This window comes from Eumetopias jubatus, unplaced genomic scaffold (genome assembly GCF_037043125.1).
Source record: "Eumetopias jubatus isolate StellerSeaLion01/CBP00866 unplaced genomic scaffold, mEumJub1_p1.0 scaffold_14, whole genome shotgun sequence".
In the NCBI taxonomy this organism is placed as follows: Eukaryota; Metazoa; Chordata; class Mammalia; order Carnivora; family Otariidae; genus Eumetopias; species Eumetopias jubatus.
The window spans coordinates 93,837,296-93,970,400 of NW_028274820.1; the positions used below are offsets into that span (position 1 = coordinate 93,837,296).

At 42.6% G+C, this 133,105-nt stretch overlaps 2 protein-coding genes, 2 long non-coding RNA genes and 1 other non-coding gene across 12 annotated transcripts; 2 read left to right on the top strand and 3 right to left on the bottom strand.

Annotated features, from left to right (window-relative positions):
- Positions 1 to 11,543: 11,543 nt before the first annotated feature.
- Positions 11,544 to 11,616, top strand: TRNAR-CCU (transfer RNA arginine (anticodon CCU)). Its single transcript has one exon. It is a non-coding gene; the product is annotated as a tRNA-Arg (tRNA).
- A 560-nt stretch (positions 11,617 to 12,176) lies between these two features.
- On the top strand, positions 12,177 to 83,627 carry LUC7L2 (LUC7 like 2, pre-mRNA splicing factor). 7 transcript variants are annotated; one of them, XM_088018346.1, is made up of 12 exons: positions 25,180 to 25,513; positions 28,452 to 28,535; positions 38,490 to 38,560; positions 40,163 to 40,257; positions 59,029 to 59,127; positions 62,179 to 62,289; positions 66,489 to 66,632; positions 70,915 to 71,091; positions 72,637 to 72,728; positions 75,030 to 75,074; positions 78,868 to 79,059; positions 82,510 to 83,627. In XM_088018346.1, the coding sequence occupies exons 2-12, from the start codon at positions 28,498 to 28,500 to the stop codon at positions 82,685 to 82,687; spliced, it is 1,242 nt and encodes a 413-aa protein (XP_087874472.1). In that variant the 5' UTR covers positions 25,180 to 25,513; positions 28,452 to 28,497; the 3' UTR covers positions 82,688 to 83,627. The 7 variants fall into 7 exon arrangements, with proteins under 7 accessions (XP_087874473.1, XP_087874472.1, XP_027961995.1 ...); XM_028106194.2 differs by having other exon boundaries at positions 75,045 to 75,074; XM_088018347.1 differs by lacking the exons at positions 25,180 to 25,513; positions 28,452 to 28,535; positions 38,490 to 38,560 and adding exons at positions 12,177 to 12,359; positions 16,319 to 16,439 and having other exon boundaries at positions 75,045 to 75,074.
- LOC114211600 (uncharacterized) lies at positions 16,933 to 25,357 on the bottom strand. Of its 2 annotated transcripts, XR_015766723.1 has the most exons (3): positions 24,763 to 25,357; positions 20,021 to 22,683; positions 16,933 to 17,791 (listed from the first exon to the last, which is right to left on the bottom strand). It is a non-coding gene; the product is annotated as an uncharacterized LOC114211600 (long non-coding RNA). The 2 variants fall into 2 exon arrangements; XR_003609799.2 differs by lacking the exon at positions 24,763 to 25,357 and having other exon boundaries at positions 20,021 to 23,326.
- Positions 83,628 to 103,015: 19,388 nt separating the features above from the next.
- KLRG2 (killer cell lectin like receptor G2) lies at positions 103,016 to 117,704 on the bottom strand. Its single transcript, XM_028106453.1, has 5 exons — positions 116,859 to 117,704; positions 111,448 to 111,549; positions 110,665 to 110,810; positions 103,937 to 104,040; positions 103,016 to 103,428 (listed from the first exon to the last, which is right to left on the bottom strand). The coding sequence occupies exons 1-5, from the start codon at positions 117,613 to 117,615 to the stop codon at positions 103,308 to 103,310; spliced, it is 1,230 nt and encodes a 409-aa protein (XP_027962254.1). The 5' UTR covers positions 117,616 to 117,704; the 3' UTR covers positions 103,016 to 103,307.
- An 11,411-nt stretch (positions 117,705 to 129,115) lies between these two features.
- On the bottom strand, positions 129,116 to 131,332 carry LOC114211784 (uncharacterized). Its single transcript, XR_003609829.1, has 3 exons — positions 130,979 to 131,332; positions 129,758 to 129,838; positions 129,116 to 129,630 (listed from the first exon to the last, which is right to left on the bottom strand). It is a non-coding gene; the product is annotated as an uncharacterized LOC114211784 (long non-coding RNA).
- Positions 131,333 to 133,105: the final 1,773 nt, after the last annotated feature.

The following is a 133,105-nucleotide window of genomic DNA, read 5'->3' on the forward strand; positions in this document are numbered from 1 at the left end:
TCTAAAATAGTGTTATTTCGTGTGTGTGTTCATACAAATGGTCTGGGGCTATAAATCGTGCTGTTTCCTACTTTTCTAACTTTTCTTAGATTCGTCTGTGTTGCTATGTGGACATCCTGTGTGTTGCTTATTGCTGCATAGTATTCCACACTATATATCGACCACAGTTTACATATCTCTTTCTCTGGAGGTAGATACCTGGATTGCCTCCAATTTCTTATTATTGCAACAAAGGCTATGGGTAGTCTTCTGTGAGTTGCCTATTCATTTCTGCTCATTATTCAATTGCATTTTGATTTTTTGTTGTAGATAATAATCTCTTACCAGTTTTGGATGTTTTTGATATTTTCATCTGTAACCTCTTTTAACTTTGTCAATGACATCCTATATTGAACAGAAAGTCTTAATTTTTAATAGTCAATTTGATCCATTTGTCTACATGTATGTGTTGAGGGGTTTGTTAGGAGATATTTTCCTCCCCCTAGTTCACAAAGATATCCTCCTACACTTTCTTCTGTTAACTATAGTTTTAAATTTTATCTATAAAGGATTTCTGGGTACTTTACAATTGTTGCTTTTATGAATGGAATGCTATTATCCATTATATACTCTCATGGTATTTACTGGTATCAAGGAATGCTACTGATTTCTGAAAGTTGAGTTTGTGTTCAACAACTTTGCTAAACTGCCTTATTCAAATAACTCATTTGATTATTTTATTAGCTTTTCAATGGAGATGATCATATAATCTACAAAAAAAGACAGGGGTGCCTGGCTGGCTCAGTCAGAAGAGTGTATGACTCTTGATCTCGGGGTTGTGAGTTCGAGCCCCATATTGGGTGTAGAGATTGCTCAAATAAGTAAATAAATAAACTCAAAAAAATGACAGTATAATCTCCCATCCCAATTCTTTCACTTTTGTCTTACCTTAGAGCATTAAAATGGTCCTTTAATACAGTGTTAAGCAGTAGTGGTGAAAGCGACATCTTTGTTCCTTTGTTCCTTATCTCAATTTTCTCCATTAAGTGTGGTGTTTATTCTAGATTTTTGGTATACAGTTTTTATGAAGCTAAAAAAGTTCTATTCCTGATTTTCTGGGACTGTTGATCATAAGTATGAGTTGGATTATATCAGGTGCTTTCCCTATAACACCAACAACATGATTAACACCTCCAGAAAATTTCTTAGAAATGTATTCATAATTCTTATAATCTTTGATGTATCTTTGTTTTCCTCTTTCATTCTTGGTTTTGTTTATATGCATCACTCCCTTTTTCTTCTTCAGTCTTGCCAGTCTTATTCAATCTTCAGTCTTACTAATTTTTCAAGGAGCCATGAATTTTATTGGGTACATACATGTTCATTATGGATATCTTTTTGATCTAGTTTTTTCCACCAATATATAATAGCCCTCATTTTTCTTTATGATGTGTTTTGCCCTAATGTTGTTTGATATCCCAGGTATCTATATTCTGAATAATATTCCACTGTATGAATATATCATTTTTTATTTATCCATTTATCAGTTGATAGACACCTAGGCCGTTTGCACATTTTGGATAATACGAATAATGCTGCTATGAACTATGAAATGTTCATAGTTCCCCCTTATCCAAGTGGTATATGTTCCAAGACCCCCAAGGGATGCCTGAAACCATGGAGAGTACTGAACCCTATATATGTTTTTTCCTATCCATACATACCGATGATAAAGGTTAATTTATAAATTAGGCACAATAAGAGATTATCAATAATAACTAATAATAAAATAGAACAATTATGACAATATACTGTAATAGAAGTTATGTGAATGTGGTCTCTTTCTCTCAAAAATACTATATTGTACTCACCCTTCTTGTGATGATATGAAACAATAAAATGCCTACATGATGAGATGAAGTGAGGTGAATGACACAGGCGTTATAATGTAGCGTTAGGCTACTACCCACTTTCTGACCATGCCAAAAGGGAGATCATCTGCTTCCAGACCATGGCTGACCATGGGTAACTGAAATTGCAGATCAGGGGGACCACTGTACAAGTTTTTGTGTGGATGTATGTTTTCACTTCTCTTAGGTATGTACCTAGGTGTGGAACTGCTGGGTCATATGGAAACTCTCTGTTCAACTTTTTGAGGAACCACAAAACTGTTTCCCACAGTAGCTGAAACATTTTGCCTTTCTACTAGCAATATAGAAGAGCTTAAATTTCTCTGCGTCCTTGCGAACACTTGTTATTTTCCATTTTTTGATGAGAGCTATTGCAGTAGGTATAAAGTGATACTCATCCTTTTAATTTGCATTTGCCTAATGACTCATGGTATTGAGTATCTTTTCATGTGCTTACTAAGTACTTAGTATATTAGTATAATTATAGTAGATACTAAGTATACTAAGTATAAAAGTACTTCTTCAAGGAGAGTTTCCAAAGAGACTTTGTGCTGTAAACTTTCTAAGGCCTTGTAAGTCTGAACTTACCATTTTTACATCCTCACATTTATAGAATAGTTTAGCTGGATATAATATTCTAAGTTATTTTCCTTCATCACTTAGAAAATATGGCTTGATTGCTTTTTTGTCTCCAGTGTTTGTTAGAAAAACTAATGTCAATCTCATTCTTACTCTTTTGTGGACTAACTGCTCCTTCTCTCTAGCTTTGAGAATTTTGTTTTTGTCTTTGATGTTCTTAAATTTCACTATAATGTGTCAAAGTTTTGTTTTGCCATATTTATTCTGTTTGGTGCTCCATGAGACCTATGTATTGGAATCCTTTTTATCTTTAATTTTTGAAAGTTCTTATGATTTCTGTAAATATTCTCTTTCCTAAATCCATTTTCTCTCTTTCTGGGACACATACAGATATTTACATTATCATCATCATCATCGTCATCTCTTAAATGTTCTTTCGTATTCTCCATCTCTTTCCAGTACCTTCTGGGAAAATTCCATGAGCTGATCTGGATCGTTATTCATTTTTCAGCTATGTAGCCATTCTTGTTTTTATCTAATCTATTGGGTTTATTCACTGTTACATATATTGTACCCAGTATTTCCATTGCGTTCTTTATAGCTGCTTATTTGTTAAAATTGTCCTCCTATCTTGGGAAAGATCACTATTATGCTTATTTTAAGTTCTTGATTTGCCTTGTTCCATTCTGGTTTGTCTAGTACAGTCTGTTCCAGTTATTGTCTCCTTTGGTGTGACTCCACTTCTCAAATATCTGATTATTTTCACTTGTGAGCTTGTTTTTTCCAGGGTTTATAAGTAGCTTTCTTTGCTGGGGATGTATACTAAGGGGAGAGGCCAAGGTGGGGCCCTAGAATGTGCTTTTAAGAACCAGGCTGGGAGCCTCAAGAGGGCATTTCCCAGAGCCAAGTCCCAGGCACCAGAGTCAGATCTTGACCCAAACTGCGGGTCCAGTCTTGTGGTTATTGTTTTCTGCTAACTTGCTCAGAGTGGCTTATTTCTGTATGTTCAGTGATTTTTTTTATTATATATCTGCACTTTGTAACTTCAGCTATGGGCATTCTTTGAGGCCTAGATTTAAAGTATGTCACTCTAAAGAGTATTTGAGTTCACTTTTTCCAGGCTCCTTAGGAACATTCTCAACGCAGGACCATGTCAAACTAAATGTTAGCTTAAGGATTTCAGGGCCTCAGAGACAGGATGAATTTCAACCACAAACGCATGTGACTGGTTACTGCTGGTGGTTAGGACTCTCACAGAAGGTTCTCCACCATGCTGTCCTACCCTGAGCTGAGATTAAAACAGAAAGGTCTTGGGGCGCCTGGCTGGCTCAGTCAGTAGAGCATGTGACTCTCAATCTCAAGGTTGTGAGTTCAAGCCCCATGTTGGGTGGGTGGAGAGATTTTTTAAAAGATAAAATCTTAAAAAAAAAAAAAAAGGAAAATTCTCTTCTTAGTGAGGTCAGGGATATTTTTTTCATTCCCACCAATGAGGTCAATTTGGGGGATTCCCTCATTTTGTAAGAGTTTTTTAATAATTTTTTAAAAAATATTTTATTTATTTATCTGAGAGAGAGCAGGAGCAGGGGGAGGGGTTAGGGGAGGGGCAGGCTCCCCACTGAGCAGGGAGCCCAATGAGGGACTCGATGCCAGGACCCTGGTATCATGACCTGAGCCAAATGCTTAACCGACTGAGCCACCCAGGCACCCCAATTTTGTAAGAGTTTTTGATCTGTCCTCCCGCCATGCCAGTCTGAGGCTTTCTTTCCTTCTGACGGCCTACGTCAAATTGAAATCCAGACTCTAGGCCACCAGGGATCGGCATATCTCTTCAGGGTGAATGTTGCTGTCAGTGCTCACTTTCCTATTCCTCCTTTGTCACCTCTGGTTATTCTGGCTCTTTTACTGTCAGCTCTGTCATGCTTTGAAAAAGTGTTTTTTTGTGTGTGTGTTAAAATCTCACCCAGCGTTTACGGTGTTTTGTATTGAGAGACGTCTCTGCACATCTAATCTTTCATAATGTCAAAAACAAAAGTCCTATATATATTTTGTATAAAATAGTTTATATGTAAATACATAATATGTACATATTAATACTTAATATAAAATTATAATACATATGCTATTTAGTATTCAATTCTATATTAACTGTACATCCACAGTCTGGTTCATAAGTCAGACAACTGCTTGTCACCTGCAGTGCACCAGGGTGTCCTGATGAAAGGACAGGCGTTCCATGAGGAGGAGGGGTTGACAATGGTAACTTCATTTACTAAAATAGGACTCTTTCTGTGTCAGTTTCACCAGAAACCCCAAAGGCTGAGAACCAAACAATAGGCGCCAAGTCTGTCCTCATTCTAAAGGGAGGAGGAGCTGGGTCACCTCTGCGGCGCAGGCTGAGAGATTGTGAAATGGATCCTGGGGCGCACTAGCTCGATACTGGGAAGGATGAGCTCGGCATCCGGCCCCGGCGAGGTCACAGAATGTGAGAGGATTTCTGTGGACATGGTTGGCAGGATGCTGGATGTTTCCCCATCTCTCCAAGCAGGAGAGGGTGGGGGCACTTCCTCTCTGCCTCATGCCAAAGGAGGGGACACTTTAAGAGGACCATTGGAAAAGCCTGACACATTGGGTGGAGTTTGAGGGACACAGGGACCGGTGTCTGACTCCCTCCTAAAAACCTAAAGACACACTGTCAGGCAGCTAGCTACTTGAGAAGGCAGAAGAGGAGAAAAGGCTGCATTCGGAATGGCTTGCACGCCCAAAGCTCCTGAGTTCCTGTGGGCCTCGTGTGTGGTTCTCAAGAAAGGGAGCCACATTTGGTCATTTTAAGAAGGAATCCAGCTGAAGGAAAAGTCTGGAGGGTTGAGATGACCTCCGTGGCAGGGAGGCTGGGGTAGGAATCCTAAGGAACTACAGAAGGCACAACCTACAGGGGAACTTTGGGTGAGAGATCCCCAGGGATGGACAGAGTCTTGAGAACCCATGAGAAAGCGACCCTGGAATCTGCCCCTCCCAGAGGACACCAGCACCAGATGACACCTCTGCCCGAATAAGGACAGCAGGCCCAGAACTGCAGCCGCTGGGAAGAGGTAGTGTGTGAGAATTCCGAATGACGCTGACCGTGACCCCCCTTCTCCCTCCGATTGCCAGGCTGGGGGAGGGGAGAAGTGTGAAATTAACTGGCATTTGAAGTTGTACTAGTTGACTGGAGGGGACTTGTCAGTGCCCAGGAAAAGAGACTATTTCTGAAATGAGGAGGAGGAGGTTGATAACACTTCAACCTGTTTGTTACTTCACAGAAACTGGAAAAGCCAGAGATCTCATCCCGGCAGAAGGAAAAACAAAGCATCCCCAGCGGGTTTGTAGGGGCACTCGTGAGAACATAAAGCTGCTTGCTAGTTATCCCTGCAAGTCTAGCTGGTTCCAAAACCAGTTGCATTTGAGGAGCGAAGAGCAGATCAGGGAGACGGAGAGGTTGCCCGTGTCCTCCACCCCTCACTGCTCATTTTTCAGCCCACGGCTGTCTCAGCCAACAACAGGGCGAAGTTCTTTTGGTTGAAGCTTGCAGTTTTAATGTTACACGGACTGGACTTTTTTAAAACCAAAGAAAAAAGGCTAATCGTCCTGCTCTCTCTTGGAATAGCTGTGTGAACCACCCACAATTTCATGCTGGCGAGGGAGAATTCAGCCAGGAGGTTCTCCAGCCCAGCTGCAGTGAGGAGAGGAATAAATTGTTGCTCTCTGCCTGCATCTAGCGAGTCAGCTTGCTTATTATCAGTCACATTTCCTTCCGCGTATTATAATGTACTGTAGTTTATATGCTACAGGAAGTTATTGGTTACATTAATTTGATTAAAAGTAATACCTTTATAGAAGAAACTACTATGTAATGCAAAGTAGCCATGAAAATCCTGTAAACAACCAAGAGACGGAGTGATTATCTTGTTGCAAAGTATTTACAAGCATTGTCAAACTTAAAAATTAATGGCTATTTTTCTTTTACAAAAGAGGCAAGTGTTTCTTAATCGCTCTCCTTTTCTGTGATGATGAGAGGCTATCAGGAGGTTAGGATGCTGCTGTGGGGTCCACAGTCTGGGCTTTGTCAGCCAGCGTTCATTCCCACAGCCATCTGTGCTACTCTCTCTCTCCGTGGTACAGGGACAGGAATTCTGGAAACGACATTTCCCAAACTCCATTGCCTTCAAGGTTCTGGATGCACTTTCTTTCTGCCAGTGTATGCATGTGAGACTTTGTAGGCGGGAGGGAAAAGTGGTATTATTTTTTTCTCTGGCAGCACCTACCAAAATGGGTAGGTCACGGTAGACTTCAAGTTCTGCCCTAGGCTTTAGGTGATCTGTAAGCCCCCACCTCGGTCCTTGGCGCAGCTCTGATCAGCAGTGGGGGTTCCGTGCATGTTTCTGACCTGGGTGACAGCTCCAACCTCCTAGTAACTGCTTAGAACTGCTGAAACTTGGTGGCAACTTCCCCAAACTCCTCCAGTCCTTCTAAACGTGCCCTAAGCATCTCAATGCCCTGTTTGCTTGGAAGGCATGCAGTGGGTTCTCTTTTGCTGACTGACCCCTGGGGGGTCACAGCACCTACCTAGCTGGTATTGTGAAAGAAATGAACATGCTTAATGGGTCCCTTTTAAGTTAAGAGTAATTTTTTAAAGCTACAAATGAAACATTAACTGCCCTTTTTAAAAGAAACTCATGCTATGGAGAAATTTGAAAATCGGTCTTTAGAAATATTTATCACTATGTGATTCTGTTGCCCAAAATAATGTGTTAAACCAACATTTTCAAAATACTGAAACGTACTGAATTACATTGTTTTCAATAAAATAAACAATCTTTCTTTACTGAGAGAAATTAGGACTTTTTTTTACCGTTAGTGAATAAAATAAAGATATTTTCCAAATATTGTATGTTTTGTTTTTAAAAACAGCCTTTTAATTCTATTTTGTGCATATTTTTAACGTATGTACTACATTGATTCAGTAGTACATGAGTATAGTTTAAAAATAAATGCAAACACTTATGGGGGAGGCATAAGATTTTTACCGCTGTGGACACACAATCAAAAAAGTTTAGAGGGGCACCTGGCTGGCTCAGTCAGTGAGCTCAAGCCCCATGTTGGGTGTAGAGTTTAAATAAGTAAATAATAAAATTACCCTCATTAAAAAATGAGAAATCACCGCTTTTGGACACACATCTATAGAATCACAACTGATGGAAACCAGTGCCTACGCATGTATATTCTCCCAGATACACCCTCTTTCATTAGTCCTGGCTCTTTCCCACCAAAAACTACCCCAGATTCCCATGTGACTGGCCAGGTAGCCAAGTCACTGCTGTAGTTGCAGAGTTAAGACTGAACCCTCTGGGTCTGTTCCTGCAGTTTCACTGGGCATAGAAAACTTGTCCCAGAACCCCTCCTCATCCCTCACAGAGCCTGAAGGACAGAATGGTGGCCTCACGATGGTTGGAGAATGGAGGTTGGGTCTCTCTCTACTTAAAAGTACGGGCACTGTCCCACCCCGACACGTGCACACACACAAGCTCAAGATGCCGGATCCCTCACATCAGTTGGATCTCTGCCCAAATGTCACCAAATCATTAAAGACATCGCTGAACATACATTAAGCAGTAGGTTGCAATCCGCTGCCCCCAGCTTTACTTTTCTCCATAGCACTCACCACCGGTCGATAAATTTAATGTTTGATTTGATTACTGTCCGTCTTTCTAGAATGGAAACTTCATGAGTATAGAAGTTTTACGTATTGTTTGCTTTTGCTTCCCTAGCATCTAGAAGAGTGCTTGACTCATGGCAGATGCTCAATAAAAATTCACTGAGTGATCAAATAGTTGCTTTCCTAACCACCCTTGACCAAAAACATAGGAACACGGCCCGGCCTGTGTAAAGTGCTCTGGGACATCATCGTTCACACACTTGCAATCCTAGGTTAATATAAGGCCAACAGAAGGGTTTTGTTTGATAAACTGTTTTTAACTTGATTGCTGACATTTAAAAAGTTAGGGCATTTCTTAAAAATGCTGGATTTACAATTATTGAAAAGTCAGCGGCTCGGGCAACACTGGCAACACATTCTTACTTTGCAACATTGAGACTGAGCTGAAAAGCAGCTAGCTCCTTTGCAGGAGGTAGGAACCCACCTGGCCCGCCTGGCCCGTTTTACTCTTGTATTACCTGCCTGGTCTCTGCTGTAGGGTTTTGAGTTTGTATCTCTGCTGTAGGGTTTTGAGTTTGTAGCCTTGCAACTAGGAACATAAAGATTGTCTAAAGCTGCAAAACTGAGAAATTTGGCTAAATTGTCCTCCACGAACTTTTTCAGACTGATTTGCTGTTTTGTTGTTGCAGAGTAATTCCAGAACTTAGTGGAATTATTCCCAAACAATAGCAATCCTATCATCTTTAATGATTCTTTGCATTAACTGGGTTTAGCTGAGCAATTCTCTGCTCCATCTGACACTGGCAGAGACTGTGGTCTTCTGGAAGTGCCGCTGGATTAGGACATTCAAGATGGTTTACTCACAAGGTTGGCAATTGGTGCTGTCAGCGGAGAGCTCACTTGGGGGCTATCTCAGTACTCCTCCATAGGCCTCGGGGATTTCACAGCACCGGAGCTCGATAAGACGCAGGAAGTGAAAGTTGCCAGTTTTAAGGCCTGGTCTTCTATAGATGGCCTAGAATGTCACTTCTGCTATATTCTATTGGTCAAAGCTAGTCACAAGTCCAGCTCAGATTCAAGAGGGGGAGGGGTGGGTGGGATGGGAAATGAGCTTCAGCTCTTGATGTAAGTAGCAACATATGTATAAAAAGAGTAGACTGTTGGAAGGCCATTTTTGGAGGCTAGTGGCTACATATAGCTAACATTTCATGATTATTTACTCTTTCTTAGTGTGAGAATGGCTTAGAGCAGAAGAAGAGAGTCTCTTGGCCATTCAGTAAAAAGGAATTCAGAATTACTTATTACTCCGTACCACAACATACCAAGTTATCGAAGACCTATTTCCAATAAATTCTCCCACTTCCTCAGAGCTGGCTTAAATTTGCTACATCTTAGAAAGCTGGTTAAACAAATTTATAAACATAAATTCAGCTAAATTTGAAAGATCTAATGGGCTTTATTAATCAAGGCATGAATCAGGTAGCATCCCATCCAGCAAGTGTAGGGGAGCTCTAAAGGGCTACAGAAAAGGAAAGGCTTTTTAAAGGGAGAAATCACTGAAAAAAGGAATTTCTTAGCTAAGAATCCATTGTTTTAAGCAATGCTGACTTCCTGATAGGAACAGAAGGAAAAACGGAAGGAGTCTATCAGTCAATTTCCTAGTACTGACCAGGAAATTTCCCTAGTGACTGGTTATAGGTTCCACTTCTGGGGGGTTCTAACTGCAGTCAGGTTAGGTGTTAATTCTTGGTTTACTGACTTGGGGCCTTAATCTGAGCGAGGCCATTTTCAGCCTGTGGTTTTCTCGTTAACAATATTAAGAAGAGAGTAACTGATAACATTCTCCCCAACCCCTACTGTAGATGTGTCGTTTAAAATCAGATACTTGTGAATTAGAGGTTGATCAGTATTTTATGAATGTCACAGGGAGAGATTAATTCATTCACATTAAGTCATTCTAGTCTGGTTTCCTCTCATGTCGATTCTGGAAGTGTCAGGATCCAGCCAGACTATGAACCGTTACCTCGAAGTTGGCCACAGCTAGAGCTGGTGGACCCTGACAGGGACCCAGGAGGAAGGAGCTGCTAAAAGTGGGAATTCAGGGGCGCCTGGGTGACTCGGTCGGTTGAGTATCTGCCTTAGGCTCGGGTCATGACCTTAGGGTCCTGGGACTGAGTCCCCCATGCGGCGCCCCGCTCAGCGGGGAGCCTGCTTCTCCTCCTTCCTCTGCCCCTTCCCTCCACGACCTCTCTCAAATGAATGAATAAAATCTTTGAAAAGGAAAAAAAAGTGGGACTTCAGGAGTCTGAGCAGTTGCACCCTGGGGCTCATGGGGAAGATGGTGGAGTGGAGACACAGGTAACGTACGTGTAAAAGGTAAGATTAACATGTAATCTAGAGAACCTCGAGGAGCTCAGAGGTGAAATGAATCATTTTAACTTTACCATACTGGCCACAAAGGCCTAGAGCAGTGTCTGACCTAGACTTCCCGAGGAAACCGGAAGCGCAAAAGGTAAGTAGGAATATTAACACAAAATGGTTAAACCTCAGGCGGAGGGAATAACAGAGTGGAGAAGACAATGAGAGAAATTGGAACACCTGGAGTAGAGGGTGTGAGTAAACGAGGAGAGATACAGGCAAGGGTTCAGTAGTCTCAGGGGCAAGGGGGAGCCACTGCGAGATTTTAAATGAGTTAAGGTCGCTGATACTCAGAAGTGACTTGTCCAAGTTGCACAATTAGGGAGAGAACCAGAAAAAGAGCTTCCAATTATTTCTAATTAACTAATTCCTAGTGAATTTATAAATTCCCGCTGTCCCACGTTTATCTCCGACCCGGCAATTCAGAACATAACGCACACCTCCCTAACTCGCCAGTGGCTCTGCGGAAATGGCCTCAGCGCTCCAACCGGAAACAGAAAATGACCGATGAGGACGCCACCTAACGGCGGGCAGGAGGCAAGCTAAATCCGGAAAGCCGCTACACCGGAAGGGGCCGGCTGTTTCCGGGAAAAATCCGACGCCGCAGAAGCTCAGAGGGCGAGTCTCCGAGATTCGGCCAGTGTACCCAGCGGGCTCCGCTCCGCGACATGGCATGCCCACTTTTGCGCAGGCGCGGGAGCTACCGGGCAGGCAAACGCGTACGCAAAACCGTGCGCGCGCCCGTTCTCCGTCCGGCGCTTCGGTGCTGTTTCGAGGGTAAAGACTTTGGAGCTGGAACGCGGATTCTTATTTTCTGAACTACAACTCCCAGCATGCCTCACCCCTCATATTGGTACTAGATGTGGTGTCTCAGGATAGGTTAAAAGGAGACCTAAGTGACGTTGACGTACCAAAGAGGGGAAAAAAAAAACTGAATACGTTGCTGGAGCGCTTCGCTCACAGAAGCCCCAGTGGCCTAATGGATAAGGCATTGGCCTCCTAAGCCAGGGATTGTGGGTTCGAGTCCCATCTGGGGTGATTAGATTTTTGCATTGAAAACGACTTTGCCGTTCTTAAAGAACAGCGAAATATGCTAACTTAATTTTACTTTTCTTAAAAATGGGAAGGATATGTGTGGTTTTCCTAGGTGATGGGCTACAGTTTGAGAGGATAAGAATACACCATTTCCTTCTACACTGCCGTAAGATTTCTGGGAAGTCAGTACTTTGAATTCTGCTATCCCCTCTAGATACCAAAACATATCTTTAGTGTTCTGTTTCAAATCAACACCCACTCCCACCAGGCGCACTTATTCTCGAGACTCAGCGGTCAGCTAATGACGTTTTAAATGACGCAGTCAGCAAAGAACCTCTCCCTTAGCCCAGCCTTTCTCAGACTTTCTTAAGGACCTGGTGAGTCAGTTACACTCGGCTTTCGTTTGCTTCTCTCTTAACTCCTTAGGGTGCCGCTCGGCGTTTGATTAGTAAGGCTCCGCAGAGACAGGAAGTGAGATATTCCACTGTTCTGCGTTCGATGGGGGGACGTAGCAGTCTGGGTCCGACCGTACCATTTAGCGGCTGGGCTGGGGGGGGAGGGAGTTGGGCGTAGGGCGCCATTGGGCAGCACGCTCCGAGGACGGGAAAATGGCGGCCTTGGGGTCCCCGGCGCGCACTTTACGAGGCCTTCTACGGGAATTGCGCTACATGAACGAGGCCACGGGCCGACCCTATCGCGACACCGCGGCCTATCGGTACCTCGTGAAGGCTTTCCGTGCACATCGGGTACGGAAGCCCGAGTCCGGTGCTCCAGCGTCCCTTCCACGGGGAGAGGGAGAGGGTGGGATCTGGGCAGGGGTAGGGAGCGTTGGGCCTCAGCGCCTGCATTTCTGTAACCGACCCTCCCACCCAGCCCTGGTTCTGGCCAAACAAATCTAGACCCTAGGCCCTGGTCTGTGGCCCAACCCAGTAACTAAGGACCAGCAAGACAGCAAAGTTGCCCTGGGATGGAGTCGTCCCGAGGATTTCATTGGCTGGTCTTTTGCAGGTGGCAGAGGAGAAAGATCAGAGTGAAATCGAGGAGATGGGGGAGAAGAAGAGATGTACTTGATGGAGAGTGTAGAGTTACTGTCTACAGCATCTATCCATCATTCTCTTCGCCCTTCCTCTAGTAGTTACTCTGAAAACCAAATTTTGAGGCAGAAAAGAGAACTGTAATAAGATGAGGAATATTAAGAACTTGGCAGGAACTGTGTTTTACTTTTACTTACGTTGTATCTCATACCCCACTTAAGGAAATGGTGCCTTGTAGAACTGAACTAGAAACCTGTAATGAGATTGTGTTGTCACAACATTAACGTCATATCTGACCAGGTACATTTTTTCTTTATGTAGCAGATAAATTTGAACATATGGGAGGCCATCCTTGGGAAATTCTTTTGCGAAATCCACACTCCATATTCCCCTTAGGCAAGAGCAGGTGGAAGCGGTTTTATTTTTCAAGTGGGGCAACTGAGACTCATGGACACTGACCTGTGCAAGGACTTGTATGGGAACAACTGGAACCCTGTTCCCAGATAGGGGTCTTCCATTTAATTGTTGCCTTTGGAGTTACGGATCGGGCTTCGAAGGAATTTGAAAGCCATCTCTGAAATATACGTTGGAGAGTCACATTGGGCCGTAGGGTAGGAAGCTTACTGTCTTTTGAGCAATGTGGGGAAAAAGGAGAACCAGCATCTTGTTGAATCTTTGAGCCATGGAAGTTAGAGTGCAATATTTTAGAACTAAAATTCAAAATTTTTAAATTTATATATACATATATTTATTGAGTAAACTGCCCAACATGGGGCTGAAATTCAAAAATTTTTTTTCTTTTTTTTTTAAAGATTTTATTTATTTGAGAGAGAGAGAATGAGAGATAGAGAGCACGAGAGGGAAGAGGGTCAGAGGGAGAAGCAGACTCCCTGCTGAGCAGGGAGCCCGATGTGGGACTCAATCCTGGGACTCCAGGATCATGACCTGAGCCGAAGACAGTCGCTTAACCAACTGAGCCACCCAGGCGCCCCAAAATTTTTTTTTCTTAAGATTTATTTATTAGAGAGAGTGGGCAAGGGGCAGAGGAAGAGGGAGAGAGCAAGAATCTCAATGGACTCCATGCTAAATGTGGAGCCGCCACTGGGCTTGATCCTAGGACCCCGAGATCATGACCTGAGGTGAAAAACCAAGAGTCTAATGCCTAAGTGACTGAGCCACCCAGTCACCTCTAAAATTCAAAAATTTTTAAAAGGCCAAAATGTTAGGGACTTTAAGGAACTTGGCTAAAATTATGAATAAGATGCACCTGAGTCCTGTCTTTTAAGAAGCTTGCAGTCCAACTGAGGAGCCATACAGCAAGGCACTTAGAATAAGTGCTAAGAGAATAAACAATAGGTGATCCTTGTATAAAGAAGTAGTGGGATTTCAGGAGGAAAGTCAAGGGTCGGGCGTGGGGCAGAGAGAGAGGGAGAAGCAGACACCCCCCCCACCCCCCAGCAGGCAGCCCAATGCAGGACTTGATCCCAGGATCCTGGGATTATGACCTGAGCTGAAGCAGACGCTTAACTGACCGAGCCACCCAGGCGCCTTCATTCTAAGATTTTTAAGGTGACAGGATTATAGTTGTACCTTATGGAGGCAACATGATAGCCCTTGAGAGAGGCTTGGTAATGGCTCTCAAATTCCTTGGAAATACATTTGAAATTCATGCTATAAATTCCAGAAACACCATTCTGTGGAATGCATATGAGGCTATGGGGAAGGCTTTCTGTTTCTCCTGGCTCAGAGCTAACTCAGTAACCATCTATGCCCATTTTCTTTATCTTTTCAAGATTTTATTTTTTGACAGCGAGAGAGGGAACACAAGCAGGAGGAGTGGGAGAGGGGGAAGCAGGCTTCCTGCTGAGTGGGGAGCCCGATGCGGGGCTCGATCCCAGGACCCTGGGATCATGACCTGAGCCGAAGGCAGACGCTTAAGGACTGAGCCACCCAGGCACTCCTCTTTATCTTTTCTTAAACTGAAGGGGTTCATTTAGGGGGGAACCTCTGCTTTCTCCTTAGAGAAAATAGTTTTCTTTTACCCCCTCTTTTTTTTTTTTTAAGATTTTATTTATTTATTCATGAGAGACAGAGAGAGAGAAAGAAGCAGAGGGAGAAGCAGGCTCCCCGCTGAGCAAGGAGCCCGATGCGGGACTCAATCCCAGGACCCTGGGATCATGACCTGAGCCGAAGGCAGATGCTTAACCATCTGAGCCACCCAGGCGCCCCTACCCCCCTTTTTTTTTTAAGATTTATTTATTTGAGAGAAAGAGACACGGCACGAGCAGGAGGGGCGGAGGGAGAGGAAGAGATCTCAAGCCGACTCCGCACAGAGCAGCACTCTGTCCCAGGACCCTGAGATCATGACCTGAGCTGAAACCGAGAGTCGGATACTTAACCGACTGAGCCACATAGGCGCCCCGAGTTTTCTTTTTCATTTGATCTCTTTTGGTCTCTAGTTATTCATTTACTCTGGATATTGTTGACCTCTCCTGACTTATGATTCAGGCACAGCTGAATCAAGATCCATATTCTCCTGTCCTACACTAATGTAGAATTCCTGTTTCAAGTCCTATCAATTGGGCTTATATAATAGGCATGGATATTACCATTTGTTGTTTGACATTGGTGTTTGTTGCTCATAAATTTTTAATTATAAAAAGTTAAATGATTAAAGCAGATGAATTTTTTTTTGAGCAGTTTGAGTGCCATTTTCACTATGTGATCTGCACATCTTTGTGTGTGTGTGATCTTCAGATCTTAAACCAGTTTCTAGTTTTCAGATTCTAACCCTACATATTCAAATAAAGGTGAAAGGGGTTTGCATAGGCACTGGTGCCCAGAGATTAATCTGCAGTTAGATATACACAGGGCTCCTTAAGTCACTTGAAGCATGCACACATCTGTTTCACCTTTCCTGCCCTCTGCTCACAACCTCAGAACACAAAGTAGTCAAGAAAGAACAGTGTACTAAATCTGGAAATGATGATGAAGAGAAAACAAGGTTTGGAGTCATTGGGGACTTCTGAATGGATATAGTTTCCAGCTACTTATAGTCATCAGACTCTGGATTTTTCAGATGGATAAGTACATTGAAAGCAAGTATAATTAATATTAATATATGCATATTACTTTTATATATAAAACCTTCATTTTGTTACTGTTGAGGACAAAGCTATTATTTTTCAGACAAAATGGTTTTACTTTTCACTAAAAGACATAAACAACATTAACCAAAGTCAGAAATATAAAAAGCAGACTTTCATTTGTTTGAAAGTTCTAGATTTTATTCCTTAGGCGACATTAATGATCATAGTTCCTCATCTTTGCCAGTAACCAACCACTAAAGCCTCTCTGGGCTTTGGTTTCCTCATCTGTAAAACATTTGCAAGACAAGGGAGTTGAAATGACTTTTTGGTACTAAAATCTGAGGACACTCAGTGAAACTCTTCAATGATACTCCTTGTGAAATGCCTCTTCAATTAATTGGTCAGCTTTCCCAATCACCACCAACTACAGGGTGCCTCTATGTATGTAATTAGTATATACATATACATGTTTATATTTCCTCTGTGCAGTTTACTTTCATTCTAGAGAATGCTTATGGAATCTGCGTGGCCCTGTATCTTAGCTGGGCTGCTAATAAAGTATGTGACCTTGCTATTTTCTAGGTCACCAGTGAGAAGCTGTGCAGAGCCCAACATGAGCTTCATTTCCAAGCTGCCACCTATCTCTGCCTCCTACGCAGCATTCGAGAACACGTGGCCCTTCATCAGGAATTTCATGGCAAGGGTGAGCGCTCAGTGGAGGAGTCTGCTGGCTTAGTGGGTCTCAAGTTACCCCAGCAGCCTGGAGGGAAGGGCTGGGAGCCATGAGAATGGAGAGAGTCCTTGGATGCTGTCGTCATAGAAGAATTTCATCATCTTTCAATATGTATTTATCATTAAATTTTTATTTAAGTTTAGGGTTTTTCTCTGTAATTTTGTTGACTGTTTCTTAGGGAGGCTTCATCCTTTCAGTGAATTTACTTCTTGTATTAGGCTGATTGATGCTCTTGATCTACTTTTAAAACTCTTATTTTAAAAGTATACAAACTTACTGTTTTAAGTAACTCAAATGATACAGAATATAAAATAAAGGTGTCTTTTTTCTTTTCCTTTGTCCCTCCCCTATTGCATCTCCATTACCAGGTGGTAACTGTTGCTAACAGTTTGGTGTGTCTTTGCAGCTATTTCCTGTATATGGGCATATAATTTTATATATATATACACACACACATACACGTACACTCAATATACACACTTTATTTAAAAATACACAAGTACGACGTGTTTAAGGTCCTGACAGAAAGGAGTAACAAATAGGGTTACTGAGAAGATTTAATGAAGGGGTATAGAAAGACGTGGGCTGAATTACAGTCAACAAGTTGTAAAGCTCCTAGGGGCTAGCACCATTTGGGCGCTATGACCTCCATAGGCTGACAGAATTGACCCTTAGGCATAGGAATATGGCCACCACTCAACTGTAGGCCACAGGGACGAAGTCTAGAGAGAGGGAGATGGAATGAGCGTACTGACTTCTGCCTTCTAATCTGTCAAATTGCTCTTCCTCTTGAATTGTCTTATCAGCGTGAAAGGCTCCACCATGCACTTGGCTGACCAAGTAAACTTTGACTTCATTCTGTATTTGTCTCCTCACTCTCCGTATCTAATCAGCAATTTCTGCTTCTGCAACGGCTCTACTACCCTTTTCTCCCTCTCAGTCTTCATTGCCTCTCTTCTAGTTCAAGTGCTGATAATCTTTTGGCTGAACTATTAAACTAGTCTCTTCAATGGTCTCTTTGCTTCTAACATCCTCAAATAGAAATTACTGTTTCTGAGAACCATCAGCAGTTCTTTATCTGTGCCCACTTTATTGTCTATGTCAGTTTCTTGTAGGCATGTCTCACTTATTTTTCCCTGGACTGCAAGCTCCTGAAGAGTAAGGACCATGTCTCATTCATGTTTGTAGTCTTCAAAGCACCTTCCACAGTGACTTTACATGTAGCATTATTCAGTATTTTGAATACATGGCTCAGTGAGTACTATTCACTAGGAGGTGTACAATCCAAACGGATCTGTTCATAAAGCAGTTCAAAACACCATCTGAGAGATTAACACGAAAACAGTATTAAAAGGTCAAACAAGCATTTATTCAATTAATGGATCGAAAAGACAGAAACACTTAACATTTTTTCCCTTGCTTTATTTCATCGGCATGAGTATGTTATTACCTGAACATGTTTTACTTTGGTAAAATGAAAGCAAAAGGATTAGGGTAGGTTCATGTTTTTATTTCCTTTGTTGTTACAACAGTGTATATACAATAAAGATTTGAGGCAGAGTTGCCTAACCAACATAAGATATTTATTATGGGTTTGAAGTAACAGAGACTTAGGTTTTAATCTGCTTTTATAATTTGCCAGCTGTGCTACCTTGAGCAGGTTAGTTGACCTGAGCTTATCCCCTCTTCTGTAAAATGGGAATGCCAACAACGTGGTTGTAATAAATACATAAAATACTTGCACGGTACATAATGAATGCCTGACAAAAAGAAAATCTTATTTTAATCATTTTACCATACTCTCATTCTTTTATCATGAACCCTTCTCTTAAATCCTATTGCCACCTGTCTTCTGGATTATAGACAGGTTTTTTTGTTTTTACAGTTTAAATAATTTGCTCAGAACATTTCTATTCATATATATTCAAACCTGTGCCTCTTACTAATGGACTTACCAAAAATAATTAGCTGAACTCAGTTTTAGAAATAGAAGGAAATGATTTTGGAACTATTAAAGATAAACTTTCCATACCAGGAAGTTCTGAGAACTGAGGTTTTGGCACTGTGTTAACTTAGTATAGGTTTTTTTTTTTTTTAACCTATCCATTTTAGAAAGAAAGTGCACACGTGAGCAAGGGGAGGGGGGTGGGGGGAGAGAGAGAATCTCAAGCAGGCTTCATACCCAGCGGAGCCCGATGCAGGGCCTGAGACCATGACCTGAGCCAAAACCAAAAGTCAGACGCCCAACCAACTGAGCTACCCAGGCACCCCTACCATATTTTTTGATGTGGTACATGTTTTATCACATTCCTTCATTTGCTGTCTCTTTTTCCCTCTCTCTGATTTCAACTGCTTCCTCTCACTTATAGTAGCATTTAAACATGCTCAAGGCTCTTCCATCTAAAAACACTCACTCATGGGGCACCTCAGTCCCTCACACTCAGAGCAGAGTCTGCTTGAGTTTCTCTCTCCTTCACCCCTCCCCCTCCCCATCATGTTCTCTCTGGAATATTTTTTTTGTTAAGATTTTATTTGAGGGGCACCTGGGTGGCTCAGTCGTTAAGCGTCTGCCTTCAGCTCAGGGCCCTGGGATCGAGCCTCGTGTCAGGCTCCCTGCTCCGCGGGAAGCCTGCTTCTCCCTCTCCCGCTCCCCCTGCTTGTGTTCCCTCTCTCACTCTGTCTCTTTCTGTCAGATAAATAAATAAAATCTTAAAAAAAAAGATTTTTATTTATTTGAGAGAGGGAGAGACTGAATGGGGCGGGGCAGAGGGAGAGGGAGAAGAAGGCTCCCTGCTGAGCACGGAGCCCGATGTGGGGCTCAGTCCCGGGACTCCAGGATCATAACCCAAGCTGAAGGCAGATGGTTAATCCACTGAGCCACCCAGGTGCCCCTCTAGAATAAATCTTTTTAAATAAAAAAAAGAGGGGCACCTGGGTGGCTCAGTCGGTTAAGCGCCTGACTCTTGGTTTCCGCTCAGGTCACAATCTCATGAATCAGGAGATGCAGCCCCACCCCGGGCTCCGTGCTCAGCAGGGAGTCTGCTTAAGGAGTCTGTCCTTCTGCCCCTCCCCCCACTCTCAAAATAAATAAATCTTAAAAATAAATAAAAAACACTCAACCTCTTACACAAATGCCTTTACAGCTTCTACATCTTCACGAATTGAGTTATTTAATGAATTGATGAATTATACTCATTTTCTACATTTTTAAATTTTTTTGAAGTTTTTTTACTTAAGTAATCTCTTCACTCAACATGGGGCTCAAATTCACAACCCCGAGATCAAGAGTCACATGCTTCTCTGACTGAGCCAGCCAGGCGCCCCTCATTTTCTACATTTTAAAACATGAAATAGGCTGGAGTGAGGTATAATTTGTGTATAATAAATATACCCATTTTAAGTGTGCAAGTCAATGAATAACGACAAGTGCATACATCTGTGTAGCAACAACCCCATTAAAGCTATAGATCATTGCCATCAGTCCCAAAAGTTGCCCTGTGCCCCCTGCAGTCAATCCCCTTCCCCACCCGTGGCCCCAGGCAACCACTGACCTGCTTGCTGTCACCATAAATTAGTTTGGCCTGCTCAGGGATTTCATCCAAAGGGAGTCCTTATAGTATGCATTCTTGAGTAGGCTTCTTTTGCTCAACATACTGATTTTGAGATTAATAATCCATGTTGCTGAATCATTTTCTCCATTTTTCACTGCCCAATCATCCTCAGTGCACTGTAGTCTGGTTTCTGCCCCTCCACTCTACCAGAACTGCTTTGCAAGGTTACAAATGAGGTCACTAAACTCAGTGGATCATTCCTTACCTTGATCTCCAGGGAGCATTTTTTGTCTTGTTTTGTTTTTTAGTAAATTCTATCCCCAATGTGGGTCTTGAACTCATGATCCCGACGAGCTCAAGCGTCCAATGCTCTACTTACTGAGCCAGTCAGGTGCCCCTCTAGGAAGCATTTGACACTACTGATGATTCTTTTCTCTTGGCTTTGATGACATCACATTCTTGTTTTCTTCTCTTGCTCTAACCATTTGTCTTCAGTTTACTCTCCTGCATGTCCCTAATATGTTGACATTCTTCAGGTTCAAATCTAGGTCGTTACCTCACACTTGATATTCTTTCCCTGGGTGAGATCATCCCTACTTCCTAGGCTTCAATTATCAACAGGCTAACTCCAGTCCAAGGCCTCCTGTAGCCCTCTATGTCCAGCTGCTTCAAAGACAACACTGCTTAGATGATTCAAAGGCATCTCAAATTCAAAGCATCCAAAATGGAACCTCATCATCTTCCCCTGTAAATCTCCTCTGTTACTGACACTTGTACTCAGTAGCTCAAACCAGAAAACAGTCATTCTTGACTGCTTCCTCCTTCATACCCTCAGTTAAATAATCACTGAATTAGATTCTACCTAAGAATCCACTGAATCTCTCTAATACTCTAGTCCAGACCTTTTATCTCTTGCATCTCTTCCCTGAACCACATGCTTGTCCCTTGTAAATGTAGCACATAAAGGCACATATTTGGCTTCAGGGTACTTGCAAGTTGTGTAGTTAATAGCTTTGTACTGCAACTGAGCTACACTTTTGGTGGGTTTGTAGGGTTAGGGATGCAAAACGCAAAGTCTAGGACCCACCAAGGTAGGCACTCTAAGAAATCCACATCTACTTGAATCTAGAACCCTGAAGTTCACCCTCAAGGAAGAGCTGTAAGTAAAAAGTCCTTGCCAAGTTTTCAGCTCAGATTTTTGTCATTTTGGTGGTCAAGAGGAATTGAGGCCTTGAACCTGTATTACGGTGGTCCTTGACTAGTAAGGTCTTCGGTTACCTATCAGAGAAAAATAAAATCTCTGAAAGAAGATAGCATTATATACTACTTAGACTTATATTATTCCTGTATATCTCTTTTCAAATACATGGTTCAACATATAAAGATAACCAAACACACAAGAAAACAAGACTCCACAAGTGAAAACCAGCAGAAACAACAACAGAAACAAACTACAAAAACCTTCAGATAATTGGATTTAGCAAACTCGGATTACAAAACAATTATGTTCACTAGGGTCAAGGAATAGACAGCCTTGGAAATTTTATCAGGGAACCAAAAACTATTTTTTTTTTAAGATTTTATTTATTTATTCATGAGAGGCAGGGAGAGAGAGAGGCAGAGGCAGAGGGAGAAGCAGGCTCCCCACAGAGCAGGGAGCCCGATGCAGGACTCGATCCCAGGACCTTGGGACCACGACCTGAGCAGGAGGCAGACGCTTAACGACTGAGCCACCCAGGTGCCCCCCAAAAACTATTTAAAAATGACACAGTAGACTTGAAAAAGAACCCAATAAAAATTCTAGAACTGAAAAAATAAATAATTCAATTGATGGATTTAACAGCAGACTAGATACAGCTGAAAGAAGACTAATGAACTATAAAATTTGTCAAAAAAAATGTCAAGAAGGCAGCTTGGCAAGACAAGGTAAAAAATGCAGAGAGTAAAGGGATATAGAGGACACCGTGAAAACTGTCTGAATAAACATTTACTTGGAGTTTCAGAAGTGGATGAATGAGAAACAAGATTTAAGAATAGCTAAACATGGGGCGCCGGGATGGCTCAGTCGGTTGACAGGCCAACTCTTGATTTCGGCTCAGATCATCATCTTGGGGTCCTGGGATCATGCCCCACATCAGGCTCTTCACTCAGTGGGGACTCTGCTTGGGGCTCTCCTCCTCTCCCTCTGCTCTCCTCCCCACCACGTGCGTACATGCTCTCTCTCAAAATCAATCAACTAATCTTTAACAGCTGAATGAATCCTAAAAGCAGAAAAAAATAAATCCACACCCAGATACACCATAGTAAAACTGCAGGAAACCCAAAGCAAAAAGAACAAAATTTTAAAGCAGCCAACTATCTACAAAGGAGTGACAGACTTGGCAGGAGCAATGGAAGGTAAAAGGCAGCAGAAAGATGGAATGAACATGCTGAAAGAAAGTTAAGTTCAAACCTAGAATTCTATGCCCAATAAAAATACCCACCTAGAGGGCGCCTGGGTGGCTCAGATGGTTGAGCAACTGCCTTCGGCTCAGGTCATGATCCCGGGGTCCCGGGATCGAGTCCTGCATCAGCCTCCCTGCTCAGCGGGGAGCCTGCTTCTCCCTCTGCTTCTCTGTCTCTCATGAATAAATAAAATCTTAAAAAAAAAAACAACAACCCACCTAGAATAAAGAAAGGCAAAAGAAAGACTGTTTCAGATCAACAGGAATGGGACAGTTACCCACTAACAGACCAACACAAAAGCAAACTCTGAAGCAGATTAGGCAAACTTCTGTAAAAAGCCAGATAGTAAATATTTCAGTCTTGCTGGCCATACAGTATCTGTCACACCCACTCAACAATGCTATGGTAGTGCAAAAGCAACCAGAGACAATAGTAAATGAATGAGCCTGGCGGTATTCCAACAAAACTATTCAGAAAAACGGGCAGTGGGCTGGATTTGGCCTGTGGACTGTAGATTGCTGACTCCTGTCCTAAAGTTTAAACTTCAGACAAAAGGGAAATGATCCCAGATGGAAAGGCACAGATTCCAGAAGGAATGAAGAGGAAAAAAAAAAAAAGTGGAAAATAAATGAACAGTATATGAAGCTTGATTTAAAAAAACATAGAACTAAAACATGGTAACAAGGGTATGTAACTTCAGGAGAGGTTAAATGGAGTTAGTTTTCTAGGTTCTTTGTATTATCTGGGGGAAGTGAAAAAGTATTAAGAATGCCTGTTATAACTTTTAGGGTATCTACTATAAGAATAAAAATAAAACTTCCCAACTACTATAAGGGGAAAAAATGGAATGATTAGAAAGCAGGCAGGAAAGGAGAGAAAATTGAATAGATAAGACAAATAGACAAAATAAGAACTTTAAGCCCAAACATGAGTAATTACATGAATATAAATGAATAAATGCTTCAATTAAAAGACAGTGAATATCAGATTAAATAAAAAAAACTATATGCTGTTTTTAAGAGAGCCATTTAAAATGTAAGCAAGCAGAAAAGTAGGAAGGAAAAAACAATTCTTTTCATTAACAATTAATTACTCAACATGTTAGTCCACTTCCCTCCTAAGGATATTGTTCCTCAGAAGGTCATACTATATATATGTATATATAATATGCCTCCCTCTAGGACAGAATAATTTGTACACTTTCCTCTTACTGTAAATTGTTTGAAGTTGTTGGAATTTTGAGTTCTTTGAATAATTGGAGGGAACCTATTTTGTCAGCTACAAAAGACAATGTAATTTAAAAAATTTTATTGGCTCAATATGCATTTTAGTTTTTTTTTTTTTCCCAGTAATCTCTAACCTAATGTGGGGCTTGAACTCACAACCCCGAGATCAAGAATCACATACTCTACTGACTGAGCCTGCCAGGTACCCCTTGGCCCAATGTGCATTTAAAGGGATCTCAGGACTATTATTATTTTATGTTTTTTACTAATCTTGCTAATAGATTTTAAGTTCCAGGGTGATGCACATAAATTTTTAACGAAAAACTTTTACCATTACTTCTTCTCCAAGTATCTAGAAGTACCTATGTCTCATTTTAAGGAATTAATATTTTACAAAAAAAGTCAAAATATCAAGCTCGGCATTTTCTGTTAGCTTATTTAGTCCTCACAACAATGCTATAAGGTATGTGTGTTTAGAACCATAAACATGAGATTAAGAAATAAATTACTGAAGGTCCCAGTTAGCAATCAGTCGTCTAAGATTTTGAACCCAAGGTGATGGCAAGCTATGAATACACAGGCTTTCTTTCCCACTGTCAATGCTGCTGATACACTGAAAAGGCCTTATTCTTCAAACTTATCTTTTAAACAGGAAAAAAGAAACTTTCTACAAGATCACCTTTCCTTTCTGAGAATACTGCCTAATTTTTATAGTTCCACATTTATACTAACAGCTTCCCGTTAAAAATAATGATAATCAATCCGAATGGGTTAGGTCATCTGTTTCTTAGTGTAATAATTTCGGGTGGTATTTCCTGAACTTGATTTATCCTAATTCGGGGGGGGGGGTGTTTAGCCTCTATGCACAGATAAAGGGAAATGACCCAGATGTCAGATCTCCAGGGCTCCTTTTGTAGAAGGTCAAGGCAGCAGTGGGGAAAGGTTGAGCGTACAGTATTCTGGGTGGGCCCCTGGAAACGAGTTAATCGGCCAGTGAATAATCCAATACACCCGTATCAGTTACTAAGACTGCTAACCTCAGTCGAACCGAGGGGTAAGGTCTCCACTTACTTTCAACTCGGGGTAACCCTCTGGCACATTTGCTAATTTGGGTCTGGTTCGCCAGCACAGCGTGCCGCCCAGCCCTTGCCCGCTTTCAGCTGGTAGCGTGAGGTTTGGCGCCTCGGGCGGATCCGGCTCGAGGGTCGTTTAATAACCCGAGTCTCGCGAGATCTGGGGAAAAGGGGCGGGAGAAGCTCGCGTGCACGCGCCCGAGAGCCGTTAGGGTGGAACCTCTCCCGGGCGGGGCGGGTGGAGCAAATACAGTTGGACGCCAGTTGGTGGAGCCCCCGCGGGAAACAACTAAGCGCGAGGAGCGTGCGCGCTCACGTCGCGGCGACGGTGGCGGCGAGCGGCGTCAGAGCTTGAAGGGGGGGCTGACGGCTTCTGGCGGGTGGCGGTGTTGGAGGCGACAGCTTGCTTAGCCCGTAACGCTTCTGTCCCAAGACCCGACGGAAAGTGAGGGAACAAGGGTTGCTTTCGGGGGCTGCTGCCTTCTACTTACGCATCGTCGTGAGGAGCGCAGCCCGGACTCTCCTACAAGCCCTCCGGCTCCCTTTCCACACGCCTTACGGCGGCGGCGGCGGCGGCGGCGGCGGCAACTGAGACAGCGTCTCACCTTCCCCCACCCCTTCCCCTGTCCCCCCCGCCCAAAAGGGCCCGGTGTGCGCCCCACCCCCGCCCGCTCGCTACGCCGCCGCCATGTCGGCGCAGGCCCAGATGCGCGCAATGCTGGACCAGTTGATGGGCACCTCCCGGGACGGTAAGTATCTGCCAGTGCCCTGGGGGTGGGGGAGGGGAAGGGGAAAGCGAGGGGAAGGGGCTCCGCGGGCGTACCTGGGCTTGCGTGTGTGGCTGAGTAAGGGGCTCCCAGATTGGTAACACGAGGTCCCGGCTCCCGTCCCATCCAATCAGGGCTGGGCAGGCGGGCTTGGGGGGCGGTGACCGAGCGGATTGGCGGGAACTGCTGCCAATGGGGTCAGGCGGGGCCTGGAGGTAGAAAGGAGAGTTTGAGATTCAATGTTGACTTGTCTGGGACGGGAGAGCCCATGTCTCTCTTGGCGTAGTCGGTCATCCCGTTTTGTGGCTGATTAGGTACCGGTGGACCGCTAAGGCCTCCGTCCCCTGAACTAATTCCTTAACCCAGAGCTTTGGGATCGTCCCTCGCCGCCGCCCTCCAGAGCATCCAGAGAGAACTGCCCCCCCTCCGCCCCCCGCCCCTTACCTGGTTCTGGAGAAAACCTTCACTATGAACCCAGTCCCAGAAGTCCACTCTCGATCCCCACAGAAACAATCCTTCTTATGGAAAAATCTGACCCAAACCATGGTTTCTTGAAGTGGGTGTGTTTGGCCCCATTTTGTGAAAAGAAAAATGTTATGGCCTGTTTTTTCCGAGAGACCTCCATTTTGTTAGAGAATTTAATAGAAGCTTTGTTCAGTAAATATTGACAAGTCTTGCATGTGCCCCAAATAGAACCATTTTGAAAATGTGGTGCCCAGTGAAGTAGAATTGAGAGAAACAACAATCCTTTTAGGCGCTGAGGATAGAGTTTGTGTAGAAAATTACTAATTGCGGATCTTTTTGTCGTAAAGAGAATTCCTAAATGCAAAGATGAAATGCTGTTGCTTTTTTGGTGATGATAATGTATTATCAAATTGAGCTCAAATCCATGCTAATATGGAGGAAAGGTCTAGTTCAGTACTTTCTCTCTTAAAAGCAAAAACACTTGCTTATTTTTATATGTTGCTTGTTTAGGCAGATCGTTTCTTAGCCATTAAAGAAATGCTTTTTTCTTGAAAAGTTACTTAAATTGCTTGACGTAAGAGAAAAGGCACACTTATATTTTTAACAGTTGCTCTTGTAATTTTCTTGAATACTTTGCAGCAAAATATGTGAGTAGGTTAAAAAATGTGTATTGAATTCAGATATTTTTCGCAGTGCATACAGAGAATGGCTTTTCAGAGTTCACAGTTTAGTTTTAATAAAAACCCGTATTGGGAACTTGTCTTCATAGGACACATAGACAAATAGGTGGAGGTGGTAAACCTACTTGTGCTTGTGTAGAGAGGAGGGGAAGATTGGGAAAGAAATGAATTTTGTGTAGTAAACCCTTGCAAGTTAACGTTAATTAAAAATGCCCCTGCAGAAACTTTTACCTGTTCATTTTTCATTGTTAGATAAGAATGGTTATTTTATAACTGCAGCATGTCTTAACATTGCTCCTTTTCCATAATGACGGTATTGGGAAGGGACCTAATTCAGGATTTTAGCTGACAGAATAACTAATTTTTGAAGTAAAAGTATGGAAATCATGTAAGATTTTACGTGAACTTTTTAATCCTAGAATGGATACCATTTTTGGTACCTTCTACATGGATTGAATTTTCTAATTTTACTGGGAGGGTAGTTGGATCAAAGTAACTGCTATCACCTGATATCACCTGATAAGTTTCCAAATGAGGTAGCCAATCTAGTATTGTAAAGCTACATTAAAATATATATATAAATATATATTCCTGTGTGTGTAGTTAGCAGAAACATGGATTTCTTAAAATCCATTCTGCTTTGTATACAAATAAATTTCCATTTTTTATGTGTATGTTACCGGATTTTTTTTGCCTCCAGACAAAGAGGATATACCAATGAACTCATGTTAACGAGTCCACGATATTATTTAGCTGAAATGACTGGATTTTCACTGCTGTGTTGGGCCAGAAGTAAGAAACACTACTTTCAAGGAAAAGAAAAGATACCCATATTAGTTCTTTTATGTATACAAGACAAGAATCAGAACATTCTTTTCCTTACCAGATAATGAGTTTACATATTTCATCTTATGATTCAGGACCTTTAAATAATTAGGATTGTTCTTTTTTAGCATACATTCAACGTCAAGGTATCCAGGGGTAGGGGAATATGGATACGTTCCTGAATAACACCATATACTTTAAAACCATATAATGGAAAGCTTTGTATTGGACAAAGGAACAGCTTACAGGGAATGCTGTTGGGTGTCTTTGGCACTAAGAGGTGGAAATGGGGATCCAAGAGGTGGGAGAGAGATGGAAAAGGTAGGTAGGGGAGGGTGTGTTTAAGGTAGCTCTGCGCCCCCCCACTTTTTTTTTTTTTTTATTAAATCATCCCAGAGACTGACTATAAGACAACTATTGTCCTCTGGGATAGTGGGATTCAAGGTTGCCATAACCCCTCCTCAAGCCTTAGTGTCCTGTCTCTGAGGGAATCTGAAGTGGCACAGGAAGCCTAGGGCACTGGGAAAACTTTGTTTTCCTTTCACCTCCCCCTCTCCTCCACCAATAAAAATATTTATTCCTTCTTCCCCGTCCCAACTCAGTTTTTAATTAGTTCCTTTTTAAACTCCTTGGAGACGTAAGTCTATTAAAAGTACCTTATTTTGAGTTACTTAATTCAGTTAATCATATGGATTACCTAAGCTTTATTGAAATTCTCAGAAATGGGAATTGTAGTGTCAAGGAAGTGGAAAGGTAATTTTGGCTCACTGGGCACTCCCAGAAAGGACAGTTTTGGGTGAGTGGTGGAAGTGGGGGGCTTTGGACAACCAGAGGGCAGCATGATGGTGCTGGGAGGCTGGGCAGGGGGATGACCAGGAGGTGGGAGAGGAATGCATAAGGGTGGTGGGAGGGCCAAAGACAAACTTTGCCTTCTTTGCAATTTTGCCTAGGGCCCTGGTGGTGGCAACCGCCTGTGTGCCACTGAAAATCGTGCCGATGCCTGGCATACTGCATAAATGGAAGCAGGGTACCGCGTGAGTTGAAACATTGGTCACACTATATAAAGTTTGTATATGTGAATCAGTGTAACTCATACCCATGTAACTGGGGGTCTGACTGTATTTGGATTTTTCTGATAAGGCATCATGGGCTAAGGAAAAGAGCTCTGGGCTGAGACTCAGGAGACCTGGTTTCTAGCCCCAGCTGTACCTCTAATTGTAACCTTGGGTAAGTCACTTAACCTTTTTTGCCTCAAGTTAAATCAATAATCTGTTAAGTGGGAAACCAAATAATTTCCTATGTTACACTCAAAAAATGTTGAAAAATAAGTATATTTTAAAGTTTTTTTAGGAGAGAGAAACCATAAGTAGATATAAATTAGTATGTTAATTTATCTGAAGTTTGAGGTAAATTAAATGTTATAAGTACCTTTCTGTTGTAGTTGTTAGCATTAATAGAAGGAAGAGGGATAAATTTTTCCCCGAACATAGTCCATTTGAAAGGGAGGAGCAGTAAAGTAAAATTGAAGCAGCAATTTGAGAATTGTCTATGTGACAGTTGGAGGAACTCAGTGTCCTTGCGCAGACTGTAGTTATTTTTTCTGAGTTGGGTTAATTGCAAAGATGTCCCTTAGCTAAAGCTCTTTTGCCACCAAATAGAATTTGGTTATAAGCCTCTGGTCCTGACCCCTAAAAGGCCTGGCAAGGTGCAAGGGATAGGAATTAAAATGGAGGGTATGAATTTAGATTATATCCTAAGTTTAGAAACCAGGGAATTTACAGAAGTAGTTTTAAGGACTCCATATTTTTTAATTACTTACAACCTTTAAATGGCAGACATCATCTCTGAAAGGTTAAAACAGGCCGGGAATGGCAGTCACCTCCTACATACCCCCTCCCCCCACTTCGTGCCCCAAATGACCAGTGGACTAATAGAATGTAGAATATAGAATAGAATTTTATTGCATCATTAGTTGCCCATTATGGTTAGGAAATGTCTAGGGCAAGTTAAAGCTTTCAGATAATTGTGCCTATTTTTGAGGGTAATCTTTGGAAACACACAATGATGTACTTCCTTAGCTAATAGAGTATATTTAGTTCTAATGTACTATTTTTGGTGATCAGTTACATTGTGGGGTAGTTTTATAGAATGTAAAATTAAAAGGGTGTACTACTCATCCTAGGAGGTAACCAGGAAAATAGAGTTCAGAAAATCATTTACTTGTTCCTAATACAAGTTTAGTGATACATAACTGTTGAACCTGTAGGATAGTGTGACATCGCTGCCTTTCTGCAAAATAAATCATTGAATCAAAGAAATAGTGTTTTCTTCAGTGGATTTTCTTCATAAAGTCATCTTTAATCTGTGTTCCTTGACTTGTCATCAACATTGAGAGCACTTTTTTTTTTAATTTTTCTCATTAGCATAATGAGCCATATTTATTTCTTGGTCAGTTGTAAGCCATTCTATTCCACTTGGATTGTTCATTTTAAGTGAAGGAGGCATAGCCTTTAATGTACAAGCACACATTTTTAAAAATGATAATGGGTATATCTTACTTCAGACCTTGTAAATTCTTTTAACAAGAAATTTTGGTGAAAATAAGGTTAAATGGTAGTTAAACATCAGGCTAAATAAGAGTCGTAGTGAATATTTGACTTCATCAGAGGTTCGGGCATATCAAAACACTGAAAGCTCCGTTAACTTCCATATGGTGAATCTTTTTTTAAACAAACTTTAACTCATTTTGCATTTTGAACTCTGAATCTGAATTCAGTCTGCAAAACAGCCCAGAAAACAGTAATAGTATCATTTCATATAATCTTGTTTTGTCCTTGGATTCTCTACAGTTGTTTAGCTTTCCTCAGGGAAGCCTATGCTTGTGAGATATTCTTTTACTTTGGGTAAATAAATAAATTGAAACCAAAGAAAAATCATTTTGTCTATCACTGCATAAGCTCTATAAGCAGCAAATAAGTGCTTTGATTTGGATAAGATGTCACATAAGGAAAAATGGTGGTGAGCTGCATGTTCAAGATAGGTAGCAGGAAAGGTGTCCTGGATCATGGTCTTTTAATGAGTCAGATAGTGGTGTTCAGTATCAGGTGGTTCGTACGACATTAAAGCTTGAAGTTTAGGCAAGTGGTGGGATTCAGGCAAGTGGTGGACTTGCAAAGATAGGTAGATGGCTTAAAACTGAAGGTCACTTCAGTGTGGGCAAACTAGATAAATAAGGCATATTCTCCTCAAGGATGGAATTCTAGAAAGGTACATGAAATGGGTTGAATCCTAAAAGCCCAGGGCTAATAGTATAGTCTACGAGGAAATACAAATGATTGTTCTAACCAGGTCAGTCTACTAAGAAGTTTTAGATGAAGAAGATGAAGAAAGTTGGAACATTTTGCTGGAGAAGGAATGAGGGAACGAGAGAGAGGGTACATTTCTAAACAGGAATCTTGTGAATTCAGCACCTGCAGAAAAGTCATTCTGTTCCCTTTTGGTTTAAATTCTCATGCACTAGTAGCCGCTAGGGTAGAAATTGAAAGGCAAGGCCAAAATATATCAGTTAATCAATTTTTATAAGGTGATTGAGGTTATAGAGAAGCGTAGTTTTGTAAAAACTGAATAAATGTCATATTTTGTTTAACATGGGCTAGAGAAAGGAGTCTTTTTAAATTTTTTTTTCTAAAAAAAAAGCTCACTAGATATTGATCCATATGTTCTAATTTAGTTGTGAACCATGTGCAGTGATGTTTCACCTGTGTGATTCAACATGAAAAGAATTTAACCAGCTGCCCTTGCTGAGTCTTTTGTCATGTCTCCTGAATGCATGGTAAATTGTTTTGTTTTTATCTTCTTGAGACTTCAGTTTTCTCTTTCAGAGTTAGAACTTTCCAGTTTTACCTTTCAATAAAATAAGTTGGATATTTATTGGCTAGTATCTATATATACTTAGCTGTTCACTGCCTCTTCATTTTGTCCTACTATTAGATTACACAGTATACCCTTTTTTAGTTATTTGAAGGTATATTTTAGATCAGGATTGGCATTATGGCCCACCTGCATTTTGTAAATAAAGTTTTATATGAATACAACCATGCCCATTTGTGTACCTACTGTTTATTGCTGCTTTGCCTTAGAACAGCAGAGTTGAGTAGTTGCAAGAGACATTATGGCTGGCGAGTTTAAAATATTTGCCGTTTGGCCCTTTAGGAAAAAGCTTGTTGACCAGTGTTTTGATGAGTGATTCTCAAAGTGTGGTCCCCAGATTTTAGCAATACCTGGGAACTTGTTAGAAATGCAAATTCTTGGGCTGACTCCAGAAATTCTGGGGATTGGAACCGATAATCTGTGATTTAAGAAGCCTTCTACATGACTCTGATGCACATTAAAAGTTTGAGAAACTCTGTTCTAGATAAATGTTTCCCAAATGGTTAGTCACACCTACCACCTTGACTGTTTTTTACTGTTTTCTGTTTAATATTTTCTTCATGTCAACTCACTTTCTAAAAATTAAAGTTAATTTTAAAATGAAAACTATGTCACCAGAAAAATACAGTGAGAACAGCATGGTATTTTCAGAGAGAACTTAGACTCAAAAAAAAAAAAAAAAGATAGCTTAGACTCTATTGTCACACGTGCTAAACATTAGAACTTGTTAGGTGTTAAGCACCAGATGGACTTCATCATGTACTTTTAAAGTTAATCATAAATAATCACTAAAAGATTCAGTGGTGGTTAAAATGTTGGTGAAATCCTGTTGGTGAAATTGGATAACACCTAAAATCTTTTGTATAAATCTCATACTTCAGAAAATACTGTTCTGGTTATTCATGTGAAAGAAAAAGCTGTTTGAACTGTGAAGTAGAAATGAATGACCAGAAGAGATACATACCTGTGAGATGGAGCCATCTAGGAGTCCCTAGAGAGGTTCATCTAGCCCACAAGGGTGAAATTACCTCACTTAGCTTGAATTCTCACCTCTCCAATCCTGTTTTGGCCCTTGGTAGCCAGCAGTTCTGTGGGATTTCACTAACCTGTTTCACAGTGGGGATGTGGAAAGGGGCCTGGCTCTGGGAAAGGCTACTTAGAAAAGATAACCCCTGGACTAGAAACGGGGGGGGGGGGGGGGGGGGGGGGGAGGGGAGGGGTGGCTGTGGTTTTATGTTGTGGATGGGGGAAGAGCAGGATATGCTTGCTAGGAAAATAGTTGATTCATCTCAGATCCTAGAAACCATGCGTTTGTATTTTGAGAAATTCACATGTTACTTAACTTCCCTAGACATGTTGTTCTGTGTATTTACTGGCTGATGTGCTTTAGGGTATAGTAATTGTTGATAGGAATAGAATCTTTCCTCTCCCGAATATCCCCAGGTTGCTGAGTTGCTTTAGTTACTTCTTCCTTTCCTTAGAGATTACGGATACATTTGTTTCTCTTGTCCTTTGTCTGTGCAATAAAGTAGTGATACAGGGCTCTAGTCTTAGAGGGACTGAAAATCTAGTGGGGAATGAAGGTTTACACATGAACAGCTATGTTTATTTATTTTTAATTTTTTAATTTTTTATTAGAGCACAAGCAGGGGGAGCGGCAGGCAGAGGGATGTGATGTGGGGCTCCATCCCAGGACCCTGAGATCATGACCTGAGCCGAAGGCAGATGCTTAACGACTAAGCCACCCAGGCGCCCCCAGTTATGTTTATTTTTAAGTGATGAATTCTGTGATGCTGATTATAGGGGTCTAATTTGGCAAAAACTGTTAAAAAATACAAAAGACTATCAGACACCTATAGGAGTGAACAAATGTTATTTTGTATATTTTTTCAAATTAAAAACAAACAAAACAAAACATTACAAGTGAAGTCCCTCTGTTCCCTTCACACAGTCCTTTCCAGAGGCAATCCTTGTGAATTTGGTGTGTATTCAACGTGACACAGTATTTCTGCTGTGTCGTTTCAGTAGTTTTAAGGCTCAGTCTCCTTCATGGCAATCTCTGTTTTTCATTTTAACTTCCTTTATCATTGAGTTGTCTGTCACTTTTGTCCTTTGATATTCTCATTTCTTTTCCTTTCTTGTTTCTTTCCTTCACTGTTTTTTGATTTGGGGAGACTCTGCTTAGCTTTTATAGCTATAGCCAACCGATGAAAATTTGTCTTTTTGGTAAATCAGCCAGTCACTTTCGCTCCGGTTATTTTCAGGTATTTCTTCATAGCCAGAGATAGCTTTCATTACTTCTGATTTTGTGTATAGGAAGTTCTGGATGATAGAAGACAGCAGATAGCCCCAGTACAAGTGTTACTGTATCAGCATTGCAGCTCTGCAAGGAACTATTCGAAGTAGAAAATTTAGCAGGCTGCAACTTTTTAATGACTGGCTTTCCTTTGTGACACATATCATAAAACACATTCTATATAATCTTTCAGAATTTAATATTTAGGTAACAGTTTATTCAGGCTTTTCTAATGTATTTCTTAAATCTAAAAGGAGAAACATGTTGATAGATTTCCTAAAGCATAGATTCCACCACCACCCCTGCCAGTGGCCAAGATTCTGTGCTTGTGTAATGAGAGAAGATACAGTTGTGGCGAGGGTGGAATAGAGCCCTTGGAATGTAGCTACTTTAGTATTCGTTCTCACATTTCCATCACCATTCTGTTAGCTCTTAAATATCCTGTAAGCTTTTTCACCTAATAGCAAGGCTGTTCCCCTGTCTCGTTCCTTATAATTTTGCTGGATGTTCATAGAGAAGTAGGCTGGTAGATTTAAAAAGTTATTTTAGCATTATTAATCTTTGATCATATTCAGTAAGAATGAACTTGTTCTAGCAATTTCTACAATGGGTATTGCGGTTTTTCAGTATTTTAAGTTTTTAAGTATTGGGCTTGTCTTGGGGGTTCTGATGGGATAATAGTAGTACCTATTTGTAATTATAAACCCTATGGAAAGATTAGGAGGGATAGCCTTTCTGGACCATATAGTACCCTTACTTTTGCATTTTTCTGGGGGAAAAAAATTTGCTACTACTTAATGGTATGACTTTATAGGTTCTGTTAGATAGAAGTGACTAGATTTGGAAGGGACAGTGCCATAATTGGTTTTTCCCACTGCCACCTTTGTCTGAGTACTCTTTCTTTCCTTATATAACAAATACATTCCTGAAAAGTTTGACATGTATCATGTCATGTTAACTGTTTCAAAGTACCTATAGTTATAATATGTTAAGACGTGGTAGTGAGTCCCTTTACAAAACAAATTCTATACTTTGAACTGAATGGTGAATTAAACTAAGTGTATTAACATTTATATGGAGTAATAGATTTCTTTTTAAAAGGATAATTACAAATGAGTTCTTATAGATGAGCCTTAGGCTGAATTCTAAAGGAACAGCAAAGGTAGGTGGGACAAGTTAGTGGAGTTGATGTGAAACTTTGAGAAGAATGTAAAAGTAATCACACTGGTTTTTCAGTGTAGCAGTCACTGTGCAGCAGGAATCACCTGCTTTTACCTCTGAAGACGAGGGTTTCCTGGGACAGGGCAAGTTTCTTCCTGCCCTGTACTAGACTAGAGATTGGCCTTTATATAGTTTTTTAATATAGTTTCTGTGTTACTATGTGGACTCAGTAGCTGATATATTATAAGAAGTGGTAATAAGAGTGAAACATTTCTCTGCATTTGATGATTCTGAGGCACAGGGAAATGAGAAACTTTAAGCTATCTGTTTATATACCTCTTTTTCTTGCTCTGCTTTCCTTTCACTGAAGGGGTGTGGATTTTATTTCAGAGGGAATGTGCCTATCCTGTCCTAAGCCAGTGGTGACACTTGTTCCCTAACAAGTGTACCTGTGGGGAGGGCTTTGGTTGTCACATTGGAGAATATGGGAGGGCTTTCCCTCTTCTGGCTCCATTTATAAGCTAGGGGTTGTGCTTCCATTTTGCTTTGTGTGCTGTTGAGTTTTCTTCTCTGTTTTCCCTAAGCTAAGCTCTAAGCTAATTCTATACAAAAGAAATACTAATTAGTTGTTTTTATAAATTGTTTGCCATTAATGCCTGATAATATGCAGTAAAATAAGGATTCTGCATACCATTATATATGTCAAATATTACAAACTTTAAGGTTCTTTTAATTACAATACTAAACTCAGTTCACTTTTGCTTAGCCTTCACAGTTGTTGATCACATAGCATGGTCATCCACTCACAGCTTAAAAAAATACAGGGAGCATCGGAGAGAATGGGTAAAGTAAAATTTTGATGTTTTTAAAATAGCACCTAAATCTATGAAAATTTATTTGATTTATTGTTTGTATGGGAGGGAGAGGGTGGGTGGCACTGGAGGGGGGAAGGGGTGGGCATTGGGAAAATAGCATGCACCATGTAAATTGTCAGATACCATCTAGGCTTAAGTTTTAAGTGTTAACTATTACAGTTTAAGTCTAAGTCAGTTTCAGAAGAGGCAGGACCATAAAATAGCGGTGTTGGGATTTACAGTGGGCTTATTTTTCCCTCCCAACAGATTGAAGGGGATTTTGAGCATAGCAGTATTTGAGTACAGTCTGGGCAGGAGCTGCCTTTTTAGAGTGGCCTATCTGTATTCCCCAACGGAAACTGCCTCAGTACCACGTTAGGCCCTGTTAACTTGCTCAGAAACTTTGAGAGGAATAATAGGCATTCCAGTTTTTATTGTACACTTGGAACTCAGGTGTTCCCAAGTACAAATTACAGTTCATGAAACTCATGGAGGGGTTGAACCAAAGAGAGAATTAAAAGTTTTTACTCTGAAGTTAGTTGCTTGGTAATAAATATTAACAGAAATTTTGATGCTTCCATTCAAATGAACACTTTGCCTACCAAAGTTCTAAATCAAGTTGCTAATTCTAAAAACCTAGATTGTTATGTACAAAGCCTAATTAGTTATTGTAGAGGTTCCAGGGCAGAGAAACCTCCATGTTTTTATGGGTAGGACATTGTATTGCTGTTAACTCAAATAACTTGTTTTAATCTCTGTTCCATTATTTTTAAACTTTTTAAACTTTGTTTATACACTAAAAATCTGGATTGAAGAAAAAAATGAAAAAGGAAAGCAGATTTTACCAAGAAATACTGTTCTGGCCTCAGCTTTGCTATTCCCCTACATGTAGCCATTTTCCAAAGCCGAATCTGACTTGGAGTATTTACTATTCCCTAAACCTTTCTGTCTTTATAAGCTTTGTCAAAGATAATACTCCAGTTTGAAATGTTCTTCTTCTTTCCTGTGGTCTGAGTCCTATCTTTTCTTTAAATTTTGGCTTCCACTTTTTGTATGAAGCCTTTTCTAACCTCTCCATCCTTGGTGGCCATTCCAGTCTTAGAATTCCTGAAGTACTACTGTTAGAGACATCCATTTGGCATTCGGGTCATGCTACTTTATTACTTGTTATTTCAATTAAATGTCCTATTTCTCTATCACCATCATGGACTCCTTGAAGGTAGAGAGCTTGTAATTATATGCCTATTTGTAACCCCATTGACTAGCACAGAGGATATGTACACTAATAGGTTTGATTCTATGATTTGGATTCAGTGTTAGTGTAAGAGGGTCATTGTTTTTTTTTTTTAACTCAGGTTATTTTTATATGACTATATGCCCAGAAAACCCAAAGATACAGTATTTGAATTCATAAAGTAATTCCTTTTATTAAAAGATCTGGTTCATAATTGTTTTCTATTAATTGTAGTCTGCCCCCCCCTTTTTTTTTTTCAAATGGGCGCTGTTTTACCTGGTTTCTTTTGAAAAACATGGTTTGGGCCAGATACCTTGATAGAAACCAAAATTACCAGTATTTTTATTTTAAAATTCTTTGTTGGTTTAGCTAAATTATACATTTCATGGCATAAGCCCAAAGAAATTTATTAAATACTGCATGGTAACGTAGCCAAATTATTTTAAGATGTTAACATTAAAGTCTCTTAAGTAAAACTTTAAAAATACCAGTAAACAGATACTTAGTTGCTAGTCCATCTCAGGATATTTCTGTATCTGAAATTATTAGGGGTTTTATTATTTCATGGTCTTAAAGGTTTTTCTAATGTGTAAGCTGATATTTGATAGCTGTATTTATTGTGTTTGCAGTTATCAAATGTCTATAGAGCAACCATTCTTACGCAGTGAGAAGTTACTTTAAAATGCTTTTTTGCATTTATAGAAATACGCTTTTTGTAAGAGCTCATTGGGGATAATGTTTGCTAAATTCATATTTGGCATTATTTCTATTTTATCTGACAGCTGTGTCTTCAGGGCACATGTATCTTAATATTAGACTTAATGTTGTGATTTCTGAAGCAAAAACAGTCGCCCTACTTTACAAAATGTTTGATTAGTAAAACTTCTAAGAACCTTGATTGTATTTTAAGGCCTGGTTTATGATATTATTGAGCCATTAGTTTGACGTAGCATTGAAACGATACTGTTGCTGCATGCTAAAAAGCTTAGATATTGTAGTAGGGAAGAGTCCTAGATATGTAAGGGTTTTTTCCTTCTTTTTTTGTAATTAAAACTACATCATCATTCAATTTCTTAGCATAATTTGGGTACAGATTAAAAATAAGACATTTTTTCTTACATGCCAGTAAGCAAAAAACTTGAATATATAGCATTGCCCTTCTGGTGCTAGCTTATCATAATACCATTCTAACGTGAACTTAGGCCCTCACCAAAGTCTTAATGAGATAAAGTCTTTTAAAAAGCATTTTTTTAAAACCCCAGTTGGCCCAGAGACCATTTCCCAGAGTTCTAGCGTTGGACTTTTCCTATCTGTGGTCAGTCTCATTCTTCTGTAGGGTTACACTTGTTAAGTCAATATTTTGCAAAATAAAACACCCTGATTTTGTTCACTTTTGTTTTCATATACAAGAATCTTTACAGTCAACATGTACTTCTAGATGCTGTATTGAAATTGCTGGCAGAGTCTATTCTATACAAACTGAACAATCTGGCCCCTTGTTTTATTTGTAAAGGTTCAATGTATCTATGCCTGCCTACTTCAATCTGCAAGGGAGTGTCAGAAAGGCCCCGCATTCGCCGAGCCGTGAGTTATCACTAACTTTTCAGATGTGTTAATGAATGTGGAACAAAAGCAGTTGTGTTTAAAAGGAAAAAAGGACCATCAAAATAACCTTTATTATAGTAGCAGGCGTGAACACTAAATGATTTATTCCAAATTGTGGTGTCAAAGTAACCTACTTGAACTAGAGACTAGCCTCTAGAAAACCTATTGTTGAACTGCTCTGAAGCTATCATTTTAGCTGTAAATTACTTAAAATTTATATACCCTGATTGCAAATGAGAATGTTCTTTAAGTCTTTTTAATGGAGTTAAAACAATTTGAACAAAATCTTACCCCACCTAAAAATGACATATTTAGTTGACTTTGCATTAAGCTCTTCAAAATAAGACCATGTGAAAGGGGTAAAGGCTTAACGTTTTTGTTATTCACATGCGAATAACAGAAATTAATTTAAATAATTGAATCACTTCCTAGATGAGTTTTTGGAGTGCCCCAGGCATCATGTGAAGTACAGAGGTATTTACAATCTCTTTTGGTACCAACAGTTCTCGCTTCAGTAATTCATCAGTAGGTTTTCATTCATCAATGATGATATCAATTTAAGGCTAGAATAAAACACCTACATTTCTTAGGGCTTATCATTCTACGTAGAAAAAATGTCCTTAAGTTTTTTTTCTCTTTTTTCCCAAAGAGATGCTAAGCAAAAAAAATTGTAACTAACATCTGTATTTTGTTACTAGAGTTAGTTACCTTTCTTTTTCTTAGACTCTTTAAAGTCTGAGTTGGATAGGCATATTTGATTAGGAGGTTGGATGCTTCTGTTGCTTAGGAGGTGTACTGTGTTATATGAAGACAGAATAAATTTAAATATACCCGGTTTGGCCATATGTAGCACAGACCACCTAAAATTTGAAGGTATGGTACCTTTGGAGGCATTAAAGTTAACGTTTCATATAGGCAATGTGCCTTTGTCTGACTGGTGTGTAAGTCCTTCTTCCAGGTTTGTACACTCTTAAACACGCTATTCTACCCTCTCTAACTCATCCCAGCAGCAAAAGGGAGACACTTCAGCTGGAACAAAATAGTGGAAGAAATGGCGTCTGGGGTTCAGTGGGGATTCGCAGTGTGTATGCAATGTTTGCAAGATTACTTTTTATGTTTTTCAATTAATGTAAATAATTACAAAATAAATCTATGCTTAGCGTCAAGTAGGGAACATTGTATACCAGTAGAAACTCTCCTAGTGGGTCTGCTGCAAGTCACTTAACCTCTTGGGGCCTCAGTTTCATCATCTGCAGTGCAAAGGAGTTGGACTCGATAATGTTTAAAGTCCATTCCTGCTCTATTTCCTATGCTTTTCTGAAGTACTCTGTTTTAACAGAATGCATTGCTTTCCCACTTTGACTATTTGAATTACATTTGCAGTACACATACTGCAACTGCATGTCTAAAATAGTTTTTCTATAGGATATTATATAAAAAACTAATCCCTCTTGAGCTGATTTATAAATAAATGTGTGTGTGTGTAGCCACACAGAAAAAGCTAGAGATGATAGGGCTCTCAGAAAATAAGTATTTTCCAGTTGTCTAACCTTGAATGTTATTAACTTTTCTATATTACAGGAGATACTACTCGTCAACGAATCAAATTCAGTGATGACAGAGTATGCAAGAGTCACCTTCTCAACTGTTGCCCCCATGATGTCCTCTCTGGAACTGTATGTATTTATTAAATTTATTATTTGATTATTGGTATCCTACAGAAATGAACTACTTGATAAAGACTTAATTCTTTGTCAAATTATTATGCAATGATTTTTTTTCTATTAACATATAATGTATTTGTTCCAGGGGTATTAGGCGATGATTTTTTTAAAAACAGTGTTAGAGGAGGGATTTGCATCCCTTATATTGTTTATTCAGGTTGATGATTTAAAGCTGCAAAAATGGAATTCCTCTGAAAAGTCATTGCTGTCCTTTGCTTTATAATTTTTTCCATTCTTCAGAGAAATTTCTGAGAAAGCATTTCTTATTTGGAATATAAAGGCAGTTATTATACTATAGTTGCACTTTTAGTTCTGAAATTGTAGAAATGATTTTTTAAATAGTTTTCTTTACTGTTGAGCAGAGTAGACTTTTATCCAAAGCGTTATATGTTTACATTTGTACACATTATATTATGGAAATCATAGTGAGGAAAACCTAATAGTAAATACTTAAATTCACACAACTTAATTTGCTAGTAGTGTTGTCACTTAAAATGCTTTTATATTTCTGACTCCTAATGATGTAAAGCTCACTTAATTTAGATTTTATATCTAGTGATATTGGTTGACTTTGGAGTATTGTCATTTTAATTTGGAAAGATAAACCGCAGGATGATGGACCTATTTAAATGGAACAAAGGATCTGATTTTCTCACTTTGGGGTTTGGTTGAAATGATTACTCACTGCAAGAGCTTCCCTTCACAGGCTATATGCGATGGCAGAGGAGGACTAGTAGGAGCCAAACATTTAGCTGGCTTTATTTCTCATTTGCCAGAAATGACTGAAATGAAGAAAAGATTTCTGACTTCCATTTTCAGACATGATGAGTTCCTGTAAAGTAGTCTAAATGAGTGGTTTCTTCTGGATAGGAAAAGTTAAATACCTCTAACAGAAATCAAGGCATATACAATAGGAAACACTGCTGTCTTTTTCCAGTAGGAAAGACTGTTGAAACTGTATTGTGTTAAAAGCGGGGGGGAAAGCCTACATTTAAAAATTTATGTGGTACCTGAATTTTTTTTTAAGTGTAATAATGTAATCCAGATTCTGAGCACTTGAATTAGAACTATGACAGATAATTAACCCTCATTCCTACTCTTTAGAATGTCCATAAAATATTTTTAATGTGCTTATAAAACATTTGAAGTCTGTAAAATAGGTAATTATCTGTAGTATACTTTGATTCTCCACATTTACTATTAAATTTAACAGTCATTTTATTTAATGCCTAAATTATAACTTCAAATAATTTTTGAGGACAGGCTTAATTAGCAAAGTGACAAAGTTTTTTTATTTTTTAAAACTATAAAACCAACCACAGCAAGACATGGACATAGTGTTACATTCTTCAGGTATGCCATTAATAATAAAAATCTGACATCACAGTTGTGCTTTATGTTTTATAATGTACATAAGCAGTTATGCTCATTTCTTTTTTTAAAGATTTTTATTTATTTGAGAGAGAGAGAGAGAGAGAGAGTGCGAGCCAGAGGAGGAGCAGAGACGGAGAGAGAGGAACAAGCAGACTCTGTGCTGAGCCCAGCGTGGTGCTTGATCCCAGGACCCTGAAATCATGACCTGAGCCAAAACCAAGAGTCAGATGTTTAGGGGCAAACTGAGTGGCTCAGTTGGTTAAGTGTCCGACATTCTAAGTAAAACAAAATCTTAAAACTCTTTTGTTTTGTGATCCACAGTTAGCCTTAATGATAGTAGATGAGTATTCAAAATCATGTAGTTCTTTTGATTTAAAGTATAATTGGGACCAAACCCAAGTTTTACTCAGCATGTTTTCTACTCTGTAGGGAATACTTAATTTTTTATTCTGTTAAATAAAAAAGGATGAATGGTTGGTCTTGGACTTTCCTTCTTGTAGAGTTCTTGCCTGGTGGATTTATAAGATGCACATTTTCTCAAATTCTAACATCTCTGAAATACATATTTTAAAATGATAGAAAAATATTAATTGGTAACATTTTCTTATGGTACAGAGTTGAGTGGTGTGGCACAAAATTGATGGTGCTTGGGTGGATTAAAAATGGTTAATGAAAACCCTTCTACAGGCACTTGCCAGGGAAACTCTGGATGAAAATATCTCCTTTTTGTCAATGTAATAGACCTGAGATTGCCTTATGTAAGGATGACACTAAGTAGTTGTGAACCTCTGTGAGAATTTAAGCAGAGCTTGTACAGATGGCTGTGGGACTTTGTGAGACTCCAGGGTTGTCATAGAGTGGTCTCCTTGATAACTCAAAACCATCCATGGTGTGACTTTCTCATGACCCTTATTAGGAAAAAGAGCTATTTATAACAGTTCATCCTGTGTACAAATGGTTTATAATTACAGAGTTATGACTTATTTAGCAACCAATCTCTCTAGAACAACTTTTTTGGCACAGTCTAATAGTTCATACCTCTTTATGTTGAAATGCCTGTTTCTCTTCTTTTTTAACATGTTAAATGGAAATAACTGAATTGTAACTTGATTTTATAATGCTCTTTCTTTGTTGTATAACTAAAGTTTACCCTCTTCCTCAGATCTGTCACTTCCAGCAGAATATGACTCACTAGTACTCTAGATTATTTAGCAGAAGAATACACAGAAAGGTACTTTCTGGCATTTTTGGAGATGGAGAGTCTGATTTCTAAAAATGCACTCAAGACTGACTATTAGTATGAAATACTTGAATAGAGAGTCAAAATAATTGTGTGTGTATATATATATTTGGGTTATGATTTTTATAAGAAGCATGACTTTCTTGTAACTGAGGAAGCTGCTTTATTTCAAAGGTTTGTGTTATTCTCCTAGTCATCAAGAATATTGTATTGTTTTAGTCTCATTCTTTTCCTCTTTTTGGCACACTTTCTTCTTGTTCTAGTCACTGCGCAAACAACAGGCATCATCCACTTTCAGATTTAGGCAAAATAAATCTAAGGAAAGTTGTCCTTTTTCCCTCTGAACACATTATTTCTGGTACATATCTTCCCTGAAGATAAGTACATCGAAGTGCTTAAAAAATCTTTCTGTCTAGCTTCTTGTGATCTTGGAAAAAGATGTGTAGTAGTGATAATTTAGAGGCATTAAATCTAAAGCAGAGATGGTAACAGGAGCTTGAAGTTAATATCTGCAAAGATGAAAATGTATACTTTCATCATGTGCCTGTCCTAAAATCAGAAATGGCCACTACTAATTTTATCACAGCCTTCATCGTAGCATGATTTTAGGGTTGACAGACAATCATGTATTGTAGTGTAAGGTCATCATTTCATAGGTGGGAAAAATTAAGGCTCAGAGAAATTGTGCTTGTCAGATGTCTCACAGAATTATAGTATATTATACAACACAGGAATCTTGGAGTTATTTAAATCTAAATACTTTAAAAAATATTTTTGTGGTTTTTGTTAGGTTTTTAGATAGCACATTTACTTAGGGCAGTGACTTTCAAATGTTTCTGAAGTATCTTTGGAGGCATTTCATGCATTAAGGTCATGGGGACTGGCCAGTCTTTCCTATTTCAGTGGGAATTTTACACATTTCAAGTTTATAGTTTCCATGAAATTTTGTTTAAAAAAAGATTCTGCTGCTCAGAAATAGAATTTAAAGTTTAAAATTGAGAAATACTTAGAGACAAGGATAAAGTAAAATTTTTTTCTGCCTTTTTGAAGTGATTGAGTAGGAATATTAGTTGTCAAAAATTCTGACTGAGTTGATTTTACGTTGCCCAATAAGTTCTGGTTTTTATCTGAAGTGAAGTTTTTACTAATTGAAAGTCCTTTATTGCTTCTTTAAACTATTCTGTTTAAGGGCTGGTCTAAAATCAGTTACTTGGGTACATACAAGCCTGAACTTTAAAACTGTTGAAGTCTATTTGAATAGTACATATGTAAAAGAGCCATGAAAGTATGGGGAAGCAAAATAAGTGATAAGAAAGAAAGAAACCACAGAATTTTCTCAACCAGCCACTAGAATCTAAGTTTCATAATAAGGGCAGGGATGTTTTGTTCTGTGCCATGTCCTCGGCATCTAGAACAGTGTCCCTCCATTGTGTTGAATGAGTAATCAGTCCACCCATAAGTCTGTTAAAAAAACTAACTTGAGTTTGAAAAATTAACGATTGTTAGTGGGAAATGTGTTATCTTTTAACACGTAAGGAGCTGGCGAGTATCTGGGGTTTGTTGAGTTACTTATCTAAATAATGACAAGCAGTAGTTCCACATGCAGATGGGAAAAAATTAGTCTTTAGGTACTCTAAACTCAATTTCTCAAAAATTGTTTGTTTAGGGCTATTTTGATATATTTTTTAAAGATTTTATTTGTTTGAGAGAGAGAATGAGAGAGAGGGAGAGCATGAGGGGGGGAGGGTCAGAGGGAGAAGCAGACTCCCTGCTGAGCAGGGAGCCCGATGCGGGACTCGATCCCGGGACTCCGGGATCATGACCAGAGCCGAAGGCAGTCGCTTAACCAACTGAGCCACCCAGGCGCCCTATTTTGATATTTTTTAACAGTTGTTCTTAGCATTGGTCCAGATAACTGGCTTCATTTTTTTTTCCTTTTTAATTTACATGACAAGAGCTGCCCGATTTGTAAAAATACCAGATTTTGCAAACTAAGTTTTACCAGTTTTGGCCTTTTTTTTTTTTTTTTAAGATTTTATTTATTTGTCAGCACAGGGGAATGGAAGGCAGAGGGAGAAGCAGGCTCTCTGTTGAGCAGGGAGCCCAATGTGGGACTCAATCCCAGGACCCTGAGATCATGACTCGAGCCGAAGGCAGACGCCCAACCCACTGAGCTACCCAGGCGCCCCCAGTTTTGGCTTTTGAAGTATATTTTATGTCCTTGTATTAAGCAGATTTTGCTATTTGCATTTTATTCTTCAGTTACAAAAATGTACATTCCTTTAACAAGCATTTATAGAGATTGCCTAAACCAAAACACCTTTGGTGCCTAGGAAGTCAGAGGCACATTAAAAGCTTCCCAGTGGTGCGCCTGGGTGGCTCAGTTGGTTGAGTGACTGCCTTCGGCTCAGGTCATGATCCTGGAGTCCCGGGATCGAGTCCCACATCGGGCTCCCCGCTCAGCGGGAAGTCTGCTTCTCCCTCTGACCCTCTTCCCTCTTGTGCTCTCTATCTCTCATTGTCTCTCTCTCAAATAAATAAATAAAGTCTTTAAAAAAAAAAAAGCTTCCCAGTGAATAATTTAAACTTTACTGGGGCACCTGGGTGGCTCAGTCGTTAAGCGTCTGCCTTTGGCTCAGGTCATGAAGCCAGGGTCCTGGGATCGAGCCCCACATCGGGCTCCCTGCTCAGCGGGAAGCCTGCTTCTCCCTCTCCCACTCCCCTTGCTTGTGTTCCCTCTCTCGCTGTGTCTCTCTCTGTCAAATAAATAAATCTTTAAAAAAAAATAAAAAAAATTTAAAACTTTACTATTAAACTTTAAAGTCCTCAATATTGTTTATAGCATTGTTGGCAAATTGGCACACGAATACCCTGAACTATTCAACTTGGGGTACGTATGCCCTTGGGAAATAACTTTTTTCTGTCATACTAAGTAATCTTGTTGTCATTCATTTTATATACTTAATATACTTTAGGCTTATGGAAGTAATTTAAAAAAATTTTTTTTTTTTAAGATTTTATTTATTTGTTGTGTGCACGCTCGGGCGCACACAAGCAGGGAGAGTGGCAGGGAGAAGCAGGCTCCCCGCTGAGCAAGGAGCCTGATTCTGGACTCAACCCCAGCACCCTGGGATCATGACCTGAGCCGAAGGCAGATGCTTAACTGACTGAGCCACCCAGGTGTCCCAGAGATTTTATTTATTTGAAAGAGAAAGAGCAGAAGCAGGGGGAGGGGCAGAGGGAGAGGGAGAAGTAGGCTCCATGCTGAGCAAGGAAGCCCAACGCAGGACTCGATCCCAGGACCCTGAGATCGTGACCTAAGTGGAAGGCAGACAGCAGATGGCAGATGCTTAACCCCCTGAGCCACCTAGGCGCCCCTGAAGTGATTTTTTTTTTTTTTTAAGGTGACCCAGAGACGATGTATTCTAGCGTCTTGTTCTAGTTTAGTGTGTCTTTAGTTGAGGTTGCTCAGCAAATTTATTCATTAATTGGATTAATGATTAAATAAAAATACACAGTTGATCCCTGAACAATACAGGGCTAGGGGCACCAAGCCCTGTGCAGGTATAAATCCCTGTTACAACTTTTGACTTGTCAAAAGCTTAACTACTGATAGCCTGTTATTGACTGGAAATCTTAATGATAACATAAACAATTGACAGTATTTCATTTATATTATGTGTGTATATGTATATTTACAAACTATTACAATAAAGTAAGCTGGAGAAAATGTTATTAATAAAATCATAATGAAAGTACATTTACAGTACTGTACTATGAAAAATACGCATATAAATGGACCTGCGTGGTTGTTTAAGGGTTGACTGTACATGCATGTAGTTAAGATGAACTATAGTGTTGATGGTCAATCTTTATAAGTTAAATTACAACTTAATTTTACTTTTATTCTGTAATGAATCAGTCTGAGGGAAGAATCTTTAACTTCTGTAATAGAAAATTTTAACTATAAATAGAAGTAGAATTGTATAATGAACTTCATGTTCCCATACACCAGCTTCATTAAATCTTTACCACATAGCTACCTTATTTATAATCACTTAATGTCCTTTTGTTTGTTATTTTGAAGCAGATTTTAAATCTTGGACCTATCTGATAAGATGAATCTTGAAACAATATAAAATAGTAAAGACCAATTACTCCCAGGCAAAGTAGAATGAGATTTGGAAGTCATTGTTAAAGCATATTGTTTTTCATAGTTCGGTACTTCGTTAATATATTTCGGTGTCATATTTCTGTGTAGTGATTCTCAATAAATGCTTATTACCTGAGAACCTCAGATCATGCTCTGAGTATTCCCTGAACTCTTCAGATCTGTTTTAGAGATGTGTACAGTTTTATAAACTGCGTTTTAACAAGTCTGAAGAAACTAGTGTGTCTCTGAGGCTATTCAGTGAAAAAGAGAAGATGGAGTTACAAGTGCATTATTTGGATGTAGACAGTGAACACAGTAAGAGCAAGCACATGATAAAAAATGAAACTTGAAACAAATATTTTTGTTGTACTAGGAGCTTAATGACAAACATCAAGCAAAGTCACAGATTCTCTGTCACTGGAAATATTTTTTAAACTGATGAATTTTACCTTGATATGCAGGTGGCAAGTCAGATGACTTACTGAAATCCTTTTTAGTTTGATGATTCTCACTCATTAAGGGAATTTGTAAAAGCATTTGGTATTTTATTTTGACCCACATACAGTAAAACATTGTGAATGTGTTTTGTCCCATAGGCATTACAGGTCTATAGGATCAAAAAATATAGGCATATATATTAATGTATTTGGATAATATAATTTATGAAATTTCCACATTTCGGTTCTTATGTTTTTTTCCCTTTTATGGTATTTATTATAGTGTTTGGAGTAATGAAATTTAATGTTGAAATTAAGAAGAGTAAGACATAGAAAAAGGTGAGGAAGGTGGACTGAATGGAGAAACTAAAGAGAATTCACAGTAAAAGTTAACAAAAAATTTCTCTTCAAAAAATGATTTATTGGGACACCTGGATGGCTCAGTCAGGCGGATGCCTAAAGCTCAGGTCATGATCCTAGGACCCTGGGATCGAGTCCAGCATCGGGCTCCTTACTCAGCGGGGGGCCTGCTTCCCTCTGCCTCCCACTCCCCCTGCTTGTGTGCATGCACTCACTCTCTCTATCTCTGGGAAATAAATAAAATCTTTTAAAAAAAGTGATTTATTTTTTTCATCTCTTTCGGAGTGGTACTGATTGCTGAGATCGGCATTCATTCACTCGTTCATTCATTCACTTAAGTACTTACTGAGGACCTACTATGTGCTGTGCTGGGGATACAGAAGTGACAGGTTTCACCTTTAAGTGGTGGGAGCTAGCATTCTGATGTGGGAGACACACAACTAAGTGAAAAGAAATAATGTGATTTCAGGTAGTGATTTAAGTTGCTAGGACAAAACATGGTTAAGTAACTTAAGACTGTCTGAGATAGTGGTCCAGGGACTACTCAGGGTGGATAGAGAAAACTGTTCTGTTGATAAAGTGATATTTGAAGAGATCTAAATGTTAAGAAATTTAAGCCAGTCATTTCTGAGCAGGAATGAACTTAGCACATGTTGCTTCCTCACAAAACTTTTGGTGTTTTCCTATTGTACATATGGCCAAAGATCTAAAATCCTTAGCCCAGTCTGCGTCTTCCTTGAATGAATAAATTGGTTTGGTCCTTTTTACCAGACTGATTTATTCATTGTTGTCTCTCACTATTTTCTTTCCCTAACATGATTCTCATTTTAGCTTACCTCTTTTTCTCTTGCTGGAATAACTTTTCTTTACACATTTAAACCTGCCTGGCTTGCTACATGTGATTGCCTGAGCTTATAGACTTTTAGCCTCTGAACCCCAGTGTAACACCTGCTCTCTATGCTACTGAATAGGCATTTGTTAGTTTTTCTTCTTTATATATGTGTTCTCTCTTTCTTCTCAGTTAGTATCATCTTTCTAGGGCAAGGACTTTTTTTTTTAAGATTTTTTATTTTTTATTAGAGTGTACAAGCAGGGGGAGTGGCAGGCAGAGGGAGAGGGAGAAGCAGGCTCCCCGCCGAGCAAGGAGCCCGATGTGGGACTCGATCCCAGGACGCTGGGATCATGACCTGAGCCGAAGGCAGACGCCCAACCGTCTGAGCCACCCACGTGCCCCAAGGACTTTTTTTTTTTTTTTTTAAGATTTTACTTACTTGAGAGCACGCAATGGAGAGAGCATGAGCTGAGAGGGAGCCCAATGCGGGGCTCGATGCCGAAGGCAGACGCTTAACCAACTGAGCCACCCAGGCACCCCAAGGACTTTTGTTTCAATGTTATCCAGATATCTTTGCATATCTTGGTTTGGGATGGATAAGAAAATATTTCATGCTATGTTCTTCAAAAACAATATTAAAAGCTAGAAGAAGAGCTCTGTTTTTCTTTATCCACTTAGGGATAAATGGACTTGGAAATGGAATGTACAAGTGGGAATGAGCAGTTAGTAAATGGGAAGTGGTAAAAAGCAGGAACTAATCTCTGCATGCACAGTGTGCCCCTTTCCTCTTCTCCCATCATTCATATTGGACTGGTTCATTTGAATGCCAGGATTGGAATTAGGAAAGAAATACTGTAATTTTTATTTTAAGACAATATGGCGTAACTTGAATGCATACTCAGGTTTTATTATTTCAAGGCTTTTTCCATATTATACTGGGCTTTCTCTTGTTATTGAGCTGGGGCTTGAATCAAAACGTTGAACATGGATGGAAGAGAGATTTTACAAATATGAGGAAGGAAGAAAGTTAAAGGTGTAAGAAGTGAGAATCAAAATGTAGGTGACTTGTGTTTTAGAAAATAGCATTGACATTGGAGGGCATATGGAAGGGTTCACGTGGTCAGCCAGGGCTTTGTATTTCCCATGCTCTGTCCTGCTCTCATGTCATTGTTTCACTTTTTCTCTAGCTGGTGTGTATTCTTTTTAGTACTTACCAATATCACTTTCTATTCTTCGATTCCTTGCTGTTTTTGTATTGTATCTTAATTATTATATTTTGATGTCTTCCACCCTCGTCTTGAGACTCTTAAAACAGTGTAAGAAAACATAATAAAAAGACACATGGGAAGAATTGTTATTTTAAACAAACTAAGCAGTGTAAATAAATAAAAGAATTAAAGCCAGGTGGATAACAGTAAAACTATTGCTCTCATGAAGGTGGTTTTTACAAAGTTAAAATTACCAAGCAGTGGGGTTTGTTTTTAAATCGTAAGTATGATGATAGGAATTTATACTGTTATTCTCAAGCATTCGTCCTCATCTTCTCCCTCATTAAATTTTCCTGTGGCAATATACTATGGTCTTGCAGGTGGCACTGTTCTTTAGAAATACTTTTCAAGGGGCACCTGGGTGGCTCAGTTGGTTAAGCATCTGCCTTCAGCTCGGGTCACAGTCTCATGGTCCTGGGATGGAGCCCCGCATTGGGCTCCCTGCTCAGCAAGGAGTCTGCTTCTCCCTCTCCTTCTGCCTGCTGCTCTGCCTACTTGTGCGCTCTCTCTGTCAAATAAATAAATAAAATTAAAAAAAAATACTTTTTAATATTTCTGTTAATAAATTGACTTCGGGAAGTCAGATTTGGAGTTCCTTTATAATTTGTTAATGAGGGTCTCCTAGAAGAATACTTCTAACTCTAGAGGAGGAATATGTAAAACTGTCTGCTTGGAAAACTTAATTGGGTAAAGCAAGCCTTTAGTGAACGTAGTATTATATATGTACCATACTGGATACTGCTACTTACAGTTCCTGTTGTTACATCACCTTCAACATGTCCAGAACAAAATGTTTCCTTCACAGACCAACTCTTCCATTTGATTTAGTCATTTCTCTTGGTGGTGCCATCATTTACTCATGCTTGAAATACTCCTGATCTTTTCTTCTCAACACTTCATTTCCAGTTATTGTTGGTTAGTTGATAGTTCCATTTAATTAGTTGATTGAGAGTCATTGTGTTATCAAAAGAATATTGAACTATATTAAAGACTGGATTTAAATTTTTACTCTGCTCCTTCCAGCTTATAATCTTAGGCTTACGATCTTATGACTTCTCTGAGCCTGATTTCATTGTTGTAGGAAGGTGGTGATGGAATTGATGATTTCAGAGATCCTTCCCATCTTTAAAATGCTTTTATTCTTCTCTAGCACCTTATTTTACCTCCATCACCTGCTTTCCCTTTTCTTTTCTAATTTGACCCTATGGCTTTATTTCTGGTTTACCCTAATAGCCTATCCCGCCTTGACCTCTTTCTTCTTGTCAGTCCATCCAGTAGTGTGGTGTTAATGCTTCTAAAATACAGATTTTATCATGTCCTGTTTCTGTCCAAGTAGTCAAGCATTCTTCTTTGCCTATAGGGAAAATTCTGCATGTTGATTCATATTCAAAATCTTCAACAAACTAGTCAGAATCTGTAATTTGATGCAGCAGTCTTACGAAGTATTTGAGAAAAGAGAAGTTCAGAGAAATTAAGTGAATTTCTCAGTTAAATAGATAATAAGATGTTAAGGGAGGTCTTCTGAGTTGCTGAGTACCCAGTCTGTCTTATTTTATTACTTAGACAATAAAGTTTTCAAGTAAACGTGGAAAAGTGTAAAACATGAATATTTTCCATTATGTATCATCCCCCATCCCAGACATAAAGCCTGTCAACAACTTCATGTACCTTTTTCACACTCCTTTCTGTGTGTGTGTGCATGCATGCATGTGTGTGTTTTAACGAATGGCATTATATTTTTGGGTTTTTTTTTTTTTTTTCACTTAGAGTAGTTTCCAAATTAGTCGTCTATATTTTAAAAACATGCCTACATAATATTTCATAATATGGCTGTTTTGTAAATTAATTATTCAGTGACTATTATTATGTTCATAGTTTTTGGTTTTGGTGCACAGTGTGGCAATGAAATCTTTTGCATGTGCATCTGTGTATATATTTGCAACTGTTGCTTTAGTTTAATGTCTTCATTTTTTTCTTTGAGAATATAAATTCCTTGAAAGCAGGAATTATCTTATACTGTCTTATAATTCCCTTAAGGATTTAGCTCATTGATCTGAGTAAATACAACAAAGCAAGAATACTTGCAATTCTTGAGGTGGTTACTATGCCTAGTTTCTATCACTGATTTATTCATTAATGTATTACTACCATTGGTTTATAACTGGCAGTACACTCAAATGTGTAGGTCAGCCCTTTGATTTGCTCTACTATAATAGGTTTATTTGTTGATTTTGATGCATAATTTCTGCATGCCTCTGTTCTGTTACTTAGATTTTTTTTTTGGTCCAAAATTAAAGTGGCTTTTTTTTTCTGGTTGTAAGAATAATACGGGTTCATTGCATTTAATTCAACCAATATCAAACCAGTCTCACAGCAGTGTCTGTACATGAATTTACAAAAATGGCATTTTGTTTTTCTTTGCCATCTCTTTTCTCTACTTAGTATGTAGATCATAATTTCTGATGGCTATATGTGTTGTATGACTATGCCGTAATTCAGTTGATCAGAACCCTGTTTCTAGGCTCTTAAAATGTTTACATCAAAAACATCATTGTTATTTGTCCTTTACCTTTGTGTACTTATTTCATTGTTTCTTCAAGTTCTTAGAAGTAGAATTCCTTAGTTAAATCATCACATTTATTTAGTAGTCATGAGTTGTGTAAAACCTGGTCTTTTATGTAGGAAGGGAAAAATAAGAGAAACTCTTCCTCATGGCTTAAAGTCCATTTGAGGAGATAATGTGCATTTTGGAAAATTTTATTTTATTTTTTGTTATTTTTTAAAAGATTTTATTTATTTATTTGACAGGTAGAGACTCAGAGAGGGAACACAAGCAGGGGGAGTGGGAGAGGGAGAAGCAGGCTTCCTGCGGAGCAGGGAGCCTGATGGGGGCTCGATCCCAGGACCCTGGGATCATGTCCTAAGCTGAAGGCAGCTGCTTAATGACTGAGCCACGCAGGCGCCCCCATTTTTGAAATTTCAGAAGAACACTTAGAAGAGCACTTAACAGAATCAACTTTGTTAAACAGTAAAGTGTGGTACAAAATGCTGAGAGGTTGTAAGAAGTTACCAGAATTGGATATAGTTATTTGGTCAAGACTTCACAAAGGAAATGAATTTAGGATGGAGAAGACAAAAATGCAGACATGAATTTTTCCAGTTAAAAATAAACATTTTTCTCATTTACAATCTAAGAATTTAGATGTCTTAAAAATGCCAAGAATAAACTTGTGGGAAGAATGTAATTATGAAGTAAATTACTTATTAAATTTAAAAATTCAAAAAACTCTCCCTGTGACTTTCATTACAAATAGAGCCTTTGTAAGTTAAAACAAATAACCGAACATTGTATTATGTTCAGTTTGAAGCTCATTTATTTTACAAGAGAAGCAGCAGCAAATATCTGTGCACTGAGTATTCAAAGCACTATTGAACCATCAGTGATGAAGTCAGGATTGATTCAGGTTTTGAGGATTGGTCCATACTTGGTCATGGTGTGATTCTATCCTGGTTCCCTTTGTGGTGGCTTTTTAATTAGATGACCACGGTCTTGAAGAGCATTAACATGGACACACTTCCTTCACTTTTACATTGACAGGTAGTTGTGTGTGTTTTGGCGTGCTTGTTCTTTATTTTAAGTACTCCCTGTGTGTATGACAGTGCCAGAGTACGTGTTTAGTCATGATGGTATGGAAAGAAGAAAATAGATGACTAGTATCTAGAATTCTGAAAATCTGTATACCCCTACTGTGCTGCTAGATCCCTGAAGAATAAGCACTGAGGCTATTCTAGGCAAAAAAAAAAAAAATTATAGCTAGGCCCTTTCTCCTAGGACTGTGGCGCCCCACAAATCTATTGTAAGCTAGACTAGACTGGAAAGCTGCAGAGCTCATGGCCCAGGATAGTGTCAAGTCCAGGCGGTCTACCTCCTGGAGGACAGTAGCACACAGGGAATAAGAGAGAAGAGTAGCATACAATACTGAGGAAGGAATGAAGTCCCAGCAAAATTGATAATCCATGGAGAGGTGAAGAAGACCTTCCCCTCCAGAACTTAGATCAGTTTTATACTGGGTTGCATCTTGATCACCCTTGCTTGTTAAGCTCAGGGCCCCGTATGCCAAATGTTCTTCTTTGTCCTCTTTTACCAGTTTGATTCATTCAACAAATATTTATTTATTATTATTATTTTTTAAATTTTATTTATTTATTTGACAGAGAGACACAGCGAGAGAGGGAACACAAGCAGGGGGAGTGGGAGAGGGAGAAGCAGGCCTCCCGCAGAGCGGGGAGCCCGATGCAGGGCTCGATCCCAGGACCCTGGGACCATGTCCTGAGCCGAAGGCAGATGCTTAACGACTGAGCCACCCAGACGCCCCACAACAAATATTTATTAAACATTCCTATATACCAGGTAAATTACATAGTAGATAAAATAGAAAAAAATTCCTTGTCCTTGTGGAGCACACATTCTAGTGAAGTAGTAAAAATTTCCCCCTTGCACAAATTCCCTTCCAAGGCATATATCCACCCCACCTCCCGCCCCAAACTTCTTCCTCTTACCAAAACTCAGCCTTACACCAGTGGTATAATTGTGAAATGTGTCCTCTTTGGTGTTCATTTTGTTCTTGACCCACATAATTGGCTTTTTTCCTTTGGTTGGTTGTATGATGTAAGTTTAAAGATAGAGCAGAGGAAAGCCTAGAATTCCTGCCAGTATGGGGTAGGCAACAGATGTTTAGGTTAAACAGTGAGACAAGATTTATAGACTCCTTTTAGGTTTTTATTGAAAACAGATTGGAAATCTAGTTAAGCATGGGATAAAGATAAGGGAGATAACTGGAAGAAAGGCAGCTAGACAACTGCTTTGGGTATCTGCTATGTGCAGAACACTAGCATGGTAAAACAGAAGGGGTGTTAGACTAGAAATCAGTCTAACCAGATTTTCTTTCTTTTTTTTTTAATTTTAATTTTTTTATTAAAGATTTATTTATTTGAGAGATAGGGAGCCCAAGAGGGGGTAGGGTCAGAGGGAGAAGCAGACTCCCTGCTCAGCAGGGAGCCCGATGTGGGACTCAATCCCGGGACTCGGGATCATGACCTGAGCCGAAGGCAGTCGCTTAACCAACTAAGCCACCCAGGTGCCCCAGATTTTCTATTAAGTATCTGGAATAAGTGTCTTTCTGGGCTTCGTTTCCTTTGTCTGTAGATTGGGAATAAAACTAGACCAGTGAGTGGTTCCCAACACTGTACTTTTTTTCTTTTTAATCTTTTTATTTATTTATTTATTTGACAGAGATAGCAAGAGAGGGAACGCAGGCAGGGGGAGTGGGAGAGGGAGAAGCAGGCTTCCCGTGGAGCAGGGAGCCCGATGCGGGTGCTCTATCCCAGGATCCTGGGATCCTGACCTGAGCTGAAGGCAGATGCTTAACGACTGAGCCACCCAGGCGCCCCACCAATACTGTACATTAAAAACACCTGGGAGGCTTTTACAATTCTGTTTTTGGAGGGTAGGGCTTGGACCTATTTTCAGAAGCTTGCATCAGTATTATTACTCCGGGTCTAGGTTAAAAACAACTGCATTGGATCAATGGCACTCCCAACTGGCATCGTAACATTTTAGGAAATAAGTGTAGCATCCCATTAAAAACTGTAGCTATAGAAAAACACAAAGGGAGTTGTTGGAGAGATTAATGTTAAGATACCAATTAAGAAACACTCGCTGGGGTGGCTGGTTGACTTCTGTTGGTAGAGCATACAACTCTTGATCATGAGGTCATGAGTTCAAACCCCTGGTTGGGCATGGAGCCTATATAAACATGTGCGCCGTGTGCGCATGCGCGCGCGCGCACACGCACACACTCGTGTAGCAAAGATGGTAACAATGTTCTTTTGTAACTTTTTCATTACTGTCTTATTTTCCTGCATATTTTAGGAGCATTACATTTTTTCCCATAGCTTCTTAACAATGTTACTTAATAAGCAGTTTTGAATTTCCACACATCAACAGCAAGTTTCAGTTGCTGTTTAATGTCACTGGAAGACTTAGTTAATCCATAGACTTATGAATGAGAGTAAGCAGTGGGGCCTGGAAAAATCTCAGCATGCCCAGCAACAGTGATACATGAGAGCCATTTAGTGGGATGAGAATTCATAATACTGGTAAATATTCCTTATTATTTCCCAAAGGATAACTTGGAAGACATAGTCTTTATTTTCCCATACATTCTTTTATGTAATTAGTAACCGAGGTAGTAGTTTTGCAGAGAAACTTATTTTTTAGATAATCAAAAAATGTCAGAGTTGGAAGGAGGAAGCTACTTAACAGTTGAATTCTTTCCTCAGTATCTTAGAAAAATGGTTGTCTAAACCATATTGGGATCTTTCAGTTATCTGGGAACTCACTCACTCTTGAGGAAGTGTATTCTATCTTTGGAAAGCTTTGATTGTTAGAAAGTTGGTGGGTATTTTGTTTTTGTTTTTAATTTGAGAGAAAGTTAAAATCTGACTCTTGAGTCCTTTGGGGCCATAATAAGATCTATTTCTGCTTCATGCTGAAAATTTCTTTAGTTGATTGAGGACTAGGTTCACATTTTGATTTTTCTTGGACAATCACATCTGTCCTCCAGCTTTTTTTGTATAGCTTGGATTGGAAACACTTGGTCTAACTTATTTATATCCTTTTGAAATGTGTTACCACACAGAATGTATCTTTTGGAAGAGAGGTGTTTGCCAGCCTTCAGCAAGAGATTTCTTACTTTGTTCATACTATGTCCTGTAAGTTAATTTATCTTAGTCATGCCACACTGTAACTCTTACTCTTGACTGGTATGTTTTTGAATTTGTCTTAATTTTCTGCTCATAGCTATTTGTAAATTTGCCTACTTAGATATGGCTATAAGACTTCATATTTATTTTAAATTTGATCTATCAACTCTTTTGAATCTTAAAAAATTTTTTTAAAGTTTATGTATTTTTAAGTAATGTCTACACATAACTTGGGTCTCGAACTCAAGACCCCGAAATCAAGAGTCACATGCTCTTCTCACTAAGCCAACCAGGTGCTGCAGTTCTTTTGAATCTTTTTTTTTTTTTTTTTTTAAAGATTTTATTTATTTATTTGAGAGAGAGAGAATGAGAGACAGAGAGCATGAGAGGGAAGAGGGTCAGAGGGAGAGGCAGACTCCCCGCCGAGCAGGGAGCCCGATGTGGGACTCGATCCCGGGACTCCAGGATCACGACCCGAGCCGAAGGCAGTCGCTTAACCAACTGAGCCACCCAGGTGCCCCGCAGTTCTTTTGAATCTTAATCCAGTGAATTCACTATTTTTTTAGCTGGGGATATTGTACTATAAAATAGACGTTCATATCCTTTGTTATATCCAGGTTGTTGGTGAAAAAGTTAAGACAGAGTCATTTCTAGGTACTTACATATAAAGCTTAAGGCGCAGACTTATGTGCCAGTCATTGTTCTAGTCTGTTTCTTGCTACTAGAAACATCCCGTCTCCTTGACACTGGCATTTTTTTCTTTTTTCTTTTTTTTTAAGATCTGCCTCCTAAATCTTCTGTAAAACCTCAAGCATTCTTTTCTTAGCTTTTCCTAAGGTTAGTTTGCTTCCTCACACATTTTAAATCCAGTTTAAATATATCCTCTTCAGAAAGACCTTCTTTGATCACCAAGCAGCCTCTCATTGTAAGGGGAGCATTACTATTTTATTAAACCTCTTAACTGTATTCAGAGACACAATTATGGTTAATTATTTGTTTCCCCTCTTTTGAATGTCAGCTCCATGAGGTCAGAGACTGTATGTATCTGTGACAGTTAGTTCTGTGTCCCTAGCACCTAGCATAGTGCTTGGCACAAGTAGGTACACAGTTAATTGAAGGAATGACTTTACTACTATAATGTTTGTCATACTTTAACTTTATGCATAGTTTGTATAACAGAATCAAAGGCAATATTTACTATACCTTTTCAAATTACTGTATTCTCTTTTTACCAATTCTGAGACATTCTATTGCTAGGTTAGCATACTTGGAATTGGGAAATCTGTTTTACTTGGATCATCCATTAATCACATCTGTAAATATCATTGTATCCAGCCCAATTTTTTCCCTTCAATTTTCCCACTAAAGGATTTCTTGAAAGATATTATCAGTTGCTCAGATAACATGTAAAAATGGGCAGATTTTTAGGAATTTTTGTCTCAAGAGAAAACCTCTGGTTGGGTAAATAATGTCTAATTGGAATTCTAAGTAGGAGGATCCTAGGTTCAATGGGAGTATGTTTTATTTCCCTGATACATGCTTGTAAATAGGATTTTATACCTGTTTTTTGTGGAGTTATATCAAGTCTTAATAAATTTCTTTTTACTAGTTCACCTAGAGTCTTGTCTGGAATCCTTATCAAGGTTACTGGTCTAATGTTTGAGGACTCCATCTTTATTTGAAAATCAGAATGTTCTGGGCGCCTGGGTGGCTCAGTCATTAAGCGTCTGCATTCAGCTCAGGTCATGATCCCAGGGTCCTGGGATCAAGTCCCGCATCGGGCTCACTGCTCCTCGGGAAGCCTGCTTCTCCCTCTCCCACTTCCCCTGCTTGTGTTCCTGTGCTCGCTATTTCTCTCTGTCAAATAAATAAATAAAATCGTTAAAAAAAAAATCAGAATGTTCTTCAAAGAGTATTGACTATAATCTGCAATTTTATTTATATATTTTTAGTTTAATTTTAAACTAACATTATCTTTTCTGTGTTAATGGGCTAAGTGAAATTTGATACAGAAGCTAGAAGCTTTTTTCAGATTTTTATAGTTTTCCTTGTCTGTTTGTTCTTAAGTACAAAAGTAATCACTATTCCCATCTGTTGGTAGAATTGATGTGGATTTCTTTCTGGCATCAAGTTTTATACTTATCTATGAAATTTTGTAATTTGAATGTCCATAAATAAAGAAGCATCTGTAAGACTTAATATGTATTTTGAAGAGAATTGTGGTGGTTAATGAATTATTGAAAAATGTGTTTACTGTTTCAGTAATATGTTTTTTTTCTCCCCCCCCCTGCCAGAGAATGGATCTTGGAGAATGTCTGAAAGTTCATGACCTGGCTTTAAGAGCAGATTATGAAATTGCATCCAAAGAACAAGATTTTTTCTTTGAACTTGATGTATGTGATTTTGCATTAATGGGTTTTTTTTGTAGTAAAACATTTTGAATATGGGTTAATATCTCCATAGGAAAAAGCTCTTAGCAAATTATCTTCTTTGTGTTTATATGAAAAATAGTACTAAAGTAAGATCATGTATTTTCTTGACTAACATTTTTTTAAAAAATATAAGGTGAAACTAGGTATTTTAAGAAAATGTGTAAAAATCCATGCAATGCATATATTCTTTTGAGAAACTGTTCTAGTAAAGTTGTGATGATTAAGGAAACCTCAATTTAAGCACATGTAAACAAATTTCTGATGTATTTAAGGCCCTTTAGTCTACTGAATTTTTACATTATTTTTATTTTTGTATCTGAATATATATATAGAGAGAGAGGGAGAGAGGATATTAAGTAACTATTTTTTATGTAAAACTAATAGAAGGAATTAGAGTAGAAGGTACCATTTATGTACCTTAAAGGCTCAAGATCTGATTTGTTGTTTATACAAACAGAATTGTTTGTTATAAAAATAGGGAAACTTTTTTTATATTTATATAAAACATACCAATTAGCTTTACATAAAAGATACTGATGAGCACACATCTTATGATACTTTTTACAGTAAGGTATAATAGGTATTTTACTTGGTTTGGAAGATAAAGCAGTCAATAGGCACCTCCATTTACTTCTAAGAATTTCTGCTAATAGAAATGAAAATCAGGAGTGCCTGGGTGGCTCAGTTAAGCGTCCAACTTGGTTTCAGCTCAGGTCATGATCTCAAGGTTGTGAGATCAAGTCCTGCATTGGGTTCTGTGCTGGGCGTGGAGCCTGCTTAAGATTCTCTCTCCCTGCCCCTGCCCATTCTCTCTCTCCGTCAAAAGACAAAACAAAAGTGAAAATCATCTATGTAAACATAATTTAATGTGGGGCTGGAATAGTTGGAAACATCTTAAATTAATTAGATTTTGATTTAATATATTCTGGGCAGAAACCATCATCTAAATGTAGGGATATGGATATTTGGGTCATTTTCCATATTTTACCGTTTTTCTTTTAGTGGTTTGGGCCTTGCAGAATATTTTTATAGTTGTCTCATTTATCAATGCTTTAAAAATTTCTAATGGGTTAATTCAAAAGGGTCTTCCCTATTCTGAGGTGATAAGTTCTCTCATGGTTTCTTGTATTTTTTATGGCTTTATTTTATACACTTAGATCTTTGAACCAAGTTAAATTTATGCTGATCTAAGGAATTGAGGTATAGATTTAGCTTTATTTTTCACCAGATAGCTACTTAGTTGACCCAGCACTACTGATTAGTACATCTTTTTCTTCTCACTGCTTTGAGATGCCACTTTTATCTTCCCATAAGGAAGTTTTAATAGATAAATCTTGTGAATTTAAAGATGAATTTTAAATGAAAAGAGCAAAAAAGCTATCTTTTTTTTAAAAGATTTTTATTTATTTGAGAGAGAGCACGCACGCGCCTGTGCGCACACATAAGCGGGGTGGGGGGCAGCGGGGGAGGGGCAGAGGGGGAAGGAGAAGCAGACTCTCCTGCTGAGCAGGGAGCCCGACACAGCTCAATCCCAGGACCCCGGGATCATGACCTGAGCGGAAGGCAGATACCTGCCTTCCTATTTAGATACCTATTTAGAAATGCTTCCTAAATAGATACCTATTTGTCATCATAGCTAAGAGCTTTTAAATGAGCCTGTTTCTTTTCTCATTCAGGAAATTCTTAGAATTTGCTATGTGCTGAATAAATTTATATTTTTAATTAAACATTTGTATTTTAAATTCACTCTATTTCTGTACAGTAAAATATGAAAGTCCAAATTGCTTAACTTGGGAATAAATCTTAAAAGTTTAGTTTTAAATTAATTACTACTTAATTACAGACATGCTAATATATGCCTGACAAATGTCATTAATATAATTATTGAACTGAATTTTTACAATGTAGACATTGCTAAAATTCTGACTGGTTTATTCTTTGAAAAGAACTCAAGTTTTCCTGATTGTAACATTTTCATTGTGGAAAATTTGAGAAGCATAGAAAAACAAATTATTAAAAAATACCCATATATTCAAAAAGAATTACTGCTAAAATTTTATGTATGCTCTTCCTTTTTTTTTCCTCTCCTTTATTTTAGAAAATTGGGATTTTTATGGCATATGATACTGTTTACAAATAACATTTTCTTGTATCATTTAAGTATTCTATTAAAACCTTTTTTAATGGCTGAAGATCAAAATTTCTACGTTACTTAGGTATTTAAGGTATTTACAACTTTACACCAGAAAAATAACATTGTGAGGAACATCCTTGACTTATTCAGCCTTCTTTATATCTGATTGCTTTCCTAAAAGGCATTTCTGGAAGTAAAATTACGAAGTCAGGGGACATTTAAGTCTTTTTGATACCAGTTACCACATCGCCTTTTTTAAACACTGCACTGATTTGTGGTTTCTTCAGCAGAGTATGAGAGAGGCAATTTCCTTATAGTTTTACCTTTCCTGTAAATTATTTATGTTTACTCTTTACCAATTTGATAGGTGATGAGTAGAATTTTTGATTCATAATTGAACCTGCTTTTGTTACTTTTTTTACTACCCTATTAGCATTTTATTTTATTTATTTATTTTTTAAAGATTTATTTAATTGACAGAGACAGTGAGAGAGGGAACACAAACAGTGGGAGTGGGAGAGGAAGAAGCAGACTTCCCGCTGAGCAGGGAGCCCGATGGCGGGGCTCGATCCCAGGACCCTGGGATCATGACCTTAGCCGAAGGCAGACGCTTAACAACTGAGCCACCCCGGCTCCCCCCATTAGCATTTTAAAAAATAAGGTATAGGGGCACCTGGGTGGCTCTTTTGGTTAAGTGTCTGGCCCTTGATCTCAGCTCAGGTCTTGATCTGAGGGTCGTGAGTTCAGGCCTTGCAGTGGGCTCCACACTGGGTGTGGAGCCTATTTAAAAAATAATAAAATTATGTATATTTTGAGTAAAGATATTCCTGAATATAGTTGATTTTTCTGGCGTAATTGTCTTTCAATTAAACTTGCAGGCTATGGATCATCTTCAGTCATTCATTGCAGATTGTGATCGAAGAACAGAAGTGGCTAAGAAAAGATTAGCGGAAACTCAAGAAGAGATTAGTGCTGAAGTGGCGGCAAAGGTAAGAATTTCAATTATTTCATTAGTACTACAAAATACCATTTCAGTTCACTAATTTTAACTTTTTATTTTGAAATAATTACATCCACAGATTGCAAAGACTTAAATAGGGAATTCTCTGAACTCTTCCTCTAGCCTCCCCTATTCACATTTTATACAACTATAGTACACTGTCAAAGCCAAGAATTGATACTGGTCCAATCTTGACATTTTACTCAGATTTTACCAGTTTTGTGTGCACTTGGTGTGTGTATGTGTATATGTAGCTGTGTGCAGTTTTATCACACGTGTAAGTAACTTGGGTACCTGCCACCATAATTAAGTTACTTCACTGTAGCATCAGCATGAGCCTCGCTCATCTTACCTCTCTGTAGCCGCATCTGTTCCCCCTCTCCCCTGTCTTCTGGCAACCAATGTATTCTCCAGCTCTATAATTACGTTATTTTACTGAATATTACATAAACGGAATCATGTAACCTTTTGAGATTGGTTCTTTTCACTCAGCACAGGTTCCTTGATTCATACAAGTTGCTGCGTATATCAGTAGTTCATTGCTTTTTTGAGTAGTATTCCATGGTATGGATATACCACAGTTTAACCACACATTGAAAGATGTTTGGATTGTTTGCAGTTACTGGTTAACACCCGTAAAACTGCAATAAACATTTCATTGCTCTGGATAAATGCCCAAGAATGCAATTTCTGGGTCATGTGGTCATATTTTAAGTCCATTTTTAGTTTTGAAAGCAGGTGTCAAAACTGTTTTCTAGAGCGGCTGTACCAGTTTACACTTCTACCAGCAATGTGTTAGTGATTTGGTTTCTTCACATCTGTGCCAACATTTGGTGGTGTCACTAATTTTCATTTTAGCCATTCTTAGACGTGTGTAGTGATATTTCTTGGTTTCAGTTTGCATTTCCCTAATGCCTAATGATGCTGAACATTTTTTTCATGTGTTTATTTGCCATTTATATACCTCTTTAGTGAATTGTCTGTCTTAAAACCCATTTTCCACATGGACTGCTCATTTTTTTTAATGTTGAGTTTTGAGTGTTCTTTAGATGTTCTGTTTTACCCCCTACTTTTAAAAAATACTTTATTGTAGGAGCGCCTGGGTGGCCCAAGTCAGTTAAGCATCCAACTCTTGATCTCTCAGCTCAGGTCTGATCTCAGGGTCCTGAGTTCAAGCCCCGCGTTGGGCTCCATGCTGGGTGTGGAGCCTACGTTATTATTATTTTTTTTAATGTGAATTTACATGCAAAAAGTGGAAAAAGGGGTGCCTGGCTGGCTGAGTCAGTAGAGCATGCAACTCTTCATCTCTGGGTTGTGAGTTCGAGCCCCACATTGGATGTAGAGATTACTTATTAAATAAATAAACTTTAAAAATACAAATAAAACCAAGAAAGAAAAGTACAATAAATCCCAATGGATTCATAGTCAGTTTTTTGCTCTTGTTTCATTGTTTTATTTATTAGAAATGGAGCAGGGGAAGGGGCAGAGGGAGAGGGAGAAGCAGACTCCCCACTGAGCAAGGAGCCCAACATGGGGCTGGATCCCAGGACCCTGAGATCATGACCTGAGCCGAAGGCAGACACTTAACCAGCTGAGCCACACAGGCGCCCCTGTTTCATTATTTTAAAAACAAATTCCAGATGTCACATCGTTTCATCTCTAAAACATAACCATAAAAATCACATCCATAAAGTTAACAATTTTTTAATATTATCTAATATCCTGAATGTGTTCATTTTTCCTATATAGAGTTGGTTTGTTCTAATCAGAATCTTAAAATTAAAGTCCATATAGTGCATTTTGTTGATTTGATGACTTAATACTTTGAAACATTTTGTGCCGTTCAGTATAGTTTGTACATTTTATGAAAATGCAGAATGGAGACAGAGTTTACCCAGATGGAGTTTGGATGACAGCATTAAATACAGTTCTCAGAGATGGATGTACAGAGGGAAATGGATTTCTTTGTTTGAGAAAAGGTTTTTTTGTTTTTTGTTTAAGTAATCTCTACACGCAATGTGGGGCTCGAACTCACAGCCCGAGATCAAGAGTTGCATGCTCTACTGACTGAGCCAGCCAGGTGCCCTGAGGAAACGGTTATTTTTAGGATATGTGCTGCCGAAGTGAGCACGGAAACGGTTATTTTTAATCAACTTTTTCTGAAATGTTCTCTAAAGATGGGATCCTAAAGAGTAGGGATCTAATGTTATGGTTGAAAAAGATCCACAAGTGCTATCTTGGTTTATATGGCATTTTATTGGTTATCTATCACTGTAAAAATGCTGTTTAACAAATTACCTCAAAACTCAGTGACTTAAAACAGTATTTTAGCCCATGAGGTTTCAGTTAATGATTAGGCTGAACTTGACTGGGAAGTTATTCCTGTCTCAGCTGGGCTCACTCACATGTCTTCTGGTCAGTCAGAGGCTGTTGAACCCAATTTAGTCTGGCTGTGTTCTTAGGGTAGTGAAAGAGGTACAAAAAATGTCATACAAGTGCTTTTCAAGCCTTCCCTTCTATCATGTTTGCTGCTGTCCTGTTAAGTAAAGCCAGTTACATGGTCAAATTCAGAATCAGAGTATGATGGTACTAATTATATAGCAAAGAGATGGATACAGTGAAAGGTGAAGAGTTTAAGGCATAATCCAATCATTCTGTGACAGTTATTGAAAAAAAAACTACCACTTTGTTAAAGAGGTAAGAAAATGATAATAGAATTGAAAATTTCTTTGAGGGATGAATATTTTTGACTGAAGGACATTTGGAGAGGTAAAGGTTATTGGCGCACCAGTTTGTTGGGACTGGATGTCCATAACAAATTAAAATCTTCTTTGGTAATATAATTGGCCACACAGCCTGAATACTTCGTGGCCAATATAAAGACTGTATAGGTATCCTGTGCCATTAAAACAATAGGACTGAGCTATATTCTCAGGATGACAGTGATGAAGAGGAGGAGGACGACACAGATTCCCAAGGCAAGAATTTATCCCAGGGGAAAGACATGAACTAAGCCTAAGGGACACAGTGTTATAGTAGTATGCTGAAAATCAGTAATGTGCTGTGCAGTATATGTGCAAGGCACATTTTCTCATTTCTCACAACTGTATGAGATAGGTATTATTCCCACTTCTTTGGTGAGGAAGTGGATTCAGGTTAAGTAATGTCAGAATTACATAGCTGGTAATTGGTTTGGCAATAAGCCAGACCTTTTGGACTCTAAAGTCATATATTTACCTTAAAGAGTATCTGCCAGTTCATTTCTTTTTCTTTTTTTAGATTTATTTTATTTATTTGAGAGAGCGCACAAGAGGGGGTAGGGTCAGAGGGAAAAGCAGACTCCCTGCTGAGCAGGGAGCCCAATGTGGGACTCGATCCCAGGACTCCAGGATCATGACCTGAGCTGAAGGCAGTCGCTTAACCAACTGAGCCACCCAGGCACTGTACCAGTTCATTTCTTTAACTCCTGTTTAAGCCTATGCTATTTGTTGGGCATTGGAAATACACAGATGGGAAATATAAATAGCTTTCTTTAAGGTGGTGTGATATGTATATAAAAGTATATACATAAGTATATGTATGTACAAAAGTATATGTATAAAAGTATGATATGTACATAAGAGCGTCATGGAAGATAAAAAGATGGCACAAAGGGTTTGGCTCTCTGTGCTTATGTTTAGATGGGGGTGAGATGTGATTGATCAAGAATATTTCACAGAACAGTTGAATCTTGAATGAATCGACATATATGAGTTCGGACAAGGGGAGGTAAGGGATGATGTCTGAGGAAGAGGGATGATATCCTTCTGCAAAGTCACAGAGGCAGAAAACGAGTAAATTTGGGAAACTAGATATAACTATAGATTGTGTTGTGAAGTGGGAGAACAGCAAGAGATGGTTTGGGGCAGTTTTTGGTAAACGGTATTTTATACTTGGAATACACTGCTAAAGCAGAGGTTATAAGGTAATAGTTAAATTGAGATCAGTTGTATTCCTGACCTCACTGCAGTGAGGGCAGGTAGGCTCAAAACATCCTCATATCCCACCAGTTCATTTATGATATGCTCAGAAAGCATTATTTATACTCATATTGCCTTAGATAAGTCTTTTCTGAGCATTTATGAAATATTTTGAACTGATAATTTATTCTGCTTTTTATTCATGATCTTCTTTTCTGTTTCTTTCTAGGCAGAACGTGTCCACGAGTTAAATGAAGAAATTGGTAAGTTGTTGGCCAAGGTGGAACAACTGGGAGCTGAAGGAAATGTGGAAGAATCCCAGAAAGTAATGGATGAAGTAGAGAAAGCACGGGCAAAGAAAAGAGAAGCAGAGGTAATACAGTTTTTAATGGTAATATGTACAGCCTTACTGTCAAAACAGATCTGATTGGGAATTATTGAAAGTTATTGCTAGTATAGGCAGTTTAAACCATTTAAAAAATTTAGTTAGTCCATGTTATAGTAATGGGTTATGTATCAAAGTTGTGGGTGATTTTGTTATTACTTTAGAGGCTTTGATCTGTTGAAATTTATAACTAGAAAATGAAATTAAACTAGCTAGTCATACACAGCAGTCACATACAGAATGCATAAATGCAGTTCCTGTGATACCCTCCCTCCCTTGACTTTACCACCATGTAACCATAGCATTCTCCCTTCTCTTCCCATCTCAGTACAATCTGCTAGTACTTTGGGAGCCGCCTCCTCTCATTCTTTCTCCATAGCACAGGTCAAAATCTCATATCCTGCAAAGTTCTATTTTGTTTGCCACTTCATGTTTTTTTAGAAAATTGGGGTTTATCCACAGGGGGTTGTATTCTTCCATTTTGCCATCGTCCCCATTGCTCTTAACTCTTAACACACCTCAGTTTAATTTGTTCTTATTCTGCCCTTTTAAAAGGGAAGTCTAGATAAATGATTTTAGCCCATTTGATGCTACAGATTTTCTTCTAGGCACAACTGTAGCTGCATCCCACAGAATTTCATATATTGTTTTTATTTTCATTCATTTCCAATATTTGCTAATATTGCTTATGATTTCTTCTTTGACCTGTGGGTTATTTAGGAGTGTGTTTTTGTATATTTGTTGTTTTTCCAAATATTTTTGTTTTTAATTTAGTTCTGTTGTAGTGAGAGAACATTCGTGTGATTTCAGGTCTCTTAGATATATCAGTACTTATTTTGTGCCCTGAATGTGGTCTTGGTGAACGTTCCATCTATATTTGAAAAGAATGATACTCTGCCTTATTAAATGGAGTGTTCAGATTGAGTCAAGATAGTTGATTGATTATTAAAGTTTGCATATCCTATTGATTTTCTGTTCTATTTACTGAAAATTGTGGTAATTGTGGTAGACTTAAACCCAATGTACTAGTGATTACGTTAAATGTAAATGGTCTAAACATTCCAATTAAAAGGCAAAGATTGTGAAACTAGTTTTTTGTTCTTTTTAAGCAAGACTTAGTTGCACCTGAGTGACTCAGTCTGTTAAGTGCTTTCTGCTCAGGTCTTAAAAAAAAATAAAATAAAAGCAAGACTTAACTATATGCTAGCTACAAGAAATCTTTAAATATAAAGACAGATTAAAGGTAATAGGATGGGAAAGGATCAACCACGCAGCCATTCTTGTTAATTTTAAAGTCTTAAAATACTCAGGATTTCTTTAAATGTAATTAATATGATTCCAGAAGATAAACACTATGAATTTTTTGTTTAACTTTTTTTAAGATTTTATTTATTTGAGAGAGAGAAAACACTGGAGAGAGAGAGCAAGCATGAGTAGGGAGCAAAGGGAGAGGAAGAAGCAGGCTCCTTGCCGAGTAGGGAGCCCAATGTGGGCTCGATCCTGGGATCGTGACCTGAGCCGGAGGCAGATACTTAACCAACTGAGACATCCAGGTGCCCCTAAACACTATGAATTTTAAAATGCAGAATATTTTGTAGCTCATTTCCCCAAAAGACTCAAGTAATGAACCTTAGTAAGCATTATTATTTGCATATTTTGAAGTTTTCGTGAGATTTCATATATATGTATTTGAAGATTTTCTAGTAGCACACAGCGGCTTAACATCTTTAGCATTTTATGTTTTATTATCAGTTGATTTTTACTAGGGACAGGGCATTAAAAAATTTACTTGCTCATTATAGATTGTGTTCAGCTGCACATAGTAGAAAACTTATAATGGCTTAACCAAGGAAGGGTTTTGTTTTTCTCATTTATGAAATAATCGTGATTAGGGAGTCGGGCTGGTACAGCAGCCTCCTTGATTCCATCAAGCACACGGGCTATTTCTGGCTTTATGTTCAGCCATCCTTACTACATGGATTCATCTTTATGCTTATCAATTTGTGTTGGCCTTATGGCTACCATGCCAGAAGCCTTTTCTCTCTACATAACTAGAAAGAGGAAGAAGAGTAACAAGGCACAAAAACTGAGTTGACTTGCCTCCTAGTGTCATGTCTTTTTCTTTTTTTTTTTTAAGATTTTATTTATTGAGAGAGAGCTCACGAGAGAGCATGAACTGGGGTGGAGGGTGGGCAGAGGGAGTGGGAGAAGCAGAAGCAGATTCCTCGTTGAATAGGGAGCCAGTGAGGCTGATCCCAGGACACTATGTTCATGACCTGAGCCAAAGGCAGATGCTTAACCCACTGAACCACCCAGATCCCGTTTCTCTTTTTAAAAAACTTTTATTTTGAAATATCTTCAGAAAAGTTTAAGAAATAGTATAAGGAATTCCCCTATATCCCCTATATCCTTCACCCAAATGTTAACATTTTACCATATTTGCTTTGTCTTTCTCCTCGTGTGTGTGTGTGTGTGTTTTTAAACTGTTTGGCATTAAGTTATAGATATGATGTCTCTTTATCCCCAAATAGTCCAGTGTGTATTTTCTAAAGACAAGGATATTCTATTACATAACCGCAGTAGAATGATCTGAATCAGAAATTAACACTGATACAGTACTGTTAATGAATCTGAAGACTTTATGCAGATTTTTCCAATTACCACAGTAATGTTCATTTTTACTAAAAAATTTTTGTTCTTTGTTTAAGACCCAGTTCAGGATCATGTGCTGCATTTAGCTGTTAATGTCCCTCTAGGCTTCTTTAATCTGGAACTTCGGTCTTTGACATGATCTTGACAGTTTTGAAGAGTAGAGGCTAGTTATTTTGTAAAATGTCCTTCAGTTTGGGTCTGTCTGATTTTTCTTCCTGGTTAGATTTTTGACAGTACCATTGAAGTAATGTTATATCTGCTCCGAAGTCACACGTTAGTGATTTGTCCCATTTCTGGTGATTGGCCTGTTTTTCCACTATGAAGTTACAGTACTTTCTTTTTGTAACTGTAAATATTGTTTCCCATCACTTTCTGGTCCACAGGTGATAGCAGCTATTGTTTTTTTTTTTGTTGTTGTTGTTGTTGTTTTTGGTCTCAGTCTATTGACTCCATTAGAAAGGACTTTTCTATGGATTCCATCCAACTTGGGTATCTCCCTAGCCAAAGCTCTGTGGAGGCTTGGGAATGTAATGTCTTCTAGCTGGACATGCTGCTGGCCTCAAAAGGAAAAAAAAAGGTTACAGTGGATATACAAATCCACTAATACTTAATATTTCATTAATGAACTTAAAATGGTTGCATGTAAGACTTTATCTCATTAAGGCATCTTTCATTGCTTGTGTTATAGAACTGTTCCTCTTCGTGGAAAGTCTTTTTTTTTTTTTTTTTTTTTGACCGAGAGAGAGAGAGCGAGAGAGGGAACACAAGCAGGGGGAGTGGGAGAGGGAGAAGCAGGCTTCCCGCGGAGCAGGGAGCCCGATGTGGGGCTCGATCCCAGGACCCTGGGACCATGACCTGAGCCGAAGGCAGACGCTTAACGACTGAGCCACCCAGGCGCCCCCCTCTTAGTGGAAAGTCTTATAATTTATATGCCCTGTCCACATTTTTCCAAAGGGGGAGAAAATGATCTATGGGAAAGAAGGCACTGGAAGGAAACTGTGTCGAAGACATGTATTCTTTCTCTGCTAGGGTGGATGACTGCTTCCTTGGTCCTTCACTGATACATAGTTTTGGGGTTGCTACATCTCATTTTTAACAAAAATTGTAGAAAACAAAGCATTGTAGAACACTGAGAAAACTTTTTCCAAAAGTCATATTCTCTATCATGGTGGAATTCTTTTTTTTTAAAGATTTTATTTATTTATTTGACAGAGAGAGACACAGCGAGAGAGGGAACACAAGCAGGGGGAGTGGTAGAGGGAGAAGTAGGCTTCCTGCTGAGCAGGGAGCCTGATGTGGGGCTCGATCCCAGGACCCTGGGATCATGATCTGAGTCGAAGGTAGACGCTTAACGACTGAGCCACTCTGGTGCCCCTATCATGGTAGAATTCTTCTAGTAGTTCTTGGCAAAGTGCAGTTGAGTCTCTGATCTTTTACCTCCAGTGAAAGAGATCCCAAGGACAGAGGATGGGAATAGAGGAACCCATCGTTTTTGTGACAAAAATAGCCATACTTTTGTTATTCGTTAGAAAACATTTTTTTGTATAAACATAATGTATTTTGTGTAATGGTATGGACTCAGGTTTATATGAACATTGTTTTTCTCACTTTTGTTTAGGAAGTTTATCGGAATTCTATGCCAGCTTCCAGTTTCCAACAACAGAAACTTCGAGTCTGTGAAGTCTGCTCTGCCTATTTAGGTCTTCATGATAATGATAGACGACTGGCTGATCATTTTGGGGGTAAACTGCACCTGGGATTTATTGAAATAAGAGAGAAGCTTGAAGAATTAAAGGTACATTGGTAAATTAATGTCATATGCTTTATCTAATTTAGCCATCCATTGTTTTGATGTGTATTAGTTATCTTTTTGTATAAGGTTCTTGACTATTGAGTCTGCTAACAACTCATACCGAATAGTGTAAGATTATAAATGGAGATAACAACTGGTTTAATGGATGATGTCTGAGAAACAGACTTTTAAATAATGTCCCCTTATTCTGGGAGGTAATATTTTGTGTAAATAGGACATTGAATTAGTCTGGCAAACTGGGTTCTAAACTAATTCTTTCATGTAAATTCCCCCAAAATTTTTATTTTCTTTGACATAAAATTAACAATATAACATTAGTATAATATTTACTTTAAAGGAAGATTGAGAAAACGAGACTAGTATTTATTTGAAATATTTTGCAGTTCTTCACTAAATAGCAAGCTTGTAGGACCTCTAGTTTTACTTTATGCTCCTGCTCCCATTTCAGCAAGGAATTAGAATGAAACCTATCTTTAAAAAAAGGACAGTTACTGTCACGTATATGGCTATTGTGAGAAAGGCAATACAGTTCTTACTCATGTGCAGAATTCTTTTGAGAAGATATGGAAACAACACAGGGTATTTCTAAAGATGTAAGCAAAATCAGAGTAAATGGATATAATCAGTTTACTTTCCAACAATCTGATGTGGCTAGTTTTTTAAAAATTGTGGCACTGTAGCATTTTGTCACGAATGGAAGAATGGCTCAAGGATGGCAAACACTGGATAGTGAAATTAACCCAGAATCTGTAGTTTGATCTTTAAAATAATGAGTCAGATACACTTAGGGACATATCCATATTTGTAATTAACAGTGAGCTCTTCTAAGTATTCTGAGTAGCTGGGATGATTTTTGGTAAGTTTTTATTTAAAATGACAAAAGTGTTTCACCATATCAAATGGTTACTAGGCTCTGAATTAAAACTCAAAAATAGTACCTATTTGGGAATCTTTGCAGTTAATAGACCTAGCAACAGGACTGTTTAGCGTCTTACTGGTATTTTTTGAAGCAACAGAATTGGGATGGGAAATGACAGAAGACATTTTTATCTTGGAAATGAGAGAATAGGAACTTGTAGTGATTTATAATGCTTTAGTGTCCTTTAAAAAATTACAAAATATGTGCACCTTCCTGGCTCAGTGGTAGAGTGTGTGCCTCTTGATCTCAGGGTCGTGAGTTGAAGCCCCACATTGGGTGTAGAGATTACTAAAAAAATAAACTTGAAAAAATACAAAATAATGTTAGAAAACATTCATAGGAGAAAATGATTTTGAAATATTAAGTCATAAAGAAATACAAAATTCTACAAATGTTCCCCAGAAGGGGGAAAGATTTTGGAAACTAGACTTGTAAGCTTAATGATTTTTACCCAGCAAAACTTTTAATTGTTACTAAACAGATTTTGATATTATTTATACTGTATCAGGAACCAGATACAGTAGAGTTTAGGGTAATTCTTCTTAAGAATGAACCCAATAAGTAATGCTCCTCATTTTTTATTATTTGACCTGTCATTGTCTTTTAAGAGAGTTGTAGCTGAGAAACAGGAGAAAAGAAATCAGGAACGCCTGAAACGAAGAGAAGAAAGGGAGAGAGAAGAAAGAGAGAAGCTGAGGAGGTATGGAGTGATTAATTGAATAGTTCAAGTATGTGAAGTTGAAGTTCCCTGGCTCTAAAAAGAGGTGTGATTGATACAGGATATTAGGTGTTAAAAATAAATCTAGACATGGGAGATTTTTGTTTACTTTTGAAAATGTTACTATGTGAAAGTGTTCATACAAATATGTTATGGCCATCTAAGTCAAGGTGATTTCCTTCAAAATGTGTGGAAGGGTAAATAGTCACATCCTTATTTTTTGTAAGATTGACTACAAAGCTTTTCTAGCCCTCTGATTTTCATAATGGCTAGATTTGTACCAGATTGGTATCAAACTTTTCATTTTTGTGATATACTTTATTCTTGACAAAGGTTTGAGTTTTGGGGTACCTGGCTGGTTTAGTTGGTAGAGCATATGGCTCTTAATCTCAAGGCTGTGGGTTGGATCCCCACATTGGGTGTAAAGATGATTTAAAAATAAGATCTTAAAAAAATTATTTTATATCATACTTGGATTCTGTAATTCCTCAATTCTAGGAGCTATAAACTATTAAAATTGTATAAATAATAGCCAAATGTATGCAGTTCTTTTTATATTGGTATTCATTCGTTCATAAAACCCTATTCTTCATATTTAGAATGGTTAAATGTTCTGAGTGACTTTTACCCATTGTCAACAAATTGTGTGACATCATGGTGGCAATCTTCTTTGAATTCATGTACATAACTTTTTTAATAACCTTACAACGGACAGGTATGCCACAAAAGAATTACCTGCAGTTCTAATTTATGGTGTTCCCTTAATTGTATTGCACATCTCTGAAACTTAAATACTCTATCTCCAGATTTTGTGCCTAATTAAAACCCTTTATAATATATGACTTGATCACGCTGGCTTTCCCCAAGCTTTGAGCATATTATATTTGTTTATTTTAAGATGTTTAAACTAACTTTGTGTTACATGGCTTGTAGCAGGTAATATTTTTGCACTGTAATGAAAAAGGAAACATAAGTACATGTGGATATTTTGCCTTTTTTAGGGGAAATGCTGTCATACATCCATTGATAAATATGTTCTTCATTTACCATAATTTTTTATCTCGTAGCTTTATCACTATTCTCTTTTGTGTACACTGAGTTTCTATGGGAATAGTGCTCAGCATTTTGATATAAGACCATATAAGTGGCATTAGAAATCTCAGTTTGTTAAAATTCTGTAAGTAGTGCCACTGATTTATATGATTCAACTGAAATGATAGTTGAATGAGAAAGAAAAATTCTTTGCCATGACTACATTTTCACGTCTATAGATGACAAAGTATATCACATCTTACTCCTTTGTTGCCAGCTGACCAATTTCTTTTAACATTGATTATAAAATGTAATGCTATTTCAGAAAGGTGTTTAAAATTTTTTTTAAATCTGTAAACTTGAGGAAATACTATAACCAAGAATGAAAAATAAATCATAAGCAAGTACAGAGTTAAGCAAGATGGGATTCCAACTATGGTATTGAAAAGGATAATGATAAAAATCACTGCCACTTACTAAGTGCCTATTTATCAGGCACGGTGCTAAGAATTTACCTACAGTAGTTCATCTAATCCTTATAATCCTCCTGTGAAATTTCTATTACTGTCCTTCTTTCGCAAATGACAAGCAAAGCTTAGAGAAGGTTTATAATCTGTCCAGGTGACAGATAATGGTGCAGCCAGAGTTTTAAAACGTAATTCAGGCTGAGTTAAAAGCCATCCTTTAGTTGTGCTATGTATTCCCCACAAAAGACACCTGTGGTTTTCTAGTACCCATAATATTAGCCATTACTGTTGAGTGTTAATTGTGTGCTAGGGAATCGTGTCTTTTTAAGAAACAGATGTTGTAAGATTGAATTGGGTGTTCTAGGGATTATACTCTGAGGTTGCAGTTTGAAAGTGAATACATCTCCAAAAAAAAAAAAGTGAATACATCTCAGATTATAGAAAATTTTCTCTGTTCCCAGAGGGAAAGAAGAAATTACAGAGATATAAATAACAAAGACTTTTTCCCAGGTTGGGAATTGATTTCTGGAGAATTAGTGAGTGGTGATGTACCATGTTATAGTCTCCTAGGAGCATATTCTTTTTAAGAGCCGGGTATCGTAGTTAGGGGATCTCATATGCCAAGGTGGGAAAGTCTGTATAGTTTATGGTATATTTTGGAAAAATTTGTGTGCATTCATATGTGCCTTATATTTATAGAATTAATAAAAAGATTAGCAATCAGGAAGAGTGTAATTTTAACAGTACATTGTACTTTTTCTCACTTCTTTTTTTCTAAAAATAGATACTCTTTTTTTAGGTCTCGATCACATAGCAAGAATCCCAAAAGGTAAGCATATGCAAAATATATATAATTAGTGAAGTTCTTTTTTTTCAGAGGTAGTTTTTGTAGATTAAATATCTTTTGAAAATGAATGAGAATTACTAAGTTAGTACTCTTAATTCTTTTGTAGTTCAAGTTCGGGCATTGTGTTTTAAGATGAAACTGGTTAGAAGGTACTCGTGAACTGTAACTTTATTTTATCAGAGTAAAGTTATATATAGTGTGGTGTTAAAAGTAAAGCTAAAAATACTGGGGTGCCTGGTTGGCTCAGTTTGTGGAGCATGTGACTTCCTGATCTTGGGGTTGTGAGTTCAAGCCCCACATTGGGAATAGAGCCTACTGAAAAAAATAAGGAAAGCTTAAGAATATTTTAGAATATTTCTTTAAAATCTTTAGAAGCGCAGGTAAAACACATGACAGAATTTATTTTTAAAATCATTTTGGGTGGTACATGTCAAACGCAAGTCTAAGAGGTTATACCTGTTGAAAATATAAGTAGGTTAAGTAGTTGAATACATTTTTTTTTAAAGATTTTATTTATTTGAGAGAGATAGCAGGCATTGGGGCACAGGGCAGAGGGAGAGGGAGAAGCAGACTCACCACTGTGCAGGGATCCCAGGACCCTGGGATCATGACCTGAGCTGAAGGAAGACACTTAACCAACTGAGCCACCCAAATGTATTCAGCCCTACTTGAATACATTTTTGAAAGAAGGATCCATAGTGGGTTATTGAAGAGAAACTAAAATGCTTATTAGTTTACACCCTGATCTTCACTTTATATGAGTTTATTATCCCTTTGTATATTGATGACAAAACTCTAAAATTTTGACTTTCGGCATTAAAATTTGAGGGCTTTTTGAAGACTCTCTTTATAGTTTTTACTAGTTGCTGGAAACTTTTTTCTAACTGAGAAAGGTGGGGAAACATGGTGTATGTCATCATTTTTAATACTTCATGTGCAGTTTCCATGAGTCCATCCCCACCTAGAATACCCTTTCTTATTGTCAAGTCCTACCATTTTTCTTGTTCAGATCACATCTTTTTCAAACCTTCCAGGTATTCTTATCTCTAAAGAGTAATTATTTCTTGAGAACTTTTCCCTATAAACTAGAGCATTTGTTGTTATAAAAGAATAACCTGTCCAGTTGTGTCAGCCAATTTGTATTGTTTCTGAAGTCTAGGATGAGAAATAGAAACATTGGGGTACCTGGGTGGCTCAGTCCTTAAGCGTCTGCCTTCGGCTCAGGTCATGATCCCAGGGTCCTGGGATTGAGCCCCACATCGGGCTCCCTGCTCTGCGGGAAGCCTGTTTCTCCCTCTCCCACTCACCCTGCTGTGTTCCCTCTCTCGCTGTCTCTCTCTCTGTCAAATAGATAAATCTTTTAAAAAAAAATAGAAACATTAATTGGTGATACTATTCTTATTTACCGGTTGATTCATGCAAATTAGTCCCTCTGTTGAATAGATACTTAAACTGTGTACATAGAACATCCTCAGATATTGAGGCCAGAAATTTAATTTCTACTGTTCTACTCCCAGCTAGTTGCCTCATGATTACAATAGCCTCTTGACTGGTCTCTTAATTTCTGTACTTGCCCAATTCTCTTCTCCACCTCAGTCTGTTTTTCACACATCAGCCAGAATGTGAGCTCTTTAAAAAGTGAAACAAATTACATCAGCCCTCTTTTCAAACTCTCCAAAGGTGTTCCGTTTCACTTAGGAGAAGTGGAAATCCTCGCCATAGCTTTTCAAGTAGAGTGATTGATCTGAGAGCGGGGTAGGAACTAGTTTATGTCTTGTGTCAGGATATTTATTAATAACTTCCCCTTGCTCTTTATATAATTTATCATTGAGAGCATCCTGGTTTGAATTATGAGGTACTGGGTCATCCTGCTTGTAGGTAAGACCCCTGAATTATTCCCCTTGCTCACTTCATTCCAGCCGAACAGGTATCTTTTAGTACTTCAACATTCTGAACTTTTTGTACCACAGGGCCTTTACACCTGTGTTCCCCCTACCTGAAGCACCCTAGTTTGAGATGGCTGATTAGCTGATTACCTTATTTCATCTTTGCTTAGATGCCGTTTTACCAGAAAAGCCTTTTCTATCTATCCTTTATAAAAGATTACCACCTCATTTCTGTCCATCTTTACCTCCTTGATATAGCATTTCTTTACTAGCTGACGTATCTTTGTTGACTGCTAACATATCTTTGTGGACTTCTTTCTGGAGCATAACCTCCATGAGGTGTTACGGACTTTGCTTTATTTGCTGCTCAGTCTTTTTCTAGTACCTAGAACAGTGCAGTGTGCACCCAGTAAATACTTTAAAAATTTTTTTTTGGATTTTATTTGAGAGAAGGAGAGCGAGTGAGAGAGCACGAGTGGGAAGAGGGGCAGAGGGAGAGGGAGAAGCAGACTCCCCGCGGAGCAGGGAGCCCGATGCGGGGCTCGATCCCAGGACCCTGGGATCATGACCTGAGCCGAAGGCAGATGCCCAACGACTGAGCCACCCAGGCGCCCCTAAATACTTTTTAAATGAATAATTGTCTAGAATTTTTTAAAAGATGAATGAAATTATGCATTGAAAGACACAGATTCATTGTAATAGCTCAGTGAGTGACTAAACAAAATACCATTTAATAAAACTTGGATTGAATGAATTTTATGTTCTTTTCCCTATGCTCCTTTTCAGAGATACTTTATTGTTGAAGTACTCAACTGTGGTTGATGCTGGGTCCACTATATATGTCTTTCTTTGAATATAATGTTGACATAAGCTGAATGCTTTTAAACTTCATTTAACAAAATCATCACTTGAAAGTGAGCTGTTTGTAAATTGTATCACCTGAATATGCTTTTGTGAATTTATCAAATTATGAGAAAACATCACATTCTTAAAGTGACTCAGTTTTTAACAGCTTTATTGGGGTATAATTTACATAAGTTCACCCATTTAAACTGTACAGGTCAATCATTTTTTAGTGAATTCAGAGTTGTGGAACTGTCAAAGTCAAGTTTAGATAGTTGCCCTTACTCTTAAAATGACCTTTAGAAGAAAGTTGCATATCTTTTTTCCTGCTTGTTTTCTCTCAAATGTTTTATGTCCTCTGCATGTGCCATTTCAACCCTCAGCCCACACATACGTTGATAGTTTTGTGACGCAGCGGAGGCTACACGAGTGTTTGTCTTCTGGCTTCTTCAAAACATTTTTCCTTTTCTCTAAACTGTTCTCTGCTCATACTTTTTTCAATTCCGATAAAGTTCTCTAAACTGATTGATGTATGTTAGTTTTTTCTCCCAAATTAAGTACTGCTTTAATAGAGGGCATTTAGACATTTTGATGGTCCTGTCACCTTTTTAATTCAGAGTTAGTGACTTATCATAAACAATAGTCTTTCTCCTGCCTCTTCTCACTTTTATCCATATCCATCAGGTACATACTTTGTTTCTAAAGTATACCAGAAATCTTAGAAGTTTAAATGAAATACAAATCCATAAATCATCTAGAGAATACAATCCAATCCTTAGCATATAGTAGTGTTATGGATTGTCTTTTTATATTTTTTGATGTAAATCTGATTGAGCTCTGAGACTAGTGTTTCATTTGTATTTTGAAATTCTAGTATGTACTTAATATTGCCACCATTTTATTTTGGTGTAGATGTAGCTGACTTGAAATAGAACTGGCATTAAGTCAGGTTACTGAGGTATCATTTGTCTTAAAAGAAGAGGCTTTAGCAAAGGAGAAATGCATTGCTGAGAAAGCTAAAAGCTAAAGCCCATGTTTTTTTGTAGGTCCAGGTCCAGGGAGCATCGCAGACATCGGTCTCGCTCTATGTCACGGGAACGGAAGAGGAGGACTCGATCCAAATCTCGGGAGAAACGCCATCGCCACCGATCCCGCTCGAGCAGCCGCAGCCGCAGCCGCAGCCACCAGCGCAGCGGGCACAGCTCCAGAGACAGGAGCAGAGAGCGATCCCGCAGGAGGTACTGAGGCGTCCGTAAGAGGAACGGAACTGCCTTTATGGTTTAGAGGTGGAATACTGTTGGTTTGAAACTTGCATCTGGTCACATGTACACATTTGTGTGTGAGTGTATAACATTTTTTCCCCCTGATTCTATGGGTAAAGAATACACTTAGGAGCCAGAGTAAGAAATTGGAACCAATATGTGCTACAGAGGTTATTGCTCTTTCTCTTAGTGTATTTTGGAAAAAAAGTACTTTGTGGGCAATTTAGGTACCAATACTCAGTTTTTACAGTATGTACTGGTGGATTAGGGGTTCTGAGAAGCCCTTTCATTTAAAGAGTTTAGCTTTGTTTGACTTACTGTTTTCCAAACTTCTTTGAGCTGGTGCACTTTTTCAGAGCAGACACATTCTGGTATATTATTTTATCTGCACTGTAGGTATACATTGCTATAGACAGCTTGGTGGGGCCGATTCAGAATCTTGAGGTTAGACTTTCTTGGCATGAAAATTTGAAAGGTGCGAGGAGGGCAGATCTAGGGCGTGGTGCGTTGAAGGACCTGAATTATCTGTTCAGCACAAAGGATTAGAATGTGATAGAAAAGCTACATCACCAAGCTCCCAAAACTTCTCAGGTCGTAAGATGGTCCTTAAGCCAGGTCATTTCTACGGAACATAGAAACCATGCTTACCATCGCTTTTTTTCATGACAACTCTTCTTAAGCATATATGTAATAAACCTTTTTTGAGTGCCTAGCACCTACTAGTCTTAAATTTTCTATCGATTACTCTCCATAAAGCCCATGATAGAATTCCCAGAAAGCTGATAATCTTTTGGCAGGGGTGGGGGAAGAGGACAGAAGCCTTTCCCTGAAACCACTCACTCGAAGAGTTGGTGAATAGGCTTTCACTGAATATTTTCTTCTGTTCTTGCCTTGTTCCAAGTAGGTCCTCCCCCCCCCACCCCGCTTTATTGAGGTATAATTGACAAAATTTTAAGATATTTGAGGTGTACTTTGTGGTGATTTGATACACACACACACACACACACATTATGAAAGAGTTCCCACCAGTGGTTAATTAACATCCTTCACCTCAGGTGTTTATCCTTTTTTTTGAGGAGAACATTCATGTTCTTCTCTTATTAGCAAACTAGTTCAAGCAACTTTAATCAAAAAGACTTCTATACTAGGCCTAGTAAAAAATAACCAAGAAGTATTCTGTAATTGAGCAACTTTATTCAAGTTAGAGCACAAGACTAACATCTTTGATAATAAACAGGCCCTTAAAGTGGTAAGGTGTACAGAGTAATATAGGAGTTTAGATGAGGGAAATACCATAGAAATTAAAAAAGGCTTCAGAGAGTAGGTAAAACCAGGTAGTAAAAAGATATTCGAGATGGAGTAAATATCACAGACCAATGCAGAGAATGAACAAATTCCCCCTGAGATTTACCTGCGCTGTATGTTTTGAGAGTCACCCTACTGCTTGATGGAAGGTCTAGAGAGTTTGTTTTGTGAACTTGCCCCCAGATCATTGTTTCTTTCTGGTATCTGTGAACTCTCAAATGTCTTTATTAAATGGTGGTCGGGATGGAAGGGAGGGGCATCGTAGTCCCAATGGTTCCTGCATTTATGAAGTTGTATAGGACATATTTCTACTATCCTACATGACACCCTTACTATTTTCAGCATGTTTATAAACAGGTTTATTTTTGTAAAACTATTAAAAGTTTTTTTGCTTTTCTCAAGAGCACTTCTAATCTCGACAACTTACTCTTTCAAAGCAGCCTTCTGTGTTTTTACCAAAACTAAGCAGCCAATTGCTATATATTTGAGTTTAAATTTCAAAGTAAAGGTCCTAGTTACAAGTCTTACGATTTGCTTTTTCCCTAACTGTGAAATACTGGTATATGACATGATTCTGTTGGTGACATTTCCCTGGCAACAGTTATCTTAATAAATGAGGACTTACCTGCATTTTTCTACTTCCTGGTCTGTTCAAACACCTAGTGCAGTCTTGAGAGTCAGACTACTTGGGTTCAGTGGCCTTGGCCAAGTAATCTCATTATTCTGTCTTCCTCCCATCTTCGAAGTACCTATGTTATTAGGATTAGTGGTAGTTTGAATGACATAGTGTAAGTAAACTGCTTATGGATGAGACGTTGTAATCCCTCACAAAATCGTAGTTGAGGCTCATCTCATGGTTATTTTCCGGTTAGTTACTGACCTCTGAGACTTACCTGCAACTGTGTCCTTAATTCTTAGGCATCATTTCTCTCCATATTCTATTCTTAAAAAGATTGTGGAGAGGATTAGTGTAACCAGACATGCACTGTGATTTTTTTTTAACATCTTTCTAAAATCATGCTTATTAAAACCTTAAGGTAGAACATGCTCAAAGTTGACATTAATTTTTGAACCTTTTCGGTTGAATCCCCCTTATTTCTAAAACTGAGTATAGTATTTTTTTTTCCTGCCTTAGAAGTTCAAAGTATTACTTGACCCATGCTCAGAATTACGATCTGAGGCCTGGTTAAGTGGTAAGATTATATATAAAGTACCAGGTCACTTGTAAAGTACCAAGTAAATGTAATATATATTACTGATTCATTCTAGATGTTGAAAGTAGAGATTTTATATTCTGATCCCATAATATCCTTTGATTTTCCTTCTGATTGAATCTCTGCTAGCAGGTTATCACTTACCTTTCTTATTGAAATTGGGTATGGGAATGGAGAGATGGTATCAAGAAACCGTTATGGTTGATCAAAATATAGGGTGATCATCTTTCTGTGTCTTCCATTCTTATTTTTTTCTCTTGGTTGAATGAGCTCACTCAGGAAGAGTAAAGAAGATTTCAAAAATAATAAATGGTTATTTAAAGCCATTTCATTGACTAATTCTCTTATCTAAATCAAGTTTTGGCAAACTGTTGCCTGCAGGCCAAATCTGGCCCCATAGCCTGTTCTTTGAATAGCTCCTGAGCTATGGGTGGCTTTTACATTGTTAAAGGGTTGATAAAAAAGAAAAGGAAGAAGAATACCCCCTTAAATATTTACACTCTGGCCAGACAGCAAAGAAAAAAAGTTTGCTGACTCCCATTCTAAGTCCTTAATTTCCACCCAGTTTGGCACCTGTACTGTTAACACTTCCACTTTTTTAAGGTATTGTATTTTTATATTAAACACATTTGCCATGAATTAGAAAACCTTTATGATTACCTCTGAGATAATAACATCCTCCACTAAGTCATTATTGTAGCTTATGGTTTCTGGCCCTTAATTTGTTTTCACTCATCTCCCTTGTCAGATTGGGTAGTGCTCTTTTTGGTCAGAAAACTGGCTCCTCTGTCTTTCTTGGATGTATTCTGTATAACTTCAGCTATCAGTACCTTAATATTTATCCGATTCTTTCATTTGGATATTGGGTTTCCCAACACATTTTGCTCCTCAAATTAATATTTTTCAGATCCTCAAAAGAGAGATTCAGAGACCAAGACTTAGCATCACGTGACAGAGACAGGAATTCAAGAGACAGATCACCTCGTGACAGAGATCGAAAAGATAAGAAGCGGTCCTATGAGAGCGCTAATGGCAGATCAGAAGACAGGAGGAGCTCTGAAGAGCGCGAAGCAGGGGAGATATAATTAGCTGTGTACATATCCTCAATCCTTAAGCTTCCTATGGAGTTACATACTATTGTTTAGTTTACAGCTGTTGGGGGTAACAGTGAGCAGTTCCAGACTCCGATCCAGATAGGCTAGATGCACAGTATCTAACTTGATCTGAACTGAATTTGTTTCCCTGATGAAGCCTAAAACTACATCCATAGTTTCTGGTGAACCTGTAATGCGATTCTGAAAGTACAGTTTTATATAATAAGATGCCGATATCTATTCTTTCTAGTAGGAGTGATAGTGAACGAATTGTGTTGCTTGCCTTGGGATTTTTTGAACATTTGTAAAATGCTGTCTTCCTTTCTAGTCCACAAACAACAGCTTTCAGAACTTTTCTTTTTAATTCTTCTTCCTCTGACTTTTGTATCCCCTAATACCTCCACCCTCTAATTATAAGAGAAAGGGGGAGCAGGGAAGCAATATAACTTCTGTTCTAAGGTTCTGTTCCCATTTATTACTAGCTGATTACAGAGCATTTATACTGGAAAGTGTGTTAAATACTGAGAGTTTTTGTTTTGTTTTATGGTGCCTATTTAGAGTTGGAAGTTGAACAGCTGTTGCATTACATACTTTGCTTTTTTTATTGAAATTTTGAAATCAAACGTCTTGATTTTTCTGTTCTATTGAATTGCTATGTTCAGGATGTTTTGGAAGGGGGGTGGGGGCAGGGACTCTTTCATAAGCACTTGTTTTATTTTGTGTGTGTGTGTGGAGTATAAAGGCTACAACCTTATTGTAAAAATTAATAAAATGAAACAATCACCACCACCATCATTAAACTGTAACTTGTCTAGTAAATTGTCACTAGAACTATTTGCTGTGGGCCATTTTTTCTATTCTGTTATATCTTTTATTAGTGCCTTACTGTGCAAGGCACCAAAGGAAATAAATATATACTTGCCAAGATGAACTGTTGCTCCACCTGGGCCCTGTGCTGAGTGTATTCCAGCTACTTTAGGGCTGTTTGTAACAGTTGCTATGGAGAAGGACCAGACCTGGAAAAGAAATTGGGTTTTTGTTTTTTTCGTTCAGCAAACTAAAATAAAAACATCGTATACTCAACGTAATGAGAATAACAGTTTCTCCACTGAAGAGCTATGTACCTACTAGTGATTTTAAACAGTAGTTGGGGAGGTATCCCTTGTGATTCTAGGAAATCTAGGAACAAAAATACTTGAGCCAAGTTAGGGTCTGTACAGTCACCTTCTAACAATTGTCTTTGGTAAATATTAATTTGGCAAATTTAATGTGAGGTACATGGGCCACAGAAAGAGAAATTCTAAGTCACAAATTTACATCTAAAAGGGACATTCACCAAGTTTACCAAGCTGTGTGTCATTAACTGAAGGTTTCCTGCCATATTTGGTTGCACACATCCCAGTTTATGCATAACTCAGTCTGAGACCCATCTCCCTAGTGGCCCATTTTCTTTTACTCTTGGTTTCTGAGAAAAAAAAATTTTTTTTTATGTCCTTTGGATTTAGTACCTTGGAGTGTGGAGTAAGATCAAACAGGTTAAGCTGGTAGATACAAAACGACTGTGACCAAACTCCAAAACATTGTTAAATGTTTTAGCATTAAGTTTACTATCTCTCTGCCTAATTGTATACATGCTTATTAGCTGTTAAGGCAGTTCTAATTTGTAGGGCAGTACTGGCTCCATGACTCAACAGGTCAGCAGTAGTCAGTGAAGGACATCATCAACTCGGGCTGGATTCCCATGTTAGAGCACTTCAACTGTCTGGCTCTCTAACAATCTCATTTTAAAAATCCTTTTAGAATAATTCTGTTGCTTAGGTACTTCTAATATTTGGACTTGGGGATAAACAATCTATATTTTAAATCATCACCCTTAAGCCAGGCAGCTACTCTGAATTAGAATAACCCTAAAATCTCATCTGTAAGAAGGTGGAAGAGGGGTTAGTACTATATCCTCCATACTGAGAAGGATCTTAAGACCAAAGATGATCCAGGGCATTGTACAGCTGTCTTCTACCCCTATTTTCTAAGTCATATTTTCTGCAGCTGTCTGGACTTTAATCCCCGTATCTTTCGGAGCAAGGAGCATGATGGTGAGGTCACGGTTATCTTTAAAGTGGCACCACCTGGTATGGAAGGAAAGGTGGCAGCGGAGGACCCTAGGCTTGCCTCATCCCACAGACACAGCTATCCATTCATCCTAAATACCCCAGAAATCAACCTCAAGACTGGCAGACCCAACTCCACAAGTAAACCAAAGGTAGGAAGCATAGAGATGGAGTTTGGGGAGAAATGGGTCCTGGCTGCTGCAGAGAGGAGGGAGCCCTGGTTATGGAGAAGGTAGAGAGAGAGGGGGAACACATGGGGGAACACAAAAGGAGAACGTTTCCTCATAACCATTGGTCTGGAAAGTGAGAGGAGTTGAATTTGAGTTCTTGCAACCAGTGGGACTTAAAGCCAGAAGTTTTAAGTGTTGGCAGGCTGGGCTCCTGGAGAGTCCAGTCTGGAGGCATCGCAACTGCTCTTGGAAAGAAGGCAGGCAAACAACCTAGGGACAGACAGAGTGGAAACGGTGATCTAAAGAGTGCTGGTGGAACCCACGGGTCGGGGGCGGGTGTGTGGAGATTATTTTATCTTCTTGGGAGCGTGACCAAAGGCAGCATTCACAGAGATACTGCTACAAGAACAAAGAAGCTGGCCTGCCCTTGCCCGCCCTTGTCTTCCTACATGCCTCAGTATAAACAGAGCCATCTGCAGGAACTGGCTGCCTAACTGGCTCACACCCCTGTGCTTCCGTAGAACTGCCCTCCTCAGTCAAGCCTGCTTTAGTCCCAAGTGTGGTGAGCCCCCTCATCCAGAAGACTAGCACAAACCCCTGCCCATACCATGTCTCCCGACCAGAGCCTCATTTCCAGTGAAGGTGATGATGACAAGTTTCATCTCACAGGCAGATCAAAGCCCACCTAACTAAAACTTGCCAGCTAAAACCTTCAGGCCAGGGACCACACACTGACCATGGCAGGCAAGGAGAGCTTCTGCAGATAAATGGCCTGAAGGATAGAGGAGCCAGAATACAGCAGAAAACACGCACCACACACGGAGACACTCCCTGAAGCACCAGGCCCTGGGCACTACATGACCTCTTCATAGGGCCATTACTTTAAGGAGCAGGAGACCTAATTGGCTAACCCACAGAAGCAGGCAGAGATTTAGACAAAATGAGATGGCAGGTGAATTTATCCCAAATTAAAGAACAAGATAAGGCCATGACCAGAGATCTAAGTGAAACAGAATTAACATGTCTGAGGAGAATTTAAAGCAATGATCCTAAGGATACAAGTGGAGCTTGAGAAAGGAATGGAAGACATCAGTGAGACCATTACTACAGAGATAGGAGTTTAAAAAAAAAAAAGTGCAATAAATGATATTAGAAGCATGCATGATGCAGTGAACAGCAGGCTGGGAGAAGCAGAGCAATGAATTAATGACTTCAAGTAATAGGAAGTAATCAAGTTGAACAAAAGAAAAGTTACACAAAACAAGAATAGACTTAGGGAACTCATTGACTCCATCAATGCAGTAACATATCATAGGAGTCCCGGAAGGAGAGAGACAAAGGGGACACAAAATTTCTTTGAAGCAGTATCTGAAAACTTCCCTACGCTGGGGAAGGAAACAGACATCCAGATGTAGGAGAGACAGAGAACACCCATCAACATAAGCAGGCCAACACCAAGACATAATTAAATTTACAAAATATAAGAAAACCTTAAAAGCACTAACACAAAATAAGACCATTACTTATAAGGGAAAACTCAACAAGGCTATTGGCAGATTTTTCATCAGAAACTCTCCAAGCCAGAAGGGACTGGCATGATCTATTCAAAGTGCTGAAAGGGAAAAATCTGCAGCCATCAATACTCTACCCAGCAAAGCTAACATTCAAAATAAGAAAAATACATTGTCTCCCAAACAAAAATTAAGGTTCATGACCACTAAACCTGCCCTGCAAAAAATATTAAAGGAGAAATAGAAGAGACAAAAAATGACAGTATGGAGGTAGGAAGCAAATGCAGTAAAAATGACTTTCTATTTTAAAAAATCCTTCAGGGGCGCCTGGGTGGCTCAGTCGTTAAGCGTCTGCCTTCGGCTCAGGTCATGATCCCAGGGTGCTGGGAATGAGCCCCGCATCGGGCTCTCTGCTCGGTGGGAAGCCTGCTTCTCTGTCTCCCACTCCCCCTGCTTGTGTTCCTTCTCTCGCTGTGTCTCTGTCAAATAAAATCTTTAAAAAAATAAAAATAAAAAAATCCTTCAAGGGACTTGCAAAAGATGCAAAATAGGACATATACCTAAAATGTGGGGAAGATAGGAGTCAAGAATGGGTTCAAATTTAAGCAGCCATCAACTTAATACAGATTGCTATATGCAGAAGTTATATGCAAACCTAATGGTAACCACAAATCAATGTATAAATATTCAAAGAATAAAGAGAAATTCAAATCGCTCAAGAAAGCCAGCAAACCAAAAGACAGATAAAGGGTTAGTATCCAAAATCTATAAAGAACTTACCAAACTCAACACCCAAGGAACTAATAATCCAATCAAGAAATGGGCAGAAGACATGAACAGACATTTCTGCAAAGACATACAAATGGCCAACAGACACATGAAAGTGTTCAGTATCACTTGGCATCAGGGAAATAAAAATCAAAACCACAATGAGATACCACCTCATACCGAAGAGGCTAAAATTAACAAATCAGGAAATGACAGATATTGGTGAGGTTGCAGAGAAAGCGGAACCCTCCTACACTGTTGGTGGGAATGCAAGCTGGTACAGCCACTCTGGAAAACAGTATAGAGGTTCCTCAAAAAGTTGAAAATAGAGGTACCCTACGACCCAGCAATTACACTACTGGGTATTTACCCCAAAGATACAAATGTAGTGATCCAAAAGGGCAGCTGCACCCCAGTGTTTATAGCAGCAATGTCCACAATAGTCAAAGTATGGAAAGAGCCCAGATGTCCATCGACAGGTGAATAAAGAAGATGTGTATATATACAGTGGAATATTATGCAGCCATCAAAAATGAAATCTTAACCATTTGCAACAATGTGGATGGAACTAGAGGGTATTACACTGAGTGAAATAAATCAGAGAAAGACAAGTATCATATGATCTCACCGATATGTGGAATTTGAGAAACAAGACAGAGGATCATGGGGGAAGAGAGGAAAAAATGAAACAAGAAACCAGAGAGGGAGACAAACCATAAGAGACTTTTTTTTTTAAGATTTTATTTCTATTTATTTGAGAGAATGAGATAGAGCATGAGAGAGGGGAGGGTTGGAGGGAGAAGCAGACTCCCCGCTGAGCAGGGAGCCCGATGCGGGACTCGATCCCGGGACTCCAGGATCATGACCTGAGCCGAAAGCAGTTGCTTAACCAACTGAGCCACCCAGGCGCCCGATAAGAGACTTTAATCTCAGGAAACAAACAGGGTTGATGGAGCGGTGGGGGGTGGGGGGATGGGGTGGCTGCGTGATGGACATTGGGGAGGGGATGTCTTGTGAGCGCTGTGGATTATGTAAGATTGATGAATCACAGACCTGTACCCATGAAACAAGTAATATGTTAAAACAAAAATTTGGACATTTAAAAAAAAAAAAAACAGCAAACCATGCAAAAAAAAGGATCAGAGAAAATCCCCACAAACCACCAAACAGTAAAATGACAATAAATGCTTGTCAATAATTACTTTGAATGTAAATGGACTAAATGCACCATAGGGTGACAGAGTGGATAAAAAAACAACAAAACAAAATAAGACCCATCTATATGTTGCTTACGAGAGACTCATTTAAAAAAAAATTTAAGATTTTGGGGTGCCTGGTGGCTCAGTCAGTTAAGCGTCTGCCTTCGGCTCAGGTCATGATCCCAGGGTCCTGGGATTGAGCCCCGCATCGGGCTCCCTGCTCAGCGGGAAGCCTGCTTCTCCCTCTCCCACTCCCCCTGCTTGTGCTCCTGCTCTCACTATCTCTGTCAAAGAAATAAAATATTTAAAAAAAAAATTAAAATTTTTCTTTGAAGTAATCTCTACATCCAACATTGGGCTTGAACTCACAACCCCTAGATCAAGAGTTTCATGTTCCACCAATTGAGCCAGCCACGTGCCCCAAGAGAGTCTTTTAGACCTAAGGACACTTGCAGATTCAGAGTGAGGGGATGGAGAAACATCAAGAGGATGTCAAAAGAAAGCTGGAGTAGCAGTATATCAGACAAATTGGACTTTACCGCAAAGACTGTAACAAGAGACAGAGAAGACCACTATATAATAGAGGGGACAATCCAACAAGAACATATAACAATTGGAGATATTTATGGACCCAACATGAGAGCACCCAAATACATAAAGGAACTAATGAATAACAATATCAGGTTAGTAGGGGACTTTAACAGCTCAGTTATCAATAGACAGATCATCTGAACGGAAAATCAAAAAACATTGGCTTTGAATGACACACTGGACCAGATAGACTTAAAAGATATGTGCAGAACGTTCCATCCTAAAACAATACACACTGCGTTCAAGTGTACATGCAACATTCTTTAGATCACCCATTAGCCCACAAAACAAGCCTCAACAAATTCAAGAAAAGCAAAGTCCTCCCCCATGCACATTTTCTGACATGAAACTGGAAGTCAACCACAAGAAAAATTCTGGAAAGACCACAAATATGAAGGTAACCTAGCATGCTACTAAACAATGGGGGGGGGGAGGGACAATGAATGGGTCAACCAGGAAATAAAAGAGTGTGTGGAAACCAATGAAAATGAAAACTGCGTCCAAAACCTTTGGGATGCAGCAAACTGGTCCTAAGAGGGAAGTATACAGCAATACAGGCCTACCTCAAGAAGCAAGGAAAATCTCAACCTAACCTTACACCTAAAGGAACTAGGAAAAAGAACAAGCAAAACCAAAAAACAGCAGAAGGAAGGAAATAAGATGAGAGCAGAAATAAATGATATGGAAACTAAAAAAACCCCAGCAGAACAGATTAGTGAAACCAGGACTTGGTTCTTTGAGAAGAACAAGAAAAGTAATAAACCTTGAGCCAGACTTAAAAAGAAAAAGGACCCAAATAAAGTCATGAAAGGAGAAATAACCAACACCACAGAAGTATAATCATAAGAGAATACGGTGAAAAACTATATGCCAACAAACTGGAAAACCTAGAAGAAATGGATAAATTTCTAGAAACATCAACTACCTAAATGGGAAACAGGAAAAAATAGAAAACTTGAACAGATTAATTACCAGCAAAGAAACTGAATCAGTGATCAACTCCCAACAGACAAAATGCCAGGGCCAGATGGCTTCACAGGCAAATTCTACCAAACATTTTAAAGAAGAGTTAATACCTATTCTTACCAAACTATTTATAAAAATAGAAAAGGAATATCTTACACGTTCATTCTATGAGGCCAGCATTACCCTGATAGCAAAACCAGATAAAGAGACCGCTAAAAAAAAAAAAAAAACAAAAAAAAAAACTACTATAGGCTAATATTCTTAGTGAACATACATACAAAAGTCCTCAATACTAGCAAACCAAATCCAACAATGTATTTTTAAAAGTGACCACCAAGTGGGATTTATCCCTGGTTTGTAAGGGTGGTTCAATATTCACAAATCAATCAACATAATATACCACATTAATAAAAGGTTATGCATATGATCATTTCGATTGATGCAGAAAAAGCATTTGACAAGGTACCAACATCCATTCATGCTAACAACCCTAAACAAAATAGGTTTATGAAGTCCATATATGAAAAAGCAACAGCTAATACCATTCTAAATAGGGAAAAACTGACAGCTTTTTCTCTTTGGTCAGGAACAAGACAGGGATGTCTGCTCCCACCACTTCTATTCAACGTAGTACTGCACGTCCTAGCCACAGCAGTCAGATAACAAAAAGAAATCAAAGGCATCTGCGTCGGTAAGGAAGAAGTCAGACTCTGTTTGCAGATGACATGATCCTCTGTGCAGAAAACCCAAGAGACTCCACTGAGAAACTGCTAGGACTGGTAAGTGAATTCAGTAAAGTTGCAGGACACAAAAATCAGGGTACAGAAATCTCTTGCATTTCTGTACAGCAACAAAGAAGCAGAAAGAGGAATTAATCCCACTTACAACTGCACCAAAAATAGTAAGATACCTAGGAATCAACCTAACCAAAGAGTTTGTAAAAGACCTGTACTCTGAAAACTCTAAAGTACTGATGAAATAAATTGAGGCTAACACAAAGAAATGGAAGGACATTCCATGCTTACAGGTTGGAACAAATTTTGTTAAAATGTCTATACTACCCAAAGCAATCTACACATTTAATGCAATCCCTATCAAAATACCAACAGCATTTTTCACAAAACTAAAACAAACTGCTAAAATTTGTATGGAACCACAAAAGAATAGCCAAAGCAATCATGAGAAAAGCTGGAGGCATCATAATTCTTGATCTCTTCGTTGTTTTGTTTTTAAAGATTTTATTTATTTGAGGGAGAGTGAGAGCAGGAGAGATCACAGAGGGAGACAGAGAAGCAGACTCGCTGTTGAGCAGAGAGCCTGATGCAGGGCTCGATCCCAGGACCCTGGGATCATGACCTGAGTTGAGGACAGACGCTTAACCGACTGAGCCACCCCGGCACCCCTAGACTTTCTTTTGTATCAGAAAGCTGTAGTAATCAAAAGAGTATGGTGCTGGCATTAAAAAGAGACACATAGGGGCGCCTGCGTGGCTCAGTTGTTAAGCGTCTGCCTTCGGCTCAGGTCATCATCCCAGGGTCCTGGGATTGAGCCCCGCATCGGGCTCCCTGCTCAGTGGGGAGCCTGCTTCTCCCTCTCCCACTCCCCCTGCTGGTGTTCCCCCTCTCCCTGTGTCTCTGTCAAATAAATTAAAAAAAACAAAAAAAAAAAACACACATAGATCAATGGAACAAAACTGAAAGCCCAGAAATAAACCCACAATCATATGGTCAGTTAATCTTCGACAAAGGAGGCAAGAATATCCAATGGGGAAAAAGACTGTCTCTTCAACAAATGAAGTTGGGAAAACTGAACAGCAACATGCAAAAGAATGAAACTGGACCACTTTCTTAACATCTTACACAAAAACTCAAAATGGGTTAAAGACCTAAATGTGAGACCTGAAACCATAAAAAGCCTAGAAGAGAACACAGGCAGTCATCGCTCTGACATTGGCTATAGCAGTGTTTTTCTAGGTGTGTCTCCTGAGGCAAAGAAAAACAAAAGCAAAAATAAACTATTGAGACTACATTAAAATTGAAAGCTTCTGCACAGCCAAGGAAACAGAACAAAAAGACAACCTACTGAATGGGAGAAGATGTTTGCAAATGACCTATCCAATAAGGGGTTAGTATCCAAATTTAATAACTTATTTAACAGCCCCAAAACAAATAATCCAGTTTAAAAATGGGCAAAAGACATGAACAGGCATTTCTCCAAAGATGGCCAACAGACACATGAAAAGACGCTGAACATCAGTCATTGTCAACGAAATGCAAGTCACAACTACAGGGAGCTATCCCCTCACACCTGTCAGAATGGCTAAAGTTAACAACCCAGGAAACAAGTATTTTTTTTTTTTTAAGATTTTATTTATTTATTTGACAGAGAGACAGCGAGAGAGGGAACACAAGCAGGGGGAGCGGAAGAGGGAGAAGCAGGCTTCCCACTGAGCAGGGAGGCCGATGCGGGGCTCGATCCCAGGACCCCGGGATGATGACCTGAGCCAAAGGCAGACGCTTAACGACTGAGCCACCCAAGCTCCCAGGAAACAAGTATTGACAAGGGTGTGTGAAAAAGGAACCCTCTTGCACTGTTGATAGGAATGCAAACTGATGCACTGTGGAAAACAGTATTGATGTTCCTCAAGAAGTTAAAAATAGAACTATCCTAAGATCCAGCAATTGCACTACTGGGTATTTTCCCAAAGAATACAAGAATAGTAATTCAGATGGATACATGCACCCAGTGCTTATAGGAGCATTATCTACACAATGGCCAAATTATGGAAACAGCCCAGGTGTCTATCGATTGATGAATGGATAAACAAGATGTGGTACAATGGAATATTACTCAGCCATAAAAAATAATGAAATCTCATCATGTGCAACAACATGGATGGATCCGTGGAAGGCCTGATGTAAGAGGAAGGAACATCAGTGCAGGCCTAGGGATAAGACAAATGTCTTACAGACAATAGACCTGGCAAATCTTCCTTGAGCAACAACACAGTAGGTGTTTGGTCCTCGTTAGCTAATACCAGCCCTGGCTTTTCAATATTCTTCATTTTTGAGGGATAAGGGGTACGACCACTCTAGCTACTTCCTGCTGAAAAGGGGCATACATAGGATTTGACAAATGAAACTGCCTTGCATCTAACTGCAAACATTCCATAGTACTAACTTGAATTCCCAGCCTTTATGGAGCCATTATTTCGGAACTCTGGTGTACAGACTTAGCATCTTATTCTGCATTTCATAATGAGGTCAGTTAAGTCAATTAACAGTCGTCTCGTTTCAGAAGGCTGTCTTGCCAGGGAGCTTTCAAAGTCCAGCCTGTCATGTGCAGTTCGGTAGAAATTAGCCAGATCTGCAAGGAAACCAGAGGAATTCAGGATCCAGCCTCATTTTATAGGTAAACAATCATTCAAGGATAATCAGAACTAGAATATTTCTCCCATAAAGGTGTGTTATTTTATTTCCTCTCTAAAATCACTCTGTCAAAGGTAGCCAAATTAAGAGTTATTTGTAAAGCAAATCCAGTTTTAACATACTTGGCCCAATTATTTACATAAGTGCAGCAAGAATAGTGATTGGCCATATAGGTTCTTTGAAATCCACTTTGCTAGAGTGTCTCGTAAGGAATTTCAGATTGAGCCTGTGACAGCTTTTCAAGGCTAAGAGCCAGGCCAAATACTTGCCATCAGACTTGTCTATGGATACCCATAGAATTGGGTTACTTCTTTCTCAAGGTCCCCAAAATATCCTGAAATTCTTGAGCCTGCCAGGGAGTGACCCTCCTTACTCACCTGGTAGGACTCCTGGGAGCCTTTGTAAGCACGGTACCAGACCAGTTATTTCCACGGGGCTTCATGGGCTCCATAAAGTCAACCTTAGTTCCTTAAATGCTATCTGGTCATATCTGAGCCTCTGCAGCTCTCTCTCAAATAGGACATTCCAGTCAAAGCCTTGGTAATATAACCAGTGTTTCCAATGGTGTCCTTTTACAGGGAGAACAGATTCTTAATGGATTTATTCAAGTAACTTTAGTTGATTTCCCATTTTGTCATTGCTGTAGGCCCAGCCAAACCCTTCTGGATATGAAATTCCATGTAATTCACAACTCACACCTGGCATTAAAGACCCCCAGGACCTGTAGTTGTTTTACTACCATGTTTGCTTTAAGAAAGCCTCCTCTTGGGGGCGCCTGGCTGGCTCAGTCAGTAAAGCATGTGACTGTTGATTTCGGGGTTGTAAATTCAAGCCCCACGTTGGGTGTCAAGATTGCTTAAAAATAAAATCTTAAAAAAGAAAAAGCCTCTTGTTGGTTAGCAACCCAACCCAACTGGCTTCCCTTCTTAACCAAGGCATATAAAGATTTTAATATTTTTTATTTTTAATAACAATCTTTTATTTTTTATTTTATGAGTTCATGAGTCACATGCTCTCCCCAACTGAGCCAGCCAGGTGCCCCTTAACGGTCTTTTTTTTTTTTTAATATTTTATTTATTTATTTGAGAAAGAATGAGAGAGAGAGAGTACATGAGAGGAGAGAAGGTCAGAGGGAGAGGCAGACTGCCTGCTGAGCAGGGAGCCCGATGCGGGACTCGATCCCGGGACTCCAGGATCATGACCTAAGCCGAAGGCAGTCGCTTAATCAACTGAGCCACCCAGGCGCCCCGCCCCTTAACGGTCTTAATAACTGCATTAGATGGGAAATAAAAGGTGTCCAGTAACCCAGTAAACCAACAAGTCTGTCATCCCTTTGTTGTTTGAGAGACTGGGAAGGTTTGTCTTTTATCAGTGACCACCTCAGCATCACTTTTGTCTTACCCAACTAGATGATGCCCAGGAACTTGACTGACCTGGCCCTTGAATCCTGTTGGTATTTACCTCCCATCCTATGACTAAGTAGGCAGCTGCTTAGGAGGGAGGCTAAGTCCGCACAAGTTAACATCATGTACGTAATGATAAGGCACCGTCTTCTCTGGCGGTATGCATTAGTACTCTCTAGGGAACCAGCAGCTGTATACTATAGGTCCCGTTTTGCATGACCCGCGAGGCTAGATTTCACTTCTCAGCTACACAACCAGAATTCACCTGTTGTCATTAGAGCCCGGTCAGGAATGGGGGAATATGCACGAGAAGACACTGGGGAGGAATCCTGCTGATCTTGTAGGTAGAGACTAATTTGACTGTAATAATTTGTCCCTCATAACCATCACTAGCCTTTATTTCTCCCCACAATTTCGAGGGGTTTCCATAGATCAGTGGGTATTTTCAGCCGCATTGTCTTATTATTGTCTGTTAGTGCGAGACCAATAAATGGTTAATTCAACCTGGGGCCTCTGGCCGACACCTATTGCAGGAACTGGAGGACAACGCCGGCCTAACCCTAGTCTCCAGGGATAGAGGGTTAGGAGAGGGGCAGTTTGTGACACACCTGGCTTTTCTCAGCCTTCCTTCTAGGGAGTAAACTACTTTCCCTTAGGCAACGCCTTCCGTAGGCTTAGCAAAACTGAATTGGGTTGTATTTTCTCTTGGGATATTAGAACCTGCCACACTTGTTCACAAGCAACCTTGATGGCACCCCTCTCCACCATTTTGTCGTGGGCAGGGTCCTTTCGTTTTCTCCCTATTTCCTTTATGAGGGATTCTTTCAGTTTCACTTAAGCCAGTCACCATGAAACTACTGGAGAAATGCTCTGATTAACCCTAGCGGCCAGGACAGACACTGAAGTCGGGTACCATGCCCCTGGGGCTGAGTGGAAGACACAGTTCTCCCCACCAGAGGAAAATTCTTCCCTGGGCCTCTGAATGCTGGGTGTAAATGGCATGCTGCATTCCCAGTTCACATATAATTTCTCGTAGTTCTTCTGTAGAGGCTGGGTTATCTTAATGCTAGCATTTATCCAATCAATCAAATTAGCTAAATGCCTGCAATCCTCATCCATGCCTGAGGCATATAATGTGTCGCACGGCTGGCTGAGCAGTGACTCAGGCGTTTTTTTTTACATTGGCTAAACCCACTTAACATACTACTGTCTCCCCCAGTATCCCGCAGTCTAACACCGGAGCTGCCACCCCTTCCCAGCCTTTCTGCTTCCCCACCGTCTCAGGTAGCACACCTCACAACTCCTCGGGTGTTTTTAAGGCGTCCCCATACTCGCGCACTGGTCTGAAATGCCCCAAAGACCTGGCCACGTCTCCCCACATGGTCATGGGGGGGCCAGCTTGGCATTTTGAACCAGCAGCCGGCCCCCTTCTCCAACCCCCTGCCTTCCCCCTCCCACTGCTCCCCAAAGACCCCTGGCTCTCCGCCAGCACGGACCCTTTACCCAAGCTTGTTCTGTCTTCAGTATCCTGCTGACTACACCAATTGTTTAAACGTGGAGGAGGGTCAGTAACATATCCTCCAGCCTCAGAAGGCACTTGTAGACCGAAAAACGAAGCCAGCCACCGAGTTTTACGCAGGGTAACCTACTGACATGGACAGGAGGGAGCGCAGAGGACCGTGCGCCATACTCCCCACCACTACGCAGACCTTCCTCCCCAGCTTTTATGGAGCGAGGAGCATGCTGGGGAGGTCCCGGGGTAGTTACCTAAGTGGTGCCACGTGTGCGCCAGAGGGGAGAGCAAGATGGAAGGCCAAAGCTGGCGTCAATGTTCTCAGCACTCCTACCCGAGCTTTCTCCTACACAGTTCTCAGCGCTGTTGTGTTACCTGGTGACTGGAGTAGAGAGTATCCGTGTAGTCACATTTGCAAAAGCCTTTGGTCCTCTGAGGACATCCTGCTGAGTGTTTCCTTTGTTGAGGCCTTTGTTCTACTGTCATCAAGCATTTCCCCCAAAGCTGAAACTTGAGGGAAAAACCCTCCATTTCTAAGTAGACTGGTTTTTTTTTTCCAAGAAAGACTTTCTTACTCCTCTGATAACCCTAAAAAAGGTTTACTTTTCTTTATCATTTCCAAGTTCCTGTTTTTCTCTCCAAGTCTCATTTTAAGAGTCTGCACTTATAAACTATTTAATAATAGCTTTCAGCATTAGCCCATTGAGCCAGAGCCAAGTGTGCACTGCAATTCCAATGCTTCTGTCACTGTGGTAGTTTGAAATTCAGTGTGACAAATGTAGTACTTTGTCATTCAGCGTGGTACCTTGTAAAATCATAGTTTTAGTAATGGCCCATTTTCATTATGGTACGTTTTTATAAATGTTGGTGACAGTTTTAACAATCAGAATTCTTTATAGGATCTTTAACATTAAAAATCCAATATTGTATATTTAAAAAATGCATACATATCCAAGATGGATATTCAGCCGGTGTGTGCTGGTGGGAGACTGTTAAACCACTGAAACGTGCCCCTCCAACTGGTAATTAGCTGCTGTCTCTGACCTTCTTGAATGCCTTCCCCCCAACCCAAGCCCATCCTCACATCTCTCAAGGTTGATGTCTGGCACAGCGGAGGATCTTCAGAACCTTGGTCCACCATAACACGCCATACTGTTCTGTCATCAAGCATTTCCCCCAAAGCTGAAACTTCAGGAAAAAACCCTCCATTTCTAAGGAGACTTGTGTTTTGTTTTGTTTTTTTAAGACTTTCTTACTCTGATAACCCTAAAACTAGGATTTACTTTTATCAAAATATAAATATTTTGAAAAACATTCTTGTGTTTTTCCCATCTGAAAAAAACAAAGCTGTATACATTATGATTTTATTATACCTTGACTATTGATGATATTTAGAATTTCCCAGAGCATGAGTAAGGCAATACAAAGTTGCCCTCTGTTTTCCTTTCCATTTCTTGTTCTAGTTTGAAAACAAAACCCAGCTTCAGGGGAGTTAGGAAAGGCAGGAGAGGGCCAAGTGAACAGGGTTTTCATGACAGAGGCCAGGCAGGGGGAGCCAACCAGGCAGGGCCCACCAGCAGTGGGGTGCAGGGGCCTCAGGGGAGGAGGGCCTTGTGGGGTACTGGCACCAGCTAAAACAGATGTCAGATGTTCTGGGTCTACAAGTACATATGGAGATCAGACCAAACTCAAGGCTAGCATAGCAGGGCTTAGGCTGTGAGAGCAAGGCACCCAGCCTCACAGAACTGGGCTCTCCGTCAAGGATCCAGCAACACAAGCCCACATAGGAGAAGCCAAAAGCTGGCAGCAGCACCAGAATCTCCTCCAGTACTGCTTTGGAAGAGCAGCTCTCAAGGTCCCCAATCAGTGTGCTTCTGTAGCTGGATACTATTGACTGCCTGTAACTCAAATGGGCTTAAACGGTGGTCTCTACTGGTCCCTGTGATTGAGTTCCATGTGACAACTCCATACGTAGGTTAGCACCTAAGCCTTATATCCAGATGAAGAGAAACCATTCCATTTTGGGTCTCAAAGAGCAAGGCATCTTTTCCCAGAAGCCTTGGGCAGACTTTTTCCTCCCATCTCAGTGACCCAGACTGGGTTGTGTTCCCATCTGGGAACTAAAGTGAGCAGAGCAAGGACATCTCTGACTGGCTTAGGCCTGGGCTCTGGAACCCAACACTGGCCAGGAGTCTGGAACCACAAGGTTGGCAGGATTGGTTAGGTGGGTCAGGTGCCTCCCAAACTCTCCAGGAGGGAGCAGAAAAGGCCCAGCAAACGAAGGTGGAATCATATACAGCACTAGGCATAGGACTGTACCCTTTCTAAAACCCTTCTCATAGTCTCGTTTTACTTTGATACTGCCTCTAAAGCTGAGAGTAACCGATGACAAGCCCATATGTATCCAGGTTGGGATACATGAATATAGTCCCCTGAATTTTTTGAGAAAATTTTGGTACAAATTGCTTGAAATCAGTGTTAAAAATCTATCGAGTGATAAATTAAGAAGTACCCAGTGTCACAACATATTCCTGTGTCGAAAATGTTTATAGTGAATCTAAGTCTAACTCCTGCAGCTTACAGGAAACGAGAGAAATCCAGAATATTTGTCACTCTACAAGACAACTGGCCTTGTCTGTTCAAACACTCAAGTGTTTCAGAAAACAAGTTCTAGGTTTAAAGAGATTAAAGGGACCAATAACAGTGCTGAGACCCTGACTGGATCTTTGTTTAAAATACATTAGTGGAGGGCGCCTGGGTGGCTCAGCCGTTAAGCGTCTGCCTTCGGCTCAGGTCATGATCCCGGGGTCCTGGGATCGAGCCCCGCATCGGGCTCCCTGCTCGGCGGGGAGCCTGCTTCTCCCTCTCCCTCTGCCTGCCTCTCTGCCTACTTGTTCTTTCTGTCAAATAAATAAATCTTTAAAAAAATAAAATATATTAGTGGAACAATCAGGAATATTGGAACATGGATTGAATGCAAACAATGTTAACTTGCTTAAGTGTAATAATGGTGGAATTACAATTACATAGAAAAAGACAACTATTTTTAGGAGATGCATGCCAAAGCATATAGGGGTGAAGTCTTGAAGTCTACAACTTATTTTCAAATGGTTCAGCAAATTTATACACACACACACACACAACACACACACACAGTGTAAATGCGGCAAAATGTTACTTTGTTAGATCTAGGTAGAGGGCATATAGGAGTTCATCCTATCTTTTTCAACACTCCATTTTGAAAATTTTCACAAAGTTGAGGGAGATCTTTAGATTTTCCATGTAAATCATCACTTTAAAAACGCTCTGTTGGGGAAATGCGCCTGGGTGGCTCGGTTGGGTGTCTGCCTTTGGCTCAGGTCATGATCCCGGGGTCCTGGGATTGAACCCCACGTCGGGCTCCCTGCTCAGCTGGGAGTCTGCTTCTCCTGCCCCTCCCCCTGCTCATGCACGCTCTCTCTCAAATAAATAAATAAAATCTTTAAAAAATAATAAAGATGCTCTATCCTTCAGGCAGCGTTTTTCCAAATATGGTCTCTCACCATCAGTATGAGAATCACAAAAGAAAACAGAGGAATGGCCAATGAGCACATGAAAAGAACCTCAACATCAGGCATCCAGAAAAGGCCAATGTAATTACAGACTCGTGGTATCACTGTAGTGCTCTGAAACTAATGTAACGCGTGTGTCGATGACACTGGATGAAAACAAATGCAAACAAACCACACTGAGCTAGCACTTCACACCCACGAGAATGGAGAAGACCGGCAACATCGGGGCTGATGAAGATGGGGAATGGCGAGAACTCAGTGTGTGCTGGTGCAGGGATTATAAGATGGTTCAGCTACTTTGGGAAACAATCTGGCAGTTTCTTACACACACATCCTGACCATACAACCCAGTAATCCTCCTCTTGGGTACCAAGAGAAAGGAAAACCTACCTCCAAAGACTTGTGTGCGAATGTTCAGAGCAGCTATATTCATAACAGCCAAAACCTGGGGGCGACTGTAAGATCACCAACCTGAGCAGAGAGAAAGTGGGGTCCACCCCTGCAGAGCAAACAGCTACGGACCCGTGCAGCAATGCGAGCGAGCCTTAGAAAGCAAAAGTTCATACTGTATGCCTTTTTTCTATGAAATACTAGAACAAGTTCAACTTACCTGTAGAGACAGAACACAGATTCACCTGGGACTGGGGGTCAAGGAGGAATGGCTGCAAAGGGACATGAGGGAACTTTCTGGGGCCTGTGGGACATATTCTGTATCTCATTTGGCAGTGGTGACAAAGGCAGCTATGTTTGTTGCAAAGCACTCCCGAGATAGGTACATTTTCTTTTGGTCAAACTGTATCTCAATAAAGTTGATTAAAATCTGTTTACATCCCCCTCCCCCCCAACCCCATGGACTCTTTTAGACAGGGTTTCTCAAAATGTGGTTTCTGGATTATCTGCTTCAGCATCACCAGGAAAGCTGGTAAAAATCTGACCCACTGAATCAGAATCTCAGGACGGGGTGGAGGAGTCGTCGAATAGGCCGGACACTGGCGGCTCTTCCACCACTGGACGGCCATCTGAATGGACCCCAGAGGCTGCTGGACCCGCCTGTGCCAGTGGCCGGTCCCCACAGCTCCGTGACCCCAGCCAGTGCTGGCAGGGCCATGACGACATATGGCTCTCACACACCAGCAGCTGGTGGTGCCTGGTCGGAAGAGAGACTAGAGCAGTATCTCAGGAAGAATTCCATGCAGACCAAGCTGCTGCATAAGCTCCCCAGCCTGTTTTGCAGAAAGGGAAAGATGCACTTTGACGGCCAGGCTGGAACCTGTGAGAAGGCCTCTCAGCGAAGGAACTAATGACAGGCTGTAAGCAGGGGTGGCCACAGGACTCACTTCGTAAGCCAGCAATTCTCAAGCTGGGCTGTGCGTCAGAATCTTGTGGACCTTTTTAAAAAGTCTAATTCCTATTTTAATCATAGTAGTACAAAAATACGGGCTCTTAAGCAAAAAAACCCCATGAATATGGCTTTAGTAATACTAAAGTATGCATATTTAAAAAACAAAGAACATCGGTCCTTCTATAATCTTATTCCTGCTGGGGACACTGAAATTTTTTTAAGTGTACAGCTTGATGAATGTTTATGTATGTGTCCACCGGACTCTGTTCAAATCAAGACCCAGACCACTTCCAGCACCGTAGAAAGTCCACTGGGGACCCTTCTCAGTTCGTATTTCCCCACATAACCACCATTCTCACTTGTCACATCAGTTAGTTTGAAGGCAACCACTTTATTTTTGCCATTTCTTCTAGTACTTTTTCCATATTTCTTTTTTTTTTTTTAAGATTTTATTTATTTATTTGAGGGGGGAGGGGAGGGGCAGAGGAAGAGGGAGAGAGAATCTCCACAATGAGCGCAGAGCCTGAGGCGGGGCTCGATCTCACGACCCGGAGATCATGACCTGAGCCAAAACCAAGAGTCGGATGCTCAGCTACTGAGCCACCAAGGCACCCCTCCAAATTTCTAAATAATATGCTTACACTGCTATTTCTTAGTCTGCCTATTTTGGACAAGAACTAGTAGCTTCTTAGGACAAGTAGATCCAAAGTTCACTCTCCTTCCCCTTACCAGGTGAAGCTTAAAAACTTTAGGTCTTCCAGGCTGTGGCACCAGTTGCCCCACTCTGGCCACCTGTGCCCCGGGTGTCCCCCACCTGTGGCCCCTGGCCTTGAGCTGGGAGCAGCCAGAGAGCCAGGCTCAGGACCTTGCTGAGTAGGGCTCTGAGGTGTGAATGGAACCTGTTACCAAGCTCTGGAGTTAAACTGTAGTTGGAGTAGGAAAGCCATGAGAAACACCAGAGTGTTTCTAAGATTTTTATTGCTTGTCAAGTGCACTTTTAGGACCCCACCCTTTCTGCCAGCCAGGCCGTGCATTCTGTACCAACTGTTGGTGTGAATGGACCAGTAAAGGTTTCTGCTTGAGGGGAAGCTGAATGCATGGCCTGCCCCAAAAGAGGCAGGTCGGTTGGCCCAGGACAATTGTGTCGAGGGTCCGGCACCAAGATAAGATGCAGGTACCGTCTCCGGTCATTGGGAGAGAGGTCTGGACAGGCTGCAGGGACTAAACCAGTCCTCCAGCCCTCCCTGTGGCCACTCCCTCTGGCCTGAAGGCCCCTCCCTGAACCCCAACACAGATATCTTCAGGCTGGTGTCCCCACACTTGCCGGCAGAAGAGCTGCCTCGAATCTCCCCACAATTCTGATTTCCTTCCTCACTCGGACCCCACGCCTTTCAGTTCCCTGGTTCTCCTTCCCCGGGCCGGGGGGGCTCGGGGGTCCTGTCCTCTGCATCTTGCCACCTCGGCCATCAGCTGCTCAGAAGCCCCGCCAGCGCCGCACACCGCAAACCTTACCCTCTGCCAGCTCGGGGCCCGGAAGGAAACCCTCCTCTTCCCTCCTCCGGGGGCGACCACTCCTCACTTGCTGTCCTCCAGACGCTGTTGGTCAGCGGTGTCGGCCGCGCGCCCAGCCGCCTGGAGGTGGCATCCCAGCGGAGGCTCGGGCCCTGCGCTCCGGTGAGAACCGCGCCGGGCAGCACCGGGATCGCTAAGGCCTCGGGTCCTCCAAGACTGAGGGGCTGTGCAGGTATGATTAAGCAGGTAACAGAGAGGATGGGAAATGGCCATTTTAATGAGGGAGAAACCTAGGCTCAAGAATGCTAGAGAAACCATTCCAAGGGAACTGCTTCAGAAGTTGGAAGGGCCACAGAAAGCCTCCTCGCCCTTGGACGTCACCTGCCTGAGCCGGAAGTCCAGTCCCTGCTTGGCTCAGAAAGGGCCCCTTGAGCACAGAGCAGGGAGACCCGGAAGTCTGGGTCCAGGGAAGAGGCTGCCCCAGCCAGCAACCTGGCTTCCCCTGGGGGAGCTGCATGCCCCCAAGTCTCAGGACGGGCGGAACCCAAGTCACTTGGTCCCCCTGGCGCAGACCCATGGTCTTGGAGAGGCACAGTCCAAAGCTACCAGCTTGCCTCCCTCCAGGCCCCCACACTTGAGATCCGGCTGGTCCTCCTCTTCCTCTGGGAGTCTGGGGAAGGTGAGAAGAGGGGACAGAGCTCAGGATGACGGCCCCTGCCGGCCTGTGTGCCTGCTGCCGATGGGTATGGCTTGATCACTGCACAGGGCCGGGGAGTCTGGAAAGGGCCCTGGGGTGGGAGTCACGAGGATGCCCCATAGCTCCGGAGAACCACCCAAACCCCTCTGTGCAGCACCCCTTATCTACAGAACAGGGTGATGATCCTGCTTGGGTGAATGCTCTGGAGACCCAAACAAGGGATGGGGTGACCGGGACTAAATGACACTAAGGCTCCAAGCCAGGTGGGGCAAGGAGGGTAGGGTGTCTCCCAAGAGGTACCCGAGGCTGGTGGTGGAACAGGGGGCTGAATCTGGGAACAGACAGACGGTGGATCCAGATCAGCAGTGGGGGAGGTGCCAGCAGAGGGGAAGGCCCCAACCCTTCTTTGGCATCTACTGTGATGTCATTCTGGTCATACTGGGGACAGAGAGGCCACCCACCCAGGCCCATGGTCACTCACAGCGGGGGTGATAGTGGGGCCCCGTCGATCCAGTGCCAGCCCTGGGGGCCTCGCCGGGCCCCCACCCAGGAGTACTTGGTGACTGGGTATCTGCTCAGGAAGTCCTGAAGGAGAAAAGCAGCTGGTCACCCTTCTTCCAACACTAGTAAGGCTCTGTGCCCCCCCCTCCCCACCGTATCCCCAACAAGTTCCCAGCTCACAGCTCACCAAGAGAACGGACCCAGCTCAACCCAGAGAACGGACCCAGCTCAACCCAGCTCTCCCCAAACACCAGGAATTGGAAAGCTGTATTGGATGCTTGCTGGTCGGCAGACACTGGGGACCAGAAATGGGGGGGGGGGTCCCATCTCGGCCTCAAGGGGAGAGAGCATGTTAACGCCGGTCCCCACCGGGCAGTGCAAGATGGGTACTGAGGGGACAAAGCACATCCAGGTAGCAAAGAGGCGAGGGCCAGGGCCCATGTGGCTGGGAGCAGAGGGCCAGCAGTGCGCTTCTCAGTTACGTCGCATCCGCTCAGCACAACCTTATTAAGAACGTTTTTAAGAAAGACAAGTACAAAGACCGTGGAGCCATGAGAGCAAGTTATAGGACATCAGGGGTTACCGTGAGTATAAACGCTGACTTCGAGTTGTGGCACGATTTATAGTAAAGACAAACCGTGTTGGCACAAGAATGCAGACGTACAAGGAACGACAAGAACCACAGTACGTTAGAGAACTGTTAGCGATGACCTTTCTCTTACATATTTGTCCTTGGCGTCATCTTGTTTTTAGCAACTAACTAAAGGAAAAAATGGTATTTAGAAATGGTTAGCTTGGGAAAAGATGCTTTAATGTTGTAAGTCCGGGCGTGAGGCCGCGAAGCCAGCGCAGTTCCAGAACCTAACTTGCTGCCACGTCACATGAACAGTCACATCCTTCCTACCACTCCGATGAGTGATTCCACTTTAGAGAATAAATCCAAGAACATGAAGGGGAGAAAATGAACTAACCCAAAGGTAATACCGTGTTACTTAGAAAGAAAAAATGGAAACCACCCAAATGCTCAGCAATCAGGAAATAACTGGGCACATTATGGGACATTAACATGATGGAAAATTACAATGCTGTTCAAGATGCCAAGTACGTGGAAAATGTCACTATGAAATCACACTGAGTGAAGAAAAGCAGACCAGGAAGTACACGTTGCTCACAACATCCAGAAGCCTCTATTCATGAGGGAAAATTAGGAGACTGTCCTATGTGAGTTTAATGTATGCCCAGCTCTTCCCTAGAAAACTTAAGTTGAGGAAGCCAGAAGCTCCGTATTTAACCCTGGTTAATACGTAACCAGGGTTAGCACAAGAAAGAAAGAACGAGAAAGCAAGCACGAGCGTAATGACCGTCCCCTTGGTGCCATTCCTAGTGGTCCTCTGGGTCTCAGTGTAAAAGCCACGTTCTACAGGGACGCCGCGTGCCCACCGCCTCCAAGGTGAGCTCCTGCCCCCGGGCCGCCGGAGCCGGACTCCGGAGCTTGGTGCACGGCCTGTCGCTTTCCTACCTGGGACGGTGACCGCGGCGAGGACAGGGAAGGCACACACATGGCCGCATGTCGGCCGGGGCCCGGGCTGGGGCCCGCCAGCAGGGCTGGGCAGGGAGCTGTGGTGAGGCGGCGGCTGGCAGGTGAGTCAGAGGGCAGAGCTGCGCTGGGCACTGGCTGCAGCAGGGGGGGCTCCTGCGGCCGGCACCCCCTTCCTGGGAGCGGGCGGCAGCTGGTTAGGGAAGGCACACTGGGGCGTGGGGCTTCTCCCAGGGCCGGGACACCCCCTAGTCAAATTTCGGGTGTGTGGGGCCTTAGGCAAGTACCCAACCTTTCAGAGCTTCAGTATGGGCCTCTGAAACGGGGGGGGGGGGGGGCCATCCGTACGGAGGCCCGAGAGGATCTGTACAAAGCCAAGGGCACAGAGTCCACGCTCGGCCGGGTGGTGTGCAAACGCAGCCCCCAACACAGGGGACCTCATCTGATGTTCCCAGCACCACCGAGGGGCCCCTGCCCTCAGTCCTGGCCCCAGGCCACCCGGCTGTCCCTCGCTTCCACCTCCGGGCCTCCCATGACAGCGGCGTGGCCTGTCCCTGCCCGCCCTCTCCTTTCCACCCTTCCTTCCTCGCAGCTCTGACTCTGTTCACTTGTTCTCACCGCTAGCATCATCCAGAGACAAAAATTCCAGAAACTCGCAAATCATCTATGGTTCAAAGAACTGTGCTGTCGTGCCACCGCCGCCGTCCCGGGGCCTCCACGGCCTCCCGCAGGTGCTCCTCCAACTTCGCCACCAATGTCAGGCCGCGTGGGGACGGTAGCCCGAGCGGAATGTACTTGAAATCCCACATTTGGCATCTTAAAACGGAGGTAAATTACCTGCTCTGCCCTCAAGCATGTCTTTTTTCAAACTGGTAACATCGTATCACGTATCACGGAATTTAGCGTTTTCACCATTTTCAAGCGTCCAGGTTGGTGGCATTGTGGTCATTCACACTGCTGTGTCACCATTTGGCCCCCATCTCCCTCGGGGGAGACCTGGTGCGCATTCACACACACACCCGCCCCCCCCACCAGCCTCGCTCTGCTCTCTGCCTTCCTACATTTCCGCTTTCGTATTCAAATGCTCCGATTAGTTAATTGTCTTAACCCCAGGATGGGTCTTTCTTCGTGTTTTTTCCACCTTTCTGCAGTCAGCCTGTGTGGCTGACAGTCCCTGTGTGTCCTTGGTGCTCCCTGCACCCTAGGAAACACAGCTGTGCTGAAACCAAGGGCGCAGACAGCGCTTAAACTTTCTCCCTTTTCTCTAACCATGAGCAAACCCAGCTTTTGGGGAGGATGAGACTTGCTTCTCCGAGGGCTCCGTGTACCACTGGCACCACAGGTTATGTCCCTGGGTGTGTGCGTCCCAGCTCCTGGAGCCTGGCCTTTGCCCACTGCCTCTGCCAGCCTGTCTCCAGCTCTACATCACTGCCCCCCGCCCCAGTGCCTCCTGGAGCTTCTGGCCCTCGTCCAGAGCTCAGGATGCCAGAGTTCCCCAGCCATCACGGTCCAGAATTTAACTGCCTGGGACCCAAATTCTCGGTTCTTTTGCAAGTTGCTTACCCAGGCTTTTCTGTACTTACTTATGTTTCAAATAATTGATCCTGTATGCTTAGTTCTACAAGAATTCTTTATCCCAAGCTTGCAGTTTGGATGGTGTAAGCCCATCTCCCCCTTGGAGGACACACCAGCCACAGGGAGGTTTTTGCTCAGAGGGCTGGGGTCATGCTGAACTGAACCTGTGTACCCAGAGGTTGCAGGGCAGAGGCAGGCTTTCTGAGGACACATGCTGGGCTCGGTGGGTCCCTGGCAGGCTCGGCCCCCTCCCCCAGCTCCACCGCTGTCAAGGGACCCACCTCTGTTCCCGTTCCCACTGTTCTTCATTTTGCAGATTCCACAAGGGAAGGTTCCTCAGCACAGCCTATTCTTATCTGACAAATGTAAGAACTCCAGGCCTGGCCCAGGCCCCTGGCAAAACCTTTATATACTGATCTTCTTCCCCTGGCATTTCCTCCCAGTTATACACAGCACACGTTATTAGCAGAACATTAAGAAAATTTAAAAAAAAATTAAAACTTTAAGGAAGAAGAAGAAAAAAAAATCACTCGTAACCTTGTCCCTAGTGGTAACCACGATTAGAATAAGGAGCATACATATTTCCTTTCTGTGTTTTTTCTTTGCATCTATCTTTTTACCATACTGAGATCCCAGATTTGGTGTTTTCCCATCTACATTGTATCTTTTTCATTTCTCCATGTTTTTTGAAACTTTAAGTGTTATTCCTGGTGATAAAATAACCCACTGTAAAATAACTTTCTCCAGCACAGTTTTATATCCACCTCCAGGGAACTCTCCCAGAGAGAAAGAGAAAGGCAGGGACCCTGTTGTACGGTGCAGAATAGCTTTGGGGTCAGGACTGGGCAGGAACAGTTCAAGAAAACAAAGGGTCACATATGAGAAATCTTAAGTAAAATATTTTTTTAAAAGATTTTTAAAATTTATTTATTTGACAGAGAGAGAGAGAGAGCGAGAGCAGGAACACAAGCAGGGGGAGTGGGAGAGGGAGAAGCAGGCTTCCCGTCGAGCAGGGAGCCCGATGTGGGACTCGATCCTGGGACGCTGGGATCACGACCTGAGCCGAAGGCAAACGCTCAACGACTGAGCCACCCAGGCGCCCTTAAGTAAAATATTAAGAAGTCAAATCCAGAAGTCCTGGGGAAGAAAAAATCATGGCTAAGTAAACTACTGCAAGAGGCCTAGAATATTAAAAAAAAAACAAAAACAAATAATGTAATTCACAAAAAAGAGATTCAGGGAGTAAACAAAAAGGTATCATCTCAATAGACACACAAAAAAGCATCCAATGAAGTGAAACTCATTCAGGTTTAAAACTCTTAATAAAATAGGACTAGAGGGCGCCTGGGTGGCTCAGTCGGCCTTCGGCTCAGGTCATGATCCCAGGGTCCTGGGATCGAGCCCCGCATCAGGCTCCCTGCTCAGCGGGAAGCCTGCTTCTCCCTCTCCCACTCCCCCTGCTTGTGTTCCCTCTCTCGCTGTGTTTCTCTCTGTCAAATAAATACAATCTTAAAAAAAAAAAAAAGGAATAGAAAGGAATTTTCTGAAATGATAACAGAAGGGGAAAATAAGAGATAAGAACGGGAAATGATAGCACATGAGAAATGTCAACAAAACTTGGGTAGCTGGACAGCTGTAACTGGCTGAGCAGACCCAAGAAAGCCCTGTGGTTTTTCAAGGAAAAGGTTGAGTGAGAGGAAGCTGAGAAAGACGCCAGTTGGAATTGAGAAGCCCCCAAATGCTCAATGATTAGAGGCAACAGTTCCTTCTGGAGGCCAAGGTACGGGAAGAGGGGCCTGGAGAAGAAGTTCTGGTTAAAAGTCCTAAAAAGAAGCAGTGAATGCCTCTCTCCTACCCCTTCCCACAAAATCCACTCACCCCTCCCAATACAGCAGATCACCAGTAGAACTTTGAGAAATAAACCACAGGGGACCGGGGTATCCAGAGCATCAGGTCTGGCTGAGGGTTGGAGGTACTTACGCTAGAAAAGGGGAGGGATTAAGTGCTACGTTCTTACAAGTGAAACCTTGGTTCCCTTTCCCCACTGCTCCTGGAATGCTGACATCCCAGCATTCACTTAAGAAAAAAAAAAAAGAAAGAAAAAAGAAAAGTTGAGCCCCAGCCTGATGTCCCCATTGCAAAGCCTGCCTCTAAAAAAGCCCAATGCATCCCCTCACCTCCACCCTAACACAGAGCTTCCAATCTGTTCTTTAGTGCCTGACTCTTAATTATGACAGCTAAGGATCATCAGACATTTTAGGAAATTTTCTAACATGAAAAGACAAAAAAAAAACCAACTCACAACAACTCAGTACATAGAATAAAAGGTACTTGCAGAAAAAACAGACATGATACAGGGAGCAGAACAAATTTCAAAGACAAAGTTAGATATAACTACGATCGGTAATGAGGTAAGAGAGGGGCACCTGGGTGGTTCCATGGGTTAAGGGCATGCCTTCGGCTCGGGTCATGATCCCAGGACAGGTCCTGGCATCGAGTCCCACGTCGGGCTCCCTGCTCAGCAGGGAGTCTGCTTCTCCCTCTCCCTCTGTGTGCATATGCTCTCACTCTCTCGCTCTCAAATAAATATTTATAATGAGATAAGAGAAGATACTGCATCCTTGAAACAAACAGGACACCACAAAAAAAGGACATTTGAAGAACCAAAAAAGAGTTCTCAAAATTACAAATAAGGCAACAGAAATAAAAATGAAGAAAAACACCGACAAAGGGATAAGACTGTTCAATTTCAGGACAGAGGGAGAACAAAGATAAAGGCCCTGAAATTTGGGGAGGGGTGGGGGAGTCACATAAAAGGATCAGAAATCAGACTTATTAAATGGTAAGACTGAACACTGGAAGGTAATGGAGCAAAAGCAGCACAATTCTGGGGGACAACTATTTCCACCCTAGAATTCTATACCCAGCCAAGCTATCAGTCAAATAAGGTTAGAATAAAATATCTTCAGACATGACAGGTCTCAAGAAATTTACCAGGCATGCAGTTTTTTCCCAGGAAATTTACAGCGTGTGTACTCCACCAAGAAAAGGCTATAAACCAAGAAAAAGTCTTGAGATAAAGGAAACAGGGACCCCACATAGGAAAGAAGCAATGGAGACAAGATTCCAAGACAACCTATACCTTGAGCACTGTGCACCTTCCCTCCACAGGACAGATCAATATAGTGATTAAACACCTATTTCTGTGGTTTCTTGATTAACGTCTGCCACACTCACTGCTCTGTTAGCCGTGTAAAGGTGGGGGCTGGGTTTTCTGGGTCATCCTAGAATCCCCAGTGCCAAACACAGTGTAGGTGCTCGACAAATACTTATGGAATCACTGAGGAAAGGAACGCTCACAGTTAACTGCTTGGCCAGAGCATCCCTGCTCCCCTCTTCCCAGCTCCGCCTCCACTCAGAATGAAGGGTAAGTTGAAGACCTTGGAACCCTGATGTCTGGTCCTCCTGCATGTCACGTTATTTCCCCAGGCTTTGGTGATTCTCTCTGTAATGTAGAGATGGACTAGATCTTCGCTAGGAATCTGTGATCTGTAATGATACCTACATCTTTCCACAGCCCACCGCCTCCTTCTCACCTGTGTGTGGCTCAGCAGTGGGAGGGTAGCCTGGTGAGCTGAGCAGAACGCCTGGCTGGCCTCCCAGGCCTGAGCTTCGGTAGAGACGTAGTAGCAGTGCTCCTCGGACCACATCCAGCCCTGGGGGCATGGCCGGCACCTGATCCCTGCAAGCACAGAGACCACTATAAAGAACTGAATGTATGCATGTTAAAAAAAAAATCAAAATCTAGGGCGCCTGGGGGGCTCAGTCTGTTAAGCATCTGCCTTCAGCTCAGGTCATGATCCCAGGGTCCTGGGATCGAGCCCCACCTTGGGCTCCCTGCTCAGTGGGGAGCCTGTTTCTCCCTCTCCCTCTGCTGCTCCCCCTGCTTATGTTGTCTCTCTGGTTTTCTCTCTCTCAAATAAATAAAAATCTCTAAAAAAAAAAATAATGAATAAATAAACAAAAAAAAAATCAAAATCTAGCCACCGTTTTGAGTGAGGGGGCAAATCTGGAGCATGGAACTGGCAAGCCTTGGGACAGCAAGCAGGGTGGCAGGGCCCCAGGAAGGCTGTAGAGTTTGTGCAGTGCACGGAGCGCCCCCAGGTGGGAGCTGTCAACCCCCTGCTTGTTAGAGCACAGGCTGTGTCCAGAGGGAGGCAGGAGCTCTTTGTCCCTCTCTCTGCTCAACAAGCCCAGTGTCTTTGTGCGGCATCTGTCCAGTGGGGATGTCTTCTTCTAATTCTCACAAAGCTGCTGTAAGGACTAGATGCCCTGGTGGTGGACAGAGGAGGAGAGGGGACCGGGAGGAGGCACCATACCTGCTCTAGAAGCCAGAGCCACGATGGCAACTGCGGACACGGCCAGAAACACAGCCATGACCGCCAGGGCCCAGCGCAGGGACTTCATGTACAGAGGGAGCCCTGGGGGAAGGGACAACCAGGAGAGACGGGTTAGAAGGAGCCAATCCAAACCACACCCAACTCGGAGCCACACTGACTCACACACCAGCACCCCACCCCCTTTGGCCCAAGACACCACAAAAAAACACTTCAGGTTAGGACTTCTCTTTGGGAGAAAAATGCTAGAAGATATTCTGCTTCTTAAATTACTAGAAGACCTAAGAGTTCGTTCAAGAAAGAGAACAGATGACTGGCTGACAACCATTTGTTGAGCACTGAATGTGCATGAGACACAGGGCACAAATACCACCGAGACCAGGGCCAGACGTCTGCGCTTACAAAGCTAAGGGTACCAGGAGCTACCCCTCCAAACAAGAGAGGGATGTGGGCTCCATTTCAGCTTCGACAGACCTGGGTTCAAGTCTGGCCTCCATGGGCGCCACCCCCCCCATGGTGTTTTCCTTTTTTTTTTTTTTAAGATTTTATTTATTTGACAGAGAGAGACACAGCGAGAGAGGGACCACAAGCGGGGGGAGCGGGAGAGGGAGAAGCGGGCTTCCCGCGGAGCAGGGAGCCCGATGCGGGGCTCGATCCCAGGACCCCGGGATCCTGACCTGAGTCGAAGGCAGACGCTTAACGACTGAGCCACCCCGGCGCCCCAAGGTGTCTTCCCATTTTGACCGTGCAATCACCTGCCTCTTCTATCTCTCCAGGTCACCGGAGGCCGCTAGTGAAGCGCCGTGCAGGGCGTGCTTTGCAGGCGGGAGAGTAGGACACAGGCGTGAGCCCGATAGCTGGAGGGAGGCTTCAGGGGGGGAAAGGAACTCACAAGACGGAGCCCGGCAGGAGGAAAGGCGGCGGCAGAGGCTGAGAGAAAGAGAACGTGTTCGAATGTCAGATGCTGCCCTGGTGACGGAGTGACCGGGGAGGCCAAAGGGGAAAACGGGGAGAAGAAAACACAGTAAATGGTTAATCACGGCCATCGGCAGTTGTAAGCGGATTTCCACCTGGAAACATCTAAAATAACTGAGCACTCCTGAATTTGATCTCTGCCTGGACACAGAAGCATGAAATCAATTAACACAAAAGAGGCCTCTCTTTAGATGCAGGTTCAATTTAAACTCCCCAGGGGCGCCTGGGTGGCTCAGTCAGTTAAGCGTCTGCCTTCGGCTCAGGTCATGATTCCGGGGTCCTGGGCTCGAGCCCCTTGTTGGCTCCCTGCTCAGCGGGGAGCCTGCTTCTCCCTCTCCCTCTGCCACTCCTCCTGGCTTGTGCTCTCTCCCTCAAATAAATGAAATCTTTTTTTAAAAATTTAAAAAATAAACTTCCCAGACACTTGGCTGCCAGGTGTTGGAGGAGGGCCAAGAGCTGGGAATGCCACATACCCGGCGTAAGGGTCCCAAGAACGCAATCGTCATATTTTTGCCAAAACCTGAAACAGCAGAGGTTAATTCTCCAGCAAATATTTAGTATTTTGAAAAGACTAATTCGTTTTTAAAACCACATGTGTATTCGTATATACCTCCATATGAATGCACACAACACACACACAGAGAAAGTTGGGACACATTTCCAAGATTTTTCATAAGACGTTTTCAATCATAACTCAACTTTAAAAGCACTTTTGAAGTCCTTGATTTCCCATTTCCATTAGGAAAAAAACACTTGCTTCAAAGACTGAAAAGGGCAGTGTGTTACACCGACATACACAAGAGTCACATTCCATCTGTGACCTTTTTGGAGTTGGCTTTTTTTTTTTAATTACATAATCTGCTTCTTAAAGGGATTTGACCCAAATTTTCATCAACTGATAAATGGATAAACAAAATGTAGTATATCCATACAGCAGAATATTCAGCCACAAAAGATAGGAAGTGCTGATGCGTGTTGGGCAGTGGCTGAACACGGAGAACTTTATGCTGCTAAGTGAAAGCTTGTCCCAGAAGGACTCATGAGTCCATTTATGAAATGTCTGGAATAGGCAAACCCACAGGGACAGAAAGTGGATCAGTGGTGGCCTGGGGGAGCCTGGGGGGTTGAAAGCTAAAAGACACAGCATTTCTTTTTAGGGTCTTAAAAATATGCTAAAACCAACTGTGGTGATGGTTGTGCACCTCTAGGAATGTACTAAAGACCACCGGATTGTATGCTTGAAGTGGCTGGAGTGTGCGGTTATGTGAACTGTAACTCGATGAAGCTGTTATAACTCGATGAAGCTGTTACCAAAAAAAAGTGATTTGAATAAGCTTGGAATAAAAGATACATATAAATGGAGAGTCTTAAAATAAAAGCAGAACTAAAAAGCTTGGAGAAGAAAAGGAAAAATCTACCAATCACCTCTGTCAATGTAACTACCGTGACCGCATGCTCTGGCCTTTCAGAAAAGAATGCATAAAAGAAATAGAACAGGTTACACAGGCCCACATACCTTCCACTCAGGGCTGCACGGCTGACCTTGGGAATGGCCCCCCACAGAGCCAGCGTCCTCCTAAACTTCCAGACAGAGGAAGTCCTGCCTACCCCCTTTCCAAAGCAATTCCCCCTTTTATTTTATTTTTTTAAGATTTTAGCTATTTATTTGAGAAAGAGAGGGAGACCGAGGTGGCATGGGGGAGGGGAGATGCAGAGGGAGAGGGAAAAGCAGACTCCCTGCTGAGCAGGGAGCCCGATGATGTTGATGCTGCTGCTGCTGCTGCTAAGATGTGGGGCTAGATCCCAGGACCCTGAGGTCATGACCTGAGCGAAAGGCAGACCCATAACCAGCTGAGCCACCCAGGTGCCCCTCCAAAGCAATTCCTAATTACACAGGTAACCCAAAACATTCTCCTTACAAAAAAATGAAAACACACATAAAGCTAAAGTCCCCTCTAAACCCGTCTTTACCCCACTTCCAATTCTGGATGCCCTTAAATTGAATTCTCTCCTGTCTGCAAACACACCCAGTCCCACATGGCAATAATAACATACATTCCCTTTCTTTCCAGCACCTTCCCTTCGGCCCCACTCTCTAGCTTCCACCCGATTTCCTTTCCCAATCTTGGAATGACATCTCTGATGTTACAGTCTGTTTACTTTCGAACTGTGAGTCCATCTTACTTTGCCACATTTCCTACCCGCAGCTGAAACACTGTCTGCTTCCTCCTAGTCAGATCTGGTGGCCTGCGGTGGAACCAGGTTTTGTGGGACTTAAAGGTTATTCAAACTGGGGGGGGGGGACGTCTTAAAAAAAAAAAACTTCCAAATACAAAAAGCATAGGACTGACTCATGGGGCTCGTGCCAATGAGAGTCCGCTTTTGTATCATTTTTTCAGGTAAAGCTATTACAAACGCCCCTGCTCCTCCAGCTGGGCCTGACCGTACTGGGCATCACCCTTCAGGGCCCCATTTCCTCCAGGCACCCAGCACTGAGTACATTCTTCCTGCCCAGCCCACCAAAATTCTACCTCTGGAGTTCCTAGGCCACCCCATCTTCTCCAAAAGACACCTCCTCCCCTAGCCTCTGTTCTCACTCTCAGCTTGAGTTCTCCCTGCCCACACCCCTCCTGGCTCCATTCCAGGGTGACCTGTATTTATACTTTTTTTAGTCCTAGACTCTTTAATTAATCTGACAAAAAGCTGTAGACCCACTGTGGTAGAGAGAATAATGCCCCCCTACCCCCACCCCAAAGACGCCCATGTCTTAGTCCCTGGAAACTGTGAATAAGTTAGGTTACATGGCAAAGGGCATTTAAGGTTTTGGTTGGAATTAAGGTTGCTTATCAGCTGACCTTAAGATGAGGAGATTTTCCTAGATTTTCTGGGTAGGCCCAACGTAAACACAAGGGTCCTTAGAAACAAGAGGAAGGCAGAACAAGAGAGTCAGAGAGGGCAGCAGAAGGAATCAGCCAAACATTGCTTGCTGGCTTTGAATATTCCGAGGGGCATGAACTAAGGAATCAGACTCTAGCTACAAAAGGCAAGGAAATAGCATCTCCCCTAGAGCCCCCAGGAAGGAACACAGTGCTGCTGACAGCTCGACTTTAGTCCAGTGAGCCCACATCAAACTTCTGACCCACAGAACAGTAAGATAATAAATTTGGGTTGTTTTAAACCACTAAGTTTGTTGCAATTTGTTACGGCAGTGATATGATAGGAAATGCATCTTTGGGGCGCCTGGGTGCCTCGGTGGGTTAAGCAGCTGACTCTTGATTTTGGCTCAGGTCATGACCTCAAGGTTGTGAGATCGAGCCCCGTGTGGGGCTCCACACTGCGCCTGGAGCCTGCTTAAGATTCTCTCTCCCTCTCCCTCTGCCCCTCCCCAGTCTAAAAAAAAAAAAAAGACAATATACCATCATTCAGAAAATGTGCTCACACCAAACTCTGCAAAAGCCCGAGTGATTTGTGTCCCTGAACTCTACCCAAGACCAAGATGTGGCAGAGACCCCGGGGCTTTGGGGCCTGTCTAGTTGGCCTGGTCTTCCTCTATCCTGGCCAAGCCTTTGGCACTCTGCCTCCCGAACTTTCCAGTTAGAAGGGGCCTTTGCCACCCCCAAATCCTACTCACTTTTCAACGCTTACTCCAGGAAGCTTTCCCATGCCCCCAAGCTCACCAACCACTCCCTCCTGGCTCCTTGTCCAGGATTGTTTATATCTTTTTTTTTTTAAGGGGGGGGCAGAGGGAGAGGCAGGCTCCACTACAGTCACAGAGCTCGGGAGGGGCTCAATCTCACCACCCTGAGATCATGACCTGAGCTGAAATCGAGTCAGAGCCATAACGGAATGAGCCACCCAGGCGCCCCTCCAGCCTCCTTCTTGTCCCCTGCCAAACACCCCATCCCTCAAACGGACCCCCTCCCCTACACACCGCCCCCAGCAGTCTGGTCCCTAGTCCCCACGCAATAGCTGCTGAACGGGGGAGTGTTTGGGGCCAAATGCTCCTCAACATACGTGGAGGGAAAGAGGGAGGGAGCCTGGGTCGGGAGACCCGGTTCTCGCCGGGGCTGCCACCACCGTCAGGTGATCCTGGAAGGCTTCCCCTCTCCTGGAAGTGGTCCCACCTCTACTTCCCAACCATGCCGCGCACACGCCGAGGGAATGTGGAAGTTCTAGCGGTGGGGCGGCGGAGTGGTGGTAGCAAGGTTTTACTCTTTCACTGCAAACAAATGCAGTCCAATTACCTAGCCCCGACTGTGACCGATCCGAGGCGGGACGGGACAGGTGGGGCCGGGGCAGCGGGGCCGTGGTCGGGGTCCCCTCGGCCCTCCGCCGCAGTGGCCCGGCGCTGGGTGGCTGGGGGGAGGAGGGGGTTGCGCTCAGGCGGCGTCGCCCCCTGCCCGGCCGCGCGGGCTTACCTATGAGCTTTATGGCCCGGGGCAGCTTCTCGTCGCCGCCCGTCTCGGCGCGGTGCAGCAGCGCGGCGTCCTCCTCCTTCTCCAGCCCCAGGGCCCTGCAGCGGCCGCGGCACGTGGGGGAGCCCGGGGGCTCCGAGCGCCCGTCGGCGGGGCTCGCCCGGCCCTCGGCGTCGAGGCCGCGCTCTGGCCGGGCGGGGGTCCGCGGCAGGAGCGGGAGGGCGGGAAAGGCGTGGCGGGAGAAGGCCGGGGACTCGGGCACCGGCACGGTGAGGAAGCGCGGGGACGGCGCCGGCGAGGGCGCGCGGCTGCCACCCGCCACGCCCACGGACTTGACGCGCACGTCCACCTGCAGTTCCACCGGGGCCCAGGTGCCCTGCGGCGGCTCCCCCGGCGCCAGCTCGGCCCCCGGCGCCTCGCCGGCCCGGAACTGCTCGGCCGCGGTGGGGCCGGGCGACGGCGGCTCGGAGCCGGCGGAGGCCTGGCGGCGGAAGGCGCCGTAGCCGAGGCTGGGGGCCGGGAGCCGCAGGAGCGCCGGGCGAGGCGGGGGCAGCTTCTTCCCGCCGGAGAGGTCCTGGCCCGCGCCCGCCGCCTCCTTTACGGCGCGGGCCAGACTCGGGCTGCTCTCGGGACTCTCGAGCCGTCGCTCCTCTGCGGGCACCTGCGGCTGCTCTAGCCCCGCGACCTGGCTTCCCAAGGGCTCCATTGGGAACTCGGCCCCGGGTGGGTCTCCTCCGGACGCCGCCTGGGCCCGCTGCATCCGGTGAGCGGGGCGACCGAGAGATGCAGAGCGAGCGCACCTGGGCCCAGGTATGGAGTGGGCTTCACCTCCCGCGTCGGAATTGGTCCAGCCTGGTCGCGGAAGTTTTCAGGCTACGCTCCCCTGCCCCCGCCCACCCGAAGGGCCCCGCTGGGATTGGCTGCGGCTGGGATTCGGTTGGCCACGCCCCCTTAGGCTTCCCCGGGGCTGCGGGGCAAGGAGCCGAGGAGGGCCTGCCCACTGGGTTACCGAGAAAGAACTGGAATTAGAGGCAGAAGGGAGAACCCAGAGCCCCGCCTGACTCCTTCCTCTTCTTTGTCCCCAGTCCCACAGCCCTCTGCCATTGCGCTGATTTTGAGAGTTACAGTCTGGGCTGAGAGCGGTTGGCCGAGTGTGTAAGAGATCCTGGGACCTCAAAAAAACAGCGGGTTCAAAGGAAATTGGGTGGCCTGAGGAAAAGTAGCAGAGCTGGTTGTCCCGACAGTGTAGTGGGGGAAGGGGCACCACACTTGAGTGGACGTCCCTACAGCGGAAGTCCCAGGCCAGGGACAGCCACTCTGGAGGCATGACTCCTACTACCCTAACTCATTAAAAACTGGGGGATGAATAAGCATGAACGTGTATTTTCACGGGGAGAGGAGCCTGGCCCCCAGTCAGCCTGGTGTGGTGCAGTGCAGGGTTCCCAAACCTGGCCAGTGATCTGAATACCGTTTAAAAGTATACATAATCCTGGCTGGCCTTCATCCGGACTTTCTGCATCTCATAAAGGGAGGAGGCCAATGGTATTTTTAACAAGTGCCCCAAAGTGGGATTGACAGATAACATAGAAGCCAGTCTGTTATATCTGAATTTCAGAAAAACAAGAGATAGTTTTATATATATATATATATATATATTTTTTTTTTTGGTAAAGATTTTATTTATTTATTTGACAGAGAGAGAGATAGCGAGAGCAGTAACACAGGCAGGGGGAGTGGGAGAGGGAGAAGCAGGCTTCCCGCCGAGCAGGGAGCCCGATGCGGGGCTCGATCCCAGGACCCTGGAATCATGACCTGAGCGCAAGGCAGACGCTTAACGACTGAGCCACCCAGGCACCCAGAGATAGTTTTTTAGAGTAAGTATATCCCAAGCACTGTGTACTTACATTTAAAAATCATTCATTATCTGAAATTAAAATTTAATCTGACACCTATATTTTTTTAAATATTTATTTGAGGGGGGAGGGGCAGAGGGAGAGAGAGAAACAGAGAAGCAGACTCCCTGCTGAGTACAGAGCCCAAGGACTGGACCCTGAGATCAAGACCTGAGCTGAAATCAAGAGTAGGAGGCTTAACTAACTGAGCCACCCAGGTGCCCCTGCCACCTATATATTCTTTTAAAGAGTTTATCTGAGAGAGAGCAAGTCCATGAACAAGGGGAGGGGCAGAGGGAGAGGGAGAAGTAGACTCCCCACTGAGCAGGGAGGTTGAGGACCCTGGGATCATGACCTGAGCTGAAGGCAGCTGCTTAGCTAACTGAGCCACCTATATTTTTATTGACTAAATCTGGCAAACCGTACCCCAGGGACTTCTAGCGGATTGGTCTTAGGAGCAGCATCTGTTAACACCAGGGACAGGTTACTCCTAGGGGAGAGGGAAGGAAGGAGGATGTGGAGGAGAAATGCCAGGAAGGGATGGCCCCTGAAGACAAGCAATTGAGAGAAAAAGTCCAGTGGAAAGAAAGTGCTATATGAAAATATGTTGTTTAATCCCTTTAAAAATCCAGACTACATATTTAATGTGGGGACATATCCATGCATGAAAATCCATTTTAAAAGGGTGTGAAATGATAGGCACCAAAGTGATAATAATAGTGGATTCTGCTGTAGATTGTTTTGGGGGGTGGGCAGGGGAGATAGTCTAGGAGACTTTATCTTATCCACAATGTTTCCACTCTCTAGAAAGAGAATGTATTTATATATATTCTTAAATAAAAATCCATTTTTTAAAAAGATGGAATGTTGTAAGATTTTTTTTAGAGCCGATAACGATTACTATAAAAATTAAAATCATTCATAAGTATATAAAGTATAACATATAAAGGTAAGGTCTCTACCCTCCTTTTGACCTCTCAGAGGTAGCTGCTGTCCTGCTGAGAGTGGTGCAGTACAGGGGTCTTGTCCATTTTCTGTGACTTGGAGCTAAGAGAGGAGCACCCTGACTTGCTTTCCTGCTTACATATCTTCTCCTGGGATGATGATTATCAAACAGTTTATAACATCAAGGATCTCTAACCTTCCAGATGTTTGGGCCCAGAGAAGGTCAGCGAGGAAAACACAATGGGCTTAACATTTAGACTCGCTCCCATGACCTTGTGGGAGATACCCTGAGGCCTGGCTCCCCGGGCCACAGCCCACCGGGCTGTGCTGCTGACTCAGGGGCACCCAAGGGCATCTAAATTCCATCTTGAATATTGCCAACCGTGGTAGGCACTGGCATCAACCAGGGCCAGAAATGGAGCCAACACTGGCAGCAAGAAGCGGGAGCAGAAGCTACAGTGGACTCAAAATGTGGCCCTAGCCAGTCCTTCCAACCCGCTTTCTGGATTCTGTCCGCTGTGGTGCGCAGTCACACTTTGATTTCACACACACTTCCTGAGCAGGGTCCCTAGCCTGTGGGTACACAGCTCTGGCACGTTCTGGGGAGCCGGCACCCTGATGATCTCCTGCCCTTTAATCTCTCCCTTCCTACTGGCTCTTTCCCACCATTAGTAAACATGAGCACCTTGTAAATGCCTCCTCGGCATCTCCTCCTCTAGCTGACACTGGTTTCTTCCTTGCACGGCCAGCCTACTTGAACGCTCACTTTCTCCACTGCATCATATCCTAGGCCCTCCTTACGCCACTGCAGTGTTTCTTGCCCTGGCTAGTCTGTGGACATTCTCCCTGTCGAGAACACCACACATTACCAAATCCGGCAGATTTCTTCAGTGCGTGCTCTGTGGCTCTCCTCACACTGCACTCTGCTGGTTTTCCATCTGCTCCCAAAGGCTTCTCACTCTCCATTAGGTCACTGACTCTCCAGCTGTCCCTCCAGCCCAGATCTTTCTCTGGACCTGGACCATAACAGTTATGCTGTCGGTTGAATTTTGTCTCTCCACCCTGCCCTGCCCCAAATTCATATGTTCAAGTCTTAATTCCCCAAGCCTCAGAAAGTGACCTTGTTTGGAATTAGGGCGGTGACTGTGATGAGGTCATCCCAGAGTAGGCTGGTTCCGTCATCCAACATGACTGGTGTCCTTATATAAAGGGGATATTTGGACTCACACACACACACAGGGAGAACACTGTGTGAACGTGAAGGCGGAGATCAGGGTGATGTATCCTACCAGCCAGGGAAGGCCAAAGATTGCTGGCAAACCACCAAAGATAGCAGACAGGCCCAGGGCAGATTCTCTTCCCACAGACCTCAGAAGGAACCATCCCTGCCGATGCCTTGACCTTGGACTTCCTGCCTGCAGAGCCGGAAGATAATACATCTACGTTGTTTAAGCGGTTCAGTGTGTGTTACCTTGTCACCGCAGGTTGCCACGGCAAACAGGTTACAGGTCAAAATGGCTGCCTGCCCTGGCAATGGCCCTCTGGACGGATGCAGGTGGTCTCCGCATCCCCACCCCCACGCACCCCCACCCGTCACCGTGACCCACACGGCTGGGCCAATCACATTCTCCCTCACAGGAATTTTGGCACTTGATCTGAGAACCCCAGGGCGGGGAGGTGTCACAACTCCAGCAGGGCAGCTCCCTGGAGAGAAAACCCACAAACCCCTCTTTGGGTCCCTGGCGCTTCCCTGGTTTCAGCCCTTCCTGAAGCTTCCTTGTCCATGTGTGTGGATTTCATGAGAACCCGCAGTATCTCTTCCCTACCCCCCTTTTTTACCTCAAGTTAGGATATCATTTTCCACTCTGACTGCAAGTGGCAGAAAACCCAAATTCAACCGCCGGCTGCCTTGGGCTCCACGGGGCCCCCTCGGGAGAGGGCCGGGCTCTGGAGCCATCTCCGTTGTGCCTTCCATGGTGAGCCACAGGGGCTCTGTGGTCAGAAGGCCACTGACACTCGTGTGCTGGGAGACCGTAAGGCAGGTGAGTTCTCCAGCTGTTTCAAGGGGGTTCAGATCCTGGCTACACCCAGAGAAGAACCACTACCTGCTGTCACCCTTTCCTCCATCCTTCTCTCCCACTTTAAAATCCTTTTTTTTTCCTGCTTACAACAGCCATACATGCTTGTGATACAGAACTTAAATACTACAGCGATGCATGCCACAGAAAGTGATTTCATGGGGCGCCGGGGTGGCTCAGATGGTTGGGCGTCTGCCGTCGGCTCAGGTCATGATCCCGGGGTCCTGGGATGGAGCCCCACATCGGGCTCTGTGCTCAGCAGTCTCAGAGCCTGCTTCTCCCTCTCCCTCTCCCCCTGCTCATGCTCTCTCTCTCTCTGCATCTCTCTGTCTCAAATGAATAAATAAAATCTTAAAAAAAAAACGAAAGAAAGTGGTTTCATGCCTCCAGATATCCCCGTTATTAACATTTCAAAATAGAGTCTTCTGGACTTTTTCTATGCCTATCTCACCAATGTTATTATATGTACATATATTTTATTTCTAAAACTTTACTCATATTAAATCCATACCCAAACATCATTTATTTAAGCGGTCTCCTGCTGGCCGACATTCGGGCAGTCAGTCCTGTTTCCGCAAAATCACTGCAAAAGCCACAGTTATAACTCAGTGCCATCCTTGTGCCTTTTTTTAAAAATCCAACTGATGACGTCTTCAGAACAGCTTCATCAAAATGGAACTGCTGAGGCAAAGCATGGTCACGATTTCACATTTGACGGACAGTGTCAAAATTCCCGAAATTCTCCGCGAGAAGCTGAAGGAGCCACGGATGAGGGGCTGTTCCCCACAGCCCCCTCAGCGCTGGATGTTATCCATTTTCTTAGTCTTTACCAATTTGATGGGTGAAAATACAAAATTTCAACTTGCATTTCTTCGGTTATGAATGAAGTTGAACACACCTCCATTTGTGAATTGTGTTACCAAGAAGTGTCTTTACCAGTCTCAGGGGCTGTGTAAAGGGCTGCCTCTGGGGCCAGTTCCAGATCCTGGGCTGCTTCCAGAAAGTGGCCCAGCAGGCACCCTTGTCCCTCCTTCCTGCCCCCACACCATGGAGGTCACTGGTCCAGGGAGAGTGATGGTATCTGACTTGTCTGAACAGACCTAAGAGTTACAAAAGCCTAAACTAAATCATGGCTGGTTTCTCCCAGGGAGGAAGCCAACATCCCTATCCCCCCCCCCCCCCCAGGCTCTTGGCTGATGTCCCCTCTGGCATCCTGAGCCCTTCTAGGGCTCCTGGACACACAGATGGGAGGAGGAGGTATAGTTTCTGCATGGCCGGCTCCCTGGCCCGGTCCATCCTCGGCTCACATTCCACCTGCTCAGAGGCTCAGAGGCTCAGAGGCACTCCCCCCCCCGCCCCACCCAGGTCCCCTGTCCCTCACCTGGGGACGGTCTTCAGAGCACTTCAGCACTCTCTTTGGTTAACAAGTTCACAAACTTGTTTTATTGTTTAATGTTTGTCTCTGGCCTTCTAGAAATCATTGCTGTGTTCCCAGAACAGTATCTGGCATGTTCGGCTGATGTCGCCCCCAGTGGCTTAGTGCATATTTATAAAATAAAGACTGCCGAACAGGCGTCGTGTGGGGAGCTTGGCATATCTTGCTCATTTACTCTTGTTCTCCCCCATTTTTGACACATTTTCAACATTAAGAAAAAACGGACAGAATCAGCAGTGAACACTTGAATCCTTTCCTCCTAGCTTCAGCAGTTAGCATTTCACCATATTTGTTTGCCTGTCTCCACACAAACACACTTTTGGTTGCTGAACCATGTCAGTGTGCTGCAAGACCCTAGGACACTTCGCCCTCAAGTACTGCAGTGCGCATTTCCTGAGAATTCACGTTGTCCTAAATAAGTACGATACCGTTCCCAAACCAGCAACTGAGCAATTTACTCCATACCAGAGAATACTAAAGAGATCCTGTTTAAATGTCCCCAAATTTTTTTCAAACCAGGCAGCAATCAAGTTTGTATGTGGCATCCGGCTGTTGCATCTGTTTACTTTGTCATAACTGGGAGGAAGGCACCAGAATTCCTACTGCAGCGGTGAGGAAACAGAGTCAGAGAGCTTGAGGCGCTTGCCCAGGATCCCATGACTCCTGAGTGGGAAGGCCAGGATGCCGTCACACATCTCTGACTCCCAAACTCCTCTTCTCTCCCCCTTTCCTGCAGCTGGCTCCCCTGGTCCCTCCCTCTTGGTGCCCTGGAGGCTTCGCTCCCAGTCTCTAGCTGATCTGGTCCATGCGAGGCATGAGCTGGGCTGAGGTCGAGGTGCCGACCCAGTTATTCAGCAGGCTAGGCCTAGCTTTCAAGTTCCTCCAGCTACACACTCACTCCGCATCCCCCTGGCCTTGTCTCTGTTGCGCTCTGAGACCTCAGCCAACAACTGGGGGTGCCAGGCAGTCCTGTTCCTACCTCATTCAGTGGACGATCCACCTTCAGTAGCCTGGGCAAGGTAGAGACTCACACGGCTCCCATGTAGGAACAAAAGGTGTGTGGGTACGGCTGCCGCAGGGACTCAGAAAACATCCCAGCCGGATGCATGCAAGCTCATCCAAGGAGACGCCAAGAAGAGCAGGCAAACATCTCCCTGAGTCATCAGTGGCTTGCTTTCTGCAAGTCAAAACAGATCCTCTCTTGCTGGGAGCTCCACCCCTAGAACTGTTCCTGTGCAGTGCAGTGCGTGCATGCTGGATCATGAGTGATGTGTGTGGGAGTGTGTGAGTGTGTGTGTGTGTGTGTGTGTGTGAATAGACAGCCCCAACTTAGTAACATCTGGGGCAGACCTGGCTCTCCTGTCGATAATGGTCCCCACCTTAGCTGATCTCTGTGCATCTGGGGCTCAGCATTTGAAACAATCTGCACAAGGGCAGGTGTAAGCTCCAGGAGACCAGGGGGAGAACGGGCAAGGGAGGCAGGGGACATGAGCCTCAGAGAAGCACCCACCATCCCCTCACATCACCAGTGTGTAAAAGACTCCATCAGGCTGAGGGGAGACCCCCATCACTGGAGTCTGAGAACAGTAAACGCCCAGGAGCACCTTGGTGAGGGGGGCCCCAAATTTGGCCTAGTGGGTCTCCAGCCTGCTGACTTCAGACCTTGGGAATTTTTAGCCTCTATCATCGGGCAAGCTACTTCCTTACAAGATTATGTAATATATATCATTCTTTTTAATATGTATAAGGAATTGGCTCACCCAATTAGAGAGGCTGAGAAAGTCTAAGATATCTCCTATTGATTCAGATTTCTCTGAAGAACCCTAATACAGCCTTTGTGCATGAGTGTCACAGACTCCTCCTTCTGGGCGTCCTTGCAGAGCAATACCGTCCAATACTGTGCAGCCTCCACACACCTCCGATCACCCCCTCATCCCCAGTGGGAGGCCCTGCGCCCTCCCTGCCCCGCTGGGAGCAGCCCTCTGGCACTGTGGGCACACGGGTCCCCACCCGGTGTCCTCCAACCTTGGACTGTTCTTTGGACTCAATCCAGAGTCCTCCTCTATCCCAAATCTCCTGTGTGATGATTATTTTATAAGCCTAGGCTTTTAAAAATAAAACACTCAACTCTCCCTGGGGGCCAGGAATGCTATCATTTTCAGGACAAAAAAGTCTAACTGTCCCGTGAAGAGGAAGAAGCAGAAAATCCCTCTTTTTTGGTTATGAGTCAGTAGGATAATAAGAGGGCTAACTGGGAATCAGACTACTCCTACCCGCTGGCCTTGTTTCCTGATCGCAGTCAGGAGCAGGCGTGATGAAGTGCTCTGCTCCAGGGGGGGCTCAATCTTCACTCATGTTAGAGTCTAGGTGAGTGCCACCCCTGGGTTAAGCCGGTCCCAGTCTGAGCCACTGGTGCACACCCTGGTCAAGGGCCCCTCTGCTGGACCCTGTGCCCGGGGCTCCAGTGGGTGACTCACTACAGAGAAGATGTGGGGCGTCTTTCTGCAAGACCCCGACTACCCACTCCAGGCTGGACCGAGCAGAGCTCAGTGAGGCCAAAGACCCACCTGATTCTGGTTCTGACTGGATCTGAAAGATGGGTCCTCCCAGGGAAGCTGGGCCGCCTGGTGCCAGGCTAGACAGCGTGCTGGAGCCAAAGGGCAGCTCTGGGCTGCTCAGGATGAAAGATCAGACACAAGGCCTTAGCAGCCCCATCACCAACTGGGGCTCGGTCTCCCGTCTTGGGCCCTGAAATCAGCTCCATCAGAACTGAACTGACCTGGCTGCCTCTGCCTGCGTGAGCTGTGGGGTCACCTGCGGGGTCACCTGTCTGAGGCGTGAGGACACCTGTCCGAGGTGTGGGTCACCAGTCCGAGGCGTGGGGTCACCTGTCCGAGGCGTGGGGTCACCTGTCCGAGGCGTGGGGTCACCAGTCCGAGGCGTGGGGTCACCTGGCCGAGGCGTGGGGACACCTGGCCGAGGTGTGGGGTCACCAGTCCGAGGTGTGGGGTCACCTGCCTGAGGCGTGGGGTCACCAGTCTGAGGCGTGGGGTCATCTGCTCGAGGTGTGGGGTCACCTGGCCGAGGCGTGGGGTCACCTGGCCGAGGCACGGAGTTCCCTGCCCTCCTAGGCCCTCTTCTCAATCCTGTTCTGCGTCTGTGATGGCGCCTCACCTGCCTCTAACTGTGCCCTCAGCCCCCTCTGCTCACCCCAACATTGGTGGGCCTGCTTCCTGAGACCTGTCTCAGATAGGGGAAGGGCCTCGAACACTTGAGCATTTGTCCATGTGAGAGAAAGGAGGGTCCTGCATGAACACTGTGACTCCCCAGGGACACCCTCTCCCCTCACAAGGGAATAGCCCCAGAATTCAGGGAAGCTCTACATGCTGCACCCTGCCCCCGCCCCCCCCGGCCCCCATCATGGCCACTCCTCCCTGCCAGTCCCAATGGCAGCACACCTCACGGCCAGATCTTCCCTCAGGCTTTCATCCAAACCACATGTCCCTTTTCTCTAGGGCCTCAGAAGTCTGACCCCACCTCTCACCCACAGAGCCAGCCATGCCTCAGGGGTCCCAACGACCCAAGACTGGCATGAGCAGGGGAAGTCCACAGCCGGGACATTGCTCGACCAGGGACATTCGTGAAAACCTCTCCCGCACCTGTTGGGACCGCCCTCAAGGTGTAGACCCTTCCCATCTGACCAAAGATGGCCCAGAAAGAGCCTGAAATCCCCTCACTGCCCCAAAAGTGGGAGTTGTAAGGACCTTCTGTGGCCCAGGTTAACAAGACAGGTAATGAGCATGGCATGTGACGGAGACCAGGAGCACCGGACAATAAGACACACTGATGCTAACTGCGGCATAAGGCTTGGCTGGGGAGGGGGGTGTCCTCGGGCCACATTCTTGGTGCTATTGTACAAACGCTTTCCAAACAGCAAGAATATCTGGGCAGACGCTGTACAGTCCTGCATGGTAACGAGCATTACATGATTGCCAGCCTGTCAAATACAAGGAGAGGGAAGGCCAGAGAGAGATGGTCAGAGCACACGGTAAGGCGGAGATCTTCCCGGGGCACTGTACGTGTGTGTCAAAATGACTCAAGATTTCTAGAGGACATTGAAGAGAAAATGCAAGCAGGTCGAGAAAAAGAAGCTTCTGTCCCCAAAGTAAAAGCCAGATCTGTGAGTTAGTGAAGAAGTGACATCTGAGGGGGAGGCTATTGATCTCTGGCTGGAAAGTAAATCTACTAAAGAAAATAGTTGAGGGGCGCCTGGGTGGCGCAGTCGTTGGGCGTCTGCCTTCGGCTCAGGTCGTGATCCCAGGGTCCTGGGATCGAGCCCCGCATCGGGCTCCCCGCCCTGCGGGAAGCCTGCTTCTCCCTCTCTCACTCCCTCTGTTTGTATTCCTCTCTCGCTGTGTCTCTCTCAAATAAATAAAATCTTAAAAAAAAAAAAATAGTTGAAACAGTTCGCTCAAATTTCCTATTTTATTTCTGTAAAAGGTGATATCCGGTTGTCCTTTTTGTGATGCAGACAGAACTCTCCCTACTATGTACCATGAATATTATCCATTATAAATATATCTAATATCCATATACGTGTAAGAGGGTGGAGTGGTGGGAGGAGGGCCAGACAAGCGGGAGCGTGGAACGGAGAGATAGAGCGAGTACCGGAGGAGTTCCTGTCCTAATTATAAACATGTGAATCCTTGGGCCCAAGCAGAAGTCATCTGCCACTCAACTCTGACATGAACAAAAACCCTCCACAGAGGCAAACTGCTGGGGGAAGGGCCTTACATCCTTAACAATCTTGGGACCAAGTCCATGGGCTCCATCAAGGTCCCCGCTTCTCCATAAAGGACTAGACACTTCTACTAGTGGGGAGCCATCAGAGGCCCCAGGCCACAGGGGACCATATCGTATGCCAATTCATGGCCACCAGAACCTAGCCTGCACGTTCCAAATTATAAGTCCATATATATATACCCCTGACAGGAAATTCAAGGTCCAAACCAGGAGATGGACCAGTGTCAAGTTTAAAGGTCTTGCTCCCTTTGCTAACAGTTCTAAATTTCATGATGAACTTCTACCCGTTAGAAGAAAACCGAATTTACTGTTTTAGTATAAAGATGTGTGAGGGGATGAGAGTCAAGTCAGTCGTTCTCGATAGAGGTTTCTTTGAGAGTGCACCAAAGCTGGCAATCTTCTCCCCTCTGTAGTAAAATACACACCTTTTCAGTTTTCAGTTTTAGGGGGTCAGAGATTATAGGCCACCCACAAACAGCTATGTAAGGCCCTCGGGTCTACAGGATGAAGCTCTAGCCAGTGGCTTCTTGATTCCACCACATCTCTGCCCGTGAAGCGTTCCCAGGCCATCTGTGGCAGGCTCTTCTCCACCTGCCTCACCCGAGCCCCAAACCTGGATTGTGGATGACTTTATATGTGACAGATTTAAATAACTCAAATGCCATGACTCAGATAGCATTGACAGCCCCTCTGGCCACCGTGCTGGGGAATTAAACACCAATTTGCAGCCAGAATTAGGACATTTCTGCAAGCAAAACCCATCAACTAACACAAGCATTTAAGTTATGGTTAACCTTAAGGAGACCTTCACGATGATGATTAAGAAAACTTATGATGTGAAAAGCCAAAGGGGCAACGTGCTGCGAGGTCCACGACGGCTCGGGCAGTCCAGGTCTGCGAGGCCCTCTACGGGCGTGTGTATCTCTGGCTACTGAGGCAGCTCCAGGCCTATTCTGGTTATTGAAACCTCCCTCTCCCTTATGGTCTGGGAACACATAAGGAAGAGACTGTCTGGCTTGTCTGGCTTGGAGATTTTATTGTTTACCGGGGGATAAGAACACAATCCTGATACAAACCTGATGCAGAAAGAAAAACTTTCTTGCGTATTTTATGAGCTGAACGTCCCCTCCCTCCCACATCCCTTTTCATGTCACCACGGCAGCGGGTAGAAGATGAGGGATTTACTGCCGTCTTGTTTCAGGTTCTTAAGGGCCTCAGTTGAATTGTGTCCTCCCAAATTCGTCTCTCAGCACCTCAGAATGTGACCTTCTCTGGAGATGTCATTCGTCAAGGTGAGGCCATGGGGGGGGGGGTGGCCCTCATCCAGTATAACTGGGTAATTACGAAAAGGGGAGATCTGGACACAGACATGCATCCTGGGAGAATGTCATGTGAACATAAAGGCAGATGGGTGGGATGTGTCTACATGCCAAAACCCACCAGAGATCGCCAGCAAAGCACTGGAAGCTGGGAGAAAGGCCCGGAGCAGGTTCTCCCCGAGAGCCCTCAGAAGGGGCCAGTCCTGATGACTGGTGGATCTTGGACTTCTCGCCTGCAGACATGTGAGACGGTACATTTCTGTAGTCCAGGCCACCGAGGCTGTAGTACTTTCTTGCAGCAGCCTGAGGAAATGCGTATGTTTCCCAGGTCCTCTGGTAGACCAGCAGAAAACACCTCATCCATTTCCAACATCAAAAAGTGCTTAACCGCTCAGATTTTATAGAACAGATGGAAGAAACATAAACTCACCTTTGGGGCCTCCTTAATCTTTGTCCACTGGGACTCTACCGACCTTTCAGTCTAGAGGTGTGTCTTTGCACCTAAAGGATTCTGGGAACAAGAGAAACGGGGGCAGGCTGTTCACAGCTTGGCTTAGGGAATCAGGCCAGAGTTAACAGAACAGTGCAAATACATGTTTTCTGCCTGAAAAACTTTATAATCAAATACCAGGCTTCTGCAAGAGCAGTGACATTGTTCCCCAGCAGTGCCCCTGATGGAGACCACAAACACCAGAATAGGTTTGGCTCTCTGGCTAACACACGGTGGACCTCCAAGGGAGCTTCTACTTGTGGGAGAAGCGAGGTGACTGTGGCCCACAGAAACCAAAGAATCCTGGGCTGGGGCTCCATGCAGGAGCCTTTTCTCCAAAGACAGTCACCTAACTCCCCAAGGGCTGCAGCCTGCCCCCTCTGTGCCTGAGAAGGAAAAGGGGGCCCCTGTGGGCAGGCTCTTGGAGAGCAGGTGAATCTGAAGAGGGCTCCCCTTCCTCTTGGCCGACACAGCCCTTGCCAGGTTGCATGGCTTTGTGATCAGGTAAGGGCTGAGTTCCAGATCCCAGGGCCCGGTGCCCACTCCTCCACCGCCACCAAGTGCCCTTGTGCAGTGAGCAACTTGCACAAACATACATGGCAGCTCTGATCGCTCTCTCTGTCCTCAGTTTGCATCTGCTTCTATTAAGGCACTTATCCCCTAGTTCCTTGATCTGTAGCAGGACTAACTTTCTTTGAGATTTGCAGACCGCTGGCCTTGGGGGTGAAGGACCAGACTTTCTCAGAAGATCAGATCAGCTGCCGCAGATGCCAGGAAGTCTGTTCAGGATCATGCTGACAACATAGGACTAAGCGCCTGGACACCTGCTTCTCCAGCATGCAGCCCCCTTCTCTCCCCTCCCCCCTTTCCCTTCCCCTCTAAAACCCTCTGGCTTTGCCTGGAGGGAGAAGATGGTCTTTGAGACATTAGTCCACCAGCTTCCCAGCTGCCTGCTTACTGAATAAAACGACCTTTCCTTTCCCATCATCACTTGTATCTCGAGGACTGATTTTCCAGCAGCGAGCAGCCCAACCTGAGTTTGGACCCGGTACTCTGTCCCGTAACAACCTCCCTCCACGAAGCCAATCTGGGGGATGCAAGAAAACCCCTAGTAAAGTTTCGGGGGTGTCTGCAAATAGGCGACGGGAGTCTTGTCCCCACCTGGATGTGTGCCGCAGACTGCGCTTGTTCCTTGGGTCTGTGCTGCAGCAAGTTTGAGAGCGGGCTCTCCCGGAGGCCTTTCCAGGAACCTAGGAGTTCTGTCCTCCCCTGCCCTGTCTTCTGGAGCTGACGCTCCGGGAGGGCAGGCCTGTCCGGAGCTGGTGGAGGTCCCTCCGGTGCCCCTGTCTCCCGGCACACCGTTCCCCGCTCCCGACACAGAGTGGGCTTTGCTAAGCCACACCCCCTTGCAGACAGGTCTTCTGCCGAGTGCGGGCTCTCGGAGCTAACCTCACTGGCGCCGCCGGCCTCTCCTTTCGAAGACCAGGCTACTGTTCACACGAGGCCCTCCTCAGATGTGGCCCAGGCTCGCCTTCCTCTGCGGAGGGGGCCCCAGGGCCGCGGGGTGCAGGCGAGCGTAAGGGCCACCCATCAGCCTCCCCCCCCTCCCCCCGCCTACCCCAGGGCCTGGGAGTGGGTCCAGTCCCCACCCCAGAGCGTTCCCGCACTAACCAGAACCTTCCAAACTTGTACCGGCGGCCGGCTTCACGTATGCACGCAGCTGTATATCCTGCTGTCACTAGATGGCGACCCTGTGTAAGGGTAACGCGGGACGTCGCTCCTCGGCGTTCCCCGCCAGGATGTCGAAGGCGGAAAGGGGAACGCCGGGCGCCTTCCCGGAGGCGGGGTCCGCGGCGGGACTGAGCGGGCGCGAGGCCGCAGGGGAGGACGCCGGCGTGGTCGGGGGCGGGGGGAGGGGCGGTGCTCGGAGGCGTGGCTCTGGAACGCAGCCCCGCCCCCCCGCCCCCTGTGCGCTCCGCCCCCTGCTCCTGCGCTGCGCCACCCGGTGGGAGCCGGGTTTTAGGTGAAGCACTGAGTCCGGGCAGGACGTGAGCCCTGAGAGGAAGAGAGAGCGTGCCGGGCCGAGCAGGGGCCCCTGAGGCACGGACCCCGGGCTCAAGGCCACCCCCGAGGTGGGAGCTGTGCGTGAACTGCAAGAACAGTCTCCCCCGAAACACCAGAGTGGCTCCCCACGTTGATAGGTGTTATTGTCTATCCCCGCCCCCCGCCCCCGCGCACACTGTAGCTTACAGCCCAGGAGCAGGTGCTCAAGAAATACTTGGGCAGCGCGTGAAGTTGCCTGTAATTCTCCAAACTGGCCCCCTCACCTGGGGTTTCTCCCTCAATCTCGCTCTGGGCAGGACTGCCCTAGAGTTTGCAGTTTTCTGGAAGAGTTCCCTGCAACCGCACGCGGCTGCTCCAGAAACCAAGTTATGGGATTCTTGTTTGTGGGGCTCCTGGTCCTCCGAGGCCGCTCCCCTTCCACATCGGCCACTCAGTCGGCCCCGTGGTAGCTGAATTCAGGCTTCCGGTCAGGATGAGGGAAAACAAATAACAACCACCAAAGTCCGAACTGGTTCCTGCGGTTGGGGGCAGAGTCCCCGGGGGTTGCTGGGTGTTCCAGAGAGATACTTCCTAAGAGCTTCTTGAATCTCCAAATGTTCAAAAATGACAAGAGTTCTAGAGACATTAATGATGGTCACAACTGAGTGTCTGGTGTTGCTTGTGACATCTAATGGATAGACAGTGCACAGGACCGCCCCCACGACAAAGAATCTTCTAGACCAAAAAGTCAACAGTGTGGACGTTGAGAAACCCTGGGATAGGGAAATGTTTATTTGGTTCCTGTGTTGCTCCTTAAAAAAAAAAAAAAAATCTCAGTCCAGCATTGTTGCCGTGCTTATTCTCATTCTATAAGTTAACTACCTTTTCCTTGTCTGCTGTTTTATTTCTTACCTCAGGACCTTCTTCCCAAACAGTTGTGCTACTTCCTATCACTTCTGGAACATTGCTGAATACTCAGTGATGCTGGGACAACAGTAAAACTGCAGCGAGAGCGGGCTAGTCCATGCCACCCGCTCACTAGGTTAGGTGGATGTTCTACACCATTGTCTGAAAAACCGCACAAGATGGAAAACACTAAGACTTACTCAGACTCACTAAGACCTGCCCAGAGTCTTATTGTGTTGTATTGTATTACTTTTATTTAAGAAGAGGTTTGGACAGCAACTATTTCTGGGTAAGTTTAAGAATAAGTGAGTAACTGACCCCCAGCTCATTGCCTAAACA

What these genes read in the sequence shown, in the direction of transcription:
- LUC7L2 (XM_088018347.1), top strand. Translation starts at nt 12,222, where the DNA reads ATGGCGGCCTTGGGGTCCCCGGCGCGCACTTTACGAGGCCTTCTACGG. An exon ending in ATGATGTCCTCTCTGGAACT is followed by an intron (nt 40,258 to 59,028) that starts GTATGTATTTAT and finishes CCCCCCTGCCAG; the next exon opens with AGAATGGATCTTGGAGAATG. An exon ending in AGAAGCTTGAAGAATTAAAG is followed by an intron (nt 71,092 to 72,636) that starts GTACATTGGTAA and finishes TTGTCTTTTAAG; the next exon opens with AGAGTTGTAGCTGAGAAACA.
- KLRG2 (XM_028106453.1), bottom strand. Translation starts at nt 117,615, where the DNA reads ATGCAGCGGGCCCAGGCGGCGTCCGGAGGAGACCCACCCGGGGCCGAG. An exon ending in CCGGGCCATAAAGCTCATAG is followed by an intron (nt 111,550 to 116,858) that starts GTAAGCCCGCGC and finishes CCCTTCCCCCAG; the next exon opens with GGCTCCCTCTGTACATGAAG. An exon ending in GCCCCACTATCACCCCCGCT is followed by an intron (nt 103,429 to 103,936) that starts GTGAGTGACCAT and finishes CACCTTCCCCAG; the next exon opens with ACTCCCAGAGGAAGAGGAGG.